Source organism: Talpa europaea (genome assembly GCF_964194135.1).
Source record: "Talpa europaea genome assembly, chromosome: 13".
Lineage (NCBI taxonomy): Eukaryota > Metazoa > Chordata > Mammalia > Eulipotyphla > Talpidae > Talpa > Talpa europaea.
In genome coordinates, this window is record NC_140080.1 from 44,833,346 (window position 1) to 44,977,524 (window position 144,179).

At 37.7% G+C, this 144,179-nt stretch overlaps 3 protein-coding genes across 3 annotated transcripts; 2 read left to right on the plus strand and 1 right to left on the minus strand.

Annotated features, from left to right (window-relative positions):
• Nucleotides 1-809: 809 nt before the first annotated feature.
• On the minus strand, nt 810-44,934 carry LOC311183313 (uncharacterized protein; the record flags this gene model as incomplete). The annotated part of the gene is made up of 3 exons (XM_084252665.1): nt 810-1,775; nt 6,271-6,380; nt 44,016-44,934. The coding sequence occupies 3 exons, from the start codon at nt 44,932-44,934 to the stop codon at nt 810-812; spliced, it is 1,995 nt and encodes a 664-aa protein (XP_084108791.1).
• A 22,575-nt stretch (nt 44,935-67,509) lies between these two features.
• On the plus strand, nt 67,510-68,888 carry LOC311183314 (olfactory receptor 2T10-like; the record flags this gene model as incomplete). The annotated part of the gene is made up of 1 exon (XM_084252666.1): nt 67,510-68,888. The coding sequence occupies exon 1, from the start codon at nt 67,884-67,886 to the stop codon at nt 68,886-68,888; it is 1,005 nt and encodes a 334-aa protein (XP_084108792.1). The 5' UTR covers nt 67,510-67,883.
• Nucleotides 68,889-104,437: 35,549 nt separating this feature from the next.
• On the plus strand, nt 104,438-106,019 carry LOC311183315 (olfactory receptor 2T27-like; the record flags this gene model as incomplete). The annotated part of the gene is made up of 1 exon (XM_084252667.1): nt 104,438-106,019. Exon 1 carries the CDS (start codon nt 105,072-105,074, stop codon nt 106,017-106,019), a length of 948 nt encoding a protein of 315 aa, XP_084108793.1. The 5' UTR covers nt 104,438-105,071.
• Between the last annotated feature and the right edge of the window lie 38,160 nt (nt 106,020-144,179).

The following is a 144,179-nucleotide window of genomic DNA, read 5'->3' on the forward strand; positions in this document are numbered from 1 at the left end:
ATTTAAGCATTGATTGCATGATGCCCTCTATCTGTTCATTTGTATAATAAATTACATGTCACATCTTTGCTTAAATCACACTTCACAGAAGGAAACTTCCTTAATTCCTCCTTGCACTTGGGGTTATTTTTTTCCCAGGGAAACTTACGTGGTGTTGGATCCTCACTTTACCACAAAGTACTAGTTATTTCACAGACAAAGATAACACTCATTAAATGACCTTATGGTTGGGCCAAGAAGAGTAAAGTAGACCAAATAAAAGTATCTGGATTGCCTTAGAAATGATCAGCTTTATTAAAATGAAGACAAAGTTTATGATACTACACTTATTACTGCCACCAAGCAGAAAATAAGAGTGGAATAAAAGAAGAAAGTGTGATAACTTACTTTTTATTTTAAGGTAATTTCAAATGTTTAGAAAAAGTATCATGAGTAATAATAGTACAACTAAATACAAAGTCTCTTACCAAATTTGTCTATAAACATACCCTTTTATCAGTTGCATACCTTACAATCTTTTTCATTTTAATATTTTTTTTATTATTTGCTTCCTAGAAATGTAAATTTTAATATAATCAGTATACAGTTATCAACTTCAGAAATTCAACAACAGTGCAGTGCGATTGTCTAAATTTTGAAATGCAGGAGTATAAGAATGAAGAGTTTTCCAGTATAGGAAAATAAGTACTCTAAAAAAATTACATGAATGGACATATTATGATATGAGAATCTGAGGAATAACATTGCTATGGGATTTTAATCCTCTGATGTTACGCGGGAAGAGAATCAACAGTTAAAAAGAAAATGATCTATTTCATGCCTTCCTGAAAGACAAACCCCACATTCAACATTTTCTTCAGGGCCCCTGTGACATCCTTATTCCTAAGACTGTAGATTAAAGGGTTTAGGACAGGAGTGAGTATGGTATAAAAGACAGATACAACCATGTCTTTCTCTGGAGTATGATAGGAGTTGGGGAGCATGTAGGTGTAGACAGCAGCCCCATAGAAAAGAATGACTACAGTCATATGAGAAGAGCAAGTGGCAAAAGCCTTCTTCCTACCCTCTGCTGAGTTCATCCTATGGATGGTGAGAAGAATAAAAGAGTAAGAGCTTGAAATGACTGTCACGGGGATGAGAAGCATGAGAATACAGCATAGGTACATAAGTATCTCATAGAGGGAAGTGTCTACACAAGAGAGTTTCATTACAGCAGGGACTTCACAGAAAAAATGATGGATTTCCCGAGATCTGCAAAAAGGGAAAGTCATGGTGACTGGTGTGAGCATGAAGCCATCCACCGATCCCAGGAACCAACAGCCAGACACCAAAAGGAGACACACTTTATGGTTCATAAGGATAGGATAACGGAGTGGATGGCAGATGGCCACATAGCGGTCATAGGCCATGGCAGCTAGAAGGAAAAATTCTGAGCCTACTAATGTCAAATAGAGAAACATCTGCAGCCCACATTCCGGGGCTGAAATCTTATTTGTACCCATGACCTGATCTATGAGCATCTTGGGCACAGTAACTGAAATGTACATCACATCCATAAGAGATAACTGACTAATGAAAAAGTACATAGGAGTGTGGAGGTGAGGATTAGAGTGTATCAGTAAGATCAGGATGATGTTTCCAGATAAGGCCATAAGGAAAACCAAAAAAATGACCACACAAAGAAGAACTGGGTAATTGGATTGAGCGAAGAGTCCCACCAGGATGAAATCTGACCATCCAGTCTGGTTAGCCACCCACATGGTGTCATCCATGAGCTTTCACCTAGACCACAAAGGAGAGCTTTGAGATTAATAGATCATCCCCATGGTATATAACCACTTGAAATTAATATTGTGTGTTTGTGTGTGTGTGAACACCAACTCAATTGCGCTAACAGGAGTATTTCCTATGGATCTATAGATTTGTGGATTATAAATTACTTTTATAAACTTATCAGAAACATAACAAATAATCTTGGCACTTATGGATACCTCAGTTCAAGGATAAGAGATTTTTAAATGATGAATAATGCTATTTATCAGCAAATATGGAAATTTGTACAAACACTTCCTTATAGAAACACATAAAGTGAATCACTGAAAAAAAGATAAATAAAACCCTTTATTTCTAGAGGATTTTTGTTATTATAGAAGTCAGAATTGAATTAACCTCTTTGGTTTAAGGACCCAAAGGTAACCTTACAATCTGTTGAAATCTTAAAACCATGTAGGAAAGATTTAAAAAGTAACTGAAGCATAATTTAGGAAAAGTTCATATCAAGTGTCTGAATCCCCATTTTCTAAAGGAACAAGTCATTATGTGAGACTCTTGTTTATGTGGAATGAGCAATCATGCACAGAAGACCCGGGTCCTTACCAATCACCAAGCCCTTAGTGGATAAGGAACCCAGACTCTGAGGATGGGCTCTGGTTATGGATTCAGCTTACTCTCTGCTCATCATTCCTTTGTTCACTCTACTTAAGAAAGGGTTCAAAATAAAGTTTGATCTCAGATATGGTGAGAATAAAATGAAGCAAAATAATAAAAATTGATGAAGAAAGCACAAATACTGTTATTTTGAGGTTAATATCTGCAGTGATTATTGTATAAAATATATGTGCTGTGACTATGAATATGTTGTGTTATGATATAAGAAACATTAATTCAGTTTCCCAGTTTTACTAATTTCTGTAGTCCCAGATTACCTGTCCATCTATCATCTATCTATCATCTATTATCTATCTTTGCATCTCTCATATACTGCATAAACTCATTTAAACTATAAATATGTGATTATATTTATATAAATATGAATGTAGAAATATAAATATGCAGTGCATATTTTAGTTAACCCTGATTAAGCAGAAACTTATGGAGACTTATATTTTTTTCTGTCTAGTACATTCTTCAACTTTACTGACTTAGCGCTTACACTATTTGTTAAAAATCTCAGGGAAGGGCCTCCCCGGTGGAACAGCAGTTGAGCACTGGGTTGTGAAGCTGCCCGTGGACTCGACTACACCAGTTCGATCCCTGGCTTCTCCCCGGCCAATGGAGGAGGGTCCCACATGGCGTGCAGACCTCTCCTGCTGCCTTCTGCTCCCCTCAGCAGTGTACTTCAGTCCTTCTGCCTGCTCTGCTCCCCGCTCTGGTGAATTCTCTCACCCTCCCACACTTCTGACTGTACCCAGTGCTTGTATAAATAAATAAATAAATAAATAAATAAATCTTAAAAAAAATTAGGGAAAACAACTAAGAGAAGTTCAATGATAGTTATGACAAGGTGTATATTTTTTTTAATATCATATGTCTTATTACTTCTAACATTTTTTCCTGGAAACTGAACTAGAGAGAATAAAACTGAAAAACACTGAGATGACTTAGTCTAATTTATCATTTCTATCATGCTGGTCAGATTTGCATCTGTGTTAGACACTGAAGATGAATCAAATTAAAATTTACCTGGATTACACTTCAGGAGGTCATAGTCTAGTCAAGGAGAAATATTAAATAAATGTGATTCAATTTATGATTTTTAAATAGTTATATATTAAGTAAGAATTAAAAGTAGAAGCAGCAAAATACATTTGACTTTTATGATACTATCTTCTACATTTTCTCTTAGGGAGGTTAAATCTTTTCAACTATTCAGTTTCTGACTAATTAAATTGTAAGTCTGTACCAACAACAAAAACATATATTGTATATTGACTTCTCTTTCTGGAAAAAGTTCAGAATTCATTATAATGCATCAGTGTTTCAAGAAGAATTTCCAAGTTTACAATAAAGTTTTCCCTTGTTATTAACTATCTCAAGTTCTGGGGTGATTAAGCAAAAAACACTGAAAATAAATTTGATTCCTTAATATAAATATCAAAAAAATCTGGGATACATTCCACTACAAAAATATATAATTTCTCTGTTACACACACACACACACACACACACTGGCAGATGAAATCTGAGTTCTCCAGAAAATTAAAAATCAGTTCCTATAAATGTAAAACATTCCTGCTGACCCAATTAATATCAGTGATTAAAGTGTGTCAAAGACCAAGACAAATACTAATGCATGTGCAGACCTTTTAGCTATTTTCTGAGTGAATGAATGAAGGGGAAGAGGGCAGGTGGGAAGGTACTGGGGGAAAAAATCTTTTCTAATTTGAATAATTGGGTCACTCTAATCAAGCCATGCTGTGTAGTCCATCAGGGACATAAGACAGGTAACAGAACACTGTATAATAAAGGCAATAGGTCTCCCTGTTCAATCTTGCTATTTATCACATTTCTTGGGTTTTGTGTCAACAGTTTAGTGCACATTATAAATAATGGTGGTAAAATAATATGAAATATTAATTTTCTTCTAACAGTATCCCAATAACTGTTTCATTGCTTTACCACACTTTATTTTCCCCAAGAGCCTAAGACATATTTATTCATATTCTTCTTTTACAGATTAAAAATTTCAGGATTCCAGCACATTTGCTTAAATCACACAACTAAATTGCAGGAGCACTAATGTCTCAGCAGAGTGTGGAACTCAGAGCATGTAATACTGCTTTAGTGCTCCGGAGGCAATCTTCGCTCAGAAGTCTGTAAGTATTAACCACCCATTATAATTTTCATATGGAAAACATACATATGGTTGAGACATTTTTCTCAGTATTCAAACTGCCAGAAGTATTATCCTAAGCAAAATCACTATATTTCCTTCTACAAAATTTTAGTCTGAAGGAAGCCTCTCATCATGCAATAATGTGAGAGGAATGCATATTCTTTTTCCCACAGACAGGTGTGGGGTGGGCAATCACGAAAAGGAGACCAATTACATGGCAGAAGATGGAAATTAGATTTGTGGTGGAAATTATTATGTGACATAGAAAGATGCAGAGCTGAAATATACATGTTATAAACTGGTGATTCATCATTAGAAAAGTAAAAACCTCTTTTCTAATATGTTCCAGTAAATAAGTGTCATATAAAACATCTAAGAAAATAAAGTACATTTATTTTTTTCCCATAGAAGTAGATGAAGGGGAAGAAAGAGCAAACACAATAAAAATTTATAGAGTGTGTCAGAAACAGAGTAAGTAAAAAGTAATTACCCTTTTGCTCCTATAATTTTGTCTGCTTGTCTGGTTGAACCAAACTTCAGATAACGCCACAACCCTCCTCCAGATGGATGAGTGGAGTGTGATCTTAGTTAACTGTATAAAGATAAATTGGAGAGTGACATCATCCTTGGGTATGCCCAGTATAGAAGTGGATGATAGTTTTCTGTTGATAATTCCCCTTTGAGACTATAAAGAAGAATGCAATTAAGAGAGCTAAAGAAGGTAATAGGTACCAGCAGTATTTTTATGGTTTACTTCTCACAAAATGGCATATAAATGCCTTTTTATTTTTAAATTATAAATCTTAATCACTTTATACAATTTTTATTAAGCATATAAAATTGTGTGTTTATATGGTAATCTCAAATCTTACCAATCAATAAATTCTCATTTATCAAATATATATTAATTTACATATAACCCTAAACTTTTTCACCTTTTTCACCTCATAAAATGAGGTTATATACACATGTAAGAAATAATTTATACTTATAAATATATATTATAAATTACTTATAAATTACTTCTTACATGTGTATATAACCTCATTTTATCTTTAAGAATATTTTCTGGAGTCCTGAGATAGAGTGTTTGTCTTATGTTTCACAGATACAGACTGAATTTCATACTCGCAGCAAAGTATGAAAGAAAATGTCACTAAGAAGAACTGCGATTGAACCAATGTATCATGCCTTCCTCTTTATCACTCTTTATTAGGCTACTGGTTGACTCTTCTAAACTCATTTGTAGTGTATGCGTTTGAATGTTGTATTGCATTTTAAAGTATTTGTCTTTAATTTAAATGTTGACATGTTGATTGTAAAAATTATAAATTGTTAAAAAGAAAATTTAAAAACCAACCATACTATACTTACCCAGACAAAAAGTATGCCCTGGAGGCTATAATATGCCTTGGAGGCTATATAATGTCTTCAACTTACAATTGAACATGGAGTGCACACTGTGGGCAAGCAATTGTGATAAGTGAGGGAACAAGGTAGAACAACCCCACGCTTGTGGAACTTACAGCCAAATTTTTCTGAATTTTTTTTTCTGTAGGTTTATTCTACATGTATTTTACTCATTTTCCCTTGCCATGGAAACTTTTCATGATATCTTTGGTCCAGAAAGTGATTTCTATATCTATTTGCCATACCCATACATGGGGACTATAACTTTCTGTGTCCTTCTGGGTTTCATTGTGCAGACAGCTTGTCCTATCCTTTTTGCCACCTGCTTTCTGTGTGGGGCTGAAGGGAAAACGTACTACCAGATGAAAAAAGAAATTGCCTCTTTTTTCTACTTATGACGATAGTCTTTGCTACCTTAGCAGCTGTAGACAACTGAGGACCGTGCAGGTGCTGCAGGATTGAACTTCCAAAGCCAGTTTCAGCTGCATTGGTGGGCTACAGGTGTCTGGATTATGGCAGGGAGGATTCCACTTATATTAGGAGTGCAGAGTCTCCATAGTTTCAGCAGTGATGGACTTACAGGACTCCAGTATTTGGTGATGTCTTATTGGTGGCAACACTTCATTCCCCTTCTTGCTCTCCATAATCAAATGAGCCTTTCAACACCTCTGTAAACCAGTATCTTGTATTAATACCCTTTTATTAACACTGCATAAAGTTTTTTTCAGGACTGGTTACCAACTGCAGAGTAAGTAAACAGTATCAGGTGTTTACTCTCTCCCACCATTAGATTAAATGATTGCCTGATGGCACCCACTTGGAGTAGGGTGTGGGCCTGCATAGGTGGGAGCACCTGAGCCAAGAAATTGGGCATATAAGGCTAGGGCAGCTGAGGACTGTGTGGTATGTAGTGGCATGGTGTGGAGTGTGTCAGAGTGCAGTGGGGTACGGCGAAGAACATGAAAACAGCTAAAACATAAACACGGCTGCTTGAACTGGTGATGAACTGACCCAATTTGGGATGGTTGCATTAGGCCACCTAATTAGCTTAATGTGTATAAAATAACTATATCTCAATTACAATGTCCCCTAATATTGCATTTGTGTGTTATGATCAAAAACATAGATACCGTAAGTTGAAGTAAAATTATTATACAGAAAGCATCTCTTTATATATTTCTTTCCTAGGATAACTTGAGAAGATATAAAATGTTTCAAGTTTCTTCATACCAACTTTTGAAACGCTTTTTCAAAATTTTATTCAAATTGTGCTACAATCTCAACTGAACTAGGATCAGTTTCATGTGTATTTAATCTTAGTCAATTTGACAGGCAAATAATTGTTTGATTACTAGTTTGTTCATATGAATTTTCATATGTTATCCATATCACCAATAAGTGAAATATGTTTATTTGTGCACATTTTCCATTTAAAGCTTTTATTTATAAACATAAAAAGGTTTATATGTTAAGAAAATTAATTATAAGAAGGAAGGGCTACAATATTTTCTCTCTTTGAATTTTGCTATTTGGCTTATAAGAAAAATTTTAATTAAATTATTTGTTAAAGATTTATTTATTTATGCATACAAGAACTGGGGTACAGGCCAGCGGTGTGGGGAGAGACAGGATTCACCAGAGACAGAGAAGGGAAAGGAACAGGCAGATTGACTGAAATACACTGCTGAGGGGAGCAACAGACGACTCAGGAGAGTTCTGCTACGCCATGTGGTTAGCTCTCCAGCTGGGGATTGAACTCATGCTGCAGTGGCTGCAGATAACTTCATAGGTTGCGACTTAATCCCTTGGGCCACCAGGGAGGCCCTAATTAAATTATTTTTATTGAGGTGACATTGATTTACATTGTATATGTTTTAGGAGTCCAGATGTATGTTACCATACCACACCCACCACCAAAGCACCCAAAATCCAACAAATGTCCTACCCACATTTGCTTCCCATTCCCTAGTCTTCCTTTATCATAGTCACAATTCCCTTCTCATAGCAAAGGTATTATTTTTTGAAAGATTTATTTATTTATTTATTTATTTATTTATACAAGCACTGGGTACAGTCAGAAGCGCTGGAAGGTGAGAGAATTCACCAGAGTCGCAGCAAAGAACAGAACAGACAGACTGACGAAATACACTGCTGAGGGGAGGCAGGGCAGGAGAGGTCTGCGCACCAGGTGGGATCCTCACTGGCAGCGGGGAATGGAATCTACAGAGGCTGTGGGCAGCTTCGCAGCCCAGCGCTCAACTGCTTCACCACCAGGGGAGGCCCACAAGAGTTGTTTTTTTGTGGTTTTTTTTTTTTTTGTTTGTTTGTTTTTGTCTGTTCGTTAACTTTGTTTCTTTCTACCCTACATGTGATTAAAATGTCGTTAACTTTGTTTCTTTCTACCCTACATGTGATTAAAATGTCGTTAGCTTTCTAACATTTCACTTAGCACAATACTTTTCAGTTGCATCTGCATTTTCATGTTGCTGCAAATGGCAAGATTTAATCTTTTCTTTTTCTAACAGTTGAGTTGCAGCATTTAGTTTAACACATTAAATTCAGTAATTTTTTCAGCATATTTGTTTTTAAAAGTTCTCACACGTTTTGGGATTGTTAAAGATATTTACCATTACATTTATTTATTTATTTATTTATTCATTTACATCATTCTTCATTTTTGTACAATGTATCCTGTCTCATCTGGGTTGTATTCCCTGTGAAATTCCCACCACCAATACACCCGTGTACCATCACCATAGTCCCTTGTGCTCTTCCCACCCCTATTTTGATCCTACTCCCTTCCTGCCCCACAGAATGTCTCTGGTTTATAGTTATGTTTTAATTTTGATTTTTACTTTATTATAATTCATTTTTCCTGATCCCTTATTTGGATTCTCTACATTCCTCCTATAAGTGAAACCATCCAGTACTTTTTCTTTTTTCTTTCTGGCTTATTTCATTGAGTGTGATACCTTCCAGCTCCATTCATGTTGCTGCAAATGGAATGAGTATATCTTTTTTAATTGCTGAGTAATATTCCATTGTGTATATATATATCTCACATCTTCTTGATCCAGCCATCTATTTTTGGGCGTTTGGGTTGTTTTCATAGCTTACCTATTGTAAATAGTGCTGCAACAAACATAGAGGTCCAGGTATGTTTTGTGTCCTTTGAGTTGATACCTAGGGGTGGAATTGCTGGATCATATGGAAGCTCCATTTTTTAGCAGTTTGAAGTACTGCCATGGTAGTTGGACAAGTTTGCACACCCATCAGCAGTGCAGGAGAGATCCTTTTTCTTTTTTTTAAAGATTTATTTATTTTTGTACAAGAACTGGGCTGCGGGAGGGTGAGAGGATTCACCAGAGACAAAGCATGAAGCAGAACAGGCAAACAGACTGAAATACACTGCTGAGGGGAGCAGCAGGCGCGACAGGAGAGATTTGTGGCTCCATGTGGGTATTTCCCTGGCAGGCCAGGAATCGAACCCACACTGAAGAGGCTTTGGAAAGCTTCACAGTGCTGTGTTCAACCTGCTGCACCACTGGGGAGGCCCACGAGTTCCTTTTTCTCCATATCCTCACCAATATTTGTTGTCATTAGTTTTTTTGATACGTGCCATTGGTATCTCATGATGGTTTTGATTTGCATTTCCATGATTACAAATGATGTTGAACATTTTTTCATATGCCTGTTGGCCATTTGTATTTCCTCTTTGGAGAAGTGTCTTTTTACCTGCTCCCCAATTTTTGACTGGGTTGTTTACTTTGTTCTTGTTGAGTGATGTGAGTTCTTTGTAGATCTTTGTGATCATTCCCTTATCATTAGTATTGGGTGCAATTTTTTTCCCCAATCATTGGGGTGTCTCTTTGTTTTGGTTAATGTCTCTTTTGCTGAATAGAAGCTCTATAATTTGATGTAGTTCCAACTGTTTATCCTTTCCTTCACTATCTGCATTTGGGTGATGTATCTTTAAAGATGTTACTGAGATGTATGTCGTGTACTATTTTGCCTATTTTTTCTTCTATATATTTTATGGTCTCATGTCTTATGTCTAGTTCTTTAATCCATTTTGAGTTGGTTTTTGTGCATGGTGTGAGGTGGTAGTCTAGTAGATTTTTGCATGATGAGCTTGAGAATATTTTGTACATTTGACTTCTAATATAGAAATAATGTATGGGGGTGATATAAAGTAGATTTATAAAATGATTTATAAATCATTTTAAAGTAAAAATTAATGTCAAGTGCTAAATGATACTTTTATTCATCTCTTCATTCATTCAAAAAATAGATTCACTGTTAGTGATTTATTCTAGGCTCATGGTAGTGTAAAAAACACTTTTACCTCCTAGAGCTAATATTCTTGGGATAAATAAAAGTAATAAATAAGCAATTACATATTATGGAAGGTATTCATAAATACAAAAGTCTAGCTGAGTGAGAGTATAAAACCAGAACGGAATTTATTTTATATAGAATCCTTTGAGCCCTTTATTCAGACCCATAAATGTAACATGGGAACTAGCCATTACTGATATGAGACAGCAGGTTTTAAACAAGGATAGGAGAAAGAGTAAAAGCACTGAGTCAGAAAATTACTTGTAATATGTGAGCAACAGCAAGAAGATCCATGACCCCAGGTTGTGTTGAGACAGTTGGAGAAACACAGAAAACAAGATTAACCATGAAACCATTGGCCCTTTAGGATAGTCAGTACCTCAAGAAAGACTAGGGGCCTCCCCTGGTGGTGCAGCGGTTGAGCGCTGGGCTGCGAAGCTGCCTGCAGGTTCTGCAGTGCCTGTTCCATCCCCGGCCTCCAGGTGAGGGTTCCACATGGCACACAGACCTCTTGTGCCGTGCCCGCTGCTCCCCTCACAGTGTAATTTGTCAGTCTAACTTTTCTGTTCCCCGATCTGATTCTGGTGAATTCTCTCACCCTCCTGTGCTTCTGGCTGTACCCAGTGCTTGTATAAATAAATAAATAAATCTTAAAAAAAAAAAAAAAGAAAGAAAGACTACGGATGACTAGTGTGTCTTTAAGGAAAGGAATAAAAATGTGTATGTACAACACCCACAAGAGTGAGTATGCCTTTAGAAAAAAGAAAAGAAACCATACACCATACACTATTAATAATTTTCTTCTATTATCTCTTTACACAGTTTTTCAGACATGATGACAATGTCTTGTGTTCAGACTGAAACCTGGTTTCCTTTCTACATACCTCCATGCTATGTCTCCCAGCAACTGGTAGCACTAACAGAGCCACAAAGAATGATGCTGTCCTAGTTCACTATAAATCTCACCCTGAGACAATCACTGAAAGATTGAGAGCAACAGCATTGTAAGACTTAGGTGGATGAGCATCACTGAACCCTTGGAAATAAATCCATAGCAAAATGAAACAGGCAGGGTTTTTCAGGAGTTCTGGAGAGAGATGTGGTTGGGTGAGGGACTTATGAACAAGGGAGTGCAGCAGTTGGAATTCCAATGATGCACTAAAATTACCAGGGTTGGGCAGACCAGGGAGGACAACTGGAGTGTGTAACTCAAGTTCCCCAGTAGATGTGTGTATGGAGAGGATGCAGAGCCACTGGATACTCATTCAAGATTCAGGGAAAGGACAGGATTGAAGACCTGGGTTAGGGACAAGCAGTATATGGAGGAAGGAATGGGTCTGAACAAGGACAGTGGACCTAAGTTGTATTACAACTGAATTCAGAGAAAAAAAGATATAAGTTTCAGTTTCCATACTTTACCTTCTTTTCCAATGATCTTTCACGAAGTTACTTATAAAAAATATCTAAGTGGGGGCCTCCCCTAGTGGTGGGGGCAGTTGAGCCCCACCTGTGAAGCTGTTCACAACCTCTGCAGTGCTGTTTCGATCCCGGATAGCTGGCGAGAGTCCCACATGGCATGGCAGATCTCTCCTGTCATGCCCACTACTCCCTTCAGCAGTGTATTTCGTCAGTCTGCCTGTTCTGTTCCCCACTCTGTCTCTGGTGAATCCTCTCACCCTCCCATACATCTGACCTGTGCCCAGTTCTTATATAAATAAATAAATCAATCTTTAAAAAAATCTAAGTGATGCAGTTTATGATAATTTTAGCATTTAATTGGGATATGTTAATTTTTTCATTATCAAAATGATCAACTTCTTACCTAGTTGTTTTCCTTTAAGTGTATCTTTCACATTTTTGGTTCAGGTTCTGGAAATCAGAATTTTTCTCAACTGATAAAGTATTTTGTTTTATATCCTTGTTAGTATTTTACAATGTAGTATTTCTCCCCTCAGGTATGATCACTGTAGCATTCCCATCACCAAAGCACTCCATAATTCATTGGCCACTCCACCCATTTGTAATCCCTGTTCTTCCCCTTCACCCTTATAAAAATATATTAGATTAGAAATAGATTAGAAATGAACAGTAATTACAACAAACACTACAGAAATTCACAGAATAATGACACTACTATGACAGTTTATATGCTAAAATGGACAATAACACAGAGAAATTTAGACAAATACATAGGATCATACAATTGTCAGAGGCTGAATATGGAAATAATAAAACATATAAACAGACAAATAACAAGCAGTGAAATCAAGACAGTAGTCAAAACCCTTCCAAAAAACAAAACAAACAAACAAAAAGCAGGCTAGATGGATTAACAATTGAGTTCTCCCAAGACTTCATAAAGGAAATAATACCTGTCCTGCCCAATCTCTCCCAAAAATGTGAGAAAGAAATTTTCCAAACAATTTTTATGAGACCTAGACTGCCCTGGTGGAACAGGTGTTAAAGTCTCAGCACTATCAAGCTATTGCCAGCCACTACAGGACAAGTTTGATCCCTGCCCAGAGAGCTAAATCACATGGCACAGCAGACCTCTCCTGTCTCACCCATTGCTCCCTTCAGCACTGTATTTAGTAGATCTGCTTGTTCTGCTCCCGACTGTGTCTCTGATGAATCCTCTCATTCCCTGCACCTCTGGACTACACCCCAGTTCTTCTATGCATAAATAAAATAAATCTTTAAAAAAATTATGAGGCCAGGGCCTCCCCGGTGGTGCAGAGGTTGAGCGCTGGGTTGTGAAGCTGCCCGGAGCCTCTGCAGTGATGGTTCGATCCCGGGCCACAGGAGGAGGGTCCCACATGGCGCACAGACCTCTCCTGCCTCAGCAGTGTACTTCGGTGCTTGTGCCTGCTCTGCTCCCCGCTCTGGCTCTGGTGAATTCTCTCACCCTCCCGCGCTTCTGACTGTACCCAGTGCTTGTATAAATAAATAAATAAATCTTAAAAAAAAAAAAAGAACCAAAGTTTAAAAAAAAAAAAAATTATGAGGCCAGCATTTTTCTAGTACCAAACCCAAACAAAGACAACACAAAAAGGGAAAAAATATGGATAATTCCCCTACTTTTTGATGCAAAAATCCTCAAAATAAATCATGACAAATAAAACTCTTCAGTCCATTGAAAGGCTCATACACTACAACCAAATAGATTTATACCAGGGATACAAGGATGGTTCAACATTAAAACCAAAATAATGCATTCACCACATCAACAAAAAGAAAGATAAAAACTATAATGTCATATCAATAGATGCTGAGAAAACATTTGATAAGATTCAACATCACTTCATGATGAAAGCCCTCAAAAAACTAGGAATAAATATAATATGATAATTCCAGAGCCAACATCATTTTCTCGGGTGAAAAATAAAAGATTTTCCATTAAGAACTTGTACAAGACAGGGATGTCCACACTCATCACTACTGTTCAATACAATATTGGAAAGCTTAGCTAGAACAATTACTCAAGAGAAGACTGGAAAAGGAACCCAAACTGGGTAGAAAGCAAAGCTATCATTATGTGAATATGGCATGTAATATACAACTAAAACCCTAAAGACTCTATTGAAAAACTAATCAAAACATGTGCCATTCTCACTGGTGTAAGATGGTATCTCATGGTAGTTTTGATTTGCATTTCCCTGATGACAAGTGATGTTGAACATTTTTTCATATGCCTGTTGGCCATTTGCATTTCCTCTTCAGAGAAGTTTCTTTTAAGCTCTTCTGCCCATTTTTTGACTGGATTATTGTCTTTGTTGTTGTTGAGTCTCATCAGCTCTTTGCAGATTTTTGTGATCAGTCCTTTATCATTAGTGTTGGGTGCAAAAATGTTCTCCCAGTTGGTGGGGTTTCTCTTTGTTTTTGTTATTGTCTCTTTTGCTGTGCAAAAGCTCTTTAATTTGATGTAGTCCCAGCTGTTTATCTTTGCCTTCACTATCACTGCTTTGGGTGATGTGTCTGTAAAGATGTCTTTGATGTGCAAATCACATAGTGTTTCGCCTATATTTCCTTCTATATATTTTATGGTTTCAGGTCTTATGTCTATGTTGGCGAGGGTGTGGAGAAAAGGAACTCTTCTGCACTGTTGGTGGGAGTGCAAACTGGTCCAACCACTGTGGAAAGCTGTGTGGAGATTTCTGGACCTACTAAACATAGAGCTTCCATATGATCCAGCAATTCCACTCCTAGGTATTTACCCAAAGGACACAGAAACATCCATTCCAAAGAACACCTGCACCCCTATGTTTATAGCAGCACTGTTTACAATAGCTAAGCTTTGGAAACAACCCAAATGCCCAAAAATAGATGACTGGATCAAGAAGATGTGGTACATATATACCATGGAATATTACTCAGCATTCAAAAAAGATAAACACATGCAATTTGCTGCAACATGGATGGCGCTGGAAGGGATCATGCTCAGCGAAATAAGCCAAAAAGAAAAAGAAAAATACCGGATGGTCTCACTCATAGCAGGAATCTAGAAAACCTAAAGAAGGGACCAGGAAAATGAATAACTATAAGAAAGTGAAAATCAAAATCAACAAAAAACTATGAACCAGAGACACTTTTAGGGGGGCAGGGGCGGGAGGGGAGGGATTGGGGTCAGAATGGGGGGCTGCAATTGTATGGGGAATATAACAATAAAATTTATAAAAAAAAAAAAAAGGAAAACTAATCAAAACAATAAATCAGTTCAGCATAATGGCAGGTTATAAAATCAATACTCAAAAATCAGTTGCTTTACTACACCAAACAATGAATCAGGAGAGGAGGAAGTTAGGAAAACAATCTCATTTTACAATCACACCAAAAATGAATGAACGAATAAGTGAATGAATGAATGAATGAATGAAGAAATTAATATTTTTTTAAAACTTTTTAAGGTTTCCCCAAATCTTTATTTTTTTTAAAGATTTATTTATTGGGCCTCCCCTGGTGGCGCAGCGGTTGAGCGCTGGGCTACGGAGCTTCCTGCAGCCTCTGCAGCGTGAGTTCCATTCCCGGCTGCTGGCAAGGTTCCCACATGGCACGCAGACCTCTTCTGCCATGCCTGCTGTTCCCCTCAACAGTGTATTTCGTCAGTCTCCGTGTTCGGTTCCCCACTCTGGCTCTGGTGAATTCTCTCACTCTCCTGCGCTTCTGACTGTACCCAGTGCTTGTATAAATAAATACATTTAAAAAAAAATATTTCTTTTGTACAAGAACCAGGGTACAGGTCAGATGCGTGGGAGGGTGAGAGGATTCACTGGAGCCAGAGCAGGGAGCAGAACAGGCACACTGAAGAAATACGCTGCTGAGGGGAGCAGTGGGCAAGACAGGAGAGGTCTGCCATGCCATGTGGGATTCTCGCCAGCCGGCCTGGATTGAACCAGACCTGCAGAGGCTGTGGACAGCATCATAGTGCGGCGCTCAACCGCCTGCACCACCAGGGAAGCCCAAGAAATTAATACTTTGAAGTAAACTTAATAAAGGAGGTGAAAAATCTATATAAGGGCCTCTCCTGGTGACGCAAGTGGTTGAGCGCCGCACTGTGAAGCTGTCCTCAGCCTCTGCAGTACCAGGTCCTTCCCTGCCAGTCGGGTGGGTCCCACATGGCACAACAGACATCTTCTGTCAGAAACAACAGTTAGAATAATTAAAAGAGCATGAAAGTGGAACAAAACCAGACACACAGAGCAATGGAATACAACTGAAACCCCAGTAATAACCTCACATCAACAGCAGCAGTTAATCTTTAGCAAAGGAGCCAAGACTATACATCATAGCAATGAAAGTCTATAAAATAAATGTTCTTTCTGGCTTATTTCGCTGATCATGATCCCTTCCAGCTCCATCCATGTTGTTGCAAACTGCATGAGTTTCTTTTCTGATTTTTGAGTAACATTCCATTGTGTGTATGTGCCACATCTTCTTGATCCAGTCATCTATTTTAAGGCATTTGTGTTGATTCCATAGTTAGCTATAGTAAACAGTGCTGCTATAAATATAGGGATGAAGTTGCCCTTTTGAATTAATGTTTCTGTGTCCTTTGGATAAATACCTAGGAATGGAATTGCTGGATCATATGGAAGCTCCAACTTTAGCAGGTTGAGGAATCTCCACAAGGCTTTTCACAGCGTTGGACCAGTTTGCACTCCAACCAGCAGTGCAGGAGAGTCCATTTTTCTCCACATCCTCACCAACATTTGTTGTTGCAAGTTTTTTTTTTTTTTTAATATGTACCATTCTCACTGGTGTAAGATGGTATCTCATTGTACTTTTGTTTTCTTTTTAAATTGAAATTTTACTTTTATATTCCCCATACAATTACAACCCCCTTATTTTTACCCCAAGCCCTCCTTTCCCCTCTCTCCACCCCCCATAGAGTGTCTCTTGTTCATAGTTATTTGTTGATTTTGATATTTTCTTTCTTATAGTTATTCTTTTTCCTGGCCCCTTATTAAAGATTTCTAGATTCCTGCTATGAGTGAGACCATCCGGTATTTTTCTTTTTCTTTCTGGCTTATTATGCTGAGCATGATCCCTTCCAGCACCATCCATGTTGCTGCAAATTGCATGTGTTTATCTTTTTTGAATGCTGAGTAATATTCCATGGTGTATATGTACCACATCTTCTTCATCCAGTCATCTATTTTTGGGCATTTGAGTTGTTTCCAAAGCTTAGGTATTGTAAACAGTGCTGCTATAAACATAGGGGTGCAGGTGCTCTTTGGAATTGATGTTTCTGTGTCCTGTGGGTAAATAACAAGGAATGGAATTGCTGGATCCTACAGAAGCTCTATGTTTAGCAGGTCCAGAAATCTCCACACAGCTCTCCAATGTGGCTGGAGCAGTTTGCACTCCCACCAACAGTGCAGGAGAGTTCCTTTTTCTCCACATCCTTGCCAACATTTGTTGTTGCTAGTATTTTTAATATGTGCCATTCTCACTGGTGTGAGATGGTATCTCATGGTAGTTTTAAATTGCATTTCCCTGAGTACAAGTGATGTTGAACATTTTTTCATATGCCTTTTGGCTATTTGCATTTCCTCTTCAGAGAAATTTCTTTTTTGCTCTTCTGCCCATTTTTTGACTGGATTATTTTCTTTGTTTTTGTTGAGTTTCATCAGCTCTTTGTAGATTTTTGTGATCAGTCCTATATCATTAGTGTTGTGTGCAAAAATGTTCTCACAGTCGATAGGGTTTCTCTTTGTTTTTGTCTCTTTTGCTGTGCAGAAGCTCTTTAATTTGATGTAGTCCCAGCTATTGATCTTTGCCTTCGCTATCACTGCTTTGGGTGATGTGTCTGTAAAGATGTCTTTGATGTGCATATCACGTAGTGTTTCGCCTATATTTCCTTCTATGTATTTTATGGTTTCAGGTCTTATGTCTAGTTCTTTAATCCATTTTGAGTTGGTTTTTGTGCATGGTGTTAGGTAGTAGTCAAGCTTCATTCTTTTGCATGTAGTGACCCAGTTTTCACAGCACCATTTATTGAACAAACTTTCTTTGCTCCAATGCATAGTCTTTGCTCCTTTGTCAAAGATTAGTTGACCATAAATCTGTAGGTTCATTTCTGGATTTTCTATTTGATTCCATTGGTCTGTATGTCTGTTCTTGTTCCATTACCATGCAGTTTTGATGATTATGGCTTTGTAGTAAAGTTTGACGTCTGGGAGTGTGATGCCTCCATTCCCTTCTTTTTTTTTTTCAGGAGAGCTTTGGCTATTTGGGGTTTTTTGTGGCTCATATGAATTTCATCAGTAATTGTTCTATTTCTTTGAAGAATGACATTGAAATTTCTATTGGAATAGCATTGAATCAGTATATTGCTTTTGGTAGGATGGCCACTTTATTCTTCCAATCCATGAGCAGGGGATGTCTTTCCATTTCTTTGTGTCTCCTTCTATTTCTTTTAACAGTGTTTTATAGTTTTCTTTGTATAGGTCATTTACCACTTTTGTTACATTTATTCCCAAGTATTTGATTTTTTTTTGTTTCGATAGTAAAAGAGATTTTTCTTTTTATTTGTTCTTCTTCAGATTTATTGTTGGTGTATAGGAAGGCTACCTATTTTTGCGTGTTGATTTTGTATCCTGCTTTTTGCGTGTTGATTTTGTATCAGTTTTACTAAACTGATTAGTTGAATCAGTTTTTCTGTGGAGTTTTTGGGATTCTCTATGTATATTATCATATCATCTGCAAATAGTGGTAGTTTGACTTCTTCTTTTCCTATTTGGATTCCTTGTATGTCTTTCTCTTGTCTTATTGCTCTGGCTAGGACTTCCAGTATTAAATTGAAAAGCAGTGGTGAGAGTGGACATCCTTGTCTTGTTCCAGAACTTAATGGAAATGCTTTCAGCTTTTCACCATTGAGAATGATACTGGCTGTTGGCTTGTCATAGATGGCCTTTATGATGTTGAGGTATGTTCCTTGTATCCCAAGAATTTCAAGGGCTTTTATCATGAATGGGTGTTGCACTTTGTTGAAAGCTTTCTCAGCATCTATTGATATTAGCATATGGTTTTTATATTTCTTTTTGTTGATGTGTTGGATAACGTTGATTGATTTTCGGATGTTAAACCATCCTTGTGTCCCTGGAATGAATCCTACTTGGTCGTGGTTAATTATCTTATGGATACATTGTTGGATTCTGATAGTTAAAATTTTATTGAGGATTTTTGCATCAGTGTTCATTAGGGAGATTGGCCTGTAGTTTTTCTTTTTTGTGTTGTCCTTGTTCGGTTTTGGTATAAGTGTAACGTTGGCTTCATAGAACGTGTTTGGTATTGTCCCTTCCTTCTCAATTTTTTGGAAGAGTTTGTGAAGGATAGGCACTAATTCGTCTCTGAATGTTTGGTAGAATTCATTTGTAAATCCATCAGCTCCTGGGCTTTTGTTTTTTGGGGAGGTTTTTGATTATCATTTCAATTTCGCTTCTAGTAATTGGTCTGTTTAGGTGTTCTATTTCTTCTTTATCTAGCTTTGGGTGATTGTAGAGTTGTAGGAATTTGTCCATCTCCTCTAGATTGTTGAACTTGTTTCTATATAACTGTTCATACTAGTTTCTGATTATTCTTATGATTTCTGCTGTGTCCGTTGTGACTTCTCCTCTTTCATTTATGATCCTGTTTATTTGTGCTTTCTCCCTTTTTTTCCTTTGTGAGCCTGGCTAGAGGTTTGTCTACTTTATTGATTTTTTTGAAGAACCAGCTCTTGGTTTCATTTATCTTTTGGATTGCTTTTTCAGTTTCAATTTCATTTATTTCTGCTTTGGTTTTTATTATTTCTTTTCTTCTACTGGTTTTGGGGTATTTTTGTTGTTCTTTTTCTAGATCTTTGAGCTTCAAGATTAGGTTGTTTCTTTGAGTTCTTTCTTGTTTCTTGATGTGAGCCTCTATTGCTATATATTTTCCTCTTATTACCGCTTTTGCTGCATCCCATACATTTAGGAAATTGGTGTCCTCCTTGTCATTCAATTCAAAGAATTTTTTAATTTTTTCATTGATCTCCTCATTAGTCCAGTGGTCTTCCAGTAGTGTGGTTTTCAATCTCCATGAGGTAAGAGATTTCCTTGCCTTCTTTTTCTGATTTATTTCTAGTTTGATGTCTTCATGGTCAGAAAAAAATGGTTGGTATCATTTCAATCTTGGTGAATCTGTTCATGTTTGTCTTGTGTCCCAGTATGTGATCTATCCTGGAGAATGATCTGTGTGCATGTGAGAAAAATGTGTACTCAGATTTTTTGGGATTTATTGTTCTATAGATGTGTGTTAAGCCCAAGCTCTCTAGATCCTTATTTAGAGCTTTAGTGTCTTTACTTATTTTTTGTCTTGTTGATCTATCCACTGTTGATATTGGTGTGTTGAAGTCTCCCACTACGTATGTGTTTTCTCTGATGTCTGTTTTCAAAGATGACAATAGTTGTCTGATATATTTTGGTGCTCCTTCGTTAGGTGAATATATGTTAATGAGTGTTATTTCTTCTTGAAGTATTGCCCCCTTGATCATAATGTAGTGACCATGGAGGTCTCTTTTTACCCTTTTGAGTTTGAAATCTGTTTTATCTGATATAAGTATAGCTGTTCCTGCTTTCTTTTTTGGTCCATTTGCTTGTAGGATTGTTTTCCATCCTTTAACTTTGAGTCTATTTTTATCTTTTGTAGCTAAATGTGTTTCCTGGAGACAGCAAAAGGTTGGGTTTTGTTTCTTGATCCAGCCTGCGACTCTGTGTCTTTTTATTGAAGAGTTTATTACATGTATATTTAGAGTTAATATTGATATGTTAGCATCTGTATTTGCCATTGTGTTTGTCTTTCCTTTGATTTTATTTATTTATTCTTTTAATAACTTTTTGTTTTTTTGGCCTTCTTTCATTGTTATTTGTCCCACTGAGGTTCTGGCTTTAGGATTCCTTGTTGTATTTTTTGAAGTGGGGGTTTAGTCATAATGAAATTCCAGAGTTTCTGTTTGTCTGGGAAGGTCCTTATTCTTTCTACATAGAGGAAGGAGAGCTTTGCGGGACAGAGTATTCTTGGTTGGCATCTGTTTTCTTGGAGTCTGTTGACTATGTCCCTCCACTCTCTCCTTGCCTGTAGTGTTTCTTTGGAGAAGTCTGATGTCAGTCTGATTGGTTTTCCTTTGAATGTTATCTGTTTCTTTCCTCTTGTCAGCTTCATTATTTTTTCCTTGTCTTGGATTCTTGGGAGCTTTACTATTATGTGTCTTGCTATATTTTTCCTTTCGTCGTGGAAGTTTGGTTTTCTTCTTGCTTCTTGAATGTCGATTTTCAGCTCCTTCTTCACGTTTGGGAAGTTCTCTTCAATTATTTCCTTGAATATTTTCTCTGTTCCTACATCTCTATCCTCTCCTTCTGGGATTCCTATAACTCTTATATTTCCTTTCCTCATGTAGTCAGATGGTTCCCGAAGTCTTTCTTTGGTCTTTTTCCTTCGTAATTCTCTTTCTTTTCTGTTGTGGTTCTTTTTATTTCTGTGTCTTCAAGAGTACTTATTCGTTCTTCCATTTCATCTATTCTGCTTTCATTGCTTTTTCCAGAGTTCTGTTGCATCTCCATTAATTTTTTGATCTCCTGCATTTCTTTTACTTCCCTCTTTAGGGGCTCAATTTCATTCTTCTGAGCATTGTTTTCCTTATGGCTTCCCTCTTTAGAGACTCAATTTCATTCTTCTGAGTGTTATTTTCCTTAATGACTTCTATCAGTTTTCTTTTTTTTGTGTGTGTGTTGTATGTCTTTTTTCTTAGGTGTTGCTACTTTGCTTGTAATTTTTCTTTACCCTGCTGTCTGTCTTCTAATTTGCTTTATGCGTTGGGACACTGTGCCGCTGGTACTGGCTGGCATCTTTTTGGTGTGTTCTTTTGGGAGTTTCAGAAACTGGCCATCCAAATGAGTCAAAAACTGTTACGCCCGAAGTCTAGTGAGGCAGTGGTACTTTGAGTATGTTAATGGTAACTGTCACAGAATCTCTCCTCCTTCTGTGTTTAGTTACAAATATGCATCTTGAAGTCCCACAGACTTCCCTGCAGGTGGGGCAGCTAGATTGCACTCTGGGTTCCAAATCTCTGGATCCTCCTCTGGGCTCTGATTTCCTGCCAGGTGGGACCAGGCTTGTGGGGGCCTTCAGCTCACCTCTGACTGTGCATGGAACCTTCTCCCTCTGGCTCCAGGGGGAGCCTTCTGCCAGTTTCAAGCAATCTTTATTGAAAAAAGGTCACTGTTCTAAAATGGTGCTTTGGAGACAGGCACACTCTTCCTCGTGCTGGGTCTGCCCCAGCCGTGGGTGCCCACTCCCCCTCTGGGTTCAGCCTTCTGCTGGTTTCAAGCAGTCTTTATTGAAGAGAGGTCCCTGTTCTAAAAAGGCGATGCAGGTACACACTCCCCTGCAAGCCTGGTCTGCCCCGGCCTTGGGTGTCCACTCCCCCTCTGGGTTCAGACTGCTGGCCAGAAGGGTCCTGACCTGGGTGAACTTTGCAGCTCACCTCTGGCTCCTCCAAGAGCCTTCTGCTGGTTTCAAGCAGCCTTTACTGAAGAAAGGTCCCTATTCTAAAATGGTGATTCGGAGACAGGCACACTCTCCTACACACTGGATCTTCCCCAGCCATGAGTGCCTGCTCCCCCTCTGGGCTTGGACTGCTGGTCAGAAGAGGCCAGGCTTGGGCGAACTTCCCAGCTCACCTCTGACTCCTCCGGGAGCCTTCTGCTGGTTTCAAGTAGTCTTTACTGAAGAAAGGTCCCTATTCTAAAATGGTGATTCAAAACAGGCACACTCTTCTACGCTCCTGGTCTGCCCTGGCCCTGGGTGCCCACTCCCCCTCTGAGCCGGACTGCTGGCCAGAAGGGGGCTGGCATGGGCGAACTTCCCAGCTCACCTCTGACTCCTCTGGGAGCCTTCTGCCGGTTTCAATCAGTCCTTACTGAAGAAAGATCCCTATTCTAAAATGGTGATTCGAAACAGGCACACTCTTCCACACTCCTGGTCTGCCCTGGCCGTGGGTGCCCGCTTCCCCTCTGGGCTCAGACTGATGGTCAGAAGGGGCCTGGCGTGGGTGAACTTCCCAGCTCACCACTGGTTCCTTCGGGAACCTTCTGCTGGTTTCAAGCAGTCTTTACTGAAGAAAGGTCCCTATTCTATGGGGTGTTGGCAATTTTTTTCTGGTCGCTAGGTGGCGCCAGAGATCTCTCCTAGTGTCCTTGGGGAGCGTTTTTTTGTTTTTTTTTTGTTTTTTTTTAACCTGTAGGACAGGGGAACAGAGTGGGAGTGGTGTGGAAAGACTCAACGGCTTTGGGGTGCTGTGTCTGCCTTGTGCCCCACCATCATGGGGAACCCATGCCCCGAATTTCATGCCCTGGGTCTCAGTTCCAAAGCCCTCAGGTCCAGGACGTGGGCTGTAGCCCAGCTCAGTGTCCGCAAAAATGGCGCCTTTTGCACCCACTCCCGTGTCCTGGCGCCTGGTTTCTGATTACTCAGGGAGGGACATTCACCTCAGTGAGGGCCCCCATGCGTCTCCCCGCAAGCCTAGGTCACAGGCGCAGGAACCTGGGCAGCTGTCCAGAGCATGCGCAGTGTTGCGCAACACGTGCCATCAGTTAAGTTTCGCTTTACTGTTTCGCCTTCTGAGAAACCACAGGTTTTTCCTGTAAATCACATGAGACTGGGAGGTACAGAGGGAGGAGCTACAAGGATATAAGAGGAGAACCACGAGAGAGGTAAAGGCGAGAGGAGCAGAGAGAAGGCCAGGGAAGAAGGAGAGAGAGAGAAAAAATAAAGAAGCATCCACTACTGTCAAGTTGTCTCAAGCCCTTCATTTCAATCCTCAGCTCTTCTCTTTTCGTGCCTACGAATCCCGTGGGTCGGGACAGTTGGCACCTAACGTGGGGCATGAAAAAGAAAGAAGGAACCACTGAAGGACCAGCTGTGGTGAGTCGGCAAGTAAGGAAGTGCCACTGTGTTGAACTGTTCAGTGGAACCCTGCGCCCTCTCTGCCTGCTGTACCCGGAGTTCGGAGAGGGCAGTGATTGTTCATCTGCCTTCTACTTTAATCATGCCCATGGATGCTTCTGCACATCTTTCCCCTGTTCTACTTAGGAGGAGACATGATTTTGGCATCACTGCAGCTGCTGTCACTCTTTCAATAGTGGTGGCAGCGGCTGCAGCTGCTACCACTGTCGCTGTCACTCAAGCTGCTGCAAATGCTGACACTATAAACAATTTAGCTGCCAATGTTGCTTCTGCGTTACCAACACAGCAAGATATGAATGAACATTTATGAAATGGACTTTTGATGCTTAATCAGCAGATAGCTCTAATGTAAGAAGAGATAGACACACTTTTGTTAACTGCTCACATACCTTGTAATCCTCTGTACCATTTTATTTGTGTTACCCCTGTTACGAGTGAGGGTCTCATTGCCTGGTTTAGAGGACTCCTCCCAGAGTTGCAAGCTTGGAGCAGGGTGGTAGCCTTAGCTCTTGGCTTTTTGCTGTTTGTGCATTGGGCATATGTTTTCTCTGTCAGCTATGGAGGCAAAACAAAGAACATGCTATTGCAGTCAGGCAAGTACTTGGCACCATGGTACTTGACCAGGACTCCCCTGTGGCACCCAGATGGGTCAACTTAGCCCTAGAGAACCTGAGAGCCAAAGACGGGTAAGAGTGTAGCCTGTCTAGACCAACCTAAGACAGCGGTCCGGACCAAGTGCACCGGATTAGCAATGACGGGTAAGGCTGGTCACGGAATATGCCAACCTAAGACAGGCCAGGTGTCTCATTTAAAAGAAAAAAGGGGGAGATGTCCAGAATATGCACAGTGTTGTGCAACATGTGCCATCAGTTAAGTTTTGCTTTACCGTTTTACCTTCTGAGAAAACACAGGTTTTTCCTGTAAATCACATGAGACTGGAAGGTACAGGGGGAGGAGCTACCAGGATATAAGAGGAGAACCACGAGAGAGGCAAAGGTGAGAGAAGCAGAGAGAAGGCCAGGGAAGAAAGAGAGAAAGAAAAAAAATAAAGAAGCATCCACTAGCGTCAAGTTGTCTCAAGCCCCTCATTTCAATCCTCAGCCCTTCTCTTTTCGTGCCTATGAATCCCACGGGTCTGGACAGGCAGCCACGATCTGAGTATCCTTTTCAAGCGTGCCACTTTTCCACACAAGCTTACCGGCTGGACTGGGACTGTCTGTAGGTTTCCAGGAGTCTTTGTTTTTCTCTAATGGCTCCTGGAGCCTTTCGCTCACCTCCGTGGCAAATCCTGCAGGGTTCTCCACAGCTCCAGTTCACGGGGTGTGGTGGCTAAAATAGTTCCTTTCCACTCTCAGTCCCGCTTGATGCATAGTTTGTTCTTGTTGGTTGTTTTAGTTTTTTTGTTTTTTCCTCCTTTCTATTGGTTGTAGAGTGCCGACTTTGTGGGTGGGGGAGGGTAGCAAGGTTCTGAGGCATTCCTCCTTTCTTATCCTCTTTTATGGCAACTTTCTTCTTCGGTTAGTTTGCTGGAGCCATTCATTTATCTTCTGTGTCCCAGTTCGCACTGGGACCTGCTGCTTTTCCTCCCTATTGACTTTTTTTTTAATGGGAGATCTTACTCGCAGTGTTTCCTCGCCACTACGTTGATCCACCTCTACCTCTGCATCTTTCATTGTACTGTTTTTTTTAATAATAAATTTTATTTTTATATTCCCCATACAATTGCAGCCCCCCCATTCTGACCCCAATCCCTCCCCTCCTGCCCCCGCCCCCCTAAAAGTGTCTCTGGTTCATAGTTTTTTGTTGATTTTGATTTTCACTTTCCTATAGTTATTCATTTTCCTGGTCCCTTATTTAAGTTTTCTAGATTCCTGCTATGAGTGAGACCATCCGGTATTTTTCTTTTTCTTTCTGGCTTATTTCGCTGAGCATGATCCCTTCCAGCGCCATCCATGTTGCTGCAAATTGCATGTGTTTATCTTTTTTGAATGCTGAGTAATATTCCATGGTATATATGTACCACATCTTCTTGATCCAGTCATCTATTTTTGGGCATTTGGGTTGTTTCCAAAGCTTAGCTATTGTAAACAGTGCTGCTATAAACATAGGGGTGCAGGTGTTCTTTGGAATTGATGTTTCTGTGTCCTTTGGGTAAATATCTAGGAGTGGAATTGCTGGATCACATGGAAGCTCTATGTTTAGTAGGTCCAGAAATTTCCACACAGCTCTCCACAGTGGTTGGACCAGTTTGCACTCCCACCAACAGTGCAGAAGAGTTCCTTTTTCTCCACACCCTCGCCAACATTTGTTGTTGCTAGTTTTTTTAATATGTGCCATTCTCACTGGTGTAAGATGGTATCTCATGGTAGTTTTGATTTGCATTTCCCTGATGACAAGTGATGTTGAACATTTTTTCATATGCCTGTTGGCCATTTGCATTTCCTCTTCAGAGAAGTTTCTTTTTAGCTCTTCTGCCCATTTTTTGACTGGATTATTTTCTTTGTTGTTGTTGAGTCTCATCAGCTCTTTGCAGATTTTTGTGATCAGTCCTTTATCATTAGTGTTGTGTGCAAAAATGTTCTCCCAGTTGGTGGGGTTTCTCTTTGTTTTTGTTATTGTCACTTTTGCTGTGCAGAAGCTCTTTAATTTGATGTAGTCCCAGCTGTTTATCTTTGCCTTCACTATCACTGCTTTGGGTGATGTGTCTGTAAAGATGTCTTTGATGTGCAAATCACGTAGTGTTTCGCCTATGTTTCCTTCTATATATTTTATGGTTTCAGGTCTTATGTCTAGTTCTTTCATCCATTTTGAGTTGATTTTTGTGTATGGTGTGAGGTAGTGGTCAAGCTTCATTCTTTTGCATGTAGCGACCCAGTTTTCCCAGCACCATTTATTGAACAAACTTTCTTTGCGGACACAGCAGAAATCAAAAGAATAATCAGTAACTACTATGAACAGTTATATGGAAACAAGTTTAACAATCTAGAGGAGATGGACAAATTCCTACAACTCTACAATCACCCAAAGCTAGATAAAGAAGAAATAGAACACCTAAACAGACCAATTACAAGCAGCGAAATTGAAATGGTAATCAAAAACCTCTCCAAAAACAAAAGCCCAGGACCTGATGGATTTACAAATGAATTCTTCCAAACATTCAGAGAGGAATTAGTGCCTATCCTCACAAACTCTTCCAAAAAATTGAGAAGGAAGGGTCAATACCAAACACGTTCTATGAAGCCAACATAACACTAATACCAAAACCGAACAAGGACAGCACAAAAAAGGAAAACTATAGGCCAATCTCCCTAATGAACACTGATGCAAAAATCCTCAATAATATTTTAGCTATCAGAATCCAACAATGTATCCATAAGATAATTCACCACGACCAAGTAGGATTCATTCCAGGGACACAAGGATGGTTTAACATCCGAAAATCAATCAACGTTATCCAACACATCAACAAAAAGAAATATAAAAACCATATGATATTATCAATAGATGCTGAGAAAGCTTTCGACAAAGTGCAACACCCATTCATGATAAAAGCCCTTGAAATTCTTGGGATACAAGGAACATAACTCAACATCATAAAGGCCATCTATGACAAGCCAACATCCAGTATCATTCTCAATGGTGAAAAGCTGAAAGCAATTCCATTAAGATCTGGAACAAGACAAGGATGTCCACTCTCACCACTGCTTTTCAATATAATATTGGAAGCCCTAGTCATTGTACTTTTGATTGCATTTCCCTGATTACAAGTGATGTTGAATATTTTTTCATATGCTTGTTGGCCATTTGTATTTCCTCTTTAGAGAAGTTTCTTTTTAGTTCTTCTGCCCGTTTTTTGACTGGATTAGTAACTTGGTTTTTGTTGAATCTCATCATCAGCTCTTTGTAGATTTTTGTGATCAGTCCTTTATCATTAGTGGCATGTGCAAAAGTTTTCTCCCAATAGGAGGGAGTACAAAACAAGTCCACACATCAAACTTAAATAGGATACTTTAAAGCCACCACTTAAGAAATTTAGACATTTTATTTTTTTTAATTTTTTTAAAGATTAATTTATTTATTTATACATACAAGCACTGGGTACAGTCAAAAGTGTGGGAGAGTGAGAGAATTCACCAGAGCCAGAGCAGGGAGCAGAGCAGGCAGAAGGACTGAGGTACACTGCTGAGGGGAGCTTTGGGCGGCAGGAGAGGCCTGCACGCCATGTGGGACCCTCTGCCGGTGGCCGGGCAGCAGCTGGGAATTGAACTGGCACTGCAGAGGATGCAGGCGGCTTCGTAACCCAGCGCCCAACCGCTGCGCCACCGGGGAAGCCCAATTTAGACATTTTAAATACAAATAAGAGAGTATTTAAATTCCATATCAATGAGTTAATATCCTTTCAAAAATATAAAATAATATCAAATAAAATCTATTGAAAAGGAGTAATGGAAACATAATATACAAAAACAATAACAGTTCTTTGAAAATCTGAGTAATATTGAAAAACCTCTTGTAAAATGTTAAGAAATAAAAGAAAAGATTGAAGTAACCATTGTCAACGATGAATAAATATGACAGAATAATAACAGCACCCCAATTAATTATGAGATATATTTACATATTCTAGCACACAAATTCATGCTACCAGGATTCACATTCAAAACTGTATATAATAATAGCATTATCTGCACTGGTAGAATCTGAAGATAGCATGCATATTTATCAACAAGATGTATGAATAAAATATAGTATAGTCAGGAAATTAAATCCTATTAAGCTAAAAAAAAAAAAAACAAAAACCATGATGCAACAACTTAGGTGAATTTTTTAAATGTAATAAACCATTCCAAAAGCAATTAATAAAGGAATATAAACAACATAATCTAATCATTTAAAACAAATTGACATACATGAGCAGGTAATGATCTATAAATATTTCATCAATACATGAGCAGGTAATGATCTATAAATTTAAAAAATGATATAAAAGAAGTGAACTTACTGTCTGTAACTCATGTTTAATGAAAATACAAGGACTTCCAGGCACTAGGGAGATTTTTAGTCTAGATGTAGGGATGTGCAATTGTTGATACCTTTAAAATACTCTAGAAAATGTACCCTTAAAACCTTTAAATTCTTTTCAATGTCATTCTTCTCCACAAAAGCTTATTTTAGAATGTATACAATGAGTGGAAGAAGATAGAATACTAGTGAACAGCATGCTTTGCACTACTTTTCAATAAAATTCTATCTCAATTAAGGTGTCAGTTGGAAATGCTGGAAAGAGGAGAATGGGGGAAGATTTTTAGGAAGATTTTTCAGAAATCTGAGTGCTTCTTTATGAAAGTAAGGTATTACCACACTTCTCACTTGGAAATATGCAGTTACTTTTTTTTCATTTTTTTAAAGATTTATTTATTCATGCATACAAGAACAGGGGTACAGGCCAGATGTGCAGGAGGTTGAAAGGATTCACCAGAGACAGAGCGGGGAGCAGAACAGGCAGACTGACTAAAATACACAGCTGAAGGGAGCAGCAGGCAAGACAGGAGTAGTCTGCCCCACCATGGGGGTATTTCCCCAGCTGTCCAGGATCAAACCCATGCTGCAGAAGCTGTGGACAGTTTCACAGCACTGCGCTCAACTGCCTGCACCACCAGAGAGGCCCATGTGCAGTTACTTTTTATTAGGTACTTTTGTCTCTATCCTTGCCCTCTTCCAATATCTCCAATTATTCTAATTCACAGAAAATATTGCAAAATTAATATAACTTATTTATGCAGTTAACATGACTTTAATTATATATGAATAAATTGTGTATGAACATATAGTCCTTCTAGATTTAGAATAATTGGAAATTATATGAGGGCAAGCAAATTTGTATGTGTAATTAATAATTATGTTAAAATTTTAATTATAGTGAAATATAGATATATATGCTCACTCCTGCACTGATCATTCTAAGTTATAGTTATTCGAAAATTTATATGTACTGCTTCCTGAAATTTCCACTGGCTTTTTTATACACCTGTCTGTTCACATATTGACTCTCATTGTGAAATATTATTTTGTCTTTTATGTATCAGTGCTCAAAGCAGGAGTTCTCTCCTCGATGTTACATGGCTTTCTGGGTGGAAAAATTCAATAATTATTCTGAACAGGAGCCCATGTTTGTATAATTTTCTCGTCCAATAGAAAATAAACTCCTTGAGTTAAGGGATTATTTCTGTTAACTGTTATAGCCCCTTGTGAACTGCACAGCATCTGTGACATAGAAGGCAATCCATAGAGGTTAAATAAATGGTTAAATGATTCAACAGTCTAGGATGATTTGCACTTGCAAAGATCTTGCAAATAACTATCTTAATTATATTAAATCAAAGAATATTGGGTAAAACACATATGAAGTTTTATGCAAGATGGTTTTGTAGTTACCTTAAATTCATATGTGGAATTGTGTAAATGAAAATATAAGATCAGAAATATAAATTATCTCATCATAGTTGATTGTTTTAATATGAAACTTTATTCATTTCAACAGTTATGAAGCACCTCCCAGACACAATGTCTACACTGACACCTGAATGTCCATGATGAACCAGAGTTGTGTCCAAGCCATTTTCCTCCAGTCACATGTGAAAGGGAGTAAAAATGATCCAGAACCTTTGAGAGTCTAGACTGTGCGGCATGAATGTATTAAACATATTTATTTATATGCCACTAGTTTTATTTTACTAATAAAAAAACTAAGGTCATGGTAGGATAATTTGTTCATTAGAGTTGCTGAGTAGCCAAGCTGGCAGTCTCTCTGACCCTACACATTCTCTCCTACCTCCACAAATTGAAGGCAAACAAGAAGCACAGAAGACATTGAGGAAAGAAGAGAACTTCCAGTTAAGAAAAAGTGTGATAGGCTATAATTCATATTATTATGTACTTATTACTCAAAGACCTTGATTAAGACATTTGTTTTCCCCATCTCAAAAGAGATGTAAGGAAACTTCAAAAGCTAGAGCAAGTTCACAAATGTCACATAGTCTTCAGAATTAAAATAGCAGATCCAGGACTAAAGCTAAATACCCCAATGTATTGGTGAATTCAAGTCAGGATTTTAAATTTTATTTGTATTTTTTGTGCTCTACAATGACAAAAAGATGAAACAAACACATAGTAAAAATACATAAAATCTATGGAAATATAACACATTACCTATTTACATCAGCAATGCAATAATATAACCTACTATGGTTTAATTAACCTTTCATGTGTATCGCCTACTTGAGCAGTTTTTTTTCTGTTATGTATGTCCTTGAATGAATGAATTTCTAAAACAAATATTTTACTTACCTTTAGGAAAGTTTTTCTTACTTTTTAGGTGTTTCTTTTTTTCCTGATTGATGGTGCTATTTCCAAATTCAGAAAAATCCCTTTCATGCATTGCAGGGATAATTGTTAATGAGAAACAAAAATACGCAGTTGACATGCTAGGTAAAGAAAATAAGCAGTCTATGGAAATACAGCAGGCATTGGAACCTCTGGTGTTCATTCTTTTGATTGCAAACAAGACAAAATCAGGAATTCTTACATATTAATCAAAGAAAATGCATTTTTCCTAATTATTCATGCTATAGAAATACTGTATACATTAATTATTTTGTTCATGAAAATAATATGTGTTCTGGGCCTCCCTGGTGGCGCAAGGGGTTAAGCACTGCACTAAGAAGTAATCCGCAGCCTCTGCAGCACGATTTCAATCCCCAGCCGGCCAGGGAGCTACTGCATGGTGCAGCAGAACTCTCCTGTAGCGCCCTCTGCTCCCCTCAGCAGTGTATTTCAGTCAGTCTGCTTGTTCTGTTTCCCACTCTGCTTCTGGTGGGTCCTCTCACCCCCATGCCTCTGGCCTACACCCCAGCTCTTGTATGCATAAATAAATAAATCTTGAAAAAAAAAAGAAAGTAATATGTGATCTGATTCTACTTAGTAGACAGCTATTCTCTATATAACAAACAACAGGGGAAGTAATGGCTGAATAAAAGGTCAAAATCTTTTTGATTGTTTGCTTGCTTTTTTTATTCCATTTCAAAAGGTGAAGCTAAGATTAAGACTCATTAAATTTTCAAGACTGTTACACTTATTCTAAATATGGCAGACAATCTTCTGCAATAGAATAAAACAAATTATCAAATCACTTTTATTTGTAGATTTTTGATCTATGAAATTAGATGAACCTATTAATTATCTCTCTAGAATTTTAATGTGCATTGTTCCAGGTAGCTTTGACTACTAAATAATATTGAAAAATAGAATTAATACTATGAATCTCATTTTCAACATTTTGGAAAAATATGTTCATCTATTCTTACTGAAATGCAACAGCATACATTAAAACCCAGTGACTGCACTTGAAATAAAACTGAAGAAGAGAAGCAAAAGAAAACTCAGTATTCCTTCATGGTTCTTTTGGGATGTGATGACTCCACAGTAAAACCGGTTTTAAGGTTAAGCTATTTACAATCAAGTTTCATGCTAAAACAGCCAATTATGATGAGACATATTATGATGAGTAAGAAATGTGGAGGGGGTGGGCCTCCCAGGTGGCGCAGCGGTTGACCGCTGGGTTGCGATGCTGCCCGCAGCCTCCGCGGCACCGGTTCGATCCCTGGCTGCTCCCCGGCCACCCGAGGAGGGTCCCACATGGCACGCAGACCTCTCCTGCCACCCGCTGCTCCCCTCAGCAGTGTACTTCAGTCCTTCTGCCTGCTCTGCTCCCCGCTCTGGCTCTGGTGAATTCCCTCACCCTCCCGCACTTCTGACTGTACCCAGTGCATGTATAAACAAAAACAAAACAAAAAAAACAAAAAAACAAATAAATAAATAAATAAAAACATGCTTCTATAAAAAAAAAAGAAAAAAAAGAAATGTGGAGGGGAAATGCCACATGCATGCAAGAGGAAAGATATGGGTGGACTCAGTGCTAGGGATTTTGGATCTAACAGATAAGTGAGGAAGGAAATAGGGGAGAGGGATGATAGAAAAAGGAAAATAGATATTGTCATTCCCAGAATTCCCATTTATTAATTTTCTTAAGCTTAGCCCTGATTGCATTACATTCCTCATAACCTTGTGACATCTTTGTTGCAAAGGCTGTAGATGAGGAGGTTCAGCACAGGGGTAATGATGGTGTAAAAGTCTGATGCCACCATGTCTTTCTCAGCTGTGTGATAGGAACTGGGAAGCATGTAGGTGTAGATGGCAGCACCAAAGAAAAGCAGCACTATAATCATCTAGGAGGATCAGGTGGCAAATACCTTCCTGAAACCTTTGGCAGAATTCATTCTGAAGATGAGTTGCAAAATAAAGGCATATGAGCTTGAAATGACTGTGATGAGGATGAAGAGCATCAAAACACAGCATATGTACATAAACATCTTTAATGGGAAATGTCAGAGCCGGAGAGCTTCAACAGGGCAGGCATCTCACAGAAGAAACACAATATTTTCCTGGACTGACAGAAGGAGAAATTCATAGTGATGGGGCTGAGCAACGAGTCATCAAATATTCCTAGAAAACAGCAACCAGACACCAGGCATTCGCAGACCACCTGGTTCATCAATGGGGGGGGGTAATGGAAAGGTCTGCAAATAGCAACATATCTGTCATAAGCCATAGCAGTCAAAAAGAAAAACTCAGCTCCTGCTAGAGTCAGGTAAAAGAACATTTGGATCCCACAGCCTGCAGGGGAAATTGTATGATCTCCCATTACCATGCCTACAAGCATCTTGGGCACAGTAACAGATATGTACATGAGGTCCATGAGGGAGAGCTGGCTGATAAAGAAGTACATAGGGGTATGAAGATGGGTCTCCATGTGGATCAAGAGGATGAGGAAGGCATTCCCAGTTAGGGCCATCAAGAAAAAGATGAAAGTCACAGAATAGAAAATAGCCACATGCTTGATTTACCAAAGAGCCCCACAAGGATGAAATCAGTGTTTGATGTTTGATTCTATGAAGTTTGATTCCTTATGTACATGCTCTAGGTTATAGCTCTCATCTGAAAAAGAAAATAAAGTCAGTTTATTGACCTCTTATATGCACATGATTTTCTTAACTTTTTAATAAGGCATTTGCATCATTTAAGTCCTATTTAGTTTTCCCAAAAATGAGAATATAAAAGGACTAAAGCCATGGGGTAGTAAGGAAGTTAAAGTAGTAAATACACATTAGATATATAATCCAATGCTTATTTAGAAAAACAGCAAAATTCCCCCCTCTATAAATTAGCAGTTTCACTCAGCAACTGCTTTGCCTGAATGTTTTGGTTTTTAATTTCTCCAGTTGAACTGCTTCAATCATGCTTGCCACATCGCCTTAAAAGGAAAATATTAACTCAATTCTCACTACACTTTTTGGCACAGTAGCAAATCCAGGACTCTGATGGAAGTCACAACTGATACTAATTGCAGTATTACTATCTAATGTTAGTAATATAATTCAACTGAAGTTCTCTGAAAGCTTGAAATTTTATTAGACCTATGCTACGGTAATATACCTCCTTTGTTCCTCCTCCCTCACTACAGCATGCCAATTTAGTCAACTGTTGTGTGATGGTGCTCCATAAGCAGAACTATCAGGGACATCAGAGAAGACAGAACCAACCTGTCTGGGGACAGCAGCTCAGGGTGCAGACATGGTATAAGGCAGGAGGTCAGCAGTGCACTGGCTAGTTCTCCTCACAACCCCAAAGCAAAGTCTAAGCTATGTAATGCACTGACTTTCATTCAGAGAAATGATTTTTATAAGTTACAGAAATAAAGTATGCAAATGCCCTAAATGCCAAAGATTTAGTTGAAAAATGAGTAAAATAATAGATTTTTTCATTTTTTTGGTGATATTTACCCCCAAAAATGCCAAAAATATTAGATAGTCCATGAATGAACGGAGTTAAAGAGACTGGATGGTGCAGTTGGGCTGATAGTACACAAAGCTGCAACCCTACATTCCAGACTAAAGATCTTTCCATTCTTTCATTTCAATTTAATTAGAAAACTAGCAAAATTATCCTCTCTATAAATCAGCAACTTTGCTCAGCAAATGCTTTGTTTTAGTACTTTAGTTTTTGATTTCTATATTCCCATTTCTTGAGTCATGCTTGACACATAATTGTCCTAAAATCATGTAAGTGTAAGTGAGTGTTAAGTTCTAAATTATAGAAAGTTCAAAAGCCCCATGACTGAGTAAGGTATTTAATTGTCAGATTGCTGCACCCCAGGTTAAAGAAATATGCTGAAGAAAAACCACATATTAACTGAGACACATGGAAATTCAAGGCAAAATAAAATGTGTTATACCTAATGTTGGAGGTGGGTAAGCAGAAGGGCCTTGACCCGAGTCCCTAAGGCATGTGAAAATGCATGTGTCTCGGAGGAAAACCTCTGAGTGACAGGATTTGGTGTTGAGAGTCTGGAAAGTGACCTGCGTGGAGTCAGGCTTCTACATCTCCACAGTCTGAGAATAACAAAATGGAGAGACCCTGTACAGTGAGAAGAAGGGCCTTGACCCAAATCTTTAAGGCATGTGAAAACACATGCATCTCGGAAGAAAACCTCTGGGTGACAGGACTTGGTGTTGAAAGCCTGGAAGTGACCTGCATACATCTCCACAGTTTGAGAATAACAAAAATAATGAGTGAACTTCCCAGGCTCTGGCTAGGGGGCAATAAGATTATGTGCGTGAGAACTAACCCCCATGCCCTACTGTCTGAAGTAAATAGATAATAGTAAGAAAATAGACTAATCATTCATACATGTTATCATTATATGGTATGCTTTGATGTTACACCTGCTGCAATTAAAATAGTATATAATGAGCACTAAGACAATAAAGATTTACTGCATGCTGGACATGACAGTCCCCCATGTCTGATTTCCCTCACCGTAGTGTCCCAGGTTCAGACTAAGTAGAAGTCCACAACCTAAGGCAAAAAAAAAAAAAAGAATAATTCAGAAATCTAAAGTCAGAATTACTTCAGAGGTAGTGACAAAAACTAGGTGTCTTTACTCCTCATTTTGCACCATAAAAAAAAAAAAAAAACTGAAGAGACATGCTAACAAGTCCCATTCCAGAAAAATACAAACACGCATTGTAGAGTGCATACCTTTTTTTTCCACCTTTTCCTCTCAACAGGTTATTCCTGAGTCACACCAACCTAGTAAAGTTGCTTTAATCATTGCAAAGTGGGCAATGTGGTTTAAATTCAGGAGCCAAAGTAGGGAAGTTACATCATCAATATTTTCACATTAGGTAACTAAGGTGACTCTCAGTCCTTAAACACTTTGCAGAGTTGAACCAGCACAAAACTAACAAAACTGGGGAATGCAGGAAATATTTTCAATTTTCCTCATTTATTCAATTACTCACACTTGTCATGAACTATTCTCCGGAGTTTCTACCTTCTCTACGATTCTCTCAGAACTTACCGTTTTTGTTTTTCTAGTTGTCTTTTGTTAGTTATATGTAGCTCCAATCACAATATACATAGGCATGGAATTTGCTTTATGTAGTGCAGCTATCAAAAAGTAATTCCACTTTTTTCATGAGCATATTATATAAATTTCTTTAATTTTAAAGCTATATTTTCTTATTTAAAGTAATATTTTCCTATTTGATATTTATTTAGAATGATGCCTTTATGTAAATAAAAATATGAATTTTCATATAGACAGTAACATGCAGAACATAAACACAAGAATAAGAAAATGAACCCAGAACTGGCTTAAAATAGTATTTTCTTCCTCTCACACATTGCATAACTGAACACTGTGTATGTGCCAGTGAACCACGTAATGATTGCATCAGGTACTTTACAATATAGTAAGTATATGAATACTTCAGGATGGGCATTGTACCTGCAGTTCACATTCTTTCTCTAAGCCACATGGTCAATCTAAAAGCTCATTTGAGGTTCATATGAAACGTTTGTTTCTTTATTGTGTATCTAAGTTCATTATCATGGTCCCCAAAATTCAGAGAAATCTGTATTTGAAATTGAACCAATAAGTCGACTTTCTTATTCCATTTCCTTTCTTATTTCCATGTGGCTGAGACATCATGGAAAAGGCCTAGTGGCAACAGTTGGACTATTATAAATAAAAAATACATTTGGCTTAAATTATAAGACAACTATACATGTTACCTTTGATTCTATGTAATCTTCAGTACCTAGAGGAGAATATTCTTCTGAGATTTTTCAGGAGCTTTCTGGGAAATCACAGAACTAGTTTAAGATCCAAAGACTACACTGTTACTAGTTTCAGGTCTTACATCTGAGTCTTTAACCCATATTGAATTTATTTCTGTGTACAGTGTGATATGGTGGTCTACATTCCTTCTTTAACTTGTGTCTACCATTTGTTAAAGGGACTTCCCCTTAACCATTTTTAACTTTTAGCTCCTTTGTTATAATTTAATTGTCCATATAATTGTTCATTTATTTATTTCTCAATCTCTTTCATTGGTGTGTGTATGTATTTTTATCCAAATGCCATACTGTTTTGATTGCTACAGCTTTGTCTTACAGTTTATAGTTTGGGAATTCATATATCCATTCTTCTTTTATGTCAGAATAGCTTTGGGTATCAAGGATATTTTATGGCTACCTACAAGTTTCAGTAAGGATTCCCGTATTTCCTTGAATAATGTCATTGAGATTTTGATAATGATTTCATTGTATCTGTAAATTGCTTTAAGTAAGGTATGGCTTCTTCCAGTCTGTTAGCATTTTTCCTTGTGTGTGTTTTTCACTCTTTTGAAAGTATCTTAAACCTATCATTGTACAGGTTGTTTACTGCCTTTGTTAAGTTTATTTCTAGATATTTCATTATCATTGGTGCAACTGCAAATGGGAACAAAATATAAGCAAACACTATCGAAATATTTTTGGAGACTTTACTCCAACAATAGGGAACTAAAGCAAAAATAAACAAATGGGACTACATAGAAAATAAACAGCTTCTACATAGCAAAATAAACTATTACAAAATTAAAAGACAACCTTTGACTTCACCCACAACATGGCAGAATATAGAGGTTTAGATCACTCTTTCACCTAACCATAGTTAAAAAGAAAATAAAACTACATTAAAATTAGCTTGAAAGAAGATCTGGAAGTTCTTTGATAGAGACTGAGGACTTTCCAGAGGTTTTTCATTGAGTTTAGTAACTTGCTAGAGGGAAAGTGAATTAAGAGGTGAAGATCAGGCATAGTGAATATTACAAGAAAAGCTTTACAGAAAAGGAGTGGTACACTCAGTTAGATTATATAACATAAGAATAATGAGTCGTCCAAAAGATTAAAAATGAGAGAAGAGAGGGGAGACTCATTCAAAAATTACAGATGAGAATTTCCTGAACCTAAGAAAAGGGATAAACATTGATGTCCAGGAAGAGAAAGAATGAAGTGAAAGATAAAGAAAAAGCAATTAAAGACTGACAGATAATAAAAGAAAGTGACTTACAAAAGAATCCTCATCAGTTTCTTGTCATATTTCTCAGAAGTTACTTTTCAGGTCAGAAAAGAGTGGAATGAAATTTTCACAATCCTAAAGGACAAAACCCCTAGCCAATAATATTCCAGCTAACAGAATATTATTCAAATATGAAGCTTTTTTATCACTGAAATAAAAGTTTTCCCAGAAAAAAGCTAATGGAATTTATCTGTTCTACAAGAAAACATGAAGGGATTCTTCAATAAGAGCAAAAAACAACCTTGAGCAAAGAGGTGATAACAATATGGAATACGAAAATAAAAAATTAATAAGAAACTAGACAACACTAAATGAGGGAAGAAAATATTAGAACAATTCAATAGCAGCTTATAAATGAATTTTTAACACATGAAAATTTTGATATCTCCCTCATGGTAATCAAAAAGAAAAATTCTAGAATAAAAACACAGAAAAATAAGGGGGAGGAGGGATGGAAAGAACAACCAGGGAAGGCCATGCAAATGAAAAGCCACAGAAAAAGAAATTAAAAAAGAAACAAGAGAAGGACAAAACATTTTGAAACAACCTATTAATTGTAAAGGAATAAGGCATTTTTAAGTTCAAAAATAAAATCATTCTTTGTTCCTACGGTCTCCAGATGAAAAAAAATCTCAAATTAAGAAAAAGTCTCAAGTGGAAAACAAATACAAGATTAAACTGGAGTATGTGATTTTCCATACAAAGACTTTCTAAAGCCTTTAATGTCATGCATGAAAATCTCTATAATAGTGTTTCTGTGGATCTCACAAGCATTTTACTATAGCATTTACAGGGGCCCAATGTCGATAAGCATTTATCATAAATAAATTTCTCTTTAGAGCCTCCCCAGTGGCGCAGTGGGTTGAGTGCAGCACTGTGAAGCTGTCCGCAGCCTCTGCAGTGCCGGTTTGATTTCCAGCTGGCCAGAGTGATTCCCACATGGTGCAGCAGACCTATCCTGCCTTGTCTGCTGCTCCCCTCAGCAGTGTATTTCAATCAATCTGCCTGTTCTGCTTTCCACGCTGTCTCTGGTGAATCCTCTCACCCACCCTGCCTCTGGCCTGTACCCCAGCTATTGCATAAATAAATAAAAATAAATAAATAGATTTCTCTTTATGCCCTTTATATAATAGTTTATTGACCCCAATAAAATTGCTTAAAAAACTCACATAAGAAATATGAGAATTTATATAATGGAAATGTTCCCGACTTGACTCAAAAGCAACAGAGAAGCTCTGTACTCCAATTATTTTATGAACAACAGAAAACGTACTGGAGATGAAGACTACTTAATTGCAAATAAAGTGTTATTACAGAAAAGGAAGAATGATCCAGGATGTGACTAAAATCTGGGAGAGTTGAGTTTAATTGGACAAGGCCAAAATGTGTAGAGAATTATTCCCAGAGAGAAGTAGTGGACCCTAACAAAGAGAATGATAACATGCATTTATTTGTATTACATATGCTAAAATGTAGTTTTATTTTATGTGTTCTGATCCTTTCGTATCGGAGGTTTGCTGACCACCCCTCTCACAGTTAGCTAATACCTAGAGTTAGCTCATACCTACCTATGAATGCACCACTCACATGCACTAACCACCCCATACGCCTACTATCTTTATCAGGCTCTCACATCCCAGGCTATTTTCCATCTGCCCTAATTATCCTTAACAGTTATTATACAATGCTATATCCCAGAAATGATTGAAATTATCCAAATTAACCAGTTCTGAAACTATTTACCGTGACTTGTCCATTTCAAGCCATGGAAAACAGCACAAAGGCTTTTGTCCTTCCTTCCTCCACCCCCTTGATCAACCCGGTGTTTCCATGTCGCCCTGCTTGGTGCAGCATGCTCTTGCGTGAGTATAAGAACTGTTTTCAATCACAGTCAACTTCTGATCTTGACCTCACCATGTCTGAATAATAGAACCTATAGTTAAAATATATGGACCAATATAGTGGTCTATTATCTCTTGTATTTCCCCTTTTTTAATGGGCATGTATATTATACTGCATAAGCAGCTTTCCTGCATATGGATTATTCGAATGTGTGTGTGCGTGCACACGTGTGCATGTGTGTGCGTGCACAGAAGGGATCTCTCTCTTCCTCTTTCTCCAATTCCTCCTCCACCTCTTCCTTCTCCCCTCCCTCCCTTCTTTTCCCTTCCCTCCTTCCTTCCTTCCCTTGTTGCTCCTTCTTCTCTTTCTCCTCCTTCTTTTTCTTTTCCCTTCCCAGTGTGGCTAGAGGTTTATATCAATTTGATTAAATTGCTTAAAAACTAACTTTTTTTTTTATTTTTACAGTTCACCTACTTCTCTACTTTTTTTAATTGCTGTAGAACTGCATTATAGCAATGTATGTTTCAGGTGTCCATCACTCAAAGTCATTATGAGAATATACAACATTAAATTTACTCCTAAAATCCAATTCTGGGGCCTCCCCGGTGGCGCAGCGGTTGAGCGCTGGGTTGTGAAGCTGCCCGCAGCCTCTGCAGCGCCAGTTAGATCCCAGGCTGCTCCCCGGCCACAGGAGGAGGGTCCCACATGGCACGCAGACCTCTCCTGCCATCCGCTGCTCCCCTCAGCAGTGTACTTCGTTCCTTCTGCCTGCTCTGCTCCCCGCTCTGGCCCTGGTGAATTCTCTCACCCTCCCATGCTTCTGACTGTACCCAGTGGTTGTATAAATAAATAAATAAATCTTTAAAAAAATTCCAATTATGATTTTGCCATTTTTAAAGATTTATTTATTTGTTTATTTATATATTTTAAAGATTTATTTGTTTATTTATACAAGAACCAGGGTACAGGTCAGATGTGCAGGAGTTTGAGAGGATTCACCAGAGACAGAGTGAGGAATAGGACAAGCGGATCTACTGAAATACACTGCTGAGGGGAGCAGCAGGCCAGTCAGGAGAGGTCTGCTGCGCCATGTGGGTTGCTCCTTGGATGGGGCTGCAGAATTCTTGCTGCTGTGGCTGTGAATAGCTTCATAGGTTGCATCTTAACCACTTGCACCACCAAGGAGGCCCTGAATCTGCCACTTTTGAATAGTGCTAGAAATCTAATGCTAAATCAAAACCAGCTTTAAAAATTAGTTTCCTTATCAAGAAAATGACATTAGTGTGTGGGGGGGTGCAAATTATAAAAGATAGCGGGATTATTGCTGTTATCAAAAATAAGCAAAACTCACCTAAAGAAAAAGAAGATGTAAGAAATAGGCAAATGGTAATGAACTCTGAATTTCCATATTTAGCTATAGAAGATATGAAATTTCACTCTCTACCTGCATTCTTTTGCCTACATGTGAATAATATTTTTATGGTGATGATTTTATTTGCTGTTTTTATTTTATTTATTTATTTTACATTGTTGTTCATTTTTGTATAATGTTTGATTCCTCTCCTCAGGTATAATCCCCATAAAATTCCCACCATCAAATCACCCATGAGCCTTCACCATAGTCTCTTGTGCTCTTCTCTCTCCTGTTTAGATCCTTCTCCATCTCCCTCTTCTGCCATATATCTTGGATTTATAGTTTGACTGCTAGTTTTGTCTTTCATTTCCTGACCCCTTGTTAGTATCTTCTGCTCACAAAGTGTGCAAGTAATTTAGGGGTGGTGGCCAACCTCTGGCCATATCTACAAGTGCTATTATTACACAAAATTCATGTGAGTCCTCTTTGTAGTTAAACACTTCATTCTCCCCAACTCCCTCAAAACCACTGATGATGTATCTCATAGGTATGGTTTTGCCTTTCATAAATTGTCATATAAATGGAACTGTACAATATGTATCATTTGGATCTGACTTCTTTCACTTAGCAAAAATGTATTTTAAGATGCAACCTGGAGGGGTTGGGTGGGCCTCCCTTGTGGCACAGGGGTTGAGGACACAGCGCTGTCAGGCTTTCACCAGCCACTGCAGCCTGAGTTCGATCCTCGGCCAGGGAGAATGCCACATGGTGCAGCAGACCTCTCCTGTCTGTCTCGCTGCTCCCCTCAGCAGTGTATTTCAGTCAATCTGCCTGTTCTGTTCCCCGCTCTGTCTCTGGTGAACCTCTCACCCCACCTGCAGTTCTGGCCTATACCCCAGCTCTTGTATGCATAAATAAATAAATCTTTTTTAAAACATGATGCAACCTCCTTGTTCCCTTGTTGTATGAATCAACAAGTAGCTTATTCCTTCTTATCATTGAATAGTATTTCAGTATATGAATATAGCACAGCCTATTCATTCACATATCTTTTGAAATATATTTGATTGCTTCACTTTGATTATAAATAAATATACTACAAAGACTTGTGTGCATATTAAATTGTGGCAATTTGGCTTAATTATGCAGCAATGACTAATAATCTACTTTTGATAATTTTCTTAAATGGTCTTCTTGTTTTGTCATCTTGTAATGGAGTAGAGTTAATCATTTGAAAAGTCCACTTAGCAAAATAAAGGATGGATTCTTTTGGGGGTAAGAGAAAACCATGTGGTTCCATTACATCCTTTAGGCCTTATTTGCAAGACAATCTGAATATTATGCCTTAATAAATTGTTATTTTTGAATGATATATCAATATTTTTCATAAATCATCATTGGTATGAGTTTACTTATCTAAACTAGAGGTTAAAATAAACTCACAATGTTAAATCCACCACAATGATGCATGTAATATAGTATATAACCACATGACATCGTGCATTATTGTAACAATATACAAGTAACTATGGGTGTGATATACACACATCCAGGAAAATGGTGAGTGATAGAGAATAGGAAAAGTACTAGGGCGATAAGCAGTCATTTTTATTTTATTTCTCTCTGATTTTTTTTTGAAAAGTGATACTTATACTTTATTAAATGATCTTATTTATATATTAGTAAAGCATTTTAAGGGGGCATTCTTGTGATGATAGCAGTTTTGGAAGTGTAATAACAAGAAAATTGAAATGTAACCTGTCAGATTTAGGTATAAATTTGTAATATCAGAATTTGTTTTTATTTTTTTAAAGATTTATACATTTATTTATACAAGCACTGGGTACAGTAGAAGCACAGGAGGGTGAGAGAATTTACCAGAGCCAGAGCAGGGAACAGAACAGGCAGACTGATCAAATACACTGTTGAGGGGAACAGAGGGCATGTCAGGAGAGGTCTACATGCCATGTGGGACCCTCGTCTGGCAGCCGGGGATCAAACCGGTGCTGCAGAGGCTGCAGGCAGCTTCACAGCCCAGCGCTCAATTGCTGCACCCCTGGGAAGGTCCCAGTAATATCCAAATTTATTTTATTTAAAAAAGACAATATATTCACTTGAAAATTCAGTATTGTATTTTAAGATGTGCCCTCACACTAAAAACATTATAAAATTATAAAGTGAGCTATTTCATTAGATTCTAAATATAAATATTAATACAAAAAAGAAAATGGAGAAATTTAGTAGAAAAATTAAATAATTCTTATTGACTTCCGAAAAATTATTAATTTACCACTTTGTTTTATTCACATATGGCTAATTATATTCTTTGTAAATTTAGAAGGAAAAAGTAATACCACTACGTATTACATCTAGTAAAATATAAATATAGCCTATGAATACACTTAGGTGCTTAGAGAAATGAAGAAACAGATCATTTTCTCAATTGCAACATCTTCCTAAACACTTCCTCAGAGCTCCCACCACTTCTTTGTTCCTCAGGCTGTAGATGAGTGGGTTGAGCATGGGGGTCACTATGGTGCCAAGCACAGCTCCTACCTGGTCTTTCTCAGGTGTTAGAGAAGAATTGGGTGTCATGTAGATGAACATGGCCTGACCAAAATAGAGACTCACCACTGTCAGGTGGGAGGAGCAGGTGGCCAGAGCTTTGTTCCTGCCCTTGCGAGAGTTCATCCTGAGGACAGTGAGGAAGATGAGGGTGTAGGAGGACAGAATCAGAATAAATGGGACCAGGAGAAACACAATAGTTGACACAAATTTCACCATCTCATAAGTAGATATGTCCACACAAGACATTCTCAGGATGGCAGGCATCTCACAAAAATAATGATTTATCTTTCTGGAACCACAGATAGGGAAATGCATAGGGTAGATCGTGTGGACAAGGGCTGCAAGAGCTCCCCCAATCCAGGCTGCAGATGCCATCTGCAAACAGACCCTAGGGCTCATAAGGACTGTGTATCTTAGGGGGTTGCAAACAGCCACATAGCGGTCATAGGCCATGAGGGTCAACAGGATACACTCAGCAAGACTAAGGGTAAGAAAGAAAAAGAGTTGTGTGACACAGGCAAAATAAGAAATGCTTTTCTTCCCTGTGAAGTAGTTGATGACTGTCTTGGGGACTGTGCTGGAGATGTAAGCCAGGTCTATGAGTGAGAGCTGACTGAGCAAGAAGTACATGGGTGTGTGAAGGCGGGCATCCAGCCAGATGAGGAGGATTAGTATGGAATTTCCAGCAAAGGCAATGGTATAAAAGAGAAGGATGATGAGAATGAGTAGGGAAGGATGTCCCAACCAGGGAAAGAGTCCCAGGAGGATGAAGTCAGTTGAAGTTTCATTATTCTGGTCCATATTTTCATTCAAGGTCTGTGCCTCAACTGAGAAACAGAAAGACAACAAAATATTACAGAGGGTATAGTCTTTAAAAAAATAAATTGTCTTGGCCAGACCTGCTTTTCTGTATCCCTAGAGATAAGACCCCAAATACTTTATATTCTCATGAAGGAAAAACAGGGAATAAACACTTCACCTAATGAACACACTTCTGCCTTGAAATTAACAGTTATAAAATACAGTCGCTTATGCTCTTCCTTCACCTATTTTGAACCCTCTCCCTCCCCCGTCCTGCTGAATATCTCCAATTTATAGTTTGCCTGTTAATTTTGTCTATTTTCTCTGATCCCTTATATGGTTGCCCTATATTCCTTCTATAAGTGAAAATATCTGGTATTTTTCTTTTTCCTTCTGATTTATTTCACTGAGCATCATCCCTTACAGCTCTATCCATGTTGTTATGAATAGCATTAGTTTATCATTTTTGATCACTGAGTAGTCTGCATTTTGTCTGTATACCACATCTTGATCCACTCATCTGCTTTGGGGCATTTGAGTTGTTTCCATATCTTAGCGGTTGTAAATAGTGCTACAACAATCTTAGAAATACAAGTTTCCTTTTGAATTAATGTTTTTGTGACCTTTGGGTAGATTTCTAAGATTGAAATTGTTGGGTCATATGGTGGCATATAATTTTTTTAAAGTTATAAAATAAACTTGACTTTAGAAAATTTTGGCTCTTTTATAATAATCTCTTACTTAACCACTAGTTTACCTATGTGCTTGATTTTTTTTTTATATAGTCCATTTCAAGTCTTGCAAATTTGCTTTTGGAATGTCCTATTCTCTCTTTCTCCACCCAGGATGATGTCTTGGGTTTCCCTTGAGGACTTCACAAAGCTATGTGTAAGAAATTTTAATTGTCAGACAAATGTTTAATTTGTTTTGTTTGTTAACTTCCATAATTCTTATTTTATTAAATGTTATCTTAATTTTCAGTTTTATCCTTGAACATTAATGAATTTTAACATAAATGAATTTTAACTTTCCCTGTTTGTAGGAGCAGCCTCTTTCTTCAAATGACAAATGAAGACTTACACTCTCATTGATCTGATAACAAAAACCTCATATTCAAACCGTACATCAATGAGTTGATTTCCTTTGTGAACCACGATGAAATGTCTCTTCTATTTTCAAACAGTGACAAGCAGATATTTTGATTTCAATATCAACAACATATTTGAAATACTTTGTTGTATCCCTATGACTTCCTTTTTTGAATAATTAAAATAAAACATTATATGATGCCTTAGATAAAATGGGAAGAGAACAAAGTTCTGTTTAACACATTTTTTTAAAGATTTACTTATTTATACAAGAACTGGGGTACAGATGTGTGGGAGGGTGATGCCAGATGTGTGGGAGGGTGAGAGGATTCACCAGAGATAGAGTGGGGAACAGGCAGACTGTCGAAATACACTGCTAAGGGGAGCAGTGGGTGAGACAGGAGAGGTCTGCCTTGCCATGTGGGATTCTCCCCAGCCAGCTGGGATCAAACCCGCGCTGCAGAGATTGCGGATAGCTTCACAGTGTGGCTCTCAACCGCCTGTGCCACCAGGGAGACCCTTCTTTAACACATTGATGTTAAATTTACTAAAAAAAAAAAAAAAAAAATCGGGCTTCCATAGTGGTGCAGGGGTTAAAGACACAGCACTATCAAGCTATCACCAGCCACTGCAGTACAAGTTTGATCCCAGGCTGGCTAGGGAGCAATCCACATGGCACAGCAGACCTCTCCTGTCTCACCTGCTGCTCCCCTCAGCAGTGTATTTCAATAGATATGCCTGGTCTGCTCTCCACTCTATCTGGTGAATCCTCACAACCCCCCAGCCCATACCTCTGGTCTGTACCCAAGCTCTTGTATGCATAAATATATAAATATTTTTGAACAATTGTTAGAGTGATTTTATCCTAAGAAACTTTCTTTCTGTAAGGAACTTGGGTTTCTGGGTGCCTCAGGGGTCCTGGGCTGCTTTTCTGAGGTTTTCTCATTCATGATGCTTTCCTATCTTTCTGACTTTTTGATATGTAAACACCTCTCCAATAACAACAATGCAAGGGATATTATTAGCTGTGGTTGATTCAGTAGCTTATAGTCTAGGAATGGGAAATAGAGATAAACACTACAAAATGACATACACTAGGAATGACAAAGCATCAAACACTGTTTTTGGTATATACTGATAACTAGTTATTCCTATCTCTGTGCTTACAAGCAATCCCTTTTCAATTATCCAATAATTGTTTTACAGATCAGCTGGTTAGGACCAAATATGTGATATTTTGTATCTTGAAAATATTCTAAAATTACATATTATTTATATTCTTATATTCCCTTGGGTCTAGGAGTATGGAGGATAAGTTACTTTTAGTTTTCTTTTTTTTTTCTTTTTTTCTTTTTTTTTTTTTGCCAGGCTCAGTGTTCATTTATTTATCAACAAGGAGGACAAAGTAATTCATTAGATCACCACATCTTAAGAAAAAACTCTTCAAATTATGACAAGAATATTTATAGCAAATGTCATTGAATTCCCCTGTATCTATTTGCATTTATAAACAATGAACACAATGTTACATTAAAGCAAAGACAATGTATCTCTACTTCAATTACTATACAAGAATTAATTTACAAATCAAATAAAATTAGAACAGACTTTAACATCCAAGGATAAAGTATTAAAACAGTAGTTAACTGCACTTACAATGAATAACATCATGTCTTTGGAAGAAATCAAGGGTTCCATGTCTATCATCTTTGTAAGCTTGAAAATTAGTGAATAGCTCACATATTCAGATTATTCTTTCAAACATAAAAGGAGAGATTGCCATGTTCTCAGGAGAGCCAACCTTATAAATGGTACTTTTTCAAGTACTAAATCAATAAACATTGGGTGTACAATTTGTAATACTGATATGGTGTTTCAATAAAAAACTGAAATTAACAGACTACAGATTCAATCTTTACCTAATTAAGGATATACAGTAAATTAATAAATTCATACAAAGTATTTTATCAACATGCAATTATTTTGCTATCAAATGATTAATAATATATTTAAATCTAGAAATATAGTAAAAGGAAGTTTAATTTTCTGCAATGTCTCATCTAAAAATGGCAATATGTTTTTATTTTCACTAGAGAATTTCAAATTTCCTATCAAACGCTCAAGGGACCGAAATTTCTCTATTGTTTAAGGGCTGAACCAAGTTTTTTTTTTTTTTTTTTGTATAAATGACAAATGGTAATTTAAAGAATGTGCAGTTCACGTGCAATCATAATTCCTTGTTTCTCTAAATGCCCCTAAACTCTTCTGAAAAACAATTCCTAAGAAGAGGAGCACTATCTTTGCTATGAAGGATCCAAACAGTGCTCCTCTTACCATGAGGTGAAGTAATCCTAAAAGATGTGCTCCTGGAGGATGTGATTGTTTCCTTCTACTGACAGTATAATGTAGGAAATATTAACAATAATAATTATAATACCATAAATTAGAACTGTTAACTGTGATTATGGAGGGTTCACTAACTGTCAAAGAGTGATTTGCATGCATTAATCCACTGACTGTTCATATGAATCCTATGTGCAATACTGAAGAAAATTAGGGTTAAATAATATACGCTTACTGTGTTTCCTGTTAACCAATGACTGAAGAATTCAGGACCAAGGCAGTTTTATCCATAACTTCCCTCCATCAAGATAATATACTACCTCTCTGGTCATTTACATATTTACTAAACCAATTGATGTTTTTTTTGATTCCTCCTTCTTTCAATTACTGATTTCAACTCATGATTCACTGTGAGAAGCAGGGTTACTTTTCATATGGTCCAAACTTACCTCCTCATGCTTTTCAAAGGATTCTTCACAGAGTCTGTGGTCTGGGAGAGGATATAAAATTAGACTCAATTTCCTGTGGGGAATGAATTTTTTTCAGTATTAATAAATGAAGTAATAGTCTCCCTCTCCTGCTTCCTTCAGCCTAGTTATAGCTGTCTGGTGAATTTCCAGTAGCTGCTGTCATTTCTTCATATACTATGACTCTTTTGTATTATATTAGTCAATTTGTGTCCAGAGAAACTTGATTTATTATATCTCCTGATCTCTGAAATTAGATTTAGGCTTCACTCCTAGTTCAAGTCAGAGGTCAGCATGTGAATACCAAGTGCAATCTTCTGGATCAGAACAAATCCTTCCATATCTTTTGTAAACCACAGAATAGGGTAATCCTTGAGGGACATCTCATGGGAGAATGTCCCTAGACTTCAATTAATCTCAGACATGATATAAGTGCAGAATTCTTAGAAGCACTTTATGAAAAGTAATTATTGTCCAGTATTTGCTACTGCTTGTTTACAAATAATATAATTGGATTTTGATTGTTTCTTTAGAAATGGAAACATCAAATACATTCCGTATTACAAATATAATAGTAAACTACTTGGATAATTAAAACAATGGATGGGAAAGTCAGTAAATGCCATAACTGTGCATCTGTATTATTCCAATAACATTCCAAATTTATAGGTTATAAATTATTAGTATTAACAAGCATGAGTTTATCTTATCAAGAGCATCTGAGGAAAGAAAATTAATTGGATAACATTTATTATCACTGGTAATTTAGTAAAGAACTAACAAGCAAACTCATCTACAGGAAGAAACTGAAAGAGTGACATCAACATTGAGGTTGGGTAAAATACTGTTAGTGTTTCTTCCATGTAGACTACAACCAACAAAAGAGTTTAAACTCAAACACAACTGCTCTCATCATCACGCTGATACCAGAAATACCCACATATCTATAAATCTGAAGATGGTTGGATATGTATCTGAGACTGAATTAAGGAAGAAACTAGGGTGACAGACCAACATGTATATGGCATGCAAAGGGAAGAGAGAACACCAATGTCCATGCCTTAGACCCTGGTGAACTCCCTACTAAATAAGGAAAGATTCATCATATAGACTGGGATCTGTGAGGTGATTATTGCAGCAGTGCACAGGGTTAAAATGTATCCTTACTTACACCCTGCCTAATGGTTCTGTGCTACAACCAAAATCACTGACCATTCAAATATAGCTGAAACACTAAACAGGTTAACAACTACAAAGACTGTGTACACAAGATAAAAACTGGTTTGAATTCACAAGGGAAATGGAAAGCATAGTGACTGTGAACCTGGTACAGACCCCACATGACAGCCATATCAGGAACCAGGAACATTTCCTTTCTCTTCTGAAAATTATAATACATTGATACAGAAAAAGAACAAACACAAATGTGTATTGGTTAAAAGAGACTTGCTTAGTTGCAAAGACTAATATAGACTTAAAGAGAAGGGATAAATGTGGAACTCCAAGCCAATGGAAAATTTAACAAGGCAGGAGCCACTATACTTATACAGATAAAATAGATTTTAGTTCCACTCTCCAAAAAAAAAAGGTGACAAGAGACAAAGATGAACATACTATAATGATAAAATGATCAATGCAACAACATAACACATTAATTATTGATATATATGTAGCCAACATAGGAACACCAAAATCTATGAAGAAAATACTAGGAGACCTAAAGAAAGACATTGACACAAACACAATTATAGTATGGGAACTTAGAGCAATGGATTGATCATCCAGTCAGAAATTCAACAAAAAAATGGCCATAAGTGACATTAAATATAATATAAACTAACATATTTTCAGAGAATTCCTCTACAAAACAATATATATATATATATATATATATATATATTCCTTTCAAGAGCTCAAGAATATCCTCAAAGTCAGATCATATGTTGAAACACAAAACATCTTAATAAAATTATGAACATTATAATAAATTCAAGTATCTTTTCAGATAACAATGGTATTAAAATAGAAATCAAGCAGAAAGCAAGAAACAGAAAACCACAAATATGTTAAACAACATGCTGTGGAACAAATGTTACATCAATAAATAATTAAAGATGAAATATATGAAAAATGTAGCTAGAGACAAATGAAAACAAAGGTATATCTTACCAAAAACTAAAGGATGCAGTAAAAGTGGTACTAGAAAGAAGTTTATGTCCCTACAAACCTACCTTTGGAAACATAATAATCACAAATTAAAAAAAATATAAACTTACAACTAAAGCAACTAAAAAGAGAAAAAAAAACAAACTGTAAGTCAGTAGAAGGAAGTAAATAATAAAATTATTAGAGCCAAAATAAACAAAATAGCTATAAAATATTGACATATAATATAGTATAAACTACCAATGAAACCAAGAACTGGTTCTTAGAAAAAATATATAAAGTAGGCAAAATTTGAGCCTGATTCAAAAAGAAGACTGAAAAAACTCAAATAAAATAGAGACTAGGAAAGAGGAATTTCAGCAAATACTACAGAAATACAAAGGATCATTAATAGTATAGGAACATTTACAGAGCACCAAAGTGGACAAATGAAAGAAAATGGAGAAATTTATGTAAAAATAAAACAATCCAAGGCTGAATTGGAGAGAAATAGACTATACAGCTGACTTATTGGTGAAGAAATAGAAAGAATAATCAAAAGCTCCCAAATCAATGAAACCCACAACCAGATAGTGTCACTAGCAAAATGCACCAAACATTCAAAGAAAAATAAATACTTATCATTTTTAATTTTTTCCAAAATATTGAAAAGGAAAGAAAACTTTCCAATATATTTTATAAGAAGCCAATGTACTCTGATTACAAACCATGACAAAGGCATTACAAAAAAGGAAAACTCTAGACCAATGTCTCTGATAAACATAGATGCAAATATCTTCAACAACAAACTAGCAAACTATTATTAAATACTAGCAACACTACATTAAAAGATTCATACATCATGATGAAGTGAGATTTTTTTCCAAGGTATAAAGTTGTTTCAACTCAATAATATATATGTTACATTACATCAATTATTGGAGGGATAATGGATCTTTATCTCAGTAGACAAGGGAAATTTTGAAAGATTAAATATGATTTGTTTTTACTTTTAAAAAATCAATTAATGGTTGTAGAAGGAATGTACATCAATATGATAAAATCATATACATGACAAACCAAAAGTCAATATCATACTTGAAAGATTTTCCTCCACTACTGACAACAAGACAAGAACATGCACTCTCACCAATATTTCAGTATCATATTTGAAGTCCTAAGAACAGCAATTGGATAAGAAAATACTCTACAAGTCATAAACATTAGAGAAAAAAGAACAAGTATCACTCTTTGCATGTGATGGGTACTATACATCAAATATCCCAAAGACTCCAGGAAAAATTATTACAAATAATAAATACAGTAAAGTAGGAAGATGAAAATAATATTTAAAATTGCTGTGTTTCTACATGCAAATTATAAGTTAGCAGAACAATAAGTCAGAAAAAAAGTTCCATTTAAAATTGCATCAAAATAATTAAATATCATGGAATAATGTTTTCTAAACAAATAACACACCCAAATGCTTAAAAAAATGTTGAAAGAAATAGAACTCATAAAGTAATGAAAAGGTGTTCCATGTTCATGACTGGTAGAATTAACATCTTAAATTCTGGATTATTTCTCCAGAATATATAGATTATGTATGTGGAATATATAGAAATAAAAAGAAGGATCTGACAGAATTAAGACCAAAAAAAGTCTAGAAATATTGAACAATTGAGACCACTAGAGGAGAACGGTTGGAGACAAAGTGGAGAGGTCTAGTGGTATACAATGCAGGTAGATGGGTGCTCTGTGGTGAGTGCCATATGGTTATGCCAACTGAGGAGATGTGAACATATTCTGAATCATATACATTGATGTAACTCCATCCTACCTCAAATAAATATTTTTTTTTAAATAGCTATATAACATAAAGCAATATAGAGTTCAAAGTAATTGCTAACAAAATTCTCATGGCATACATCAAAGAAATAGGGCAAAAAAATCATAAATTTTATTTGGAACTATGAAAGACACTAAAGAGCAAAAAAAACCCCTGAGGATAAAAATGGAAGCACCATGGTCTCCAGCTACAAACTATACTACGAAGTAATGATAATAAAATAACATGATATAAGCACTCAGGACTAAATCCAAATGTATGTGAACAACTTATTTGTGGCAAATTAAGAAATAATTTTTTTTAATATATATTTTTTTAGAGGCATGTTTTACTTATTTTTATTTATTTGTTTGTTTGTTTTTTGTTTATACATGCACTGGGTGCAGTCAGAAGCGCGGGAGGGTGAGAGAATTCACCAGAGCCAGAGCGGGGAGCAGAACAGGCAGACTGATGAAGTATACTGCTGAGGGGAGCAGCGGGCGGCAGGAGGGGTCTGCGCGCCATGTGGGACCCTCCTCCGTTGGCCGGGGAGCAGCCGGGGATCGAACCGGCGCCACAGAGGCTGCGGGCAGCTTCGCAACCCAGCGCTCAACCGCTGCGCCACCGGGGAGGCCCAAGAAATAAAATTTTAAGAGACAAAATGGAATAAGGAAAATCTCTTCAATAAATAGTACTGGGAAAGTTCATAGACATATGCAAAAAAAAAAAAAAGTAGGCCACTAACACCATTCACACCAATTAATTCAAAGTGGATTGCAATGACATGTAAAACCTGACCATATTACACACAGAAGTAAACATAGGTGATATGCTCCTTGACATTAGACTTAGAGATGACTTTGAGGCATTGACTCCAAACACAAAGGACAGAAACAAATAAAACTTTAAAAATGGGACTACCGGCCCTCCCTGGTGGCTCAAGGGGTTGAGACACAACCTATGAAGCTATCCACAGCTACTGCAGCACAAGTTTGATCCCTGGCCAGGGAGCTACCCACATGGTGCAGCAGACCCCTCCCGACTCACCTGCTGCTCCCCTCAGCAGTGCTATTTCAGTCAATCTACCTGTTCTGTACCTTATTCTGTCCCTGATGAATCCTCTCAATGCCCCCCCACACCTCTGGCCTGCACCCCAGTTCTTGTATCCATAAATAAATAAATCTTTTAAAAAATGGGACTACCACAAACTATAAAAAACTTCTGCACAGTGAAATAAACTATCATCAAATGGAAAAGCATCCTACTGAATGGTTGTATAGACCCAGTGCCCCCAGCCTTTTAAACCACCAGATGAAGAAAGCCCAGAATTGCTTCAGAGAAGGCAGTAGCAAAAAGTGATTTGCAGAGCACTACATCCCCAACCAAATGCCAAATACACAGTTTTCTAATGTACACATGGGTCATTCTCCAAGACTGAGCACATACTGTGTCACAAGACAAACATCACCAAATTCACAAATACAGAAATCATACCATATAATTTTCTCTGATCATAAAGGTACTAAACTAATCACAAAAAGAAAACAAGGGAACATTTTAATGGGAAACTGAATAATACATTACTGAATGGCTGCTGGGTTAATGGAGAAATAACAAAAAAATAAATAAATAATACTATAAGACAAATAAGGACACAACCTTTCAGAATTTACAGGATACAGCAAAACCAGTAATAATTTAGCCTGTAAGAAGGAATTTCCTAAGAGGGAATTTTATAACAATACAATGCAATTTTATAACAATACAATACATTTTATAACAATACAATATAATACATATTTATAAGAAACATTGCAAAAGTTCAGAGGATAATATATACTGCAAACAAATTTAACATCATAGATGAAATGGATAGATTCTTAGATTTATACAATCACCCAAGACAGAATAGGGAAGAAATAGAAAACTTGAACAAACCAATCACAAGCACAGAAGTTAAAACAGTAATCCAAACTCTCTCAAAATACAAATCTTTAAGAGAAGATGGTTTCTACTTTCTATGTTTTAGGAGGCTCCACACTGCATGCATAAGGAGCAATGGTCTGGCAAAGCAAACTATAAGGGAACACCAAATAGACTTCCCATATTTTACAGTACAAATGTTATAGGCAAGAAGGCAATAGGAATAGATATGTAAAGTACTCAAAATATACATTCAGTTTGGAATAATTTAGCCTGTAAGAAGAACATTAAAGACAAGGGGAAGGGTTAAGAGTTTCACTGAATGGGCCTCCCTGGTGGCACAAGGGATTAAACACCACACTATGAAGCAATCCACAGCCTCTGCAGCACGAGTTCGACCCCCAGCCGTCCAGGGAGCTACCCACATGGTAGCTCTCCTGACTTACTCGCTGCTCCCCTCAGCAGTGTTTTTCTGTCCATCTGCCTGCTCTGTTCCCCACTCTGTCTCTGGTGAATCCTCTCACCCCATTGCATCTCTGTCCTGTACCAAAGTTCTTGTATGCATAAATAAATAAATCTTAAAAAAAAAAAAAGAGTTTCACTGACAAGAAAAAAAAATGTCTCAACACCAATCTGGAAAAGAAAATAGGCTTATAATATTGCAACAGATTATATAGATGGAGGAGAAAGTGAATAACAGTATGACCCATCAGGATGAGTTTAATATCAGACTGTCCAACATATCACACACACAAAAAAAATTAGTTCATCAGTGAAAACCTTAACAGAAGTCTACAACAAAAATCAGTAGAAATAACTCATAAGACTGGAAATTTAACCTAAACAAAACATAAAAAGATGATGTCAAAAAATAGACAAATTAAAAAATATAGCAAAATGGCAATGAGCATGCATGCATCAATAATCACCTTAAATGCAAATGGCCTAAAATTAGCAATTAAAAGGTATAATTTGATTAAAAATGTTCAAACTTCTGCTGTTTACAGGAAACCCATTTTACTAGCAAAACAAGTAAGATTTAGGGTTAAAGGTTGAAAGGCTATCCTACAAGCAAATCATAATTTAAAAATTCAGGAACAGCTATATTTATATCAGATAAAATATATTGCCAATATCAAAAAGATAATGAGTAATAATATTGATGCTCCAATATGATTAAAGGACTAACACAAGAATTGTTAACACACTTAAAGACATAGGCACTGAGTGAGGAGCACCACAATGCATAAGACAATTACTAACAGAACTAAAGAGAGAAAAACATTCCATGATATAAATTTTAAAATCATCTTTTCAGATTCATTTCAAGCATCAAGGAAAACAAGATAATATAAACAGATGGGACTACATCAAACTGAAAAGCTTCTGAACAGCAAAAAAATAGTAATCAAAATGAAAAAAACACCTTACTGATGGAAGAAATATTTGAACATAATACATCTAAGATGTTGATATCAACATCTTTGTTGATATCAAAGATCAACAAAGAGCTTATACAACTCAACAAAAATGAAACAACTAGCCAATGAAAAAATAGACAGAAGAGCTAAATAGACACTTCTCCAAAGAATAAGTGCAGTCAGCAGACATGAAAAAATCCACAGCGAGATAACACTCCATATCTATGAGAATTGACCCATATCAAAAAGTCCACAATCAACAAGTGCTGGTGAGGGTGTGGAGAAAAAGGATCCTCCTTACACTGTTGGTGGGAAGGTAGACAGGTCCAGCCCCTATGGAAGACTGTGTGGAGGAACTTCAAAAGACTAAAAATGAATCTGCCATACAACCCAGCAATTCCATTCCTAGATACCTACCCAAAGAACACACACACAAATAATTTGCAAGGAAATCTGTACTCATATGTTTATCGCAGCGCTATTTTCAATAGCCAAGATATGGAAATAACATAAATGTCCCAAAACAGATGAATGAATCAAAAGTTATGGTGTACATATACACAATGGAATATTACCCAGCAATCACAAAAGATAAACTCGTGCTACTTACAGCAAAATGGATGGAGGTGGAAGGGATTATACTAATCAAAAGAATTCCAAAGAAAAATGGTAATACTGTATGGTTTCACTTATATATAAAATATAGAGAAACCAAACAAAATGTCACAAAGAGAGAAACCTTGAAAGCTGACCATAGACCTGATTCATACAGGAGAGGAAGAGAAAGGGCTGGGGGAAAACAGGAGAAAGAGCTCACTGGATGATGACGAGGCCCACCAGGAGGGAGATGTGTTGGGATAGAGAAAAAAGGGAAAGGGGTGGGTGGCTAATGCAGTATTGCAGGGTCTTTGGTGGTTGGCTTGGTGAAATAACACAAACCTAAGATGTATAGTGTGATGTTACTCAACATTACTTATGTAACTTAAAAGTAATAAAAAAAGATTCTTACCATTTCTGAGCATAGTTGAATATGTCTTAAAAATATCATTATTATAAATGATGTGACTTTACGTGGGTCTTTTTAAAATCCACATTGTTTATGTTTACTTATAATAAAATCCATAGGTGACAATGTAATCACAGAATGCATGTCCTGAACACAAGTTCAAAAAAGGCAAAGTTCAAGAAAGGAATTAAAATCTTAGCAAACCAAAATTAACTGTATATTAAAAGAAACATGTATCATGACCAAGTAGGATCTGCTCTGGATTAAGGGTTAGTTCAACATATGTAAATTGATCAATGTAATTCATCAAATCAACAAAAGTAAAGATAAAATCATATGACTATATTGATAGATGCAAAGAAATCATTTGAAAAGATTCAAAATACATTTATGATAAAAACTCTCAAATTGCAGAGAGAAGGAGCATTCCTCAAAATAAAAAAGACCATGTATGACAAGTTCACACATACCATACTTAGTGTGAAAAAAACTTAATATTCTCTAATTGGGGCCTCCTTGGTGACACATGGGGTTAAAGTGCAAACTATGAAGCTGTCTGCAGCCACTGCAGCATGAGTTTGATCCCCAGCCAGGGAGCAACCCACATGACCTCTCCTTGACTCCCCCGCTGCTCCCCTCAGCAGTGTATTTCAGTCAGCCTGTCTGTTCCCCACTCTGTCTCTAGTCAATCCTCTCACTGCCCTCCCCACACCTCTGGCCTGTGCCCCAGTTCTTGTATGCAAAAATAATTAAATCTTTAAAAAAATTCTCTTCTAAGTGGGTAAAAGTAAAGCATTTTATCACTACTATTCAAAATAGTACTGAAACTCTTAGAGCAATTAGACAAGAAACAATATATACAATGGATCTAATTTGGATAAGAAATTAAGAAATAAAGTATCAATATCCACATTTTCAATGACAAATTACTAGAAATATTTATTATTATTTTTAATTTTATATATCTTTTACATCACTTTTCATTTTTGCACAATATATGCGTTTTCATCTTGGTTAAGGCAAACAGAAAAAAAAAAATTACTAGAAATAGTAAAACAGAACAGCAAGTGGTAGGCTACAAAATCAATTTTAAAAATCAGTTGAAAAGAAAGGATGAAATAAAAAAAAAACTATCACTATTTACAATGGCATCCAGAAATATTAAATACCTAGGAATAAACTGACCAAAAGAAGTAAAAACACTTAACAATGAATATTATTAAAAAAATGTTAAAAGAAATAGAAGCAAGCACAAAAGAATAAAAAATATCCCTTATTTATTTACTTGGAAGAATTCACATAGTTTAATGGCCATACTACCAAAAAATAAAACTACATGGCCTTTAAGCATATCTATATATATTGATACTAATAAAAATTCCAATAGCTTTCTTCGATGGAACTAGAACTATTATTCCTGAAATTTAAGTAGAACCACAAAAGACCCTAAAAGGTCAAAGTAAGTCCAAGTCCAAAAAGTAGAAAGAGGCATCACATTCCCAGACTTGCATACCGCAAGGGAGGTATTCAAAGCAGTAAGATATTATTGGAATTAAAAACAAATACACAGAACAAAGGAATATAATTGAGATCCTAGAAATATCTCCACAATTATATGGAGAGTTAATCTATGACGGGAGTCAAGACTACAGAATGAAGAAAGGAAAATCTCTTCAAAAAATTATGTAGGGAAAATTGAACAGCCACATGCAAAATAATAAAATTTGACCATGATAATCACACCATACAAGAAATTAACTGAAAGTGAATTAAAGACTTAAAGTTATAAACCACATAGCAGAAAACAGAGACAAAACACTTCACAACATTGGCTTCAGGGATGTCTTTGGGAATTCAACTGCAAAAGCAAGAGAAATAAAAACAAAAAGAAGTAAAATGCTTATGTATGGCAAAAGAAATTACAAAGGCAAACTTTTACAAAAAAAAAAATAATGATTGAGACTTACTGCATAAAAACAGCTGAAAGAAAAATCTACAAGCGGGGCCTCCCAGGTGGCACAAGGGGTTAAACGTCAGCACTATGAAGCAATCTGCAGCTACTGCAGCACGAGTTCAATCCCCGACCAAGGTGGTGAACCACATGGCCAGCAGACCTCTCCTATCTTACCCTCTGCTCCCTTTAGCAGTTTATTTCAGTCAACCAGCCTGTTCTGCTCCCCACTCTGTCTCTGATGAATCCTCTCACCCTCGCCCTGCATTTCTGGCTTGTACCCCAGTTCTTGTATGCAAAAATAAAATTTTTTTAAAGAAAAGAAAAATCTATTAGCTATTTTTGGATTTAAAGAATTGTTAATTATTTAATCATTATATTTAGTTCCTAAATCTTCTGAAATGAACAAACTAATAATATGCAGGAAATGTAAAAGACTCAGCACTTGTCCTGTTCAGATTTATTTCACTATTTATTTCACTATTATTTCACCTCACAATGAGATGATGCAATTTTTTTTGAAATGATGCAATAATTTGATCAGAAAGACAGGTTATACTTTATTTTTCAACAAAGAGACAAATGGGGAAACTTTTGGTAGATAATTTCTAGGCTATTATTGGATAATTAACAAAAATGTTTTCAAAATCAAGACAGAAATTCACTGAAGACACAAGAGACATCCTCCAGGACTGTGCCCATGGAGGCTATAACATCCTATTAATGGACCGTATGGAAAACATCATCCTTCGAGTTCATCATCACTGTACTGTGCATGCTGAATTCAGTCACATCAATCACCCCACGGCTCTGCAGGGATCAGATCTGTAAGTGTTGTATGATCTGTATGCTTTCTGTCAAAAAGCAACATGGTGATCATTTCAGCAATATGAAAATAATAAGGCTTTAATTAATTGGGAAGTCTATATGTAAAATAAAATTCCTGCTTAAGAGTCTCATATTAGTCATCCCATGGCCTGGATTTAAAAAAAAAAATCTATTATTGTGTTTTGTGATAACTGTCTATCATCTATCCATCATCTAGCATCTCTTCTGTTTAATAACTTAGTTTTATTATCATATTTAAGTGAATATTGTGACATACAGTATATTTTAAAAAGTATGGCATATATTTAGTATCTGAACTGCACTTAAATGTTATCAAATAAGGACTACAAATATTGTATATCCTAATTGTATAAATGGAAATGAGATAAAAGAGATTTAGTTTACCTCCAAAGTGCCTCAGAAGGGAGATTAAAAAGAGTAGAATCAAGAAATAACTTACTTCAGGCAGCAATCCCTCTGCTCACCTGTGACTATGCAGGGGCTTCTTTTCACCAAATCTCTCCCTCCACAGGGCAGCAGCTGCCTGCCTGTCCCAGAACTACACCAGGCCCGGACTTCTCTTTTTTTTTTTTTTTAATTTAACATTTATCCTTTTTTTTTACATTTCTTTAGACAATATTTGCTTCCCCCTACCCTAGGACTTCTCTTAACTGACCTCCCTGAGTGGAGGCATCTCTCCTCAAGGCCATCTGTCTGCAACCATGCAGGCTTCTCTTGGCAAACCTGTTCCTTTCAGGGCAGTTCTTCCTGCCTGCCCGCTTGTGTCTATGCAAGTTTCTTTTACTCTTCTGTCCCTTTACCTAATAAACCTGCTCTTTAAATTAAAAAAAAAAATAAAAAGAAGAAATAACTAACTTCAAATTTTGAGATTTTACCTCCAGGTGACAATTAATCAACAACATTTTTACCATGCAATCCCAATTTTAAAATAAATGATAAATTTTTCACTGAAAATTGGAATGATGTTAAATATTACAAAGTGTTCCTCCCTCCTTTTTTTTCTCTTTCCTTTTCAACAACTGATATTAGGACCCCAAATGAGGAAAAGATATATAAATGAGAGGTGGTCAACAGAGGCTCCAGTGCAGTGGTGAGCAACATAATTCCACTTCCTAAAAAAGGATTTCATGACAATGAAATCAATGTGTCATTTTGGATATTAAATGCCCCTGGAGAGGGGGTATGGTTTTCACCTTCCTGCATTAATAACAGTGCAACTCTTAATAATTTGAAATAATGCCCTGATTGCTATTTTCAAAATGGCTTGATTTTACTTTTTTATGTTTTAAAAAATATATATTAGAATTAGCCAACTTGCTGCCCCTCCTGCAGGGGAGGGCAAAGAAGAGGGGTTTAAAGAGTACAAGAGACTACAGTGATGGTGCACGGGTGAATTGATGGTGGGAATTTTATGGGGACAACACCAGAGCGGAGAAAACAAACATTGTACAAAAATGAACAAAGATGTAAAATATATAAAAATAAATTATTAATAAAAATAGAATTAGCCAACTGGACTCAATTTAGATGATCCCAATTTTGTTGGCAATCATCAAAGTATCATAGTAAGGAGCTCGTCAAAAACATGCCTTCTCTCCATCAGATCTGAATAGGGTTTCGACCTTGGTCACATCAATGTCATAGGGCATCTTCACAGCCTGTTAGATCTGGTAACTGTTGGTCCTGACATCCACAATGAACACAAGTGCATGCTGTCCTCTCTCATCTTCATGGCTGACTCAGTTGCCAGAGGAAACTTGATGATGGCATAGTGGTTAAGCTTGTTTCTCCTGGGAGCACTCTTTGAGGATAGTTGGGTTGCCTTCAAAGTTGCTGTGTCTTGGGCCTCCGAATGGTGGTTGTGTATTTCAAGTAGCTTCAGTCAAAGTGGTTAGAAATTGGGCCTCCCTGGTAGTGCAGACGGTTGAGCGCCACACTGTGAAGCTGCCCACAGCCTCTGCAGCAAGGGTTCAATCTCAGCCGGCCGGGAAGAATCCCACATGGTGTGGCAGACCTCTCCTGTCTTGCTCACTGCTCCCCTCAGCAGTGTATTTCATCAGTCTGCCTGTTCTGTTCTCCACTCTGTCTCTGGTAAATCCTCTCACCCTCCCGCACATCTGGTTCTTGTACAAATAATAAATCTTAAAAAAAAAAAAAAGTTCAGGGCCTCCCCGGTGGTGCAGCGGTTGAGTGCTGGGTTGAAAAGCTGCCCGCAGCCTCTGCAGCGCTGGTTCAATCCCCGGCTGCTCCCCGGCCACTGGAGGAGGGTCCCACATGGCACACAGAACTCTTCTGCCAACCACTGCTCCCCTCAGCAGTGTACTTCGGTCCTTTTGCCTGCTCTGCTCCCCGCTCTGGCTCTAGTGAATTCTCTCACCCTCCCGTGCTTCTGACTGTACCCAGTGCTTGCATAAATAAATAAAATAAATCTTAAAAATAAAAAAAGTTCAAAGTGGTTAGAAATTTCCCCAGTCTCAGTCAACTAGACATTCAGAGTCATAGTAGACTGTGAAGATTATAGTTCTCTGAAAAAAAAGGAGACAATAAGCAATAAAGATAACAAATCCTTATATTATGTAGTCATCACAAAGTTTAGAGATATAGTGGCGACAAAAGGAAGAACAAGAAATTGAACTAGATAGGCAGTGGCAAAGCTGATTCTAATATTCAGTAGTTGGTCAGTGAGGACACATTGAAGATGGGGAACTTGAGAAAAGATGGAACCTGAAGCAGATGAAGAAAAAGTAAGCTGCTATTTCTGTAGAGACGTTCGGGCAAGTGCCCAACTAGAGTGATGGCTCTGATTTGCACCGTATAGACTCAAGGAGTACAGAAATCAGTGTGTGTCACAATGTAGAGTTCTGGAAAAGTAGCAGAGAAGTGGTGATAGAGGTGGCCTAAAGGCCCCAGTTTCTATTCGTGTAGGTCATGGAGACATTCAGAAGGCTTTGGCAATTCACTCTCTAAATGGGAAATCACGGCAGTGGAGTGAACAATGAAGTAAGGTCTTAAAATCTAGGTATTTTCTCATAGACTGATGAAATAAGAGAAATGGAGAAGCCAAAGACGATTTTAAGGTTGTTTGTCTGAGACAATGGTTAGTTCAAATCACTAATATCTCAGCAGGAGAGGATTCTGAATCACATATCTTTGAGGCAAAATCAGAAGTTAGGCAATATAAAGTGAAAGACATTGTAAGGAAAATGGGTTAATCAGCCGATTTTCAACTTTCACACATCAGAAAGCCCATACCTTGAAATGCTATTTTTTTCTGCCATTTGGACATCTAGCAAGCAAAAGATGGGCCTTGCATTTGCAACCATGTATCCACTGTGTCACTATGGGCACTTAACAGTGTAAAGGGATCTGGGCAGCAGAGTTGCTGTTCTGCCTCTCACAGGTTGGAGTCTCACTTGCTCTGTCTGCCTGCCTGTGTATATGGTCTCTTGTCTCAGCATTAAAGGAATGTGAAATCTACCAAAGGCTCTAAATTCTCTTATCATCTGTGAGAACTGACAGTGATCATACCTGGCATGGGGTGGTTGCACAACAAACATCAACCAGATTGATGAAGATGCTGAAGAGGCAATTTGGTGTAAAAATCTGTGAGTTATGGAATGATATATGGGAAGAAGAAAAACCTGGGACTGCAGGTTAAGATCAACATGGGAGGGAATTCAGATTAAGTGGTAGTTGCAAGAGAGAATTCTTGAGATACTCCACTATTAATAGTGCATAGAAAAGAGGAAGAAAAACAGTGAACAGGGAGGAATGAAAGCAGGAGTGGCACCCTAGAAATTTAAAAAGGAAAATTTATCAAACAAAGTGAGTGATCATTCACATCAAGTGTTGGTGAGTGGTCAAAGTTAATGATAATTGAGACTTAAGTATTGGCATAAGCTGCATAGTGATTATTGGTGGTCTTGATGAGAAGATTTGGGAAAGCAAGGTAAGATAAAACCTTGTTTTGGAGGGGAGGGATTGATGATAGTGAGTTTGGTTAATTTTTTCAAAAACTTTTACTAAAAAGGAAAGGATATTTGTTGGAGAAGTAGCCATTTTTGTGAATACTTGTTTCAATTTGTTTTTTTCTTTACTTTTTTTTTTATTGGGGAGCAGTAACAGAATATGTGTAAATAGGTAGACATGATCTATTAAAGAGTACAAAATATAGATAATGTAGCAGAAAAAAGAGGATAACTGATGAGATATGGAGTGGAGTGAAGGTCTCTGAAGTATGCACAGTTCAAATAAAGTAACAGAAGGAAGAGTTTATGGGCACTGGTATATGTGGGTTTGGTGGAAAGTATGGAAGTTTTCTTCTGAATCCCTCAATTAATTTTATCAAAGAAATAGGAAAACAGGGCCTCCCTGGTGGCACAAGGGGTTAAGCACAGCTTTGTGAGGCTATTCACTGCCTCTGCAACATGAGTTCGATCCCCGGCCCGCCAGAGAGCTATGCACATGATGCAGCAGACATCTCCTGTCTTGCCCACTGCTCCCCTCAGGAGTGTATTTCAGTGGGTGTCTCTGTTCTGCTCCCCATTATGTCTCTGGTGAATCCTTTCACCCCCCTGCACCTCTGGTCTGTACCCCAGTTCTTGTATGCATAAATAAATAAATCGTTTTAAAAATGAAATAGGAAAACAGTTAACAAACTTAGAGTAAGGAAGGGAGAGGTTTGAGTCTTTTTGAATTGAGGCAAATATGTGAACTTTCCATCCTGGAAGAGAATGTGAACAAATTATCAGCAGAACATGATTGTTATCTGTTGGAGACACTTGTGTTTAGGAATTATATACCTGAAGTAGCTTCAGTAGAAGTGGTTAGAAATTTCCCCAGTCTCAGTCTGATTCAGAATAGATAGATAGAGAAGTGGTTTTAGCTGTCATTGTGGTTTGGTTAAAAGATGATTAGGGAGAAGTTGACTATTGTTTTCTGCAAGAGGAAAATTTTAGTTGCTGACGAAAGCTTTCAAAGTACTAAGGTGGAGAATGAGAACTTCAAGGAGATGAGAGATAGAAAGGTTTGTACTCCGTATAGGAGTCAAAGGAGAGTTGAGATTGAAGTGCTGGAAAGAGTAAGCTGCAAAGCTAGAAGAAACTGATCACAAAAGGAATGCATGTGTTCTACCTGTCACTTCATGAACTATTTTTCCCTTTCAAATTGTCTCCTGAATTTTAATATGCATATGATTTTCATACACTAGTAAGATTTATAAATATGCTAAAAATTATCAAAAACAGGAAGTGGTTGTTTTACATGCCTCCTTCTTCAAGTAAGCATGAAATGTAGCACAGTTATATCATAGTTATTTCCTCAGCCTTTGTCTATGCATTCCATTATAGAGCCATGCTTGGGTTGATAGTGTACAGGATGCTAGGATCTGTTATCACATTGTCTTGCATGGACTTTCAGAGCACTGCTTACCCATCTCCCATGTGGGAATGACCATATTAGAAATGCCTCCTAGAAAAACAATTGCCCAAACTTTGGCCGATCATTTGCCATCTTTTCTTTCTTATGTCTTCTTCCTTGTAAGCAGCCTTCTAAAACTATTGTGACTATACTGCATGTCAGGAGCCCTCTCTGCACCATTTCTTATATGCTGAGGATTAAATTTTCAAGGCTTTCACTAAGGCAAAAAGTCAAAGGGATACCAACTTTTCCATAAGCATATCTTGAATTAATGGCAGCAATTGCTGTCTGGGCATCCTCAGAGTTTTGTAATGAACGATTGCTTTGATTGAATTTCAGCCCCCTGGTTAATCTGCTTCTATACTGGTGATAACTGTTTTTCCTTCTGCTGTAACCTGCTCATGGTTGAGCTGAAATTTTTTTCCATGATGGCACAAATTTTACCTATGTCTGACCCTGTAGCATTTCCAAAAGTTACTTGTTCATTAACAAAACATTTTATCTCATTTCGTGAGTTTTTATTTGCTTGTTTTTCTATAAATTCATTTTAATTTTATATGAATGAATAGTCGAGAGAAATATGTATGTGTATTCAGACTGAAATATTGATAAAATATTATTCAGTGTCAAGTAAAATGACCAAAATCACTGTTTAATGAGATATAAAGATTATGCAACATAAATGGGTAGCTTTCTGCATCCATTACTAATATGGTTTGGGTAATATTTTGTCATGTTTCTATCCACATTTGAAAATATCTGATTAAAAACAAGATAACACAAAAAAATTTGTCTCAAATTTTAATTTTATATGAAAATAACCAGCTCTTTACCTAGGAACTGATTCTATGATTTAGATCAAGGAAGGACTAAGATAGATTAGTGATATGTTGTTACCAGGATGAAATCACATTTTCAAAATTATTTAATATAGTACTTAAAAAGCCATTAATTTGAATAAACTACTCTAGCAAAGACTGTAAAAATTTGAAATATCAAAACTAAAATAATGATGGCTAATTGAAACCATTCATGTTTATAAAATTATGCCTAATTGTAATATTATTTACTCAGAGACATATAAAATATGCCAAAAGAAAATTGAAATGCAACAGAGATGTAAATACAATACATGTTTGATTTTAAATTAATTTTGAGAAATTGAGTGTAATTAAAGGGTTTTGATTCCATTAATGAGTTCTTATTTATAAAATATAGACACATTGTCTTTATTGTTAAGTAGAAAATATAGATAATGGTCATCCATGAATAAATAATACAATTCTGAAAAAGAGAGTAAAGACTGGTATTGAGTAGCCCTAGACTGGCCCAGAAAATAATAGGTAGAAAAAGGATTCTTACATCTGGTGCCAGGTGGTTGCTCAGTCAATCACTCTAAGAAATTTACTCAGTCAATTACTCTAGAATTTTAGAGATACCGCCGCTTATCCATTGGGAGAAAAAGCCAAAAGAAAACGCATCCTCTCACAATGATGTAGGAAAAAGGACAATAAAGTAAATGTAAATGTAGTCAAACTTGTCACCAAGGTGTTATGGGTGAAATGGGGAGGTTGCAATTAGTTATGGGGGAGTTGGCAATTAGTTAGGTTGCAATTAATACTTAATGGTATTTGACAACTTAATCTTGATATAAAGAAACCTCAGACTGAGAAATGCCAGGTGTGGTTTAAATCACCACTGAAAAAGCAACCATTTGGACAATAATGATGATTCATCATCATTGATTGCAGGTACTTGTAACTTTCTTTGAGGTCATGAAAGAGTACTGAAACCCTAATAGGTTCCAATATATTAATATAGATCACAAAACTATGCATAAATTTCACAGAATCAAGACCTTTGTGATAGGTTAAGTAGAGAGTGAAAATATATTTTATAATCATGTTCCTGTAAAAGTATTTAAAACATTTTTTTAAAGCTGGGAATTATCTTTACTGAAACATTTTTAAAAGTTGAGAAACTGGTGGGCCTCCCCGGTGGCACAGCAGTTGAGCGCTGCGTTGCGAAGCTGCCTGCAGCCTCTGCAGCACCGGTTTGATCCCTGGCTGCTCCCTGGCCACCAGAGGAGGGTCCTACACAGTGCGCAGACCTCTCCTGCCGCCTGCTGCTCCCCTCAGCAGTGTACTTCGGTCCTTCTGCCTGCTCTGCTCCCCGCTCTGGCTCTGGTGAATTCTCTCACCCTCCCGTGTTTCTGACTGTACCCAGTGCTTGTATAAATAAATAAATAAATAAATAAATAAATAAATAAATAAATAAATAAATAAATAAATAAGTAAATAAATCTTTGGAAAAAAACTTATAAAAAAAGTTGAGAAACTGGAAAATATCTTTACTGTCACATTTGAAGATATCTGACTAAATTTGTAATTGTTATAAATGTTTTGAAATCCGATACATGCCATGTGTTTAGATTTATCTATTGTCTTGGGGTGCCTTTTTCCTGTTAAAATATTGAATTCATATTTTGAAGTGAATGAATTGACAAAAATATGTGTTATATGCCTATCTATATGTACTTTTATCCTCCAGGTACAGTTCCCTTCATCATCTCTCTAATGTGTCTGAACAATCAGACACAGGATGGTGATTTTTTCCTGTTGGGGATCTTTAGTAAAAGTTCACACCCTGGTTTCCTCTTCTTTCTTATCATCAGTATATTTTTAATGGCTGTATCTGCAAATATCATCTTGATCCTTCTGATCCACTTTGACTCCTGCCTGCACACTCCTATGTACTTCTTTATCAATCAACTCTCACTCATGGACTTAATATATATTTCTGTCACTGTGCCCAAAATGCTGGCAAACAAACTGGTAAATGTGAAGACCATCTCATTCTTGGGTTGCGGGACCCAGATGTTCTTCTACCTTTTGTTGGGAGGTTCAGAATACTGCCTTCTAGCTGCCATGGCCTATGACCGTTATGTGGCCATCTGCCATCCTCTCCGTTACTCTGTCCTTATGAACCATAAGATATGTCACCTCCTGGCATCTGGCTGTTGGTTTGTGGGATCAATGGATGGATTTATACTCACTCCCATCACCATGACATTCCCCTTCTGCAGATCTCGGGAAATCTACCACTTTTTCTGTGAGGCCCCTGCTGTAATGAAGTTGTCCTGTTCGGATACCTCCCTCTATGAGATTTTCATGTACCTGTGCTGTATTCTCATGCTGCTCATCCCTATTACAGTCATTTCAGGATCTTATTATTTTATCATCCTCACCATCCACAAGATGAACTCAGTAGAGGGCAAGAAAAAGGCTTTTGCCACGTGTTCTTCCCACATTACAGTCGTGATCATCTTCTATGGGGCTGCTGTTTATACCTACATGCTCCCCAGCTCCTACCACACCCCTGATAAGGACATGGTAGTGTCCTTCTTCTACACCATTCTGACACCTGTCCTGAATCCTGTAATTTACAGTTTCCGGAATAAGGATATCACAGGAGCTCTAAAAAAATTGCTGAGAGCAGGCAAATTTCCCTGTTAGAATTTCTAAGAATCGATGTTAGCCTTTCCTAGTGTCATACTCTTTTGGTATTCCTTTACCAAAGTACCGGCATCTCATTATTATGTCTAACTTCCAGAATTGCTCTTCAGGTGTTTTCAACATAATTATCTTCTCTCCCATAATCAGCTTCTTATTGTCACTAGTCCCTCTTTTCACTTAGCATTGACCTCTATTTCATTCCCTTGACCACATTACCTTTGGTAAAGATTATACTTAAGGAGTGTGAAAATAAATCTGGGTTTATGACTTAGACACCTTCCAGTACAGAAAATGTTTGGACAGCAGCCTGGACAGAGTAAACACTACGAAATAAAACTACATTCTGGTTGCTTTTGCCATGACATTTTTTTACAAATTATCTTTTATTCACCACCTTATTTGACTTTTTGTGGTGGAGACGAGTTTATTCACAAGACGCATGTGGAGAAAAGGACTTAGAGGATTTCTCTGACATCATGACATTCAGACACCTCACCCTGCAATTAATCCATTTATTAATGTCAAGAATTACAGGCATTTGAAGGAAAAGTAAAGTATTTAGGAACTCAGAGAACCTATATCTACAGTTTTTTTAATCAACATTTCCAGAATTTTCTGTCAACATTCTAGTTTACTATGAGCAGAGATTGGAATAATACTGCTCTTACCCATATGCATTTCTCACACTCCTCCAAATGGTGTCAAATGTGGACTTGTTCAGAATATTATTTCAAAACACACTTATACAAACACATTTGGTGGCTTCATATCATTAATTTAATAATAAATATCATTACTATTGCCAATAGTATAATAAAATAATAGTATGCCAGTGTGTTACACATATAGAGTTCTTTATATCTCACAGTATATTATCAGTCCTAATCTACAACTGGTATAAATGAAACCTCAGTGGTCTGAATAACTTGCAGAAGGTTATGGAGATTTTTATGTGGCTTATAAGGAATCAAACTCAAGCTTAGAATCTGGAAACTGACCACTGAGTGATGCTTCTCTCCCCTTGTTGGTATCCTTTCCCACAACTTAGTGCCTCTCCAGTGATGGGCACATAATAACTCCATATTAAAGGTTTTTGCATGACACTCACTCTCTCTGAAATGCTTTTTTCCTACAACTTTTCATGACTATATCATCTTCATTTCAACCCTCAATTTCATTCATTCATTCATATATTTATTAATCTACAAATTATTGAGTGCCTTCTATGTGCCAGGCACCTTTCTACCATTAATGAAACAGAAAAAATTTCTACCTTCAAAGCACTTTATGTGAAAACAAATTAAATATTATAGCTCAACGGTTATGATATTTTAACATGAAAAAAATGTTAGTAAATTTTGAGGAGGTGTAGGGTAAGGAAAAATGTCAGGCTTTTCTGCCCTCCCTCCATCAGGATAGATGATGGATCCTTGTGGTCCTGAATGCATGCCTGATGGCGGGCACCTGGAATAGGGTGTGGGCATAGGTAGATGAGATTCACCTGGGCTAAGACTGTGCTTTTTAAGGGTGGCATCACGGGGATGCCAGCAGCAGCAGAAGCTGAAAGAGAAGCCGAGAGAGAAGCAGAGAAAAAGAAGCAGAAGCAGAGAATGCCAGAGAGCCCAGAGTGAGGATTTGCTGGGGGCTGGGAGTACTGCCAGCCTCCCAGCCCCCCAGCACCCCTGCCTGCCATATGCCCGGTGAACCCCAATAAAAGACCTGCAAAAACCCACCAAGGACTCTGGCTCCTCCTTTACCCAGTCTGCATGGGATCAGAAAACCTGCACAGTGCCCGTTCCTGCCCCTTACAATTGGCGTAGTCGGCAGGATGATCCATGCAGACAGGTATGGAGCCCTCCGAAGACGTGAAGGGACTAAGGAGTAAAAGACTGCCTGTGACCACGCCGGAGGCATCATGGCGACCCAGGAGATGGACAATATCCAGGATCTATGGGATAAGACCTCGCCGGAGGAGGAGACGCCCAAGAGAACCAGCAACGACACCTGAAAGGACCAGCCAACGACCCCTGAGGCAGCAGAATCATCGGCGAAAAGTGGACCACGATTCAGAGCTTGCCAGTGCTGATTCAGGGAGAGGACAATCGACTTCGACTGCTGGACATGGACTGAATAACTTGGACTGACAATCCCGCCAGAAGGCGGAGGACCTTGCAGGTTGATATGTTTTAGGACCCTGGGGGTGGAACAGTTTTGTTTGTAAACCCCAGGAGATGGGGATCTAGGGGTGGCCAGTGGGCTTTGATGGCCAAAAGCAGCCTGTGTATGCCCAGCAGCCAAGGAGAAAAGCCAACTGAGAAGGCAAAAGCTGGTGCTGATGCTAAGTGCTAAGTTGAGAAGCCCTGAGTGGCTGTTAAGCAGACTGAGTATTCTGAAGACCTGTGAGTCTCGTAAAATCACCTGTGGGTGATGCCCTGCTCATTCTCGAGTGAGGGTGAGGAGCTGAGGAACCCATCCTTGGGGGACCAGTGGGGAACGTGGCTTGGGGTGGAGCCCAAGCTGAATGTAGAGTTTGGATCCTTGACCCATGTGCTTGTGCAGTGGGTTGGCCTGAGTGCAGGGGTCTGTGAGTCGCATTGGTGGCTATGAAAGCCGAGTGTTGGAGCGACTGCAGACAGAAACCCTGAGGGTTGGCGATTACCCCCAACAGAATAGAATTGCCAATCCCAGAGCTAGTGCATCCTGGGGGTGGATGCTGTGTGTGGCTTATAGCCGAGACAATAGCCAGAGAAGGCCAGGAAGCCCAACGGCTCCTGGTGTGTTACAGTAGATGCCGTGAATAGTTCCCCTCCCTCGTATGAGCATGCCTTCGGCGGCAGATTTGGTGGCTCATCTGGTACCAATAATTGTCTTTTGCACTAAGTTGGGGCCCTGCCTGGACTTATTTGTGTTCTGTTGTATTTTGTTATATTGCAATGTATTTGCTTTTGTGGGCCATGGCTGCTTTGTTTGTGTTTGCTAAGAAACAAAGTTGTGTATGTGTGGATTATATGGCAGAAAACCCTGAGGGGGTGGACTGTAGGGTAAGGAAAAATGTCAGGCTTTTCTGCCCTCCCTCCATCAGGATAGATGATGGATCCTTGTGGTCCTGAATGCATGCCTGATGGCGGGCACCTGGAATAGTGTGTGGGCATAGGTAGATGAGATTCACCTGGGCTAAGACTGTGCTTTTTAAGGGCGGCGTCACGGGGACGCCAGCAGCAGCAGAAGCTGAAAGAGAACCCGAGAGAGAAGCAGAGAAAAAGAAGCAGAAGCAGAGAACACCAGAGAGCCCAGAATGAGGTTTTGCTTGGGGCTGGGAGTACTGCCAGCCTCCCAGCCCCCCAGCACCCCTGCCTGCCATATGCCTGGTGAACCCCAATAAAAGACCTGCAAAAACCCACTGAGGACTCTGACTCCTCCTTTACCTGGTCTGCATGGGATCAGAAAACCTGCACAATGCCCGTTCCTGCCCCTTACAGGAGGGTAGGAGTTTTGGAGTCTGGGGGTAACATTTTATATTGGTTTTAAACTAGGTTTCACAGTGGTAATATTTAAGCAAAGACTTAGGGACACATGATGATAAACCCAAGGTAGAAGCACCAAGGTAGAGAGAGATTGGGGGAGGGTTAACAACTAAAATGGAAGGTAGCACAATGGTCTATGGTGGTGGAATATGGGTGAACTCTGGTGGGGGCACTAGGATGGTAATACTTGATGGGAGTACCATAATATTACTTCAGTTAAAAGTAAATAATTTCATTAAATAAAAAGGTGATTTAAAGAGTGTAGGGTAAGGTAAAAGTATCAGGCTTTTCTGCCCACCCGCCATTAGGATAGATGAGGGAACCCTGTGGTCCTGAATGCCTGCCTGATGGTGGGCACCTGAAGTGGGCACACATGGACTGAGAGACTGAGTTTATAAAGGCAGCATCACTGGATGCCAGCAGAAGCCAAGAACGAACAGAAGCAGAGAGAGCAGAGAAGCAGAGAGAACACAAGAGAAGGCCGGAGAGCCCAGAAAGAGTAAAGACTTGCCAGCCTCCCGGGCCCCCAGCACCCCTGCCTGCCGGTACCTAGTAAATCCAAATCAAAGCCTGCAAAAGCCATTGAGGGCTCCAGGACTCTGACTCCTCCTTTACCCCATCTGCATGGGATCACAGAAAACCTGCTCAGTGCCCCTTCCTCCCCTACAAAGGGAAAATCTTTTTTTTTTTCAAAGAGTTTGTTTGGCTTAATGAGCAGCAGTATATAAAGTGAGAGATAATTCTATCTCCTATCTTGTAGTCCTCATGCGTTGTTACAGTTGGTCTATCTTTTGTAAAACTGTAAGGCATGGAGATAAGCAGAGTGATTTCTGTTTCCATAGGGAAGGAGTGTACACTGAAGCAACCACATAGCCAAAAAAAAAGGAACTCATTTTTGAAGGCATCATTTTCAGGGCATAATTTATATGTTAATTTCCAGACATGGCAATATGCATGCTTTCACGTGTGATCTCTAATAGGTAATTTGTGTGTGAGAAAGGCAAGAATTCAGAATATTAACTATTTTATCATAAGGAAAATACCTTATCTTTTGGTCAGATGTCTAGGGGAAGATCTAGGGAAGGACTTCAGGCATCAGGTGGCAATTCATTCTGATGTATGGCCAATGACAGCGATCATTACAAGTTTCCTCACAACAGGACTGCATCCAATGACTCTGCTTTTGCTCTCTCCTTACCCTGGGAGGGTAACACCTCCATTCTTCCTCTTTTAGTCAGGATAACTTTCACTATTCAGGAATTTTTGTGATTCCATATGAATGTTAGCAATATTTGTTTCTTTTTTTTTTTTTGAAGAATAGTATTGAGATTTTTATTGGAATTGCTTTGAATCTATAAATTGCTTTTGGCAGTATGGCCATTTCAATAATGTTAATTCTTTGGATGCATGAGTAGAAAATGCCTTTCCATTTATTTGTGTGTCTTCTTCTACTTCTTTTAACAGTGCTTTGTAATTTTCCTTGTATACGTTTTCACATTCTCTGTTAGGTTAACACACAGGTATTTATTATTTTTGATAATTTTTTAAAGATATATTTATTTATACAAGAACCAGGGAACAGACCAGATGTGTGGGAGGGTGAGAGGATTCAGCAGTGACAGAGCATGGAACAGAATAGGCAAATAGATGGAAATACATTGCTGAGGGGAGTAGCGGGTGAGATAGATGTCTACCATGTTATGTAGGTTTCTCGCTGGCCAGCTGGGATCGAATCTACACTGTGGAGGCTGCCAACAGCTTCACAGTGCTGTGCTCAACCAACTGCACCATGAGGGAGGCCCCTTTTTTTGGTAAAATTTTAAATGGGATGTTATTCTTAATTTCTTCCCCTTGAGAGTGACTGTTTACTTATAGTAAGTCTACTGCTTTTTGTGTATTGATTTTGTAATCTATTACTTTACTAAGCTGGTTTATTGTTTTACTTTTTTTATGTATAAGGGGTTCTCTATATATTATATTAACATATCATCTGTAAATAATGATAGTTTTACTCCTTCATTTACAATTTGGACTCATTTTATGTCTCTCTTTTGCCTAATTGCTCCAGCTAGGACTTCTAGAACTATATTGAAAAGCAGTGGTGAAAATGAACATTCTTGTTTTGTTCCAGATTAATGGTAAGGTTCTCAGTTTTTCACCATTGAGTATGTTGTAAGCTGTGAACTTGTCATTATGAGTTTTACTATGTTAATATATGTTCTGAGCTTCTTGAGGACCTTCATCATGAGTGGATGTTGAACTGCATCAAATGCTTTCTCGGTATCTATTGATTTGATCAAATAGTTTATATTTTTCTTTTTGTTGATTTAGTGACTTAAGTGAATTGATTTTCAGATGTTTAACTATCCTTTTGTCCCTGGAATAAATCTAACTTTGTCATAGTGTATAATCCTTTTGATGCATTGTTGGATTCAGGTTGCTAAGATTTTATTGAAGATTTTAGCATTTGTGTTCATTGGGAGATTGGTCTGTAGTTTAGTTTTTTTCTGTGTTTTTGGCTTTGTTTTATTTCATCAGTATAATGTTTACTTCATAAAATGTATAGCACAGTGTTCTCCCTTCTCAGTTTTTGATACTTTTAGCAGGATATGCATTATTTCTTCTTTGGATGTTTGGTAGAACTGATTTGTGAAACCAAATCATGTTGCCTTTTGTTTGTTTGTTTGTTTGTTTGTTTTAATTTATTTTTATAAGCACTGGTACAGTCAGAAGTGCAGGAGGGTGAGAGAATTCGCCAGAGCCAGAGCAGGGAGCGGAACAGGCAGACTGACAAAGTACACTGCTGAGGGGAGCAGCAGGCATGGCAGGAGAGGTCTGCCACACCATGTGAGACCCTCACCGGTGGTCAGGGATCCAACTGTGCTGCAGAGGCTGAGGGCAGCTTAGCAGCCCAGCGCTCAACCTCTGTGCCACCAGGGAGGCCCTGCCCTTTGTTTTTTGGAAGATTCTTGATTAGTCTTTCAACTTCCTTATTTTAGTGGTTTGTACAAGTTTTCTATTTCCTTTTAGTCAGCCTGGGGTGGTTGTATGATTCTAACAATTTGTCCGTCTTATATAGGTTATTGAATTTGTTTTGCATAAATATGATTACAGTAATCTCTAATTATCCTCTGGGTTCTGTTGTATTTGTTGTAATTTCTGCTCTTTCATACATGACCCTATTTATGTGAACTTTCTCCCTCTATTTTCTTTGTAGGTCTGGCTAGGGGATTGTCTATTTTGTTTTTTTATTATTTGTTTTTTGTTTTTTCAAAGAAGGAGCTTTTGGTTTCATTGATCTTTGGGACTGTCTTTTTTAATTCTATGCCATTTATTTTTGCTATCATGTTTATTATTTCCTTTCTTTTCTACTTCCTCAAGATGGAGGTTAGGTTGTTCCTTTGGGTTCATTTTGTTTCTTCATGTTGGCCTATATTGCTTTATACTTTCTTTTTAATTGTGCTTTTGTTGTGTCCATACATTCTCAAAGTAGTTTCCTCATTATCATTGTCTCATGATCCTTTTTTATTTCTTGTTTGATTTCTCCTTAACCCAGTGGTCTTTCTGTAGCATGTTGTTCAGTCTCCATGCAGTGAGAGATCTCCTTGCTTTCATTTTGTGGTTGATACTTAGCTTGATAGTTTTATGGTCAGAGAAAGATACCTGGTATGATTTTGATCTCCATGTACTTGTTGATATTTGTATGTGACCCAGTATTAACCTTGTGTACAAAGAAACATGTGTATTCAGGTTTTGGGGGGTGCAGTGTCCTATAGATGTTGGATAAACACATGTGGTCTAGATCTTTGCTTAGGACTATTGAGTTTTTATTTATTTTCTATCTTGTTGATCTGTCCATGGGCAAGAGTGGGATTTTGAAGTCTCCTACCATATATGTATTTTCTCCAATGTCTATATGACATTGTACAATTGTCTAATTTATTTTGTTTTTCCTTCACTTGGTGAGTATATATCGATAAGTGTCATGCCTTCTGTGTGTATTATGTCCTTTATCATTATATAGTGTCCCACCTATTGATCTTGTTACCTTTTATAAGGTTTTCTTTTTTTTAAGCCCATTGTCACTAGTGTATTTATGTGGAACAAAACTTTATTTTTTTTTAAAATCTGTTTGAGGTACAAAACCATTCTTTTGTGATCAGCTTTTTGATAAGTGGTTTAATTAACATGTAGATCTTATGCTTTAAGCCCTCTTTGGTTATATGGAGAAAAATCTAGTGTTTCACATATTGCCCAGTTATTTCATACAAATAAATTCTTAGACTGTCACTTTGATAATTATTGTTTATAGTAATATGTGTGCTATCTGTGTAAAAACAAACTTTCCTGATATCAAAACTCTAAAATAGTAATATTTTTTAATAAATTGCAAAGAAAAATTATGGGAGGTATTAGATAACTCTTAAGACACCTGTAAAGTCACTGTCCTTGTGCAATGAGAAATATTAAATATATTGGGCCAATATAGGTAAATCTTCATGGGAAGTTTTGTAATTTAAAGAAAATTGTCAAACATTTTAACATGTAAATGAAAAAAATAGACATATGTTATATTTATAGTGGAATTTTTCATATATAATATGTTCTTTTTTTAAAGATTTATTTATTTATTTATACAAGCACTGGGTACAGTCAGAAGCATGGGAGTGTGAGAGAACTCACCAGAGCCAAAGCAGGGAGCAGAGCAGGCAGAAGGACCGAAGTACACTGCTGAGGGAAGCAACGGGTGGTAGGAGAGGTCTGTGCACCATGTGGGACCCTCCTCCGGTGGCCGGGGAGCAGCCTGAGATGGAACCGGTGCTGCAGAGGCTGCGGGCAGCTTCACAACCCAATGCTCAACTACTATGCCACTGGGGAGGCCCTGTATAATATGTTTTACTGAAATATTATAATTTGTCCATTATGGTCATTCTAAAATATGTGCCCCCATCAGCAGATGACTGAATAAAGATATTGTCTATTTACACACTGGAGAATTATTCAGCTATATAAAAGATAAAATCTTGTCTTTTCCAACACATGCGTGGAACTTCAGGGTATTATGCTTAGTGGTATTAATCAGATGGATCTAGACAATCACCATATATTTTATTCAAATGTAGTGTACAGAGAAACAAAAATAGTAGATGAACTAAATAAAACAAAAATAAAATTTGGGGCTATTAGGCTATTAGATCCTTAGTGATTACCAGAAGAAAAACAGGAAGAGGGCATTAAATCATGTAAAGGTTGTAAATTGTATAAGAAGGATAGAACTAGAGTTTTAATGATGAATTTAATTTTGTATATAGATGTCGCACATCTGAAAAGTATATAAAGTCACTTAATTAAAAATTAATTCAAAATATATAAAGCTAAAATATAGAGCTAATGTAATGAAGTTACAGAAAGAAAAAAAGCAACTTATGATTACTGTAAAAAGCCTGATAGTTGGTCATTGTGAGACAAAATAGGCAATTGTGACTGGAATTAAAGTACAGTGAAAGTGTGTGCATTTTGTGGTTGCTGCATGTGTGTGTGAAAGAACACAGATGTTCAGAATTTGTGAGTCTGAATAAATAGGAAATTCACCCCTCATCTTATTTCTAGGTCTTTTCCATGAATGTTTGTTTTCTCATTTAACCCGTGAAGAGATTTACGTTTAAAGAATTTGTTTTAAGCTCATAAATGTCAATGTATAACCATTACTTTACACAGCAAATTGACTAGAGACATAGCTATATTTTCTGTACACAGATCACCAACTGTCCATTAATACTTCCTTGCTCTTCACTCAATTTGTAGATTTTATTCGTCCTTCCAGGCTCAAAGCAGAGAACAACTATGTTATGCATCTATTGAAAAATTTTTTTCTTAGATTTTGCTTGATACTATCATTTATAAAGATAATTTATTGCATATGATGTGAATTTACTTGGAGCAGGGTTGAAGGAATATAGAGATAATCTAAATAAATTTGAGAAGAATAATAAAAATAATTCAAAATTGTAACTATTTTCTTGGAAGAATGATGAAAAGGAATTGGGAGTCATATTAGAAAAGGTAAGCTCAAATGATACTGTAAATTAGTCTGACCTCCTTTGAAAATGCCAATTTTCATGTACAAATACAAATATATTTTATTTATAATGAATATTCCATCACTTAATTAAAATAATCAGACTGATAATCCCCTATATAAAAAAGCAGTAGAACTGAGAAATTATGAGTTTTTCAAATCATAGTAGAATTATTCCACTTCAGTTGAGAATTCACTGAAAATTGCTTTCTCAGTAGATTACTTCATCAGTTGTATCCGTGTTAGAATTTTTAGCATAAATAAAAAATAGAGTTCTCATGTATTCATCTTTAGCGACATTCACTTTTAATTTGACTGCTACATTACAAAAAAGCAAGACACACTAATCACAATCATTGCAGTTTCTCAAAAACTCAATGACAGAACTAAAATTCTATATCATGCTTTTTCTTATACCAGATGAAAGGAACAAAGGAAAGAAGGAAGAGAAAGGAGAGGAGAAAACAATAAAAAAAAAATATTTAAAAAACTTAACTAAAACAAACCCTAGAAATCTAATTGTACTGTGGAAGCTACCAGGAGGTAAGTTTAGAGAGGAAACTCAGGGGAAGCAAGGGGAATGCAAGAGGAAGGAGCACAATGGGCTATGGTGGAAGACCATGAATGCCTTGGTGGTGGATGTGGAATCGTGATATTAATTTGAGGAACTGTGGAGGGCCTGTGCCTCTGAATCATATAAAGTGTTATAAACCAACATTACCTCTGGGCCTCCCCTGGTGGTGCAGTGTTTGAGTGCTGGGCTGCGGAGCTGTCTGCAGCCTCTTCAGTGCCGGTTTGATCCCCAGCCGAACTGCGAGGGTTCCACATGGCGCGACAGACCTCTCCTGACATGCCCACGGCTCCCCTCAGCAGTGTATTTTGTCACTCCGCCTCTGCTGTTCCCTGTTCTGGCTCATTCTCTCACCCTCCCGCGCTTCTGACTGTACCTGGTGCTTGTATAAATAAATAAATTAATTTAAAAAAAAAAAACATTACCTCTATTTTAAAAAAGAGAGAAATAAGAGACACCATGAAGTTTTAAGCAGAAATAGAAATAATAAAATAAGGAAGTTTAGGATAAGTAACACCATGGACCAAAACCCCACTGAAAGATAACCAGTAAATATATATTAGTGCTGTCTGCTGTTTCAAGTGTGAAAGAAGTGAAAAAAATACAAGTAACTTAAAATTCAGGAAAATATGTCAACATCAAACGATCCATAAAACTACAGCAAAGAAGGGCCTCCCCGGTGGCGCAGCGGTTGAGCACTGGGTTGAGAAGCTGCCCACTGCCTCTGCAGTGCCGGTTCGATCCCTGGCCGCTGGAGGAGGGTCCACATGGCACGCAGACCTCTCCTGCCGCCTGCTGCTCCCCTCAGCAGTGTACTTCGGTCCTTCTGCCTGCTCTGCTCCCCGCTCTGGCTCTGGTGAATTATCTCACCCTCCCGCGCTTCTGAATGTACCCAGTGCTTGAATGAATGAATGAATGCATAAATAAATAAATAAATCTTAAAAAAAAAAACTACAGCAAAGAAGCTCAAAGCCTTTAGTTGATAAATATAACTGATTAAGATGTCAAAATAGATAGTTTGGGAGAAACAATGAGTTATTAGGAACTTCAGAAAAACAGTTGAATGATACTAAGGAAAAAACACATAAGTAAAATTAACTCCTTACCAAAGATATAGAAATCATGAGAAGAACGAAAAAAATTCTGGAGCTAAGAATTTAATGGTAGGGATAAAGAATACATTAGAGGATATTTGTAGTGGAGTATAACAGAGGAAATATATAAAGTTATGTGCCAAAATTTACACAGCTTAGAACAAATGTATAATTTCCAGAAATACAAAACCATCAAGAGTGAAACAATAAGAAATATAAAATCCTTCCTATACAAAGAGATTGAAATAAAAACCTGCCTCATGAAAGATCTAGACCAGAGCATTTAACTTGTGAATCACACCAAATATTTAAAGAACAATATATGTCAATCATTTTCATACACTTACAAAAAATTGAAGAGGAGGCAGAATTACCCATGACCAAAGCCAGATAAGGACATTATAACAAAAAGAAAACTATAGACCAAATTCCCTGATAAATATAGATCTGAAAATACTCAAGTATATTAGCAAACTGGATTCAAGAACACCCTGATAGTGTATATAATGAACAAGTGGGATTCAATCCTTGGATACAAGGATGATTCGACATACACAAAATCAATACACACAACACACACAAAAGTGTGATACAAAACATTAATACCATAAAAAGTAGGAATTGCATGATCATTTCAATAAGAACAGAAAAAGTATTTGAAAAAAAGCATCATTTTTAAACATTAAAATGTATAAAAGATCAGGTAGGTATAGAAGGGACATAGACCAACACAATAATGAACATTGGTAACAAACCCATGCCTAGCATTCTACTCAGATAAGAAAAATTGAAAATTTCTCACTGGAGATCATGAACTAGTCAAGGATGCCCACTCTCACCACCCACTCAATGTAGTAGTGAGGTTCAACTTAAGAAATTTATCAAGACAAAGAAACATCTTTTCACCATGGAGGATGATATTGGCCATGGGTGGCAAGAATGTGGAGAAAAAGAAACTCTCCTACACTGCTCGTAGGAATGCAAACTAGTCCGATTATTATGGAAAGCTTTGTGGATGTTCGTCAAACTACTGAAAATGGAGCAACCATATGACTCAGCAATTCCACTTCCAGGAATCTACCCAAAGGACACAAAAACATTAATTCAAAAGGATACCTGCACCCCTATGTTTATTGCAGCAGTATTGCAATAAGTAAGATATGGAAGAAAACCAAATGCACACAAAATAGATGGCTGGATCAAGAAGATGTGATATAAATACACTATGGAATACTACTTAGCAATCAAAAAAATAAACTCATGCCATTTGCAGCAACATGGATGGAGCTAGAAGGGATCATGCTTAGTGAAATAAGCCAGAAGGAAAAAGAAAAATATTGCATAGTTTCACTTATAGGAGGAATATTGGGGGACCAAACAAGAGATCAGGGGGAAAAAAGTAACAATAGTAATAATAACAATAAAAACAACAAAATCAGCAAACAACCATAAATTGGAGACAATCTGTGAGGATGGGGGAGGAAAAGGAGTCAAAATAGGAGAGCGAATAGCACAAGGGTCTATGGTGATGGTGCACAGGCGAATTGGTTGTGGGAATTTTACAGGGTATTCCCTGTAAAATGCTGTAAAAGATATCATGTAATGATGAAAATGAGATAAATATATAAAAAATGAATAAAGTTTTAAGAGTGATTAAAAAAAAAGGCAAATTGAAGGCATCCAAATTGGAACTGAGAGGTGTGTGATGTTAGCTGTCTTTATTTATTATTTATTCTTAATGTTAGGGTTGCTATACCTTCTTTTGCATTTCTTTAATTGTGAGTATAAATGTCAGTCTTCAATGATATTATAGTAAAATGTATACTATGATTCTCATCAATATGGCAATATATGCATGCTGAAAAAAGAGAAAAATTTATTTTGCAACCCTTTAAAGAGATTGTTCATTCCCTTATTTTTAAAAGGGTGCCATGATTAGTTCATTGAATACTATGACTGAGAGGAAGTTATAGGGTAATGAAAATCAGTACATAAGCAATAGTAATCATGGTCATATTTTTATCAAATGAAATTATCCTTAATCATAATATACTATTAATAAAAAATAAAGTGAAAATTAAGGATACATTTCACAAATCACATTGTATAATTTAGGCAAAATATTATTAGTGATGCCTGATGACATTTCTTATTTCAAACTAGAATTCCTTTTAACTTTTTATACACATATGTCTTCAAATAATAAATTCTCATTTAAATTGTTATTTTAATGAATTTCTCTGTTGATGTAGAATCATATATAAAATCAATTGTTGTTACAGTTTCAAGCTCTCTTCTGATATTTGTCATTTCTGCAGAAAAATCTATTACTCTTTGGATAAAATGCTTTTCTTCCTCCTGTAGCTGACATTAAGATTTCTTTCTGTTTTTCAGTATGTAGAGTATGAAAACATTAAGTGTGATTTTCTTAATCTAGAGCTTATTTGAGTTTCACTGAGAATCTTGCATCTCCAGATTGCTATCTTTTGTCATTATTAAAAAAAAATGTTAGAAAATATTTCTTCATATATCTTCATATATTTTCTCTGATGCTTCTTTCTCTTTTTCCCTCCAATTACACTTTTTTTTTTTACTTTTCCTCATTTCATATGTTCACTCTGTATTTTCTACATTGTCTATCTCTTGTTTCAACTTGGGAATATTTCCTATCTATTTTTCAGTTTAATAAACCAACTGTAGTATATAAATACATCCATTGAATTTTTAATTCCAAATGTAGATTTGGAAATGTAGATTTTTCTTTTTAAATTCCTTTTTCCTATGATTGCAAGTTGTTCAACAAAATGTTTTATTTTTATTTATTTTCCTTGGGTTAATACTTTTACTGTTTTGTATTTAGTAAAATACAAAATATTTTTGTCATTTGCCAGTTTAAAATTTTCAGTTTGGTGCTGTTTATTGTGTCCAATCTTCACTTTCTAGTTCCATATCATTTTCACCCCCACAAAAAGATACCCCACACTTTAAACAGAACTTCCTAGTCTCTATTTCTCACCAGATCTTGCAGATACTAATCAATATTCCACATTATAACACAGAATAGATACTCTCTATGGATATGACAGTTTTAGATATTTCCTCTGAATAAAATCATATATTAAGTGACATTTTGTATATAGTTTCTCTCTCTTTGCATAGTATTTTCTTTTTGTTTTTTTAAAGATTTATTTTATTTATACAAGAAACAAGGTACAGGCCAGTTGTGTGGGAGTGTGAGAGAATTCATCAGAGACAGAGTGGGGAACAGAAGAGGCAGACTGACTGAAATACACTGCTGAGGGGAGCAGGGGGTGAGACATGAGAGGTCTGCTGCACCATGTGGGTTGCTCCGCCACCAGCAGGGATCAAACTGGCACTGCAGAGGTTGCGGACAGCTTCACAGCACTGTGCTCAACTGGCTGCACCACCAAGGAGGCTCTTGGCATAGTATTTTCTAGGTCCATCCATGTTCAGACATATATCAATACTTCTGTTATTTATGTTTTAATAATATTCCAAAATATGGACATACCCTATATTGTTTATCAGTTTTTCTTACACAGAATAAGTTAAGAAGCATTCCCTAATACTCTAAGAATTTCAGAGAAATTGATGTTAACTCTTCTTTAAATGTTTGGTAGAACTGAAAACCTCTAGTCCAATTTGTTTCTTGTGTGTTTATAGTATTTTGTGTGCTATGTTAGGCTTTTGTTTACTTGCACAAATTTTTATTTTTTTAAATATTCATATTTTCTATTTCTCCTTGAGTCAGTTTTCACAAATTATGTGTAATGGGTTTTCCATTTGATTTTACTAATAATGTATATATTTTCTAATAATCATTTTATTTTAAAAGTTTTATTTATTTATGCGTACAAGACCAGAGGTGTGAGGGGGTGAGAGGATTCACCAAAGACAGAGTGGGGAGCACAACGGGCAGATTGACTGAAATATACTGCTGAGGGGAGCAGCGTCTCCCAGGCAGGAGAGGTCTGCTGTGCCATGTGGATTATCTCGCTGGCCAGGGATAGAACTCACATTGCCGTGGCTGGTGAGCATTTGTGCTGTGTCTTTAACCCCTGCATTAGGGGGGCCCATAATCATGTTATAATAATAATCATTTTATAAATTTCTTTAAGTTCAATAGTAATGCCCCCACTTTCATTTATAATTTCAGCAATTTGCCCTATATCTCTATTTTCCCTCATCAGTCTAACCCACAGATTTGTTTACTTTGTTAATCTTGTCATAAAGCCAAAATTTGGTTTCATTGATTATCACTATTATATTCTCTACCCTCTCTTTTATTTATATGTCCCTATTCTATATTATTTTCCTTCTTTCTATAATTTTGGATTTATTTTGTTTTTATCTAGTTTTGTAAGGTCAAAGTTATATTATTGCATTGGTATCTTCTTTTATTTTTTTGCCTAAGATTTTTTTTTTATTAAATCACATTACCTGATTACAAGTGATGTTGAACATTTTTTCATATGCCTGTTGGCCACTTGCATTTCCTCTTTGGAGAATTTTCTTTTTAGCTCTTCTGCCCATTTTTTGACTGGATTTTTTCTTTGTTTTTGTTGAGTCTCATCAGCTCTTTGTAGATTTTTGTGATCAGTCCTTTACCGTTAAGTGTTGTGTGCAAAAAATTTCTCCCAGTTGGTGGGGTTTCTCTTTGTTTTGGTTATTGTCTCTTTTGCTGTGCAGAAGCTCTTTAATTTGATATAGTCCCAGCTGTTCATCTTTGCCTTCACTATCACTGCTTTGGGTGATGTGTCTGTAAAGATGTCTTTGAGGTTCATGTCATGTAGTGTTTCGCCTGTATTTTCTTTGATGTATTTTATGGTTTCAGGTCTTATGTCTGGTTACCATCTTACACCAGTGAGAATGGCATATATTAAAAAAAAACTAGCAACAGCAAATGTTGGCGAGGTTGTAGAGAAAAAGGTACTCTCCTACACTGCTGGTGTTAGTGCAAACTGGCCCAACCACTATGCAGAGCTGTGTGGAGATATCTTGAACTACTAAACATAGAGCTTCCATATGATCCAGCAATTTCACTCCCAGGTATTTACCCAAATGACACAGAAACAGTAATTCCAAAGGGCACCTGCTTCCTTATGTATATAGCAGCACTATTTACCATAGCTAAGCTATGGAAACAACACAAATGCCCAAAAATAGATGACTGGATCAAGAAGATGTGTTTCATATACACAATGGAATATTACTCAGCAATCCAAAAAGATAAACACATACAGTTTGCAGCAACATGGATGGAGCTGGAAGGGATCATGCTCTGTGAAATAGGGCAGAAAGAAAAAGAAAAATACTGGATGGTCTCACTCACAGCAGGAATTTAGAAAACCTAAATAAGAGACCAGGAAAAAGACTAATCAATACAAAGTGAAAATAAAAATCAACAAGCAACTATAAACCAGAGACACATTGGGGGGGGGGGAGCAGGAAGGACTAGAGTCAAAATAGGGAGGGAGGTACAATTGTATGGTGAATATAACCAAAATGAAAATGCATACAATGTGCAAAGATGAAAAAAAGATGTAAGAATTATATAAACTATTTAAATTAAAAAAAACAGAAAGTAAAAAAAAATCACATTACCTCTGTTATCATTATAATTTCAGAAAAAAGATGATATTTTAACATCCTAAAAGTTGGAATGACTTCCATATCAGAATAAAGCATGGTCTTTTTAATTAAATAAATGTAAAGTCACTAAATGTCACTTTTTTGCATTTCTTCATGGCCCTACTTTTGGGAGCCCATCTAACCTATGATCACTAAATTAAATTAATATGTTATTCATTTTATATTTAATGCATGTAGTTAGAGTCTTAAGTTTTACTCTGAGAAATGTTCTCAGGTACCTTATAACTATTGATATTCTCATTTTCAACATTTTCCAAAGTATTCAAGCTTATTATTATTATAATTATTCAAATATTAACTTTATAATTTTGTTTTTGACACAGAACTGAAGAGCATATTGTAGAATTTCCATATATTAGGTAATGTCATATTTTCCACTATTGGATTCCATTATGATTGGTAAAGATACTCTGTGATTCTAATTTTAAAATAATTTTCTATTAAGTAGTCAATTGATAATGTTTAAATATTCAATTTGTTTATTGATCTTATATTTAGTTTTTCTATTATTGAAAATATAGTATCAATGTTTCCAACTAAAATATGTCTGTTTATCCCTTCAAAAATGTCATGTTTTATGAATCTATTGTTATATACATATATGTAAGTAAGTATATTTTCTTGCTCAATTCACCATTATGCATTTTCTATATTTCTTGTAACAATGTTTAACTTAGCCATATTTCTCTAATATTTTATAGTGTACTTAACGTGAGTCATAGGGTAATTTAGGATAATCAGGTAGCTTTAGGGACAGTGTAGGTGGGAACTTCAGGACAGTTAAAGAAACTCCAAAGATAAGGGCAACAAGAGGAATAAGGGAAGATCCAGAGCTAAAGTTAACAAATTCCAGGGGGAGATAGTGAAACACCCCAGGATTAAGGGCAACAGGACATTCTGGATCAAGGAAAAGGGATGTTATATAGGAAGATCCCAAGTACAGTAGGAAATTAAATGAGACCACCAAGAATTAACCCATCACAGAGATACTAATGGAACTTTAGAGTAATGAGGGAAAGTACATATTCCAGAAGCAAGACTCCATAATGGCTTTCTTTGCCCCTCCCAGGTGCTTTATACCTGTGAGTCTTTGCTCTTTGTCCTTTATTACTAAATAAACTTTTCTTTACTAAGACAAAGTTTGCTTCTCTTTGCTTACTTATCTGAAAACTCTGTGAATTCCTCGTTAGGGCTTCACAAGACAAGAACTCGTGGTGATTACCAGGGTGAAAAGCAGCAGCAGCACCAGCACCAGCTGTGATCACAGTAACTGCACACACCGGCATCAACTCCACATCTTTTGGTTATTATTTTCATGGAATGTAAATAGTACATTCCATGCACTATTGATACTTTAACTTTTAACTTATGTAAGTTTTTGAAACTTGAAGCCATTATCTTGTAGTCAATACTTAGATTATTTTTATCCAAGCCACTTGTCTCTGCCTCTTGCGAGTTTAGTTCATTAGCAATTACAACAATCACTAATAAGAAAAGATATGATGCAGTTTTTTTAATGTTTCTGTGCAATTTTCTCTCAATGATTATCTGAATTCTTATTGTTATTTTATTGATCTATCATTTTGATTTTCCTTCTCATTTCTTCTGTATTGTTGCAGATTTTACTTCATGGTCACTCTGAAGATTATAATTATGATTTACAATTTATTCAAATCAGCTTGAATTAATGACATCACTACATCAATAACATACAAAATATGAAACCTGTTTTACATAGCTCTTTCTCCTACTTTTGTCTTGTTAATGCCCACAATTTTATGACTTTTAAAGTTTTGCTTTTAAATTCCAATTTATTATTATCCTTTGTAGGGTAAGGGAAAATGTCAGGCTTTTCTGCCCTCCTGCCATCAGGACAGATGTTGGATCCCTGCAGTCCTGAATGCATGCATGATGGCGGGCACATGGAATAATAGGGTGTGGGCATAGGTAGATGGGATTCACCTGGGCTGAGACTGGGCTTTTAAGGGCGGCGTCACGGGGACGCCAGAAGAAGCTGAGAAGAAGCAGAAGCTGAAAGAGAAGCGGAGAAGGCCGGAGAGCCCAGATAGAGTGAAGACTTGCTGGGGGCTGGGAGGCCTGCCAGTCTCCTGGCCCCCAGCACCCTTGCCTGCTGTGTACTGGGTAAATCCCAATAAAAGACCTGCAAAAACCACTGAGGACTCTGAATCCTCCTTTACCTGGTCCACATGGGATCAGAAAACCTGCACTGTGGCCATTCCTGCCATTACACCTTTTATGCATTTGCCTTTTTAATCACTGTATGGGCAGGAAGGCCACTGAGCAGGTTTTCTGAGATTCGAGCAGACCGAGTAAAGGAGAGTCCTGGAGTCCTCACTGGCTTTTTCAGGCTTTCATTGAGCTTTAAATGCATTGCAGCAACCAGGTACACAGCAGGAAAGGGTGCTAGGGGGCTAGGAGGCTAGCAGGCCTCCAAGCCCTTGGCAAGTCTTCACTCTGGGCTTCTTTCTCTCTCTCACTCTCTGGCGTTCTTTCTCCCCTTGGCTCTCTCCTGCCTTTTCTGCTTCTCTCCTGCTTCTGCTTCTCTAGGTGACTATCTCAATACTCCTCCCATGGCCCACAGAAGTAAACAAGACAGCTTGCAACAATGTAACAACTGCAGGTGCCCCATCAGGCAGGGCAATCCTAATGGTGGGAGGGCAGAAAAGCCTGAAAACCATTTACCCTACAATCATGTAAAAAAAGAAAAAAAAGGAGGGGGGCGTCAAAGAATGAAGCTAGACCTTCATTTAATGCCAACCACAAAATTTAACTGAAATTGGATTACAGATCTGAATGTGAAACCTGAAATCATAAAATATATAGAAGAAAACATAACAATAAACTCTAACATCAGCCTTAGTGAGTCTATGAATTTCAGTGTAACATTAGGAGAAACAGGCAAAATGGCACTATTCAAATTTAAAAGGTGTTGTACAGAGTGAAGAAACCATGAAAAGGAAAACTACTAAATGAAAGAAGATAATTGCATTCTTAAGGGGTTACAACCGGGCCTCCTTAGTGCCCACCAGTTGAGCACAGTGCTGTGAAGCTGTCCCCAGCCTCTGCAGCTTGGTTTCGATTTCCAGTGTCCGGGAGATTCCCACATGGTGCAGCAGACCTCTCCTGTCTAGCCTGCTGCTCCCCTCAGCAGTGTATTTCAGTCTGTCTGCCTGTTCTGCTCCCCGCTCTCTCTGATAAATCCTCTCAACCCCTGAGTCACACATCATAACCAATCAGATTTATTCTAGGGATGCAAGGATGATTCAGCATACACAAATCAATCAATGTAATTCACCATAAAATCAAAAGGAAATGTAAAATTCATATGCTTATATTAATAGATGCAAAGAAGGCATTTTACAAAATTTGACATCCATTTATGGCAAAAGCTTTTAGTAAAATGGTACAGAAGGTACATATCTGAACATAATAAAGGCCATATATGAAAAATCCACAGTTAGCAGCATATGCAATGTGAGAAACTGAAAACTTTTCCTCTAAAATCAGGTATGTGACAAAAATGCCCAATCTTACAATGTGTTGGAAATCTTAGCTACAGCAATTAGACAAAGGAAAGATACGAAAGGAATTCAAATTGTAAAAGAAAAAATTTGTGTATCATACATCATACCTCTGACAAGGGGATGATGTCCAAAATCTACAAGTCCAAAATCTACGAAGAACTGACACAACTCAATAAAAAAGCAACACAATCAAAAAATGTGCAGCACAAATAAATGCACACTTCTTCAAGAAAACATGAGATGGCCAAAAGGAACATGAAAAAATGCTTATCATCACTCATCTTCATGAAATACAAATCAAAACCACAATGAGATGCCATTTCACTCCAGTAAAAATGACCCATATATATAAAAAAGTCAGAAATAATAAAGTCAGCAAGAATGTAGAGTAAAGTAAACTCCTGTACACTGTTGGTGAGAATGTAGACTTTCTCTGCCCCTACAGAAAACAGTGTGGAAATGTCTGTAAACATTTTTTTAAAAAGATACAACAGTGCTTCTTGGTGGTTCCAGGGGTTAAATTCTCAGTACTATCAAGCTATCACCAGCCACTGCAGCACAAGTTTGATTCCCAGCCAGGGGCTAACCCTCATGGTTCAGCAGACCTCTCCTGCTTCTCCCACTGCTCCCCTTATCTGTACATTTCAGTAGATCCACGTTTTCTGCTCCCCACACTGCCTCTCATGAATCCTTTAACCTGATGATCCTCTGGCCTATACCCCAATTCTTGGATGCATAAATAAATAAAAATAAATCTAAAAAAAAAAAAGATACAACATACGATCCAGCAACTTCATTCCTAGGTATCTAACTGAAAATTGAAAAAAAAAAACCACTAATTTGAAGGGACATAATCACCCTTATCTTCATTTCAGCACTATTTACAATAGCTGAGTTAATGTAAAAACCTGTTTACCCAGATAATTTGTAACTCCGGTCATATCCTTCATTTTATATTTATATAAACCCTGAAAGTAAGTCAATCAGAAACGAGTGTTTAAGGCATTCTCAGATTTTTATTGAGATTACATCAAGTCTCCACCATGTGTGTAGATTTCATAGCACAAAGGAGACTTTCTCAAAGCCCTTGACTTCACACATGTGTCTTCCATTCCTGGTCTTATGGTAAAAGGCGTAAGATTTATACCATCCGAGTGAAACCAGAGTATGATTCCATGTCTTTTGGTTTCTCTGCTACCGTCACATCTATTTTATCTTTTTTCCAGGCAGTTAAAATTAGAATATTTAACTTTAATGCCAAGTAATGCTGCGACCCCATGAAATACCCATGATGATCAAAAAAGGAACCATAAGACAACCATATAGTCACTCAACAACACCAGTCATCCAAGAATCACAATCACAGTCTTTCCTATCACTAACATTCTGCCCTCTTCAATGCCACTTTTATTTTGTGGAGTAAGGAATGTTAGGAAATTAAGAAAAATGCCACACCTCTCTGTTAAGGAGTGACAGCGCCCTCTTTCTACTTTGCATACTGTCATAGTAGTTTTAAGATTTTTTTTAAGGATTTATTTATTTATGCACACAAGAGCTGGGGTGCAGGCCAGAGATGCGGGGGTTTGAGGATTCACCAGAGACAGAGTGAAGAGCAGAACAGGCACATTGACTGAAATACACTTCTGAGGGGAGCAGCGGGTGAGACAAGTGAGGTCTTCTGCACCATGTGGGTCACCTCCCTGGCCAGGGATTGAACTCATGCTGCAGTGCTGTGGATAGCTTCATAGTGCTGTGTGTAAACCCACTGCTCCACCAGGGAGGCCTCCTAAGTTTTATTTTGTTTTATTAGAGTACAGTCTAAAACTGGATTAGAACAGGTTTTGGCAGTTTACTTTTTTTTTTTTAAATTGACACTCAGTGCTGACAGCTCTGATTTTGTTTCCTTAGTAATTTCTTTTTTTGATGTAATGAAAAGTTGAAGCTTTAGAGTTCCCATTTTCAGTGAGTTCTCATACAAGCAAAACATAAAATTATTTATTTTGCATACAAATCCCTTATCAGATGTATATTTTGAAAATGTTTTTTTGTCAACTTGTAGCTTCTCTTTTATTCTGTTAACTGTGTATATCTCAGAGTAAAACTTTTAATTTTCCAATATTCCATTCTGTCTTAAATTCCATATCCAAAGCCAAGATCACCTACATTTTCTCCTAATTTCTTCCATAATTTTTATGATTTTTGTGCTTTACATAACTTATGTTTTTAATATTTTATTTATTTTTTGCAAAGAAATCTGGGATGTATGCCAGAGGTGCAGGGGGTGAGAGGATTCACCAGAGACATAATGGAGAGGAGAACATGCAGGTCTACTGAAATACACTGCTAAGAGGAGCAGCAGATAAAACAGGTGAGGTCTGCTATGCCATGTGTGGGCATAGTTTTGGTGGGACTCAGACTCAATCCCTAGGCCACCAGAGAGGCCCTGCTTTACATAACTTCTATGATCCATTCTATGTAATTTTTGTGGAAGATTTCAGATCTATGTTTTAGGTTTTGTTTTGTTTGTTTGTTTGTTTGTTTGTTTGCTTATGCTTGGAAACATCCAATTATTTCAGCTTTATTTTTTGAAAAATTATCTTTTCCTCATTTAATTGACTTTATTTACTTTGCCAAAGTTCAGTTGACTCTATCTGTGTGTCTGTTTCTGAATGTTTACTCTCTTCCAACTATCCCTGTGACTTCTCTCTCACCTTTATTATGCTATTTGATTACTACAGCATTATAGTAAATTTTTATCTTGTGGTGTAGTACACCAACATTGTCTTCCATGTTTTACTGGCTCCTCTAGGTCCCTTATCTTTTCTTTAGACTTAGAATTGTTTGCTGGAATTTTGGTTGTGATTGTGTTCAAATATAGATCAAGTTGAGACTCATTGACATATTTAAAGTATTGGTTTTCCAAATCATAAGCACAAAAACACCTCCCATTTACATAGACATTTTGATTGTCTTCAGATATTCAGATATTCAGTTTCCTAAATATAGATCTCTTATATTTTTATCACATTTCTTAGTTATTATTCCATAGTGTGTACAATTGTTTGTGATATTATTATGTTTCCTCCTATTTAAATTCCAATTTTTCAATGTTGGCAAATAGTAAAACATTTGACTATAATTTCTATGAAAATAAAATTTACATAACATAAAATATTTTAAACAACTTGTACAATTCTGTATTTCTATTAAATTATATTATATGCAACTATTGCCTCTATCTAAAACAGAACATTTTTATCAACACAGAAGGAAATCTTGTTCACATTTGGTTGCTAATTCTATTTTCCCTCTACATTTCCTCTTCTATCAAAGACAGTTTGTTGTTATTGTCTGTAGGGATTTTTTGTTTTATTTTTTTTGTCTTCTTCACATAGTAGGTCTTCCAGTATGATATTTACTAAAAGTGATGAAAATGGAGATCACTTTCTTGCTCTCAATCTTAGAAAGGGGCATCCACTTCCTTCCCACTAGGCATGATGGTAACTGTATCTGAAATTTGTGTGGTGGTGTTCTTTATCAAATTAAGGAATTTTTTATCTTTTCTTCATTAATAGTATTGCATGTTGTCAAATACCTTTCCTGCATGAATTGATATGTTTATGTAGTAAAAATTTTGATACTACTTTCTTGTTTACATTGTTGATGTGTTGGAGTACATTGTGGACTTTCAAATCTTGAACAGGCTTAAAAACCAGAAATAGGGCCTCCCTGGTGGCCCAAGGGGTTAAGACACAACCTGTGAAGAAACCTGTGAAGCTATCCACAGCCACTGCAGCACAAGTTCTATCCCTGGCCATGGAGAAACCCACATGTGCGGCAGACCTCTCCTGACGCACCTGCTGCTCCCCTCAGCAGTGTATTTCAGTCAATCTGCCTGTTCTGTCCCCTACTCTGTCTCTGGTGAATCCTCTCACCCCCCCCTCACCTCTGGCCTGCACCCCAGCTTTTGTATGCAAACATAAATTAAATGTTTTTTTAAAGATTTATTTATTTATACAAGAACCGGGGTACAGGCCAGAGGTGCGGGAGGTTGAGAGAATTCACCAGAGACAGAGCGGGGAACAGAACAGGCAGACTGACTGAAATACACTGCTGAGGGGAACATAGACTGCTGAGGGGAGCAGCACACAAGACAGGAAAGGGTATCTTCCCAGCCAGCTGGGATTGAACCCACGCTACAGAGGCTGCAGACAGCTTCACAGTGCTGTGCTCAACTGCCTGCACCACCAGGAAAGCTCAAATAAACAAACCTTTTAAAAAAACAGAAAAAAATTTTACTCATTTGCAGCATGTAATTTCTTTTTTACATTGTCAGGTTTAATTTATTGTTATCTCATGTTCAGTTGAAATATATATTTTAATAAAAGTTATTGATCTCTTATTTCATTTTTAATACATATTATTATCGCATTTTGTAATCAGGGTAATTTTGATACCATAGAATGAATTAGGAAAAGTCTCCTAAAATTCAACTGAACACTATGGGGAATTTATATCATTTTTTTTCTTTATTGTATGGACTATTTCATCAGTGAAAAAGTCTGGGCTCACTTTTCTTTGTAAAAGGTAATTGTGCTGGATATAATGACCCTCTTTGGCTCACTTTTCTTTCATCACTTTGACTATATTAGCTTATTGCCTTCTTCATTGTTTCAAGTGAAAAGACATATCTTAATTTTCTTGCACTTGTAGAGTTATCTTTCCATTCTTGTGTATAATGATTTCTTTTTTAAATTTAAATTTTGATATTCTTACTCTGTAAGAATCACTATGTTTTTCCTTCATTGATTTCATGGAGTCTTGAGGGAGTGCAGATTTAATTTTTCATCATTTTTCAGTGAATTTTTTCTTTGTTCTTCATATTTAATAATGTCTATCAAATTATATTGAGTTTGTTGATATTTTCTTCTCCTTACTAAAATGTACTGTTGAGCCCTAAAAAAATCTATTCTTGTTGCTTTGAACTGTGATCCAATTAAAATAAACCCCAGTACACTGGTATGTTTTGATATCAGTTTTTTTTTTTTAGAATGAAGTGATTTTATTTTATTTTTTTATTATTTTTTTTATTTTTTATTTTTTTTTAAGATTTATTTATTTATTTATTTATACAAGCACTGGGTACAGTCAGAAGTGCAGGAGGGTGAGAGAATTCACCAGAGCCAGAGTGGGGAGCAGACCAGGCAGAAGGACCGAAGTACACTGCTGAGAGGAGCAGCGGATGTCAGGAGAGGTCTGTGTGCCATGTGGGACCCTCCTCTGGTGGCCGGGAGCAGCCAGGGATCGAACAGGCACTGTAGAGGCTGCGGGCAGCTTCACAACCCAGCGCTCAACCGCTGCGCCACCGGGAAGGCCCTTGACATCAGTTTTTGAAGTTTGTCCTGAACCCAGGACTCTTACCTTCAACTCCATGGTATGATCTCCCTGGGATTAGCTATAGCTCAGTTGCTATGTCAATATAACCATAGCTCCCTTTTAAATGTTTCCTTTAAGAGATCTTCCATTACTTTCAAAAGTTCTGTGAGACTTGGATTTCCTTACAATCTGTTACAAATAATATTAGTTCACTTTGAAGAGGATTTTAGAGCTATTTGTTTTATAATCTTCCTCTCCCCTGGGTAAAATCACTTCATCACCACTGGGGAGTCAAGAGATGTAGAAGCAGTGACTCTCTTCTTTAAATTTTTAAAAATAATGTATTTATTTGTATATATTTTACATCGTTGTTAATTTTTTTTTACAATGTTTGCTTTCTTTTCTTAGGTGTAGTCCCCATAGAATTTCCAACACCAGTTCATCTTGTGAACTATCACTATAGTCCGGGATGGTTTTCCCACCCTCGTTTTGATCACTCTCCCTCCCCTTGTCCCTGTAGAATGTCTCGGATTTATACTTGTCTGTTTAGTATTGTTATGTTTTGTTGTGTTCTTATTGTTATTATTTTCTTCTGTGATCCCCTATATGGTTCCCTTATATTCCTCCTGTAAGTGAAAACATCTGATATTTTTCTTTTTACTTCTGGCTTTCACTAAGCATAATCTCTACTAGCTTCATTTACGTTGCTGTGAATGGCATTATTTTATCTTTTTTGATTGCTGAATAGCACTCCATTGTGTGTGTGTATATATATTTATATATATATATATATATATATATATCACACATCTTCTTGATCGAGTCATCATCTATTTTTGGGCATTTGGGGTTGATTCCAAGTCTTACCTATTATACATAGTGCTGCAATAAACATAGGGTGCAGGAATCCTTTTTAATTAATGCTTTTGCGTCCTTTGGGTAGATGCCTAGGAGTGGAATTACTCGGTCATATAGCAGCTCTATTTTTAGTACTCTGAGGAACCTCCATACAGCTTTCCATAGTGGTTGGACCAGTTTGCTTTCCAACTAGCAGTGTAGGAGGGTTCCTTTTTCACCACATCCTCACCAACGTTTGTTGTTGCTAGTTGTTTTTTTTTTTTTTAATATGTGCCATTCTTACTGGTGTAAGGTGGTATCTCACTGAGGTTTTAATTTTCATTTAGCTGATTATGACGGATGTTGAACATGTTTTCATATGCCTGTTGGCCATTTGCATTTCTTCTTTGGGGAAATGTCTTTTAAGTTCTTTTGCCCATTTTTTGAATGAATTGTTTACTTTGATTTTGCCTAGTCATTTGAAATCTTTGTATATCTTTGTCTCAGAGACTTATCAGTTGTCCAAAGTACAAAAATTTTCTCCCAGTCAGTAGAGTGTCTCATCATTTAGGATAATGCATCTTTTGCTGTAAATAAGTTTTACAGTTTGATGTAATCCCAGCTGTTTATCTTTCCCTTCACATTCTTTGCTTTGGATGATGAGTCTTTAAAGATATTGCAGAAATGTATGCCTTGTAGTGGTTTACCCTTATTTTCTCCTATTTATTTTATGGTTTCAGGTCTTATATTTATTTTATCCATGTTTTAGTTGATTTTTGTGCATGGTGTGAGGTAGTGGTCTAGTTTCATTATTTTGCTTATGGTGGTCCAGTTTCCCAGCACCATTTATTGAACAAATGGTACTTGTTCCATTGCAAATTCTTTTCTCCTTTCTTGAAGATTAGTTGTCCAAATATGTGTGGCTTTATATCTGGGCTTACTATTCAATTCAGTTGGTCTGTGTGTCTGTTTTAGTTCCAGTACCATACTGTTTTAATTATTATAGCTTTGTAGTATAGTCTGAAGTCTAGGAATGTGATACCACCATTCCCTTTTTAGTCAGGAGGGCTTTGACTCTTCAAGGTTTTTTGTGACTCCATATGAATTTCATCAATATTTGTTCTATTTCTTAGAAGAATGTCATTGAGATTTTTATTGGAATAGTATTGAATCATAAATTATTTTTGGTAGGATGGCAATTTTTATAATGTTAAGTCTCCCAATCCATAAGCAGGGAATGTCTTTCCATTTCTTTGTATCTTTTATTTCTTTTCACAATGTTTTATAATTTTGTTTGTATAGGTCTTAAACCTCTTTTTTTAGGTTTATTCCAAAGTATATGATTTTTTTTTGTTTCTATTATAAAAGCGATAGTTTTCTTGATTTCTTCTTCTTCAGATTGATTCTTTGTATAAAGCAAGGCTACTGAATTTTTTGTGTTGATTTTGTATCCTGCTACTTTACCAAACTGGTTGATTGAAATTGAATAGTTTTCTGTGAAGATTTTAGGTTTCTCAATGTATACTATAATATCATCAGTAAATAATGATAGTTTTATTTCTTCTTTCCATATTTGTATTCCTAGCATATCTTTCTCATGCCTTATTGCTCGGGCTAAGACTTCCAGTAGTATATTGAAAAGCAGTTGCGAGAGTAGACATCCTGTCTTGTTCCTGATATTAAAGGAAAGGCTTATAGCTTTTCACCACTGAGAATCATATGGCTGTGCTTTTGTCATATATGTCTTTGATCATGTTAAGATATCTTCCTTCTAGCCAAAGAATTTCAAGGGCCTTCATCATAAATGCATGCTGAACTTTGTCAAATGCTTTCTTAGCATCTGTTGATATGATCATATGGTTTTTATATTTCTTTTTGTTGATGTGTTGGGTTACATTTATTGATTTTCAGATGTTGAACTTCTTGGGCCACTGGAATAAATCCCACTTGATCATAGTGTATTATCCTTTTGATGCATTGTTGGATTCTGTTGGAGAGGATTTTGTTGAGGATTTTTGCATTGGTTCATAAGGGAGATTGGCCTGTAATTTTCTTTTTATGTGTTGTCCTTGTTTGGTTTTGGAATTAATGTAATGTTGTCTTCATAGAATGTAATTGGTAGTATACTTTCTTTCTCAATTTTTGAAAGAGTTTTTGTAGGATGAGCACTGATTCATTTCTGAACATTTGGTAGAATTCATTTGCAAAGCCATCTGGTCCAGGGCTATTGTTTATGGGGAGTGTTTTGATTTACTGTTTCAGTTATGTTGCTTGTAATTGGTCTGTTTAGGTGTTCTATTTCGTCTTTGTCTAGCTTTGGATGATTATATCATTCTAAGAATTTGTCCATCTCTTCTAGATTGTTGAACTTGTTTGCATATAAATGTTCATAGCAGTTTCTGAGTATTCTTTTGATTTCTACTGAGTCTGTTATAATTTATGATCCTGTTTATTTGTGATTTCTCCTTTTTTTTTCATTGTGAACCTGTCTGGAGGTTTGTCTATTTTGTTTACTTTTTTGAAAAACCAACTTTTGGTTTCGTTGACGTTTTTAATTATTTTTTTTATTTTATGTTTTGTTTATTTCTTTGATTTTTATTATTTCCTTTCTTCTACTTTTTTTTTAAATTTTTTGTTGCTTTTTTTCTAGTTCTTTGAGTGTGAGATTAGGTTGTTTCTTTGTGTTCTTTCTTGTTTCTTGATGTGAGACTCTATTTCTATATATACTCTCCTCTTATTACTGCTTCTGCTATGTCCCATACATTCTGGAAAATGGGTTCCTCCTTGTAATTCAAATCAAAGTATTTTTTAATTTCTTCTTTAATCTCCTCAATAATCCAATGGTCTTCCAGTAATAGGGATTCAATCTCCATAAAATGGTAGTGTTCCTTCCTTTCTTGTCATGATTTATTTCTACTTTGATGCCTATATGATCAAAGAAGATAATTAGAATGATATTGATCTTAATGTATCTGTTGATGTTTGTCTTCTGGCCCAATATATGGTCAATTCTGGAGAATGATCCATATGCACTTGAGAAAATGTGTACATGGATTTTTTTGGGTGCAGTGTCCTATAGATATCTGTTAAGCCCATGAGTTCTAGGTCTTTAGTTATAGTTCTAGTGTCTTTATTTTTTGTCTCGTTGACTGTTCATTGGTGAGAGTGGGGTGTTGAAGTCTCCTATTACATATGTATTTTCTCTAATGTCTATTTTCAGATATATATTTTGGTGTTCATTTATTTGGTGAATATATCTTTTTTTTAAGATTTATTTATTTATTTATACATACAAGCACTGGGTACAGTCAGAAGCATGGGAGGGTGAGAGAATTCACCAAAGCTAGAGCGGGGAGCAGAGCAGGCAGAAGGACCGAAGTACAATGCTGAGGGGAGCAGCGGGCAGTAGGAGAGGTCTGTGCACCATGTGGGACCCTCCTCTGCTGGCTAGGGAGCAGCCGGGGATTGAACCGTAGCTGCAGAGGCTGTGGGCAGCTTTGCAACCCAGTGCTTAACTGCTGCGCCACCGGGGAGGCCCATATTTGGTGACTATATCTTAATGAATGTTATATCTTCCTGATGTATTGTCCCCTTAATCAAAATGTAGTGTCTGTGTCTTTCTTCACCTCTTTTAGTTTGAAGTCTATTTCATCTTATATAATTATAGCTGTTACTGCCTTCTTTTTTTGGTCCATTTGCCTGTGAGGTTGTTTTCCAACCCTTTACTTTCATCTTTTTCTTTTGTAGTTAAATGTGCTTCCTTCCTGGAACCAACAGAAGGTTGAATTTTGTTTTTTAATCCAGCCTGCTACTCTGTGTCTTTTTATTGATGAGTTTAGTCCATTTACATTTACAGTTAATGTTGATACACTGTTGGCTGCATTTGCCATTTTTTTTTTGTCTTTTTGTGATCTTATTCCTTGACTTATTCTGTTCTTCTTATGCATTCTTCTGCAGATTTTGGCTTTAGGGCTTCTTGCAGTATTTTTTAGAGTGGTAGTTTAGTCATAATGAATTCTGGAGTTCCTGTTTGAGAAGGTCCTTACTTTTTCTTCATAGAGAAAGGAGAGTTTTACAGGGTGTAGTATTCTTGGTTGGCATTTGTTGTCCTGCAGTTTGTTGAATATGTCACTCCACTCTCTTTTTGCCCATAGTGATTATTCATATAAGTCTGATGTCAGCCTGATTGATTTTCCTTTACAGGTTATCTTTTTCTTCCCTCTTATCAACTTCTTTAATTTTTCCTTTTCTTGGACACTTGAAAGATTTACTGTTATGTGACTTGCTCTAGTTTTCTTTTCAAAGTGGTAATTCAGTGTTCTCACTTCTTGTATGTCAATTTTCATCTTCTTCATACTTGGGATGTTTTCTTTGATTATCTCCTTGAACATTTTCTTGGTTCCTTGATTTCTCGCCTCACCTTCTAGGATTCCTGTAACTCTTATATTTCCTTTTTTCATGGTGTCAGATAGTTGTCTAAGTGTTTCTTCATTCTCTTTCCTTTTTTTTAAGATTTATTTATTTATTTATTTATTTATTTAGTTATTTAGTTATTTATACAAGCACTGGGTACAGTCAGAAGCACAGGAGGGTGAGATAATTCACCAGAGCCAGAGCGGGGAGCAGAGCAGGCAGAAGGACCAAAGTACACTGCTGAGGGGAGCAGCGGGCGGCAGCAGAGGTCTGCGCCCCACATGGGATCCTCACCTGGTGGCCAGGGAGCAACTGGGGATCAAACTGGTGCTGCAGAGGCTGCGGGCAGCCTCACAACCCAGTGCTCAACTGCTGCACCACTGGGGAGGCCCAATTCTCTTTCCTTTTTTTCTCAGTACTTTTTATTTCTGTATGAGAGAAGTAATTTGTTCTTCAATTTCAACAGTTCTGTTTTCATTACTTTTCCATATTTTTTACTTCCTCCATTCATCTTTTAATCTCCTGTGTTCCTTTCATTTCCTTCTTTAGGGACTCAATATCATTCTTCAGTCCATTTATTATTTTTCTGATATCATTCTTTTCCTTTTCTTCTTCTTTTTGTTTTTTAATCATGATGATTTTAAATTCTCTATGTGACAGACAGAGAAATTTTTCCATATCATTGTTGTTGAGTCCTAATGGCTGGTTTTCTTTTTGTGGTGTGTTCTTCCCTTAGGGCTTGTTTGGTTATTTGTATTTTTCCTTCTCCCTGTTGTTTGTTTTCTAATTTGTTTTATGTGTTGTGACATTGTGCTGCTACTACTGGCAGGCATCTCTTTGGGATGTTCCTTCTGGGATGTTGGGAACTAGTGGCCAGACCAAGTATAGCAGTGTTACACCAACCTCCACAAGGGTAATGATGCAGTGGATATGTTGATGGTCTCTGTACCTGAAGATCCCCACCCTCTGTATTTGTTTAGTTCCAGAGGGGAATCATGATGTCTCTGTCTTGCATCTCCCCAATTTTGTGCCACTGTTGCAAGTACCTCTCAGTTTACCTCTCCCAATGTGAAGTATCTCCCTTTTGAGTATATTGGAATGACAATGATTGTAAACTCAGTATTGTCAAATATGCAGTTCTTTAAAAAAAATTTCAAGTGAAAGTAAATTTTCTATTTCCCCAGAGACAACATTAAAATAGAATGATTTTAATTTTCAAAGAAACACAAAATATTGGTTAGTGATTATTTTCCCCAAAGTGTTTCTAATAACATCTCTCTGATTCTTGGTGTATGATTAATTAAGGTCTTGGGATATAACCCCATGAGAGAAATATAAAGGTTTCTTACATCCTGTGGTACAAACAACAATAGGAACTATGAAGAGACTTGTTCTGATCCAGAAAATCTACTGAAGCCTCATGCTTTTGTCTCAGTTTTGAATCAGGTATTGAGCATAAATGTTGTTGATCCACTTCCACTGACCTTGACATAATAGAGGTTAAGTTTCTCAAAATAGAAATCAATGAATTTATTGCCAATAAACTATGTGACTAAAATGGGATGGTGACAGAGGCTTAATATTCACTGGTAACTGAGGCAAAATTAAAATATTATTTTATATATTTTATTAACATAACAATTGATTTCTCTGCTGAGAGTTAGATATTTAATTATTCACCAACTTCAAGCTAAGGTAAAGTAGAAACCATCAAAAAATTAGTTTGGGTCATATGAAAAGGTAACCTGTTTCTCACAGTGGGTAAGTATCTATTCTACTATCATGTGCAGTAGATAAATAGAACATTAATTCTATGTCTTTTGCATAAATACTAACTGATCAAGTTGTAAAAGATGGGTGTATCCTTCTTGGAGGGAATCGTCCAGCAGCATGTTTCTATTGCCACACATGCAAAATGGACCCTGCATAGGATGAACTGTTTTCAGTTTGTCTACCATTTTCCAGAGGAATTTGAAAGTCAGTTAATGTATCTTGGCATGTTATGGAAAGAAGTAGCATGTATACATGTTTTAGCTAATATTATCCACCAAAGTAAATTCAATGCTTCCTCGATAGTAAAGTTAATAAAAAATCACCTATATGAACACTTGGAGACAAAAACATTTTTTTTACAGTGTGTTGGAATAGATAAAAATAGAGAAATGTAATAAAGTATATGTATTTTAATTAAGATTGTTGAATTACTTTTGGGCATTTGGGTTGTTTCCAAAGCTTAGCTATTGTACACAGTGCTGCTATAAAAATAGGGGTGCAGGTGCTCTTTGGAATTGATGTTTCTGTGTCCTTTGAGTAAAAACCTAGGAGTGGAATTGCTGGATCATATGGAAGCTCTATGTTTAGTAGGTCCAGACATCTCCACACAGCTCTCCATGGTGGTTGAACCAGTTTGCACTCCCACCAACAGTGCAGGAGAGTTCCTTTTTCTCCACATCCTCGCCAACATTTGTTGTTGCTAGTTTTTTTAATATGTGCCATTCTCACTGGTGTAAGATGGTATCAAGAAGATGTGGTACATATACACCATGGAATATTACTCAGCATTCAAAAAAGATAAACACATGCAATTTGCAGCAACATGGATGGCACTGGAAGGGATCATGCTCAGCGAAATAAGCCAGAAAGAAAAAAAAAAAAAAATACCGGATGGTCTCACTCATAGCAGGAATCTAGAGAACTTAAATAAGGGACCAGGAAAATGAATAACTATAAGAAAGTGAAAATCAAAATCAACAAACAACTATGAACCAGAGACACTCTATGGGGGGTGGGGGGTGGGGAGGGGAGGGATTGGGGTCAAAATAAAGGGGTTGTAATTTTACGGGGAATATAAAAATAAAATTTATTTTTAAAAAATATTAATAATAATGCATTGGGTTATCAGATAATATAATTTTAAAATAGTTTAAAATTAAAAAAAAGACTGTTGAATGACTGCTTCAGGACCCACATTTTTTTGAGTCTCTCACATTAACAATATTGAATTGCAAAGATTATAAATAATATTGAGTATCATGCAATTCCATTCTCTAATTCCACATTTAAAATGTGCTAAATAATTTACCTCTGTTATGACATTTACTTTTATTTTTTTCTATATTGTTTGTTTCTGGATTACAATTATTTTACTCTGCATTAGTCAATGGAAATCTTCATCCTAACAATCAAGTTATATTTATATGTGGTATTATAGCTTTCAGGTGTTATTACATAATATGTCTTGAAAGGGCCTCCCTGGTGGCACAGGGGTTAACCAGTGTTAAGCTTTCAAGCTATCTATAGCCACTACAGCATGAGTTTGATCCCTGGCCAGGGAGCTGACCCACATGGCACAGCAGGCCTCTCCTGTCTTGCCCACTGTCTTGCCCACTGTCTTGCCCACTTGCCCACTCAGTACTGTATTTCAGTAGATCTGGCTGTTCTTCTCCCCCCTCTCTCTGGTGAATCCTCTCACCACCTGAACTTCTGACCTAGACCCCAGTTCTTAGATGCATAAACAAAAGAAATCCTTAATACACACACACACACACATATATATGTGTGTATATATATATATATATATATACATATACATATATATATATATATATATGTCCTGAAAGATCAATCAATATATCTTTAAGAGGAATCATTACATGCCAACAGGAGATAAGTTTTAAAAAAAAAACTTCAAACATAGGGGCTTCAAAGCAGCACAGGTTTCCCAAAGAAATACAAAATATATAAATGAAAAATGAATGAATCTGTGTTAATATTAAAGTATAAGGAATATATTCTTAAAAATAGTACTGAAAATTCTCTCTTTTAATTGACTATTCACTTTGTTATTTTTAATGTTTCTCACCTCAAATATAGGCAATCATAAGTGTGATATTTATAATAAAAGGAAGTATTCTACACAAATGAACAAAATTTTACTACTATTAATCTAATAAAAAAATCCTGACTGAAAATTACAAAATAAGGTAATAGCAGCTTAGATAAAGGAAACACATGAATTAGTTTACAAAACCATGAATTATTTCCAAAGATGAAGAGAAAAGGTGGTATATTTTCTTTTGAATTTTTCCATCAAATGGTTGTGTTTGAATATACATAATTTTGGAGTTACTGACACAAATTTCAAATTTATTCTTTGGGTCAAAATAGATAATCCATAGTTTCCACAGAAGACACAAGTCTGTTGCTATTCAAGGCATAATCAAGAGGTTATTGAATTAGCTCAATGGAAGAATGATGTAAGAAGCAAGAATTAAGATTAGAAGTTGAGACAAAAATTGAATAATATACACTGATTCACAGTTATCAATACAATGGAATAAAGGCCTTCCCTTATTTTGTGAAAGTGAAAATCTCTAGAGTTTGAGGAATGTCCTATGAGTAATTCAAAAGGTCCCAGGTGATGACACTGTACTACTGTACTTTCAAAGAGTCAGTATCTAAGATGAAATAGGTCAAAATTCATAAATAATGGGCCTCCCCAGTGGTGCAGCAGGTTGAGTGCCATGCTGTGAAGCTGTCTGCAGCCTGGACGGTGTAGGTTCTATCCCAGCGGCTGGCAAGAATCCCACATGGTGCCGCAGACCTCTCCTGTTGCACCCGCTGCTCCCCTCAGCAGTGTATTTCTGTCATCTGCCTTTTCTGCTCCTTACTCTGTCTCTGGTGAATCCTCTCACCCTCCCGCACATCTGGCCTATACCCCAGCTCTTGTATAAAAATAAATAAATCTTAAAAAAAAAGACAAAAAAAATCATAAATAAGAAGAGACTACAAGTTTGTAGGAAAGTCAAGTTAGGAAATTCAAGGCAAATATTTTCATTCTGTAAAGAATTAATTATTTTTTGGGCAAATCACTGCTGGCATTTTAAATTGATTCTATGGGAGCATTTCTCAAAGACCTATTTTACAGAATATTTATTCTGGTGATTAAAGTACAAGGAATAAGGATATTGGGAAATATATAATTATTTTATCAAAGCACTACATCTTTTGTTATATATTTTTGCCTCTAGATTTTCAGCTTGAATAGAATGAATGACAGTTGAAAGAAAACATGAACCAGAAGAATGAAACATCAACTGACTTCATCCTCCTGGGACTGCTACCCAGGTTCAGGCATCCCTACATCCTCATCTCCATTATCTTTCTCATTTACATAGTTGCCTTTGCTGGAAATTCCATGCTGATCCTTCTAATCTGGCTAGACACCCGCCTTCACACACCCATGTACTTCTTGCTCAGTCAACTTTCACTTATAGACCTGGCTTACATCTCTAGTACTGTCCCCAAGATGGTCATAAACTATTTCACAGGGAGGAAAAATATTTCCTTTTTTGCCTGTGCCACTCAAGTCTTTTTCTTCCTCACCCTTGGCCTTGCTGAGTGCATTCTTCTAACCCTCATGGCCTATGATCGTTATGTGGCTGTCTGTAACCCCCTGAGATACACAGTCCTCATGAGCCCCAGGGTTTGCCTGAAGATGGCAGCTGCAGCCTGGATTGGGGGAGCCCTTACAGCCCTTGTCCACACCATCTACCTTATGCATTTCCCTATCTGTGGTTCCAGGGAAATTAATCATTACTTTTGTGAGGTGCCTGCCATCCTGAGACTGTCTTGTGTAGATACATCAGTTTATGAAATGGTGAAATTTGTGACAGCCATTGTGTTTCTCCTGGTCCCATTTATTCTGATTCTGTCCTCCTACACCCTCATCTTCCTCACTGTCCTCAGGATGAACTCTCGCAAGGGCAGGAACAAAGCCCTGGCCACCTGCTCCTCCCACCTTACAGTGGTGAGTCTCTACTTTGGTCAGGCCATGTTTATATACATGACACCCAACTCTTCCCACACACCTGAGCAAGAACAGATTGTTGCCGTGTTTGGCACAGTAGTGACCCCAATGCTCAATCCAATCATATACAGTCTGAGAAACAAAGAAGTGGTGGGAGCACTAAGGAAGTGTGTAGGAAAGTTGAGTAGCTGTGAAAATAGGAACAACTAAATTGTTCCATTCTTAATTTCAGGTAAGCATGAGTAAATCTAATACTTAAGATCTTTTATAGTTTTACTAGAAATCCAATATCAAATTAGAAAGCAATTTGAACTCATTATTTGAAAAGTATTGTTTCTGACAGTGATAAGCTGAAGTCTATGTCATAAGTATAAATTGAGGTCAAGGCAATCTCTTCATTACTGTCAACCTTAATTGGAGATACTCTGGTTAACCTCAACTATTACTATTCTATTATTACAAGTATGTGTCCTAAATCTTTAAATAATAATATGCAGTTATGTTAAAGTGATGACCTTTTAGCTTATACAATTTAACTTTGTGGCTAGATTAATCCTATCTCTATTTTAAGTTAAGGTGCATTTTCTCTTTGCACAAATAGTTTGGTAAGTTATTTGGCAGGATCTAGACTAAAGATAAGCACACCCTAAAATTCAGCTATTCCTTTTTTTTAAGATCTATTTTATTTATGCATACAAGAACTGGGGTACAGATCAGATCTGTGGAGTGGGTGAGAGGATTCACCAGAGACAGAGTTGGTAACAGAACAGGCAGATTGAGAGAAATACACTGCTGAGAGGAGCAGTGGAGCAGTGGGCAAGACAGGAGAGGTCTGCTGCGCCATTTGAATAGCTCCCTGGCTTGATATGGAACTTGTGCTGAGTGGCTGCAGCTTGCTTCATAGGTTGTGTCTTAATCCCTTGCACCACCAGGGAGGCCCAAATCAGCTATTCTAATCTATTCTAGAGAAATTTTTGTACATGTGCCTAAATAGATAAAGTATGGTTAGCTGTTATGGCAGTATTTTATATAGTTAAAAAAATTAATGTTAAGTGGAGAATATAATAAAAATGTATTATGGTTAACTAATACAAATTTAAGAACATGTTATGAAACACTTAAAAACCAAAGACAATTCATAAATATGAATTAATGAATAAATATGAAACATAACGTTGAGACAGGAAAGAAAGTCACAAAAAAGGATGGGTATGAAAAATTAAATTTTAAAATCACAGGGAATAACTTTTTCATGTATTTATCTATAGTGACTAGAAAATTGGAAATAAGTCTGAGGTAGACTAGCATGAATCTGCAATGATTTTATGATGTTTCAATAATTTTTAAAAATGATGTGTATAGCAGAATGTTATGAATGGATAAAATTACTTTTAGGTCTCATTATATTTTTGATTTCCTATGAAAAAATTCTTGGTAAAAATATCATTAAAATAAATTTTTAAAATTTAAGAAATTTTAAAATAAAAATAAATGCATTATACATACACATGTGTGTATATGTATGTATTCTCTCATTTCATTTTTGAACATATAATTTCATCATTTAAGTAATTATTTTATTTTTTACATCATTATTCATATTTGTACAATATTGATTTCTCCTCTCAGATGTAGTCTCCATGTTTCTCCCACCACAGTAATGACCTATCATCATAGTACCTTATGCTCATTCCTCCCCTGTTTTCACCCCTCTCCCTCCCTCTCCATTGCCAGAGATCTATGGTCTGCTTGTAGGTTTTGACTTTTTCTGAAATTTTGTCAGAAATAGACATACAAAAGAGAAAGAATGAAGAAACAAAAATAAGGGGGTTGTAATTGTATGGGGAATATAAAAATAAAATAAAAAAAAAAAAACAATGAACCTGGTCATTTGCACCAACGTGGATGGAACTGGAGGCGATTATGCTAAGTGAAATAAGTAAGAAGGAGAAAGACAAATATGGGGTTATTTCAATGATATGTGGAATATAGAGAAAAATAACAATGGAACTGACTAAATAAATCCCTAAAAATATGACCATAGAATTTATTCTACCTAAAAGGGAGGGAGAGTGAGGGTGGGAACAAAGTAAGGTGGAGATGCAATGGTCTATAGTAAAAGACTATGGGTTTATTGGTGGTGGGTTTGGAGCAGTGGCGTACATATGGGAAGATATGTATCTAATCCCCTAAATCATATAGTATTGTAAACCAGTATTAGCTGAATAAAATAAAAAAGATAAAAAACCAGCAAAGAAACAAATAGTACAATGTAAAAATGGGCAAAGAAACTGAATATATTTTTTCCAAAAAAAAAACAAAACCAAAACATAAATATGGCTAATACATATATGAAAAGTAGCTCAATAATCATCAGAGAAATGAAAAACAAATGCAAGATGAAATGTAACTTCAAAAAGCTATTATAACAAAAAAGAGAAATTGAGAAGATTTTGGCAAGGATGTGGAAAAAGGGGATCACTTGTATTTTGAAACAGTCTTTATGACAATGTTGTGTTTGCCTAAAAAATTAAAAATACAAACAAGAGCAACCAACAAGAACAAAGGACACATCAAGCTGGGGACAATGAGTAGAAATAAACTATTTCAGGCACTGCACCCTCTGAACTGGAACTGTGGAGAACCGGGCAGGAATCGCTGCGGAGATGAGCAAATGGCTCCAGGCACCATTAGAGGAAGATAAGGGCTCCATGGAGACCTACAAATAGCCCAAGACCAGCCACTAAGCTTGTGCAGAAAAGCAGCGCACTCGAAAATCCTACATAGATTGGGGATCACGGCTGCCCAGGTCCCCGCGCCAGCGACCTAGTCTTGCAGGGAGACTCGCAGGAGCCCTCATTGAGGTGAATGTCCCTCACTGAGTAATCAGAAACCAGGTGCTGGGACATGGGAGTGGGGTGCAAAAGGCGCCATTTCTGCAGACACTGAACTGGGCTACAGCCTGCAACCTGGATATGAGGGCTTCAGAACTGAGACCTGGGGCATGAAATTTGGGGTGCAGGATCCCCCCGACAGTGGGGCACAGGAAAGACACAGCATCCCCACGCCATTGAGGCTCTCCATGCCACTCCCATTCTCCTGGACCCCCGGGGGGGGGGGGTGGAGAATCAATTCTGGAAGGACACTAGGAAAGATCTCTGGCGCCACCTAATTACCAGAAAAAAAAAAATCACCAACATCCTGATAGTTGGAATCCAGGGATCCCAAAAACACCCTCAGACTCTGAGAGAGGGTGGGCCTTACAAACAGGGGTATGGAGGGAAAGAAGGCATGGAGCAAGACCCCATCTTGGAACTGAGAGCCAGGCACAGGATCCAGGGCTTGGGTTGTGCCACAGCAGTGGGCACTGCAGAGGGTGAGAGCCAGTGTTTTGGATCTGATAGCCCTGAAACTGAGACCTAGAGTGCAGAATTCAGGGCACAGGATCCATACAGCTACGGGCTTAGCACCCGGTGAACATGGAGGTACACAGCACCCAGATTTAATAAGAGCCCCTGTGTTGAGGTGCTCCCCTCCACCCACCCACTCACACCCCCCCACCCCGTTTCTTAGAGAACCACTGGGAAAAAGCACAGGTCAGCAAGTACAGGTCTCTGGCCCACCTTGTGACCAGAACAAAATCACCAACTAGCTGATTCCCTGTTGGAACTGAGTAAATACAGAGACAGGGAACTATAAAGGACAGCTCCCAGCAACACAGCATCAATACCGTGGTGGAGTTTAGGCCTACCAGTGCCCGTCTATGTCTGGAAAACAGTTTCTGGCACCCCTAAAAGAGCACTCCAGAGAGATCTCTGCCAACACCAGTGGCACAACGTCCCAACACATAGAACTAATTAGAAAGCAAACAACAGGGAGAAGAAAAAATATAAATAACCAAGCAAGCTTGCAACAGAACATACCACAAAAAGAAATATGGTCACCAGAGCTCAACAATGACATGGAAGAACTTCTTGGCCTATCAGATAAAGAATTAATGATCATCATGATTAAAAAGCAGAAAGAAAACAAAAAGGAAAAAGTGATTTGAGACAAATAATCACTGAACTGAAGAATGAAATTGAGACATTAAGAAAAGAAAGAAAAGAAATGCAGAAGATTAAAAGATTACTAGAGGAGATAAAGAACTCTCGAAAAGCAATGAAAACAGAATCAATGAAATGGATTAACGAATCAGAACTATCAAAGATACAGAAATAAAAAGAGCCAAAAGAGAAAAGGAGAGAGGAGTGCAAATGAAGAAGTATGAGGAGACTCTTAGACAATTATCAGACTACATGAAGAGAGGAAATTTAAGAGTCATAGGCATGCCAGAAGATGAGGAGAAAGACAAAGGGACTGTGAAATTAACAAGGAGATAATTGAAGAAAACTTCCCAAGCATGAAAAAGGAGACGAACATTGACATACAAGAAGCAAGAAGAACTCCCAATTACCACAATGAAAAGAAAACTACAGCAAGACACCCAATAGTAAAGCTTGCAAGAGTCCAAGACAAAGGAAAAATAACAAAACTGGCAAGGGGAAGAAACAGATAACTTACAATCAGTTTAACTTCACACTTCTCTGAAGAAACATTACGGGCAAGAGGAGACTAGAGTAACATATTCAGGAAACTTCAAGACAGCAATGCCAAACAATAATACGTTACCCTACAAAGCTCTCCTTCTTCTACAAAGAAAAAATATGGACCTTCTCAGACAAACAGAAACTCCAGAAATTCAATACAACTAAACCTCTACTCCAAAAAATTTTACAAGAAGTCCTAAAGCCAAAACCAACAGAGGAATGAACAAGAAGAACAGAATAAAGCAAGGAATAAAATCACAAAAAAGACAAACAAAATGGCCAACACAGATGCCAACATATCAATATTAACTCTAAATGTAAATGGATTAAACTCATCAGAAAAAAGACACAGAGTAGCAGGCTGGATTAAAAAAACAAAATCCAACCTTCTTCTGTCACCAGGAAACACATTTAAACACAAAAGACAACATAGTTTGAAAGTAAAAGGTTGGAAAACAATCCCACAAGCAAATGGACCAACAAAGAAGGCAGGAACAGCCATACTTATACCAGATGAAATAGACTTCAAATTAAAAAAGGTAAAAAGAGACATAGACGGACACAACATTATGATCAAGGGAATAATACATCAGGAAGATATAACACTCATCAACATATACTCACCAAATGAAGGGTCACCAAAATATATTAGACAATTATTATCAGCTCTGAAAACAGACATTAAAGAAAATATATATATAGTGGGATACTTCAACACCCCACTCTCACCAATGGACAGATCAACAAGACAAAAAATAAAGTCACTAGAGTCTTAAATAGACATAGAACTCATGGACTTAACAGACACCTATAGGACACTACACCCAAAAAAATCCTAGTACACATTTTTCTCAAGTGCCTGGATCGTTCTCCAGAATTGATCACATATGGGCCACAAGACAAACATCAACAGATAGATGAAGATCAAAATCATTCCAACTATCTTCTTCAATCATAAAGGCATCAAGCTAGAAATAAATCATGAAGAGAAAACAAGGAATCTTCCCACTTCATGGAGATTGAAATCCACACTACTGGAAGAGCACTGGACTAATGAGGGGATCAAAGAAGAAATTAAAAAATACTTTGAGATGAACGACAAGGAGGACACCACTTTCCAGAATGTGTGGTTTGCAGCAAAAGCAGTAATAAGAGGAAAATATATAGCAATACAGGCTCAAATCAACAAACAAGAAATAACTCAAAGAAACAACCTAATCTCACATCTCAAAGAGATAGAAAAAGAACAACAGGGCCTCCCTTGGTGGCACAGTGGTTGAGCGCTGGGTTGCGAGGCTGCCCACAGCCTCTGCAGCACCAGTTCAATCCCCAGCCACTGGTGAGGGTCCCAAAAAAAAAAAAAAAAGAACACAACATTAAAGCCAGTAGAAGAAAGGAAACAATAAAAATCAAAGCAGAGATAAATGAATTGGAAACTAAAAAAAAAAAAAAAAAAAAAAAAAAATCAATGAAACCAAAAGTTGTTTCATTGAAAAAAATAAACAAAAAAGACAAACTTCCAGCCTGGCTCACAAAGAAAAATTGGAGAAAACACATATAAATAGGATTACAAATGAAATAGGAGAAATCACAACAGACTTAGTAGAAATCAAAATAATAATCAGAGATTACTATGTACACTTATATGCAAACAAATTCAACAACCTAGAAGAGTTGGACAAATTTCTAGAATGATATAGTCATCCAAAGATGGACAAAGAAGAAATAGAACAAATAAACAGATCAATTACAAGCAGCAAAATTGAGGCAATAATCAAAGCACTCCCCAAAAACAAAAGCCCAGGCCCAGACAAATTCACAAATGAATTTACCAAATATTCAGCAGTGAATTAGTGCCTATCCTACACAAACTCTTTCAAAAAATTCAAAAAGAGAGACTGGGTGCACAGGGGTGTGTGTCCCCACATCACAATTTTAGAACAGGGAACTTTCTTCAATAAAGACTGCTTGAAACCAACAGAAGGCTCCCAGAGGAGCCAGAGGTGAACTGGGAAGTTCGCTGAGCCAGGCCAGCAGTCCCAGCCCAGAGGGGAAGCTGGCACCCAAGGCTGGGGCAGATCAGGCGCGCAGGGGAGTTCATCTCCACATCCCCATTTTAGAACAGGGACCTTTCTTCAATAAAGACTGCTTGAAACTAGCAGACAGCTCCCCACAAAGCCACAGGGAGAAGGTTCCCTGCACAGTCAGAGGTGAGCTGAAGGCTCCCACAAGCCTGGTCTCACCTGGCAGGAAGTTGGAGCCCAGAGAGGAATCCAGATTTTTGAAAGGTAGAGTGAAATCCGGCTGCCCTCACCTCCAGGGAAGTTTCTGGGACTTCAAGGCACACATTTGTAATTAAACACAGAAGGAGGAAATATTCTGTGACAGCAACCATTAACATACTCAAAGTACCACTGCCTCACTAGACTTCTGGCATAACAGTATTTGACTCATTTTGACTGCCAGTTTCCGAAACCCCACAAAGACCACACCAAAAAGATGCAGGCCAGTACCAGCAACGCAGTGTCCCAACACATATGGCAAATTAGAAAACAGGCAGCAGGGAGAAGAAAACTGCATGTAACCTAGAAACTCCTCAGGAAAAAACACACTAAAAAAAGAAAAACACCCACCAGATGGCCATGACAGTGACTTGGAAGAACTTCTGAACCTTCCCAAAAGAGAATTTAAAATTGCTGTGATTAAAAAACTGACAGAAGTCATACAGGAAAACAATAATAAAGGGAAAAAATAATCAACGAGTATAAGAATGAAATTGAGTTCCTAAAGAGGGAAGTAAAAGAAATGCAGGAGATCAAAGAATTAATGGAGGCACTAAAGAAATCTAGGAAAAGTAAAGAAAGCAGAATAGATGAAGTGGAAGAACGAATAAGTACTCTTGAAGACACAGAAATAAAAAGAACCAAAGCAGAAAAGGAAAGAGAAGGATGAAGGAAAAAGACTGAAGAAAGACTTCGGGAACTATCTGATTCCATGAGGAAAGGAAATATAAGAGTTATAGGAGCCCCAGAAGGAGAGGAGAGAGACATAGAAACAGAGAAAATATTCAAGTAAATAATTGAAGAGAACTTCCCAAACATGGAGGAGCTGAAAATAGGCATACAAGAAGCAAGAAGAACACTAAACTTTCATGACGAAAGGAAAAATACAGCAAGACACATAATAGTAAAGCTCCCAAGAATCCAAGACAAGGAAAAAATATTGAAGCTGACAAGAGAGAAGAAACAGATAACATTCAAAGGAAAACCAATCAGACTCACATCAGACTTCTCCAAAGAAACACTACAGGCAAGGAGAGAGTGGAGGGACATAGTTTACAGACTCCAAGAAAACAAATGCCAACCAAGAATACTCTATCCCACAAAGCTTTCGTCCTCTATGAAGAAAGAATAAGGACTTTCCCAGACAAACAGAAACTCTGGAATTTCATTACAAATAAACCCCCACTCCAAAAAAAAAAAAAAAAATATATATATATATATATACAAGGAGTCCTAAAGCCAGAACCAACAACCAACAGAGGGATAAATATCAATGAAGGAAAGAAAAAAAAGTTATTAAAAGGATACATAAATAAAATCATAGGAAAGACAAACACAATGGCAAATACAAATGCTAACATATCAGTATTAACTCTAACTGTAAATGGAATAAACCCTTCAATAAAAAGACACAGAGCCGCAGCCTGGATTAAGAGGCAAAACCCAACCATTTGTTGTCTCCAGGAAACACATTTAACTACAAAAGAGAAAAATAGACTCAAAGTTAAAGGATGGAAAACAATCCTACAACCAAATGGACCAAAAAAGAAAGCAGGAACAGCTATACTTATATCAGATAAAACAGATTTCAAACTCAAAAAGGTAAAACAAGACCCCAATGGTCACTACATTATGATCAAGGGGACAATACTTCAAGAAGAAATAACACTCATTAACATACACTCACCAAACAAAGGAGCACCAAAATATATCACACAACTATTATCATCTTTGAAAACAGACATCAGAAAAAACACATACGTAGTGTGAGATTTCAACACACCACTATCAACAATGGATAGATCAATGAGACAAAATATAAGTAAAGACACTAAAGCTCTAAATAAAGATCTAGAGCACTTGGGCTTAACAGACATGTATAGAACACTAAACCCAAAAAAATCTGAGTGCAAATTTTTCTCAAGTGCACACGGATAATTCTCCAGGATAAACCACATACTGGGACACAAGACAAACATCAACAGATACACTAAGATTGAAATCATACCAAGCAACTTTTCTGACCAAGAAGGCATCAAACTAGAAATAAACCATAAAAAGAAGGCAAGGAACTCTCCTACCTCATGGAGATTGAAACCCACACTACTGGAAGACCGCTGGACTAATAAGAAAATCAAAGAAGAAATTAAAAAATTCTTTGAATTGAATGACAAGGAGGACACCAATTTCCTAAATGTATGGGATGCAGCAAAAGACGTAATAAGAGGAAAATATATAGCAATAGAGGCTCACATCAAGAAACAAGAAAGAACTCAATGAAACAACCTAATCTCAAAGCTCAAAGAACTAGAAAAGAACAATAAAAAAAAACTAAAACCAGTAAAAGAAAAGAAATAATAAAAACCAAAGCAGAAATAAATGAAATTGAAACTAAAAAAACAATCCAAAAGATCAATGAAACCAAAGGCTGGTTCTTCGAAAAAATTAATAAAACAGACAGAGAGAGAGAGAGAGGGCGGAGCAACATGGAGGCGAGGAGACACTGTGAGTAAGATCTCCCATTAAAAAAAGTTAATAGGGAGGAAAAGCGGCAGGTCCCAGTGAGAACTGGGACACGGAAGATAAACGGGTGACTCCAGAAAACTACCCGAAGAAGAAAGTGGCCATAAAAGAGGACTAGAAGGGAGGGAAGCGCAGAACCCTGCTCCCCTCCCCCGCCCACAGAGGCGGCACTCTCTGACCGGCAGAGAGGAGGAAAACAACAAACCAAAACAGCGAACAAGAATAAAGGACGCAGCAAGCGGGACTGTGAGTGGAAAGGAACTATTGCAGCCACCACACCCCGTGAACGGGAGCTGAGGCGAACCCTGCAGGATTCGCCGTGGTGGTGAGCCAACGGCTCCGGGTGCCATTAGAGAAGAACAAAGACCCCAGGAGACGCGCACACAGCCCGGGCTGCCGGTAAGCTTGCTCTCGGCGCGCTTGAAAAGCAAGTGCAGACCAGGATCACAGCTGCCCAGGTCCCCGCGCCTGCGACCTAGGCTTGGGAGACGACCTAGGCTTGCGGGGAGACGCGCGGAGGTCCTCACTGAGGTGAAGGTCCCTCCCTGAGTAAGCAGGAACCAGGCGCCCAGGCACGGGAGCGGTGCAAAAGGCGCCATTCCCGCGCCACTGATCTGGGCTACAGCACTTGTCCTGGAACTGAGGGCTTTGGAACTGAGACCCGGGGCACGAAATTAGGGGCGTGGGTTCCCCACGACGGTGGGGCACAAGGCAGACACAGCACCCCAAAGCCGTTGAGGTGTACCCTACCATCCCCGCTCTGCTCCCTGTCCCATGGGGTGGAAAATCAGCTCCCCAAGGGCTCTAGGAGAGATCTCTGGCGCCACCTAGCGACTTGAAGCCAGCAGAGGCTCCTGAAGGAGCTAGTGGCCAGCTGGGGAGGTAGCCCACACCGGGCCCCTTCCGAACAAGTAGTCTGAGCCCACAGGGAGAGCGAGCACCCACAGCCGGGGCAGACCAGGTGCGCAGAAGAGTGTGCCTGAGACCAGACGCGCAGGGAGTGTGTCCCACATCACCATTTTAGAACAGGGACATTTCTTCAGTAAAGACTACCTGCAGAAGGCTTCCTCAGGAGCCAGAGGTGAGCGGGGGAAGTTTGCCCACGCCAGACCCCCTCTGGCCTGCAGTCCAAGCCCAGAGGGGAGCAGGAACCCACCGCCGGGGCAGACCAGGCGCACAGGGGAGTGTGTCCCCACATCGGCATTTTAGAACAGGGACCTTTCTCCAGTAAAGACTGCTTGAAACTGACAGATGACTCCTGGAGGAACCAGAGGGGAGCAGAGATGCCCACCCAAGATGCTGGCCAGTCCCAACAACACAGTGTCCCAACGCATATGGCAAATTAGAAAACAGACAGTAGGGAGGAGAAGAACCACACGCAACCTAGCAACTCTCCAGAGAAAAAGCACACCACAAAAAGAAAACCAGCCCCCAGATTGCAACGACAGTAACTTGGAAGAACTTCTGAGCCTTTCAGAAAGAGAATTTAAAATTGCCGTGATTAAAAAACTGACAGAAGTCATAAAGGAAAACAATGATAAGGGAAAAATAATCAACGATCAGAAGAATGAAATTGAGTCCCTAAAGAGGGAAGTAAAAGAAATGCAGGAGATCAAAATATTAGTGGAAGAACTAAAGAATTCTGGGAAAAGCAATGAAAGCAGAAATGATGAAATGGAAGAAAGAATAAGTGCTCTTGAAGACACAGAAATAAAAAGAACCAAAACAGAAAAGGAAAGAGAAGTACGAAGGAAAAAGAATGAAGAAAGACTTCGGGAACTATCTGACTCCATGAGGAAAGGAAATATAAGATTTATAGGAATACCAGAAGGAGAGGAGAGAGAAGTAGGAACAGAGAAAATATTCAAAGAGATAATTGAAGAGAACTTCCCAAATGTGAAGAAGGAGCTGAAAATTGATATACAAGAAGCAAGAAGAACACCAAACTTCCACGACGAAAGAAAAAATACAGCAAGACACATAATAGTAAAGCTCCCTAGAATCCAGGACAAGGAAAAAATAATGAAGCTGGCAAGAGGGAAGAAACAGATAACATTCAAAGGAAAGCCAATCAGACTTCTCCGAAGAAACACTACGGGCAAGGAGAGAGTGGAGGGACATAGTCAACAGACTCCAAGAAAACAGATGACAACCAAGAATACTCTATCCCGCAAAGCTCTCCTTCCTCTTTGAAGAAAGAATATGGACCTTCCCAGACAATCAGAAACTCCGGAATTTCATTGCAACTAAACCCCCACTCCAAAAAATACTACCAGGAATCCTAAAGCCAGAACCTCAGAGGGACGAATAACAATGAAAGAAGGCCAAAAAAAAAGTTATTAAAAGAATAAATAAATAAAATCAAAGGAAAGACAAACACAATGGCAAATACAGATGTTAACATATCAATATTAACTCTAAATGTAAATGGACTAAACTCTTCAAAAAAAAGACACAGAGTTGCAGCCTGGATTAAGAAACAAAACCCAACCTTTTGCTGTCTCCAGGAAACACATTTAGCTACAAAAGATAAAAATAGGCTCAAAGTTAAAGGATGGAAAACAATCCTACAAGCAAATGGACCAAAAAAGAAAGCAGGAACAGCTGTACTTATATCAGATAAAACAGATTTCAAACTCAAAAAGATAAAAAGAGACCCCAATGGTCACTACATTATGATCAAGGGGACAATACTTCAAGAAGAAATAACACTCATTAACATATACTCACCAAACGAAGGAGCACCAAACTATATCAGACAACTGTTGTCCTCTCTGAAAACAGACATCAGAGAAAACACATACGTAGTGGGAGACTTCAACACACCACTATCAACAATGGATAGATCAACAAGACAAAAAATAAGTAAAGAAACCAAAGCTCTAAATAAGGACCTAGAGCAATTGGGCTTAACAGACATCTATAGAACACTAAACCCCAAAAAAATGCAGTACACATTTTTCTCAAGCGCACACGGATCATTCTCCAGATCGATCACATACTGGGGCACAAGACAAACATCAACAGATACACCAAGATTGAAATCATATCAACCATCTTTTCTGACCATGAAGGCATCAAATTAGAAATAAACCATAAAAAGAAGGCAAGGAACTTTCCTACCTCATGGAGATTAAAAACCACACTACTGGAAGACCACTGGACTAATGAGGAGATCAAAGAAGAAATTAAAAAATTTTTTTAATTGAACGACAAGGAGGACACCAATATCCTAAATGTATGGGATGCAGCAAAAGCAGTAATAAGAGGAAAATATATAGCAATAGAAGCTCACATCAAGAAACAAGAAAGAACTCAAAGAACCAACCTAATCTAGAAGCTCAGAGATCTAGAAAAAGAACAACAAAAAAACTCCAAAACCAGTACAAGAAAAGAAATAATAAAAACCAAAGCAGAAATAAATGAAATTGAAACTAAAAAAACAATCCAAAAGATCAATGAAACCAAGAGCTGGTTCTTTGAAAAAATCAATAAAATAGACAAACCCCTAGCCAGGCTCACAAAGGAAAAAAGGGAGAAAGCACAAATAAACAGGATCATCAATGAAAGAGGAGAAATCACAACGGACACAGCAGAAATCAAAAGAATAATCAGCAACTACTATGAACAGTTATATGGAAACAAGTTTAACAATCTAGAGGAGATGGACAAATTCCTACAACTCTACAATCACCCAAAGCTAGATAAAGAAGAAATAGAACACCTAAACAGACCAATTACAAGCAGCGAAATTGAAATGGTAATCAAAAACCTCCCCAAAAACAAAAGCCCAGGACCTGATGGATTTACAAATGAATTCTACCAAACATTCAGAGACGAATTAGTGCCTATCCTTCACAAACTCTTCCAAAAAATTGAGAAGGAAGGGACAATACCAAACACGTTCTATGAAGCCAACATTACACTAATACCAAAACCGAACAAGGACAACACAAAAAAGGAAAACTACAGGCTAATCTCCCTAATGAACACTGATGCAAAAATCCTCAATAAAATTTTAGCCATCAGAATCCAACATTGTATCCATAAGATAATTCACCATGACCAAGTAGTTTCATTCCAGGGGCACAAGGATGGTTTGACATCCGAAAATCAATCAACGTTATCCAACACATCAACAAAAAGAAATATAAAAACCATATGATAATATCAATAGATGCTGAGAAAGCTTTCGACAAAGTGCAACAGCCATTCATGATAAAAGCCCTTGAAATTCTTGAGATACAAGGAACATACCTCAACATCATAAAGGCCATCTATGACAAGCCAACAGCCAGTATCATTCTCAATGGTGAAAAGCTGAAAGCAATTCCATTAAGATCTGGAACAAGACAAGGATGTCCACTCTCACCACTGCTTTTCAATATAATACTGGAAGTCCTAGCCAGGGCAATAAGACAAGAGAAAGACATCCAAGGAATCCAAATAGGAAAAGAAGAAGGCAAACTATCACTATTTGCAGACGATATGATATTATACATAGAGAACCCCAAAAACTCCACAGAAAAGCTAATTCAACTCATCAATCTGTTCAGTAAAGTGGCAGGATACAAAATCAACACGCAAAAGTCAGTAGCCTTCCTATACACAAACAATAAATCTGAAGAAGAAGAAATCAAAAAAAACATCCCTTTTGTTATTGAAACAAAAAAATCAAATATTTGGGAATAAATCTAACAAAAGAGGTAAAGGACCTATACAAAGAAAACTATAAAACACTGTTAAAAGAAATAGAAGAAGACACAAAGAAATGGAGAGACATCCCCTGCTCGTGGATTGGAAGAATAAACATTATTAAAATGGCCATCCTTCCAAAAGCAATATACAGATTCAATGCTATTCCAATCAAAATTTCAATGTCATTCTTCAAAGAAATAGAACAATTATTGATGAAATTCATATGGAATCACAAAAAACCCCGAATAGCCAAAGCTCTCCTGAAAAAAAAAGAAGGGAATGGAGGCATCACACTCCCAGACTTCAAACTATACTACAAAGCCATAATCATCAAAACTGCATGGTATTGGAACAAGAACAGACACACAGACCAATGGCATCGAATAGAAAATCCATAAATAAACCCACAGATTTATGGTCAACTAATCTTTGACAAAGGACCAAAGAATATGCATTGAAGGAAAGAAAGTTTGTTCAATAAATGGTGCTGGGAAAACTGTGTCGCTACATGCAAAAAAAATGAATCTTGACCACTACCTCACACGATACACAAAAACCAACTCAAAATGGATTAAAGAACTAGACATGAGACCTGAAACCATAAAATACATAGAAGGAAATATAGGCGAAACACCACATGATATGCACATCAAAGACATCTTTACAGACACAAACCCAAAGCAGTGATAGTGAAGGCAAAGATCAATAGCTGGGACTACATCAAATTAAAGAGCTTCTGCACAGCAAAGAAACAATAACAAAAACAAAAAGAAATCCGACCTACTGGGAGACATTTTTTGCACCCAACACTAATGATAAAGGACTGATCACAAAAATCTACAAAGAGCTGATGAGACTCAACAAAAACAAAGCAAATAATCCAGTCAAAAAATGGGTAGAAGAGCTAAAAAGAAGCATATGAAAAAATGTTCAGCAAGCATATGAAAAAATGTTCAACATTACTTGTAATCAGGGAAATGCAAATCAAAACTACCATGAGATACCATCTTACACCAGTGAGAATGGCACATATTAAAAAAAACTAGCAACAACAAACGTTGGCGAGGATATGGAGAAAAAGGAACTCTCCTGCACTGTTGGTGGGAAGTGCAAACTGGTCCAACCACTATGGAGAGCTGTGTGGAGATTTCTGGACCTACTAAACATAGAGCTTCCATATGATGCAGCAATTGCACTCCTAGGTATTTACCCAAAGGACACAGAGACATCAATTCCAAAGAGCACCTGCACCCCTATGTTTATAGCAGCATTGTTTACAATAGTTAAGCTTTGGAAACAACCCAAATGCCCAAAAATAGATGACTGGATCAAGAAGATGTGGTACATATACACCATTGAATATTACTCATCATTCAAAAAAGATAAACAAATGCAATTTGCTGCAACATGGATGGTGCTGGAAGGGGTCATGCTCAGCAAAATAAGCCAGAAAGAAAAAGAAAAATACGGGATGGTTTCACTCATAGCAGGAATCTAGAATACTTAAATAAGGGACCAGGAAAATGAATAACTATATGAAAGTGAAAATCAAAATCAACAAAATCTATGAAAAAAAAAAAAAACTATGAAGCAGAGACACTTTTTGGGGGGTGGGCAGCGGGAGGGGAGGGATTGTGGTCAGAATGGGGAGGTTGCAATTGTATGGGGAATATATAAATAAAATTTATTATGAAAAAAAAATAAATAAATAAAATTAAAAAAAATAAAAAAATTATGCTAAGTGTTCCTATGCACAGAGAGAAAAATCCCTCTGATAGTGACTCTGATATTTTAAATTAATCTCATTTATTTTATGTACATTATCAAATTAAATACCCACAACATACCTACATATTAAATATATTTCTTCCCCTTATATTTGAAGAAACTGATGTACAGATAAAGTACTTTTCATCTTGTAATTTGGGTCTAATGGAAGCAAATGATGTCATAAAAACCCCGTCAAAATCCATAAAAGCAAATATTTTTAAATTTAACTGCATTGATTTAAGGGGAAAGAGATTTCCTTGAAATAACTAAAAAGTCACAAAACAAATAGGAACACAAAACTCATAAAAATGACATGCCTCTGTGGAGAAACCTGCTGCATGCTGACTTCTTGCCACTAGGTGGCAGCATTAACATAGCCTCACTTCCCACTCAGACTTTTCCTTCAGTTCAGAGATGGTTCCTGTTCCATCTGACTGAGATCTGGAACCTGCTCTAACTTGGTGCTGCAGGATGGGTGGTTAGAGAAGGAGACCAACACCTTATCCTGTGTGGATGCTTCAGTGCCTGCATTGGCCACAGAGCTCAAATGTGTTTTCTTTAGGACCTGTTTTGTTTACAAGGCTATTTGTGCTCTGGAGTGTAACCCTTACTACATGCTTTTGGTTCATTTGTTTTAGACCTGTGGGTACTTCCTTAAAAATTACATGAACGGAACATGGCGGTGAGGAGACACTGCGAGTAAGATCTCCCATTAAAAAAAGTTAATAGGGAGGAAAAGCGGCAGGTCCCAGTTAGAACTGGGACACGGGAGATAAACGGGTGACTACAGCAAACTGCCCAAAGAAGAAAGTTGCCATAAAAGAGGACTAAAAGGGAGGAAAGCCCAGAACCCTGCTCTCCTCTCCCGCCCACAAAGTCGGCACTCTCTGACCAGCAGAGAGGAGGAAAAAAACAAACTAAAATGACCAACAAGAACAAACTACGCAGCAAGTGGGACTGTGAGTGGAAAGGAACTATTGCAGCCACCACACCCTGTGAACGGGAGCTGTGGAGAACCCTGCAGGATTTGCAGCAGCGGTGAGCGAACAGCTCTGGTCGCCATTAGAGAACAAAGAGACTCTGGAGGAGACCTGCACACAGCCCCGGGCCGGCCGGTAAGCTTGTTCGAAAAAGCTGCGCTTGGAGCACTTGAAAAGCAAATGCAGATCGGGATCACTGCTGCCCAGGTCCCTGCACCTGAGACCTAGGCTTGCGGGGAGACGCGTGGAGGTCCTCACTGAGGTGAAAGTCCCTCACTGAGTAAGCAGGAACCAGGTGCCCAGGCACGGGAGCGGGGTGCAAAAGGCACCATTCCCGCGCCAAGGAACTGGGCTACAGCCCGTGTCCTGGACCTGAGGGCTTTGGAACTGAGCCCCGGGGCACGAAATCCGGGGCGTGGGTTCTCCACCATGGTGGGGCACAAGGCATACACAGCACCCCAAAGCTGTTGAGGTTTACCCTACCATTCTCACTCTGTTCCCTGTTCCACGGGGGGGGGGGCATCGAAAAGCAGCTCCCCAAGGACAATAGGAGAGATCTCTGGCGCCACCTAGCGACCAGAAAAAAAGTCACTAACACCCCATAGAACAGGGAAATTTCTTAAGAAAAGACTTCTTGAAAAGGGCAGACGGCTTCTGGAGGACCAGTGGCCAGCTGGGAAGTTAGCCCATGCCAGGACCCTTCCAACCAGCAGTCTGAGCCCACAGAGGGAGCAGGCACCCACGTCTGGGGCAGACCGGGCATGCAGAAGTGTGTACCTGAGACCGGATGCACAGGGACTGCGTCCCGGTTCGCCATTTTAGATCAGGTACATTTCTTCAGTAAAGACTGCTTAAAACCAGCAGAAAGCTCCCCCAGAAGCCAGAGATGGCTCATGGAGGAGCCAGAGGGGAGTGGAGAAGTTCACCCAAGATGCCGGCCAGTCCGAGAAACACAGTGTCCCAATGCATATGACAAATTAGAAAACAGACAATAGGGAGTAGAAGAACCAGACACAACCTATCAACTCCTCAGGAAAGAAGCACACCACAAAAAGAAAACCACCCCCCAGATTGCAACGACAGTAACTTGGAAGAACTTCTGAGCCTTCCAAAAAGAGTATTTCAAATAGCCATGATTTAAAAAGTGGCAGAAGTCATAAAGGAAAACAATGATCAGAAGAAGGAAATTGAGTCCCTAAAGAGAGAAAACAATGGTCAGAAGAATGAAATTGAGTCCCTAAAGAGGGAAGTAAAAGAAATGCAGGAGATCAAAGAATTAATGGAGGAACTAAAGAACACTGGGAAAAGCAATGAAAGCAGAATATATGAAATGGAAGAACGAATAAGTACTCTTGAAGACACAGAAATAAAAAGAACCAAAACAGAAAAGGAAAAAGAAGTACGAAGGAAAAAGAACGAAGAAAGACTTCGGGAACTATCTGACTCCATGAGGAAAGGAAATATAAGAGTTATAGGAATTCCAGAAGGAGAGGAGAGAGATGTAGGAACAGAGAAAATATTCCAGGAGATAATTGAAGAGAACTTCCCAGACGCGAAGAAGGAGCTGAAAATTGATATACAAGAAGCAAGAAGACCACCAAACTTCCACAACGAAAGGAAAAATACAGCAAGACACATAATAGTAAAGCTCCCAAGAATCCAGGACAAGGAAAAAATAATGAAGCTGACAAGAGGGAAGAAACAGATAACATTCAAAGGAAAACCAATCAGGCTGACATCAGACTTCTCTGAAGAAACACTACGGGCAAGGAGAGAGTGGAGGGACATAGTAAACAGACTCCAAGAAAACAAATGCCAACCAAGAATACTCTATCCCGCAAAGCTCTCCTTCCTCTATGAAGAGAGAATAAGGATCTTCCCAGACAAACAGAAACTCCGGAATTTCATCACCCCACTCCAAAAAATACTACAAGGAATCCTAAAGCCAGAACCTCAGAGGGACGAATAACAACAAAAGAAGACCAAAAAATAAAAAAGTTATTAAAAGAATAAATAAATAAAATAAAAGGAAAGACAAACATAACGGCAAATACAGATGCTAACACATCAATATTAACTCTAAATGTAAATGGACTAAACTCTTCACTAAAAAGACACAAAGTTGCAGCATGGATTAAGAAAAAAACCCACCTTTTGCTGTCTCCAGGAAACACATTTAGCTACAAAAGATAAAAATAGGCTCAAAGTTAAAGGATGGAAAACATTCCTACAAGCAAGTGGACCAAAAAAGAAAGCAGGAACAGCTATACTTATATCAGATAAAACAGACTTCAAATTCAAAAAAATAAAAAGAGACCCCAATGGTCACTACATTATGATCAAGGGGACAATACTTCAAGAAGAAATAACACTCATTAACATATACTCACCAAACGAAGGAGCACCAAAATATATCAGACAACTGTTGTCCTCTCTGAAAACAGACATCAGAGAAAACACATACGTAGTGGGAGACTTCAACACACCACTATCAACAATGGATACATCAACAAAACAAAAAATAAGTAAAGAAACTAAAGCTCTAAATAAGGACCTAGAGCATTTGGGCTTAATAGACATCTATAGAACACTAAACCCCAAAAAAAATGCAGTACACATTTTCCTCAAGCGCACAGATAATTCTCCAGGATCGATCACATACTAGGGCACAAGACAAACATCAACAGATACACCAAGATTGAAATCATACCAACCATCTTTTATGACCATGAAGGCATCAAACTAGAAATAAACCATAAAAAGAAGGCAAGGAACTATCCTACCTCATGGAGATTAAAAACCACACTACTGGAAGACCACTGGACTAATGAGGAGATCAAAGAAGAAATTATAAAATTCTTTGAATTGAATGACAAGGAGGACACCAATATCCTAAATGTATGGGATGCAGCAAAAGCAGTAATAAGAGGAAAATATATAGCAATAGAAGCTCACATCAAAAAACAAGAAAGAACTCAAAGAAACAACCTAATCTCAAAGCTCAGAGATCTAGAAAAAGAACAACAAAAAAACCCAAACCCAATAGAAGAAAATAAATAATAAAAACCAAAGCAGAAATAAATGAAATTAAACCTAAAAAAACAATCCAAAAGATCAATGAAACCAAGAGCTGGTTCTTTGAAAAAATCAATAAAATAGACAAACCCCTAGCCAGGCTCACAAAGGAAAAAAGGGAGAAAGCACAAATAAATAGGATCACAAATGAAAGAGGAGAAATCACAACAGACACAGCAGAAATCAAAAGAATAATCAGTAACTTCTATGAACAGTTATATGGAAACAGGTTCAACAATCTAGAGGAGATGGACAAATTCCTACAACTCTACAATCATCCAAAGCTAGATAAAGAAGAAATAGAACACCTAAACAGACCAATTACAAGCAGCGGAATTGAAATGGTAATCAAAAACCTCCCCAAAAACAAAAGCCCAGGATCTGATGGATTTACAAATGAATTCTACCAAAGATTCAGAGACGAATTAGTGCCTATCCTTCACAAACTCTTCCAAAAAATTGAGAAGGAAGGAACAATACAAAATACGTTCTATGAAGCCAGCATTACACTAATACCAAAACCGAATAAGGACAACACAAAAAAGGAAAACAACAGGCCAATCTCCCTAATGAACACTGATGCAAAAATCCTCAATAAAATTTTAGCTATCAGAATCCAACAATGTATCCATAAGATAATTTACCACGACCAAGTAGGATTCATTCCAGGGACACAAGGATGGTTTAACATCCGAAAATCATTCAACGTTATCCAACGCATCAACAAAAAGAAATATAAAAAACATGATAATATCAATAGATGCTGAGAAAGCTTTCGACAAAGTGCAACACCCATTCATGATAAAAGCCCTTGAAATTCTTGGGATACAAGGAACATACCTCAACATCATAAAGGCCATCTATGACAAGCCAACAGCCAGTATCATTCTCAATGGTGAAAAGCTGAAAGCAATTCCATTAAGATCTGGAACAAGACAAGGATGTCCACACTCACCACTGCTTTTCAATATAATACGGGAAGTCCTACCCAGAGCACTAAGACAATAGAAAGACATACAAGGAATCCAAATAGGTAAAGAAGAAGTCAAACTAGCACTATTTGCAGATGATATGATAATATATATAGAGAACCCCAAAAACTCCACAGAAACTCTAATTCACCTCATCAATCAATTCAGTAAAGTGGCAGGATACAAAATCAACACGCAAAAGTCAGTAGCCTTCCTATACACAAACAATAAATCTGAAGAAGAAGAAATCAAAAAAAAAATCCCTTTTGTTATCGAAACAAAAAAAATCAAATATTTGGGAATAAATCTAACAAAAGAGGTAAAGGACCTATACAAAAAAAACTATAAAACACTGTTAAAAGAAATAGAAGAAGACACAAAGAAATGGAAAGACATCCCCTGCTCATGGATTGGAAGAATAAACATTATTAAAATGGACATCCTACCAAAAGCAATATACAGATTCAGTGCTATTCCAATAAAAATTTCAATGTCATTCTTCAAAGAAATAGAACAATTTTTGATGAAATTCATATGGAATCACAAAAAATCCCAAATAGCCAAAGCTCTACTGAAAAAAAAAAAAAAGATGGAAATGGAGGCATCACACTCCCAGACTTCAAACTCTACTACAAAGCCATAATCATGAAAACTGCATGGGATTGGAACAAGAACAGACACACAGACCAATGGAATCGAATAGAAAATCCAGAAATAAACCCACAGATTTATGGTCAACTAATCTTTGACAAAGGAAGAAAGACTATGCAATGGAGCAAAGAAAATTTGTTCAATAAATGGTGCTAGGAAAACTGGGTTGCCACATGCAAAAGAATGAAGCTTGACTACTACCTCACACCATACACAAAAATCAAATCAAAATGGATTAAACAACTAGACATAAGACCTGAACCATAGAATACATAGAAGGAAATATAGGTGAAACACTACATGATTTGCATATCAAAGACGTCTTTACAGACACATCACCCAAAGCAGTGATAGTGAAGACAAAGATAAACAGCTGGGACTACATCAAATTAAAGAGCTTCTGCACAGCAAAAGAGACAATAACCAAAACAAAGAGAAACCCCACCAACTGGGAGAACATTTTTGCACACAACACTAATGATAAAGGACTGATAACAAAAATCTGCAAAGAGCTAATGAGACTCAGCAACAACCAAGACAATAATCCAGTCAAAAAATGGGCAGAAGAGCTAAAAAGAAACTTCTCTGAAGAGGAAATGCAAATGACCAACAGACATATGAAAAAATGTTCAACATCACTTGTAATCAGGGAAATGCAAATCAAAACTACCATGAGATACCATCTTACACCAGTGAGAATGGCACATATTAAAAAAACTAGCAACAGCAAATGCTGGTGAGGTTGTGGAGAAAAAGGAGCTCTTCTACACTGTTGGTGGGAGTTCAAACTGGTACAACCGTATGGAGAGCTGTGTGGAGATTTCTGGACCTACTAAACATAGAGCTTCCATATGATGTAGCAATTCCACTCCTAGGTATTTACCCAAAGGACACAGAAACATCAATTCCAAAAAACACCTGCACCCTATGTTTATAGCAGCACTATTTACAATAGCTAAGCTTTGGAAACAACACAAATGCCCAAAAATAGATGACTGGATGAAGAAGATGTGGTACATATATACCATGGAATATTACTCAGCATTCAAAAAAGATAAACACATGCAATTTGCAGCAACATGGATGGCGCTGGAAGGGATCATGCTCAGCGAAATAAGCCAAAAAGAAAAAGAAAAATACCGGATGGTCTCACTCATAGCAGGAATCTAGAAAACTTAAATAAGGGACCAGGAAAATGAATAACTATTAGAAAGTGAAAATCAAAATCAACAAAAAACTATGAACAAGAGACACTTTTTGGGGGGTGGGGGCAGGATGGGAGGGATTGGGTTCAGAATGGGGGGTTTGCAAATGTATGGGGGAATATAAAAATAAAATTTATTACTTAAAAAAAATTACATGAATGATTCATTGCCAGTAATGGACATCACTATTTATTGCATAAGAGAGTGCATTAGTATTAAAGTGACTGGTAACCACGGAACTATTTTTTAATGAATTTTAAATCTGCATTAATTTAGTTATTGGTAACTTGTGTTTTCCTGAATATGAACATTTACTTTAAAACCATCTAAAACAACAAAAGTAAAGTTTGTAACCTTAATTTGATCTTTGCTGGAGATTTTACTGGAATACTTTTTCATAATTAAATGTTTTATTGGACCAGTATTACTCTAAAGTGATGTACTTTTTTAATTTGTTATATATTGAATTTCTATAGCATCAGTTATTCCATTTCATTTTTGTTGCATATTGGCATGGTGAAATCTCTTTTAACCAAAATCCATTGGCATCAATAACAACATATTTTCAATGTTTTGGTTCTTATTCAATCACATCTCCCAGAGTCACCAACATCATAGGCCCAAGGTCTCACTGCAAATTACTACAGAAAACTATTATAAAAATTCTTTAGACTTGCACAATGGATACAACTCTCATTTCAGCATCTCATTATCCACCAATCATCAACCAATTTTTCCAGTCAGATAGAGAGATTTTAGGTTTATATAAATTAATTTATATAGAATTTAAGTTTGGATTTTGTATTAGACTACAACTTCCAACTCAAATTGCAATTTACTGCATAAGACAGTACATTTAATGCTAGAATCTATAAAAAAAAAAAAACTAAAATTTTAGTGAACTATGCAAAAAAGTTTATCTTATACTAGGCTAAGTCCATCATCAATGTTCTTAGTTGAATAGCTCTGCCAGGTAACTCCTTCCCTCTGTGGGTGTCCTTTTCAGGATCCTCTGTATTCCTGAAGGAAACTAATAGAGAAATATTGGAGGCTCATGCACTACTTCTAAAGCACTTCAGCACAGAAGTAACATAACCACATATTTAATGGGTGAAAGCTAATAATATATCCCCCCTCACAGTTACAAGAGAGATTAGAAAGTATAAGATTCACTTCCTAATAACTCCACATATTTCTTCAGAATCATTCAGCTCCATTCAACTTTTTAAATCTTGCAATTCCATTATTTTCTTGTTTAAAATTTTGTTTTTGATGTTCTTTTTATTAATTATAGTTCTCACAGCATCCATTTACTTTTCTGAGTTCTCATATATATCTGATCTGTTTTTCTAACTTTTCATCTTATTGATCAATTCTTTGGTTTTCTTAACTATGAGCCCTGAACTCTTTATTCAACAGGAAGAGAAAATCTCCCCCCATGTCTTGGCTTCTGGTGACTTGTTTTCTTTCCTTGGTGTATAGTTCCCCTGAGAAATTACTTGATCATTTGTATCTTTCTATCTCCTCATTGTTTGCTTTGGATTTGCTCTCCTGTGGTTGGAGTTTCTGTTGGGCATGGTCTTCTCTCACTATTCAGGGTTATTTACCAGGTGATGGGTATCAACACCTGGGGACTCACTTCAAGCAGATCCAAATGTGTGTTATGGCAGCTAGGGTTGCTGGGTTGGAGGGCAGGACCTCAGTGGGCTACCCTGGAGCAGGTCTGGGTGAGTGGAGTGGTTGTGAGTCCAGCTTGACTCATTAGGTTTGTGGATGTGACCTCTTTGGGCTCTCCCATAGTAGATCCAAGTAAACAGCAGGGTTGAGGGGCCAGTTGAAGGGGAAAAATGATTTGAAAACATCTGCATATACTTTGAAAAACAAGTAAATATAGCTTAAAAAATGAACAATGATATAAAAAATAAAAAACTTTAAATTTTTTTAAAAAAGAGTGCCAACTTAAAAAAAGAAAGAAAAGATTTATTTCACTGAGCATGTCTTTTCTTTCTTTTTTTTAAGTTGATTATCTTTTTTTTTCATTTTTTAACCTAAATAAGGGACCAGGATAAAGACTAATTGCCATAAAGTAAATATCAAAATCAGCAAGCAACTATAGACCAGAGACACACTACAGTGGGGGGTGGGGAGAGGAGAAGAGGGATTAGGGTCAGAAAAAGGGGGTGGGAATTGTATGGGGAATATAACTAAAATGGAAATGCATACATTATGCAAAAATGAAAAATGATGTAAGAATTATATAAAATAAAATAATTGATTAAAAAAAGAAAGAAAAGAAAAACAAGTACATAGGGCCTTCCTGGTGTCACAAAAAGTTAAGATGCAACCTATGAAGCTATCGGCAGCCACTGCAGCCCCAGGTCGATCCCCAGCCAGGGAGGTACCCACATGGTGCAGCAGACCTCTCCTGTCTTGCCTGCTGCTCCCCTCAGCAGTGTACTTCAGTCAATCTGCCTGTTCTGTTCCCCACTCTTGTATCTAGTGAATGTTCTCAAACCCCACACCCCTGGCCTGTATCCCAGTTCTTGTGTGCATAAATAAGTAAATCTTTAAAAAAAAAGAAAAAAACAAATACATGACAGGACAGGGAATGCATTCAGAAAATACCTGAAAGTGTTCTAATCTCCCACTTCAATAGGATTGGGCAGAGCAGGAAGTTAAGCTTAATCAGAATTACATACTATTGGGCCTCCCCAATGGCACAGCCAGTTGAGTGCAGCGCTGTGAGGCTGTCCACAGCCTCTGCAGTGCAGGTTGCATTCCCAGCCCTCCAGGGAGATTCCCACATGGCATGGTAGACCTCTCCTATCACGCCCACTGCTCCCCTCAGCAGTGTATTTTGGTCCATCTGCTGTCCGGGCCAGCTGGGCAGATCAACAGGGTACCCGGGGGAGGAAGCAGGGGCTTGGTATGGAACAGGGGTACGCAAGGAGTGGAGACAAAGCCAGGATCATCGCCAGTCTCATTTATTCAGGAATGTGTACAATGCTATATAGGGTTCAGAGGAGGAGGTCTCTCGTTATCTCTAGCAAGGAGAGACCACCAATGCAAACAAGCCACAGTAGCAAGCCGGGGGAAAGGATCAGTCATCACATTAGGAAACTTGAAACCTTCCCTGGAGCTAACATTCAGTACCTGTTTCAGGCAAGAACCCGGATGTTCAGGTCTGGGCCCCAGGTCTGGCCCCTACAGATCCTCCTTTTCTATTATTTCTAATGAGAGCGAAAAGACAAAAACCCCTCGGGGACTGCGCCTGTCTTAGGTCGTCAGGAGTCACAGACGTGTGGTGATTTAGCACCTCGAGCCATTTTGAGTCTGCCCCAGATCTTACCGTCATTGATTGACCAGTCCATCGCACAGGGGCAGGGGGTCTTATTTCTTCAGACTGAGCATAGGTCTGAGTAAAAGCCTCCCTTATCTCGCATCTCCAACTTATGGTAATGTACCTGAATGGGTTTTGCCTGAAGGGCCTGAATCTGTTGTCTTACAAAGGTTATTATTCTGTTAAAAATGCAAGGACCCAAGACAACCAATATCAAAAGGGTTAATAGGGGACCCATGAGGGGAAGAAAGTAGGGTAAGAGTCCATCGAGACCAGTCCAGAGTGGATTTTCAGCTAGTTCCTGGCGTCTTTTTCCAGGTCATCTTGTAACTATCGGATTTTATTGCGAACAATTCCTGATTTGTTGGCGTAGAAACAGCATTTCTCGTGTAGGACCAAGCAAATACCCCCCTTTTCCGCTGTCAGTAAATCAAGGCCCCGTCGATTTTGAAGGACTACCTCAGCTAAGGAGTCAACCTGATCCTGAAGATCCTGAATAGTACTAGAAAGAGCATGAACATCATTAATAACTTGTTGAGACAGTTTAGTATATTGTGAAAGAGATATGCCTAATCCAGCTGTCCCTGAGGCCATGGCGGCAGTTATACCCAGGCCTGCGAATAAGGGAATAAGGTGTACTGCTCTTTTACTTCTACTGAAAAAAATGGTCAACCGTTGGAATGGGCATGGGCTCACTTCCAGGAACAACGTTTATGTCGGGTAGAAGGAACCCCAACACACATTGACCAGTCTAATTAGCCGGCAATGCAGTATACGCCCAATTATTCCCACAAATGAAAACAGTGTCCACCGGAGGACAAAGAGGAGAATTCACCTGAGAGGTGACATTGGTAAAAGTGGAACGATTTGAAAAAGCTAGTGCGCCCAAGTCAAGAGAGGTATTAAGATCGGAAGTGAAACAATGCGCCTCAAAAAACTGGATAGGCCGAACCAAGATGGGAACCGAGAAAGAACAATTATGGTAGGGCGCAAGTAAGGAATTGGTTGTTGGAAAGGCCAAAGGCACAGGGAAACCCATTTGTAAACATAGCCATCAGTTACTGGCCAATGAGGTATTTGTTAAATTAAGTAGATTAAAAGAGGTGTGGAGGATATTAAAAGTATTGTAGTCAATGCCCAACTTTTGTCTTTCAGCAGGAAGGGCAAGTGGATGGTAGCTAAGTGCAGGGGGAAGGCGTGGTGCAAGTTGTTTTAAGATTGTACTGACAAAACGATATCTGGCTTTGTCTTGAGGACCTCCTCCATCGGTGACATGTACTGGGGCAGTAATTGCCCAGCACACTGTGTCACCCACCTTTTTGTTGGCACCACAGGTGGTCAGCAAGGCAGAGGCCTATGGCTGACTCGCAGGGGATGTCCTGATAAGAACAGCAGTATAATAAGTCTTATTATTATTGGCTGTGCATTCAGAAAAGGTCTTGTAATGTTAGGGGGGAAAGGATGTCCCAAAGCTAATTCCATATAGGCTTTGTGGACTCCACCCCCACCCCAGGGTTGCTCTATAACAGTAACAAGAGGAGTGTACTGACTCAGCAAAGGAAGTGCAGGTACACTGCCCTCCATGTGAGGGGCCACCTATAGCTGTCCGGAGGCATTTATAGCGGGACTTAAGGCTGGAGCCTGCAACAGTGACCAAATATGCTATGTGGCCAGGGCAAGTAATGTAAGAGACATACCCATTAGGAGCAGTAGAGAAATAGCCCCACCTGTACTCACAAGGTTTACCATGAAGATGTTGAGCCAAAGACACAATCTTGCCTGGATCCTTGAAGCCGACAAAGGCCGAAAAGAAAAGTAACATCTCAGCATAGAGGATGAGCCGGAAGCGGTCACCATGCTGTAACAAATCTGTAACAAATCTGACAAGCCCTTTAGGCAACCATTGGGCCACATCATGAGTCTGTGAAGAGAAACATACTGATCCCCTTCCCCAGATCAGAACTGGGTTAGGGCCTTACAGAGATCCTGAAATTTAGTCCTCCAAAGTAAATGATTTCCACCGTCAAGGACAGCCTTTACTAAAGTTTGCCAATTTAGGGGAGTGAGCCACCCTTCTGCGATAGAATCAAGAATTGTGAGAGTGAAAAGGGCACTAGCACCATATTGGGTAATGGCGGTTTTTAATTCTTTTAAATGTTGGAAATTATGTGGTTGGTGATAACAGCGGCATTGGCCTTGAGCATCTAGAGCTTTAATAACAGGAAAGACAGAAGCTGCGGAAAAGGGTTTTTTGGGAGGCGGGAAAGAGGACAAAGCTGCGGGACCCGTGGAAGGAGTTAAAATGGTGTCCACATCAACTGCGCCCCATAAAGGCGGCTTTAAGGTGGTATCGGTGTCACCCCTCCCCTGTAATGGCGGAGCGGGATCTGAGTTGGATGAAGAAGTTAATTGGATCTGTTGAAGTTGAAGGGAAAGTTTATGATAATGAGCCTGTAGGCGGATGCGCTCCTCAAGGTGAGCGATTTTGGTTTTTAAGGTCGAGATTAGGGTCAGCAAGTTGTGAGGGCGCAGAAGCAACAGTCAATGAAGTTTTTAATGTAAAAATTACAAGCACAAAATGATTGGTAGGTAATATTTAACACACTTAAAGTCAAAGATTTCCCCACTAGAATCCTTTACCCTATAAAAGTAGCATTCAAGACAGAGGGAAGAGCAAGGAACTTCAAAGAAAAGCAAAAACTAAAAAAAAAAAAAATTATAAACAACAAATAACACACAAAAGAAGTCTTAAAGGGGTTATTATAAAGCAACGGAAGAATGAATACAGAGGTAACCAACACCTAAATCACAAAGACTGTAGGAAAAGAGTAGCTCATTCAATGCGCGACATCAAAATGAGTCAGAAGCAATACAGTCACGCAACTAGCTCATCATATACTAAATTCAGAAAAATCTTCATACAAAAATTCATAGAATTACATATAAGACAACTGAAATGGAAACTAAACAAGACATAAAAGGAAGTTCTCAAAAATAAATAAATAATAGATAAGATGATGACTATGTCTAAAAAATCAACTTATATGTAAATAGCTTAAATTCACCAAAAAGTGTAGAGTAGCTTAATGGATTTTAAAACATAGTTCAACCTTGTGTTGCTTACAAGAAAACAATCTTACTAACAAAGATAAGCAAAGACTTAGAATAAAAGGCTGAAAGAGACAATCATAAAAATAAAGGGCAATTTAAAAAAAAATTAGGAACATTTATAGTCTATCAAATAAAATAGACTTTTAATGAAAAAACTAAAAGGTAATAAGAGAAATACATGCTGTTTTGATTAAGGGACTAACACAACAAGAAGAAATAACACTCATATAGCAACAAATTATGAAACACTGAGATATTAAAGACATGTAATAACAGAAATAATGACAATGCCATAATCTTAGGTAATTTTAATACCCCACTTACAACTATGGAGAGGCCATGAAGGCAAAGAATAAAAATAATAATAACCTAAATTAGGAGCTTGACAAAATAGATTTTTTTAAAGATTTATTTATTTTTTACATACAAGAATTGGGGTACAGACCAGAGGTGTGGGGGTGAGAGGATTCACCAGAGACAGAGTGGCGAACAGGACAGGCAGATTGACTGAAATACACTGCTGAGGGGAGCAGCAGGCAAGACAGGAGAGGTTTGCTGCACCATGTGGGTATCTCCGTGGCAGGCTGGGGATCAAACTCATGCTACAGGGGCTGGCAGTAGCTTGATAGCTGCACCACCAGGGAGGCCCCAAATATATTTTTTAACAGACACTTACAAAACACTCATACCCAAAAAATTGCATATTTTTTTTATTTTAAACTGCACATGAAACATTTTCAAAAATACATCAGTGTGTGGACACAAGTCAATTGTCAAAAAAAACTACGAGGATTGAAATTATACCATGTACTTTTTCTAACAATAATGACAAAGCTAGAAATCAAGTATAATAAAAACATCAGATAAATGTAGACTAAAATATATGCTGCTAAATAATTATTGGATTAAATATGGAATCAAATAAAAAAACAAAATGAATAAATGTATATATGCTACCAGAATCTATAGGGTGCAACAAAGTTTGTCTTAAGAGTAGGAAAATTAGGGCCTCCCTGGTGGCACAAGGTGTTAAGACACAATCTATGAAGCTTTCCACAGCCACTGCAGCATGAGTTCAATCCCCAGCCAGGGAGTTACACACATGGTGCAACAAACCTCTCCTGACTTGCCTGTTGCTCCCCTCAGCAGTGTATTTTAGTCAGTCTGCCTGTTCTGTTTCCTACTCTGTCTCTGCTGGATCCTCTCACCCCCCCATACCTCTGGCCTGTACCCCAGTTCTTGTATGCATAAATACATAAATCTTAAAAAAATGGGAAGGAAGAAAATTACACAACAGGTCCACATTGAGAAATAAGAAAAAAATCCCAAATAACTAAGTCTACATATAAAGCAACTTGGAAAAGTGTACCTAATAAGAGCCAAAGTTAGTTGAAGGAAAGAAACAGTAAAACATGAGCAGAAGTAAAAGAAATAGAGATCAAAAATAATATGCAATAATAATTGGTTTCCTGAGAAGATAAATCTTTAGATAGACAAAAATAAAGAAGAGAGAAATCACATCAAAGAATCACATGAAAGAGGAGAGACAGCACCACAGATGGTACAGAAATGCAAAGGATCATAAGAAATTATTATGAACTACCATATACCAATAAATTCAGTAACATTGACAAAATCAATGTATTTCTAAATCACTATAGTCTATGAAACTAACATCAGGAATAAAGAAATAGCAAACAAATCACATGTACGGAAATTGAAAAGCAATAAAAAATATTCTCAAAAGCTAAAGTCCAGGACTAGATGAATTTTCAAATGAATTATTTTGAACCTTTAAAGAAGAACTCATGCCTATATTACTCAAGAATTTTTAAAAATACAAGAAGAGGGAATGATTTAAAAATACAAGAGGAGGGAATGATGTATTTTAGGACACCAAATTACTTTAATTGTGAAAACAGAAAAAAAAAATCACAAGACAAGAAAATCATAGACCAATATCTTTGATGAACATTGATACAAAAATCTTCAATAAAATTTTAGGAAATCAAGTTCAACAGTAAATTCACAGATTTTATGTATATCATCATCAAGTAGGTTATATCCCAGTGGCGCAAGGTTGATTGAACTTATGTAAATCAATCAATGCAACATATCATGTCAACAAAAGTAAAGTTAAAATCCATGATTATTAGCAAATACAGAAGAAGCATTTATGATAAAATTTTTGAACAAGAAAAGAAGGAATCTACAGCAGTATAATAAAGTTCATTTATCACAAGAAGCCACTTTAATACTCAATGGTAAAAAACTGAAAATTTTCTTTGTAAGAGCAGGAACAAAAAAGGATGTCCATGGTCACCACTTCTAATAAACTTAACATTAGAGATTTTGGCCAAAGCATCAGAATTGAAGCATCAGACAGGGGAGTGCTTGTAAGATGAATAAGAACAAAAAAGGAAAGAAGCACAATCAGCTTTGATGGAGGACTATGGGTAATTTGCTGGTGGATGTACTACAGTGAAAATGTCTGATGGGGATATTTAAATATTACTTAATATTTCTTCAATTAAAATATTAAATAACTAAAAAAAATCTGGAACATGTAAACTCTTGGACACACTCTTTACTTCCATATAGTAGATCTTTTTGTGCTAAAAAAAGGCCTTAAAAATCTTTAAAAATGATTAGCAGTCCATGACAATCTCTTCAGATTATTGGTCAATATCCTTCCGAGACCCCCTCATACCTTCAGCTCAATGAAGAACAAGGTAGATATGGTCTTAATTTAATAACAAAAAAAAATCAACTAGTAAAGTGTGTGAATATATTTTAGTTGAGATATTAGGAAATTTGCATACATGAATTCAAGAATTCTGTTTTTTTAAGGATTATTTGTATTTATTGATGTATATCACAGCTGGTGGGTAAGCCAGAGATGCTGGGATGAGAGGACTCAGCAGAGACAGAGAAGGGAGCAGAACAGATGGATTGACTGAAATGCACTGCTGAGAGGAGCAACAGATAAGACAGGAGAGGTCTGCTGCACATGTGCACAATACCTGGCCATAGCCGGATAGCATTGAGATTTTAACCCCTGTGCCACCAGGGAGGCCCCAGAATTCAACAAGTCTTATGAAATAAGATGAAGATAAGTAGCATCACATTTTTAATCAGAGAAAAGAACAGGGTAAAAGAAAAAAAAATTGAGAATCAGAAATGGAATCCAGTCTCCAGCTTCTGGATCTACCACTTAGATAACAGCACAGTCACCTGAATTGCTATATAAAAAGCCAATACATTGAGAAAGCAATCATTCCTACATCTTCCTGTTGAATATTTATCTGACTTAGGATATTTATTGATATTAATAAATATTTACACAGAGAGAAGTTCAGCAGGAATAGCATAGAGTTTGTATGCTGAATGACTTGAAGGCAAATACCAGCATATCAATTTTATCTGTGAAATGGGAGTGAAGGATGATAACCTTGTAATGTTACATAAATGATAGGTAGCACCTATATGTTTCCAGCAATTTGCCTAGTTCTTAATATAAATATTTATACTTAATAAAGGATGACAATGTGATGATGAAAAAAATATTAGAAACAATAGATGTGTAAAGCAACATGCCAGATTACAAAATCATTATACAAAAATTTGTAGCTTTTATACACAAAGAACAAAGAAAATGGAAATCAAGAGCCTCCCTGGTTGCACGAGGGGTGTAGTCTCAGCACTATGAATCTATCTGAAGGTAGTCAGGTAGCTCCCTGCAGCTGCCAGGGAGCTACCCACATGACGCAGCAGACCTCTCCTGTTTTGCCTGCTGCTCCACTGAGCAGTGTATTTCAGTAGACCTGCCTGTTCTGCTCCCCACTCTGTCTGTGGTGAATCTTCTCACCCCCGGCACCTCTAGCCTACAACTCAGCTCTTGTATGTAAATAAATTAAATACATCTTTTAAAAATGAAAAGGAAAATAAAGAAAATATGTATAATTGTTTAAGTAATTAAACATATCAAAATTAACAAACTAAAGAGGGTAAGAACCTGTAGAATGAAAAGTAAAGTATGTTAATATGAACTTAGATAGCAACATAAGGGGATGGAAGAATATCGCATGTTCATGGATATGGAGAATCAATATAGTCAAATGATACCCCTGCCTAAAATTGCATATATTTCATGCAAATGCTGTCAAAATACTAGCAATATTTTTCAAAGAAATTGAACAAAATGTTTGAATTTAATTTGGAGTCACAAAAGGCTCAACGAAGAAGCAATCCTGATTTTTTTTTAAATTTATTTATTATTTATGCATACAAGAACTGGGGTACAGGCCAGAGGTATGGGGGTGAGAGGATTCACCAGAGACAGAGTGGGAAACAGAACAGGCAGACTGACTGAAATACAGTGCTGAGGGGAGCAGCAGGCAAGTCAGGAGAGGTCTGTTGCACCATGTGGTTAGCTCCCTGGCCAGGGATCAAACTCATGCTGCAGTGGCTGTGGATAGCTTCATATGTTGCATCTTAACCCCTTGCACCACCAGGGAGGCCTGAAGCAATCCTGATTTAAAAAAAAATTGACAAAGAAGACTCATGGGGGTTTCACATTCACTGACTTCAAACTTTACTATAAAGCAACAGTACTAAAAAACAATATGGTTTTACCACAAAATCTGATTCATGGATCTATGGAGTTGCAATGGAATTAAAATCCCAGCAATAAATTCATATACATATCAGTACCTAGTCTATGATAAAGCATATAATGGGGAAAGGACAGTTTCTTAATAAACGGTTTTAGGAAAATTATGAAACCACACATAAAAGAATGAAGTTGGATTACTCTAATTCCATACACAAAACAAAAATAGATTAGAATTTAGATAAAAAATATATGCAAGTAATCACTGGAATACATACCATGACATCAATAATAAAGATATTTATTGTTGGCAATATATATGGCAAGGGAAATAAAAACAAAAATAAGCAATTGGGATTATATTAAGTTAAACAACTTTTACATGTGAAATAAAATACAAGGAAATTGAAAAGATACTGTATTGAACGATAGAAGTTATTCATGCAATTTAAAATTGATAGTTAAATATCAATGGTTCAATAATAAATATTAATAAAATAATAATGAAACTAATATAATAAACTGATGCCAAATATTGGCCTGAATCACCAAAGTGGATATTTAAAGGCCAATAGACATGTGAAATGACATCAATTTCTATAAAAGAAAGGAAGATTAAAATCACAATGAGGTTCTCACTGGTGGCATCAGTACTATGAATCAATCTGCAGCTACTGCAGCATGAGTCGATCCCCGGCCAGGAAGGTGACCCATACAGCACAGCAGACCTCACCTGTCTTGCCACTACTCCCCTCAGCAGATCAATAGATCTGCCTGTTCTGTGCCCTAATCTGTCTCTGGTGAATCCTCTCATCCCTCACCCCCACACCTCTGGCTGGCACCCCAGCTCTTGTATGCATAAATAAATAAATCTTTAAAAAAATCCACAATGAGCTATTGATCTTCTCAAACCCTTGAGAATGGCAAATATGAAAAAGGCTTCCAACATCAAATCCCAGAGATGATGCTGAGAAAGAGGAACTCTGCAACACTTTGGTGGGGATATAAACAGGTGCTTCCGTTATGGAAGCAAAATGGATTTTCCTTAAAAAACTGGAAATGGAACACCTCATGACCCTACAATTCCACTTTTGGGTATCCAAAAGAGTATGAAAACAGTAATGCAAAATATCTCCTCTAAAGTAGTGATAACATTGCTATTTAAATATGATACTGAAACAGCATAACTATCCATCAGCAGATTATGGGATCAAGAGTAAGTGGGGCTGGTGGATCAACATGGCGGTGAGGAAATACTGCGAGTAAGATCACCCATTAAAAAAAAAGTTAATAGGGAGGAAAAGCGGCAGGTCCCAGTGAGAACTGGGACACGGAAGATAAACGGACAACTCCAGCAAACTACCCGAAGAAGAAAGTTGCCATTAAAGAGGATTAGAAGGGAGGAAAGCTCAGAACCCTGCTACCATCCCCAAACCACAAAGTCGGCACTCTCCGACCAACAGAAAGGAGGAAAAAACAAAACAAAACAAAACAAAAAAAAAAACCCTAAAATAACCAACAAGAACAAACTATGCATCAAGCGGGACTGTGAGTGGAAAGGAACTATTTCAGCCACCATACCCCGTGAACTGGAGCTGTGGAGAACCCTGCAGGATTCACAGTGGAGGTGAGCGAATGACTCCAGGCACCATTAGAGAAAAACAAAGACTCCTGGAGACCTACAAACAGCCCCAGGCTAGCCGGTAATTTTGTGCGGGAAAGCAGCATGCTTGAAAAGCAAACGCAGATTGCTGCTACCCAGGTCCCTGCGCCTGCGACCTAGGCTTGTGGGGAGATGCGCAGGGACCCTCACTGAGGTGAATGTCCCTCACTGAGTAATCAGAAACCAGGCGCCCAGGCACGGGAGCGGGGTGCAAAAGGTGCCATTTCTGCAGACACTGAACTGGGCTACAGCCCGTGTCCTGGACCTGAGGGCTTTGGAACTGAGACCCAGGGCATGAAATTTGGGGCGTGGGTTCCCCATGACAGACTCAGCAACGCAAAGGCAGACTCAGCACCCCAAAGCCGTTGAGTCTTTCCCCACCACTCCCACTCTGTACCCCATCCCACGGGGTGAAAAAAACAGCTCCCCAAGGACACTAGGAGAGATCTCTGGCGCCACCTAGTGACCAGAAAAAAATTACCAACACCCCATAGAATAGGGACCTTTCTTCAGTAAAGACTGCTTGAAACCTGCAGAAGGCTCCTGGAGGAGCCAGTGGTGAGCTGGGAAGTTCGCCCACGCCAGGCCCCTTCTGACCAGCAGTCTGAGCCCAGGGGGAGTGGGCACCCACGGCCGGGGCAGACCAGGCGCGCAGAAGAGGGTGCCTGTCTCTGAATCGCCATTTTAGAATAGGGACCTTTCTTCAGTAAAGACTGCTTGAAACTGGCAGAAGGCTCCTGGAAGAGCCAGAGGTGAGCAGGGAAGATCGCCCATGCCAAGCCCCTTTGGCCAGCAGTCCGAGCCCAGAGGGGGAGTGGGTACCCAATGCTGGAACAGACAGGGCATGCAGGGGAGTACGTACCTGCATTGCCTTTTTACACCAGGGACCTTTCTACAAAAAGGCTGCTTGAAACCGGCAGAAGGCTCCCAGAGAGTCAGAGGTGAGCTGGGATGTTTGCCCAGAACAGGCCCCTTCTGGCCAGCAGTCTGAATCCAGAGAGGGAGTGGGCACTCAAGCCCAGGGCAGACCGGGTGCGCAGAAGAGTGTGCCTGTCTCTGAATCGCCATTTTTGAATAGGGACCTCTCTTCAGTAAAGACTGCTTGAAACCAGCAGAAGGCTCCCAGAGGAGAAAGAGGTAAGCTGGGAAGTTGCCCATGCCAGGCCCCTTATGGCCTGCAGTCCTAGCTCAGAGTGAGAGCAGGAACCCACAGCCAGGGCAGACCAGGCGCGCAAGGAGTGCGTCCCACATCGCCATTTTAGAACCGGGACATTTCTTCAGTAAAGACTGCCTGAAAACAGAAGAAGTCTCCCTGAGGAGCCAGAGGTGAGCAGGGAAGTTCACCCACGCCAGGCCCGTTCAGGACTTCAGTCTAAGCCCAGAGGGAGAGCGGGAACCCAACTCCGGGGCAGACAAGGCATGCAAGGAGTGCATCCCACATAGCCATATTAGAACAGGGACATTTCTTCAGTAAAGACTGCCTGAAACCAGCAGAAGGCTCCCAGAGGAGACAGATGTTAGCTGGGAAGTTTGCGCATACCAGGCCCCTTCTGGCCTGAAGTCCCAGCCCAGAGGTGGAGTGGGAACCCACCACATGGGCAGACCAGACGCACAGGGGAGCAAGTCCCCACATCGGCATTTTAGAATAGGGAACTTTCTTCAGTAAAGACTGCTTGAAACTGGCAGATGGCTCCTGGAGGAGCCAGAGGGGAGAAGAGAAGTTCACCCAAGATGGCAGACAGTCCCAGCAACACAGTGTCCCAATGCATACGGAAATTACAAAACAGACAGTAGGGAGTAGAAGAACTACACGCAACCTAGCAACTCCTCAGGAAAAAAGCACACCACAAAAAGAAAACCACCCCCCAAATTGCAACAACAATAACTTGGAAGAACTACTGAACCTTCCAGAAATGTAATTTAAAATTGCCATGATTAAAAAACTGACAGAAGTCATAAAGGAAAACAATGATAGGGAAAAATAATCAGTGATCAGAAGAATGAAATTGAGTCCCAAAAGAGGGAAGTAAAATAAATGCAGGAAATCAAAGACATAATGGAGGCACTAAAGAACTCTGGGAAAAGCAATGAAAGCAGAATAGATGAAAAGTAAGAACAAATAAGTACTCTTGAAGACACAGAAATAAAAAGAACCAAAATAGAAAAGGAAAGAGAAGTACGAAGGAAAAAGAACAAAGAAAGACTTCGGGAACTATCTGACTCCATGAGGAAAGGAAAGATAAGAGTTATAGGAATACCAGAAGGAGAGGAGAGAGATGTAGGAACAGAGAAAATATTTGAGGAGATAATTGAAGAGAACTTCCCAAACGTGAAGAAGGAGATGAAAATTGATATACAAGAAGCAAGAAGAACACCAAACTTCCACGATGAAAGGAAAAATACAGCAAGACACATAATAGTAAATCTCCCAGGAATCCAGGACAAGGAAAAAATAATGAAGCTGACAAGAGGGAAGAAACAGATAACATTCAAAGGAAAACCAATCAGGCTGACATCAGACTTCTCTGAAGAAACAATATGGGCAAGGAGAGAGTGGAGGGATAGTCAACAGAATCCAAGAAAACAAATGCCAACCAAGAATACACTGTCCCACAAAGCTCTCCTTCCTCTATGAAGAAAGAATAAGGACCTTCCCAGACAAAAAGAAACTCTGGAATTTGAATACAACTAAACCCCCACTCCAAAAAAATACTACAAGGAGTCCTAAAGCCAGAACATCAGAGGGACGATACCAATGAAAGGCGGCCAAAAAAAAAAAGTTATTAAAAGAATACATAAATAAAATAAAAGGAAAGACAAACACAATGGCAAATACAGATGCTAACATATGAATATTAACTCTAAATGTAAATGGACTAAACTCTTCAATAAAAAGACAA